We start from the raw sequence: 144,179 nt of genomic DNA on the forward strand, positions 1-144,179 counted from the left end.
TGCACATAATTCCTTACAGATGTGTAACTGGTACCTCGCTTATCCGCAGAATGACGAATAATGGCGTAGTAGGTGCCTTCCAAGTTCACAAAAAGTATGATTTATGGCGTAGTGGGTACCTTGCTAGTGTATTTGTACTAATAGCCCCAAGAGAGTTTACAATGGGCTCTAGAAATGCCGCTCTTCCAGCTTTCGCTGTGACTGTGCCGCGCTTTCCGCGCAGGCCTGGCGTTTTTTTTATAAAGACACAAGTAATTGTAACGGTATTTACCGTGACAGTTACTGCGAAAAAAGTAACAGTGTTACAGTTACAAGTTCCTCTAACTTAAAAGCAACCAGTCGCAGTTACAAGTTACTGAAAAAAGTAGCTAGTTAGCGGTAATGCGTTACTAGTAACTAGTTGCCGCCCAAAACTGGGGCGATGCTTTTTCAGAGGGGGGCATTGCCACGCGTGTTATTTTGATGTAGTCGGGCTTCACCCGCAAAGACTGTTTGCAACGCCCCGCGCAGACCGCGCCGCGATGTTTCAGAAGCTTCACGAATATTTTAGCTCATTCCACTAAGATTGCGCGCAGGACGCGAATAGTCTAGTTTCTTCGAGAGATTACGCTGCCACCAGCGATAACTCTGGAATGTTCGATAGCAGGGCTGGGCAAAGATACATTGAAATTGTATCGCGATACGATACAAGATACTCGGGAAAGAAGTATTTGAGATACAGATACAAGATACTCCCCGAAAAAATGTATCCGATACGATACTTCCCAATTGTATCTTAAGATACTTCGATACATTTGCAAATTTTCTATTATAGGTCCATATAATGAAGCAGCAAAGGCCTATGTAGAACTGTGTTTACTTAAAAATTTCTTAACTACGACCAACTTTGTTTAATTTTAACGAAATGCCGGTTTGTATCACAAGATACAAAATTTCTTGCTCAAGGTATAGTAGTTTTAATTCCTAAACAACATATTCGGATTTGTTTGGCTGCTTAACATGACAGCTCTTTAACCGCTGCGCTGTTAGTGGTTTTTGCGTGACACTTCTGTAATTTATGGGTGTCGCGGTTCTACTTGGCGACCAGCTAGCGGGTTGCCATCGACTTGCAAGAACGTCATTAAGAAGCCTCCGCACAATTACACAAATACCGCTGTGCAGCTCTTATCTTGTCCGCAAGCGTATTTTTGTTTTCGTAATACCGCATCCACCGACAGGTGTAAAGCAGCAACAACGTTGGTAGCGATATTGTTTGTGAGGCATCGTGTGAAGACGATGAACTACAGAGTCGGCGCTCATAATTAATTGAGGACATAAAACTGCAGTGATTTTTCATATTTTACTTATCTGCTGGCGTAAAGCGTTCGATGGGAGCCTATTCACTAACGTGCACTCTATTACCATTTCTTCGAGAGAACCTGAGCCGCCAGGAAACGCCTCAGACGTGCTCTAGAGGCACAAAGCGCCTCAGGTTATCACTGCTATTCGCACTATTGCCCCTTCTGGCTCTGCTACCTACAGATTTGTGACAATAAGAATACTTTAAGGTGACCTTGACAAAGGAAAACCAATATATTTAAGTCAAATAGCACGGTGGTTCCGTACTAAACAGTCAAAGTGAATAAGTATACAGGGTGTTTCACGTAAGCAGAACCAAATATTTAAAAAATTGGTTAATTGCCGCTGAATGAAATCAAAGGTGTTTGGTTTACCGTCATGTGGCGCTCGTTATGGCATGTTTTGTACTAAGCTTGACAGGTAAATAAATAAGGGCAATCATGCGACATCTTTATTATGCACTTTAGGGCCAACTGCGCTTCGACATATCGTAGAGCGCATTTAAAACGACCGATCCATTTTTTTTTTTCGCAGCGGTCATGGTGGGTGGTGAATATTTTCGGGCTTTTAAAGAAAGTATCCGAAATATGAAATAAAACCACGTTCGCAGACCGTTAAAAATTAAGAATAAAGCAGAGAACGTATTTTAGCAGCAGGTTACAAATGACATATTACAATAAGCAGACGGGCGAAAAAGATGGCTGAAAGCTTGCACTAAGCCGCGCAAAGCTCGACATATAGCGAAACTGATCGGTCTCATGCTTATTTATTGCTTTATCTAGGCATAACTTGGCAGTAGAGAGGTTGAACTTGGCTGTAGCGAGGCTTGAACTTGACTTGAACTTGACTGTAACGTTACTGAACTTTTGCTTTGGCTGTGGTGGGGATGAACTTCGCTATTAGGGCGCATGAGACCGATCAGCTTATGGCTAGGTCCAGTCTTAGTCTTTCGAGTAGAAGAGCTGGACGGCATCAGGCGCCTTGCATCGTCGTTGGCGTACGCCTTCCATCGTTTCGGGGTCTTGAAGCCGCCGTTGTCTTTCCAGTTACCTGGTATTCTCTCGTTGTACGTACTTAGGGTCTTCGGCTCGCCGTCATCGATTCGCAGCAATTTGTTGGGCTAACTGTTGCCTTCTTCGTTTTTAGTGGACCACTGTTAAGTAGGGGAATTTACCCCATCTCTGTGGCACATACCCGTTTATGATGATGATAGCTTTTTGGTTCGACGGACAAGGAACGATTTTCAGAACACCTTCAATATTAAAGCTATGCAGAGGACTAGGCAATGCACGGGATTCAAACGGAGGACAGCAATGAGAGCATTTGTACTAACAATCAAATTATCATTCAAAGAACTTTTCTAACAATATAGCACGAAGAACAAACACACAGTACGTCAGAATATTCCCTGTTACGTAAATGCTTGTTCTATTGCATCTAACGTCGGCACCGATAGTGGGACGGTATTTAGAATCTCCTTTGCATATAAGGCGATCTCATAGTACTTACGTAAGTCAAGCTTACATCCACGAGGTCATTAAAATCGCTGATGTGTGAAAGCCGCGAGACGCAAAGCAGCCCCATTCTTGCATTCGTGAGACTTTGCAACGAAGCACCACGCAAGAAAACTTGGATTGCGACAGTATAGCGGCATCAGAATTTGTGCGAAAGACGCCACACGCATAGGAGTGCGCAGCAGAGTGCAGTGGCTATGAACAAGTGTCATGATATCAACATAACTATAGAGAAAGAAAATATCTAGGAAAAAAAGGTAGGCTGCGCGTAGACGTTCGCACGCTTGTTTGCGTCTAGATGGCTCGAGCGGCATCACGTGACTCTGCTCCAGTAATAGGGACGCCTAAACCTCATCACCTGTGCTCGCTGGAGCGCTCTGGCGGAAATATACAAGAATGTCACTATCGTTAGTTTTATTCAGGTGGCTTAGTGGCAGCAATATCAGTTTGAGAACCAGAATTCCGGTCGACGTTTATTGTTTCGCACGGTGGTGCTTTTATGGCAGTATCTTGTAACTTAAGATACACGATACATTGCTGAATGTATCGGAAATACAGATACACATACTCGTTTTGCGAGGCGTATCGCGATACAGATACAAGATACCCAAAGAGTATCTAAGATAGTATCTAAGATACATGTATCTTCGATACTGCCCAGCACTGTTCGATAGCATACGTATGGTGGCTAGAGGGGGAAGTGTGACGGGCGAGAGCGGAGGGCTGTACAAATTCCCACTGAAAGATGGCGGTCACACCAGGTGGCGCTACCTGCGCCGTAGGTGCTTGCGGCGGCATTGGCCTGCTTTGCGTATGGCCGCTAGACGTTAGTTTCACTTGTTTCTAATAATCGCTTATACCCCGCGCCCGTGCTGTTAAAGACACTACGTGTTTGTTTCGCTAAGAAGCATGTGTTCATGTTTATAGCGGTGTTAAGCAAGAGGAAAAAAAAAAGAAAACCAAGAAAGCTTTTAAATCAGACCGAACTGGCGTGCCTCCAGGTTTTCATATTTAAATGTTTCTTAATATCGGTTTGCTTTTACATGTTTCATCTGCAACAGTGCGAAAAAACTGGGCTAGTTGGTTGATGTTCATGGTAAAAGCAGCGCAAAAAGACGGCAACACGAGAAGAAGAACGACAAGGAAAGGCGCTGAACTGTTCAGCGCTGGTCCTGTGTCGTTCCTGTTATCGTGTTCCTTCTGCACTGCTTTTACCATATTTATAGGCTGCTTCAGTTCAACTAAACCACTTGCTCGGCTGCATAGCTCAGCTGACTTTAAAGTGTCTTTTTCCTTGGTGAAATGTAAACTGTTTACAATCGTTCATAGCGAGTATATTGACTGCAGTGCAGTGCGTTTTTTTTCTCTCTTAGTCCGCACCCACCTCCCCCCTTCATTTCCTCTGCATTGTAGGGGGTTCTCTTGAGCGCGAAATGTTCAAAGCATTTACATTTCCCGGCTCCTTTTCCTTGAGAAAATTGAAGTGGGGATCGGAATGCTGCAGCTGGAGGCTCTTTGATACTGAACATTTTATTTTATTATTTTAGAGATAGTTATAGATAGAGATAGATACAATGACCAATGATTTCTGTTAACTTACGGCTTTAGATGCATACTAAATACACGCAAGGGAAATGGTAAAACATGTTTATTTATTGCACATTTGTCATCCCATACTTACGTCAGACATTTGTTATCACATACTTCCCCATCACGTCAAGAGGTCAAATTACTTCACCCTCCTCAACTTCAAGTGGTTTTGGCGCTCTCTTTGGACACTCCTGTCTGCTTTCCTTTTTTTTTTTTTGGTAAAGTACTTCGGTGCCTCCGGGAACACTGTAGGCACAGAGTCTTCTGAAAAACGCGGGTTACCTCAACAATATCGCCGTTTATAATATGTTGGTATATCCTTTCGATGAAACTCACGTTGAAGTGCCGCTCGCAAACAACGCTGTCCCTAGTCAACTCTTTGTCAGTCCGCTTAATATTTCGAGCTCATTGCTCTCGCCTCGAGAGATCCCTCGGGGCTTTAAAGACCGAAAGCTTCTCCGAGCACGATCTACACCCGCCTCTACAGCCAGGGACGAAGCATGTACTTGCGCGACTTGACTGCATGGTTCGCAGAACACGTGGGTAAACAAACGACGACAGCGAAGGCGAGGCATCCGAACAAGTTGACGGCACAGCACAGAGAGAACGAACCAGCCTAAGCAAGCGCGGCGAGCACCTACTACTACACCAGCGCCCCTTGCGGCGGCCAGAACTTTCATTGCGTTCCGCGCATCCTTTTCCCACGGCGGGGATGTAGCGCCCGTCACACTTCCCCCTCTATCCACCATAGCATACGTATGAAAGCCGACACGCGCTACCGTATGTCATATTATCGACGGCCGAGGCTCTGTTCGCCGCTATCAGTGCACAGTGTGTATTACTTGTAGTTTGACCTTCCCTTTCCCGGCAACAAGTTCGGCCAAATAAAAAGTTTCATCTTGGACACGCCGAGTGCTTACTTCATCAGCGTCAAGACCGCATGACAATATGAAACCTCTGGTGATGAAAGCGGAGCCAACACTGGAACCACAGTAGACGTTAACTCAGCATGACGCCCGTATCATAGGGGTGCATATGTAATGTTTACTACATTTTTTATAAAATTAGATAGCCAGCAGTGCAACCACAGTTGACACTGCACTGACATTACGCCTGCATAGGTTCTTTTTCCAAAGCAGTGTCAAGACGTGGCTTGGCTCTGTGGTAAATATCCGACTGGCACGCAAAATGTTTGGGTTCGATTCTTGCTGGGATCCTGATTTGTATTCCTTGCATTCGTCAGGTCAACGCTGCCGATGTCGGTTTTTTTAACACCAAAGTGTTTTATGCCGGGGTCCACCAAGACTTTCATGACGTATTTCCGTCACGGAAGTACGTCAGCGAAATGAACGCCATCAGATGGCAAAGAAAAAACTATAAAAAAAAGTTCCGTTGACGGGAATCGAACCCATGACCTCCCGGTCCGCGACGATGGCTGGCGGGCGTTTAGCCCACTGAGCTACCGCCGAACACATTAGGGGGGGGGGACATAACGCGCCTTTTATCTTTCACACTTGCCTCTCACTGTGCTCTTGGATGGATTGATGCTATGATCGTCCCCTTTATAACGGGGCGGTGACATCTGTACCACCAGGCTCGAAAAAAAAAACAGAAAAAAGCGCGCCGTTGCGACGACCGTTCCATTCGGGGTGTTTCCAATACACTTTAACACACCGTGAGGTGGCGGCTTTAGCGCAAGCCTCGGTCATAGCATCCATCCATATAGACAAATAGCTCTCCGACGCTCGCCTGGCTGTCGCACCGCATTCCCTGCTCGCCCTGTGAGAAGTAACGGCCAGGTTAGAGGGAAGACACGACGCACGTAGCGTTTCTCTTCGCGTTTCACTACGCTTTGAAGGAGTGCATATCGAGGATTAGTGTTTATTATGTGCTTGTTCATGCCATCTTTGCGCGGGATTCACCATATGCGGTGTCCACGTATATGTTAAGAACTTCAGCTACCGCAAGGGTTAAATCACGATCATGGGCGTTTGTCGTCGGTACGGAGATGTGCCACTAAGCGTCAACGTGAGTGCAATGCTATATCTGCCAAACAACAGTAGACATTGTACAAGCTCTCATTTACCAATGCGCTATAAACAATTAACTACTTCTGTGACGACACGTTTCACTTTCGTGTTATACCTATTCCTATGAAGGAGGGATCAGCCATCTTTTTTACGCTCTCTCATTTAAATTACTAAAGCCTGTTCTCGCTGTTGCTGGAAAGGTATAAACTGTCAATCAGCTGCGGCACACATCCGCTTACCGTGGTCAGTGGTATAAACCTTATGCAAAATTGCTGCCATCTGTCGGAGGTTTCACGAAGCTACCGATTTGGCGCCATGTTGGAGGCTTGTGTCCGAATCGTACTGCTGTCGCTGTTATAACTTCTTGCTTGTATCTACTTTGATAGTGCGCAACCAGTGCATAAAAACGTCAGACGAGTGTGTAACGGCATGTTCACGTTACCAGCATTTCCTAGTTATTACGTTGACAGCTATTACATGTAAAGAACTGCCTCACAACGAGGAGAACGCTAATGCCATGGAGAACTTTCTGTGTTCGCCTGTACGCAGGTGCGCAATGTCTTTCTGGTCGCAAACGTTATTTACGTTTGTCAGGTACTAAACTGCCCGTGACCTAAAGATCAGGCTGTGCATAGGGTATTCATCACTTTCGTGTGGGGATATCAATTGGAACCAACGCGCAGGGATTTGTTTCCCCCTTCAGTATCTGCTGGGTCAATGCATTTGTTTGTACACTAACTTATGCCTCGGTTTGTAGTAGGCGCGTTGCTTATAAATGTATACCGTGCTTGTAATCAACAAAGCCACTTTAAAAATACTGCTTTATTATCAAATTCGAGGCTCTGATCTACTAATGTTAGAAAGTTTGAAAAACAGCGCGTAGACGAAAACGTGTTCTATTTTCAGAAAAAGACGTAATTCCATTCCCATTCCATTCCGTGCAAAAGGCGCTTAATTCCATTCCCATTCCATTCCTCCAAGCGTTGTACCCATTCCACTTTCATTCCATTCTGACGTCGCGAAAATGTGGAATGATTCCGGAGTCATTCCAATTCCGGAGTAGCAACTCCGCAGCACTGATTGCTTAGACTGTTTGTTCAGCGCCTCAAAGTTTTTAGGCATGTAAACGTGTTTCGATACGTAGATTTTTTTATTTTAATGGGAGGGTGCGGTCATGTTTTTGCAGACACCGTTAACCGGCTTCTCAGTATTTTTAGTGAATGTTGTAATCTTTTGAAATTGACGCATGAAGTTCCAGAAGGTGGTGTTTTACAGTTTCTAGATTTGAAACATATGCTCACTGAGAAACATGTGTGCTGGGAATATTATCCACGTGCATGTAAACCACTGTTACCGTATAATTAGTCCCATTCGAAACTTGTCAAAAGAGCAATCGCTGGACAGTGCTTAGACAACGCCATAAAGAAATCTTGTGTTCATTCTCTGGCAACCAGTTTCGGAAAGCAAGTTGAACGACTGAGGTCAGCAGGATACCCAGACGGTGTTCTTGTATCTGTAGCTGAGGGGAAGCTAAACAAACAATCAATAAACGGAAACCAGTCTCAAGAAGGAAATAGAATTTGCTCCGTTGTAATTCTGTACATGCATAGCACATCTCACCGCCTAAAGAAGATTGGCAACCGGAACAAAATCAGAGTGCTTTCTGCTCCCGAGGAGCTAGAACGGCTTTGACAAATGACGAACCAATTTAGGAAAACGAAAGGGCCATGCAGTGTCAAGCATCGGGGCCCATTTGTACCGTGTGTATCACAAGTAGTATACGCGGTCCCATTATCATGCGGCTTCAGCTACATCGGCCAGACTGGTAGGTGTCTGAACCAAAGACTCATGGAACACAAGAGGAAGGTGGGGAACTATCGTGATGGCAATCTTTCGGTGCATTGTCATGAGTGTGGGTTGAAGTATGGAAGGCCTTGTAAACCATTGTATGATTTGTGTAGGGTGGTAGCTGGAAATAGAAGCCAAGATGTGAGGGAGATAATAGAGGCGGATGTGATTTCAAAAGCGGTCAGTCATGTGTAAGCGCACCTTCCATTATCTTGTCGTCGAAAGAAACACAGTTTCTCAGCACGTTCACGTAATATCAGCATTACGATTTTGTGTCGTCATGAAAAAAAGAGTTCATATTATACATTTTCGTAAATAAATGTCAGTTGGAAGTAGCGCTTGTGTTGTCGTCACCTCCCTTTGCAGTTTGTGCGCGCTCAAGCGATCAGTGGTACCGTATTTCATATTTAGATTGCAGCCTTCAAATAACGTACTGAAGAGAGAATACTGCTTACTCGTAGATCACATTTACTACTGTCTTCGGCCCACGTGACAGCGGATGCAACACGCTGGACAATTGCCTGTCTTAAACAGGCGAAGCAGCGGCAATGCAGCTGCTCCTTCGCGGATCGAGCATGTTTACGAGCGGATTTGCTTACCTTTTCACCAGTTACACGCCACTCACGCACAAAACACGATTAGACCACGCACGTCATCAAAGCGCCGAGCGTAAAACCTGATAAAATCGATGAAGCGAAGAGCAGCACAAGCGCCACTTCAACAACCGCGCTAGAGTGTACTTGAATTAGGGAGTGCTCAGAGCGGCCGCAGCACCAATGCGCAGAAAGTGAAGCCCAAACAGGGTCAAGCCGTTTGTGGTGGAGTGCAGTAGGTCGTGGTGTCGTCGTTTAAGAGGGGTGGCGGCTTGGGCGAGTTGGTAGGTCATGACAATTGTTATGGCGCTTGACTTCAGTTCGTGCTATAACAATTGTCGTTTAAGAGTTGCGCGCGGCTCCGCCAAAGTAGTGGAGGGTAGAATGCCAGCTTCTCACTCAAAAGGCCCTTTTTCAAATCGGAGCTGTAGATGGTGGGTTTTTTATTTTCAGTGTCACTTTTTGTAGCTGTATTGGTTTTCCTTTGTTTCTTAAAACTAGCTTCAGTTACTACGTATTGCAACAAAAAGTAATGTGAAGTAATGTGAAGTCTCGTTTCAAGTCTGGTATTCGCAAAAATATCGGAGGCCATAATTTACGTTATTGTTGAATGCCATGCGGTGGCGCTGAAAATAATACGCTCACTGTTAAATTTTTTATACCTCACTTCACATTTCACGTTACTTTTTGTAGCAATACGCCGCAACTTAAGTCAGTTTTAAGAAAGAAAGAAAACCAATACAGTTATAACAAGTGACACTAAAAATAAAAACCCACCATCTGCAGCTGTGATTCGAACACGGGCCTCTTGAGTGGGAAGTGGGCATTATACCACTGCACCACTTTGGTGGAGCCAAGCGCAACACTTAAACAGCGACACATTGCAGGCTACCGATCGTAGCGCCACAAGCGGCTTGACCCTGCTTGGGCTTTATATTTCGAAGCTCGTTCCCAGCATTCCTCTGTTCTACCCAGTTAAAAAAACAATTGGAACCAATTGGAAAATTTCCACCTGGTTCCAATTGGTTCCATTTGTGAATTAGTACACAATTGGGCCATTTGAACCAATTGGGCCAATTGGCTGTATTCCAATTGGGCCGATTTGTTGTACTCCAATTGGGTCAAATGGTGCAGTCAGCACATAACCATTTGGGCCAATTGGTTGTATTCTAATTGGTTCAAGTGGCGCATGCACAGGTGAAATTCTAGGATTAATTATAAAGTAGAATTCAAATTGGCCAGAACATGCACGGATCTCAGCTGGCTGCTATCGCATGTAACTTAGTTGGTTCCTACTTTGATTGGCTCAGGACCTGCTGGTCCAGCCAACTGCACACAGCCAAGGCAGCATGGTGGGGAAACTCAGAATTTATTTGAACACTTGCAGCAGGTTTTCTTATAATTGGAAGATATCCTTAGATGAGCAGTGTGCTTGCACGTATCCCTGTACACCACCTGAAAGAAATTAAGGCAATAATGACTCATCAAACGTACAGCAAACGTATGGTTTTACCAAATAACAAGCGTGGCATGAGCCCATTCGCGTTTAGCAGCACAACGTTAAAATGGCCCTTAATTAGCCCAGTCTGACAAGCACTCGCACAGTTTGTGCTGTAGGAAAACTATGTAGCGATTATTAAACGTTCGCCGTCGCGGCGGTCCATCATTCACAGTGTTCGGCAAGTTGACCCGAAGGAAACGAGTTCGATCCTGCCCGCAGCGGTCTCATTTCAATGGAGGCGAAATGCGACCCTTACGGCAACCGATTATTTTTCATTCAATACTACTCTGACTAACGCCATAAGGCATAGGCATTACACAAAGCATGCTATAAACCGGCATGTAGTGTACTTCGCGCACTTCATCGCATACTGCAGCAAGGTACAATGACACCACACAAATACTCCGGACAAACGTTCGCTTACACTCCAAATATGTAAGTGCAATACTTACATGGAAGGACCAGAGCTGATTAAATCGGTGATCCTCGATCGACGCTGACGAAGCGATATGGTACAACCAATACAACACCGAAAACCGCTCGAACATGCTGATGTTGACTTGTAACACTTTCCACAGATAGAAGCGACCAAAAATAAATGTCTCATCTTAATGTCGCCAAGGTTCCTCTAGCAAACACGCTGCACTAGGGAACATGCCTCACGCACACATGGAAAGAGAGCACCACGACTACCCCAGTGACTGGCCGCTATGTACGAAACTACCAAAACTACGGGTCATAGTAATATTTGACCGCCGCCTGTAATGCTCTTACCTGTAATTAAAAAAATGCAGCTTACTTTTTAATGTAATATTCATGTTATAAAGTACGGTATTATGTAGCAGTTTTATCGGAAAACATCACGAAAAGATACGAGACTACTGCTACTGAGATGCGACTCTTGCTGCTGTCAACAAAAATGCCGGTAATGCGGCGTTTGTCGAGGCGGCGCAAAGTTCACTGCGCTCCTATCGTGGCAGATAATGACGAATGCTGATGAAAAAATCCCTCTTCTCGTAGGGAAGTAACCGTTATGCTTTAAACATTAGCTAGTTGTGCAACGGCTCAGTATGACCAAACGGCTAGTAGATTTCGTCTCGGTCGTGTGCAGATCTACGGGAAACATTGAATAAAAGTTCGTTTTGTTCCAATTTGCAATACATTCATACGGGGTATATATCACGTCTGTAAAATGTGCATTTTTTCTTCACGCCGTTTGAATTAATGTAAACAATTGGTGCATGGCATAACAATTGTAGGCCTATATATAACTAAGCGCTTACTTCAACATTTCGCAAGTAAACGAAGTCGAAGCATTTGATAACTCAAATTCCTTGATCGAATTGTGCACGTAAATTTCCAATGGAACCGCCTGGCCCAACTGAAAACGAGTGTTTCCATTTGGCAATGCCAGTTGATCCAAATGGCCCTATTGGAGATTCCATTTGGCCCAATCCAGGGGCGTAGCCAGAAATTTTTTTCGGGGGGGGGGGTTCAACCTTACTTTATGTATGTTCGTGCGTGCGTTTGTATGTGTGCGTGTATATATACGCAAGCAAAACTGAAAAATTTCGGGGGGGGGGGGTTGAACCCCCCAACCCCCCCCCCCCTGGCTACGCCCCTGGCCCAATCGGAAGTGAGCTTCCAATTGTAAGCTTCCGAATGGTTCAAGTGAGCTATCACTCGAATCATTTGGTCATTTCAGTTGTTCCAAATGGTCCAGTTAGAGATCCCATTTGGCCCAATTGGAAGTGAGTGTATCCTCGTGAACCATTTGGAAATTCCAAATGGTCCTGTTGGAATACCATTCTGCCCAAGTGGAAATCACTATTACCATTTGGACCCATTGATATTTCCAAATGGTTCCAATTGTTTTTTTCAACTGGGTAGTACACTCTAACCTCACCAACCGCCTCGCATTCGAATGCTCTTTCCGGCATACACCTCAAGCTGTGCAACGCCTAGGAGAGATGACGCCGTCCCTGGTTCGATAAAGTTGAAGTGGTGCCTGGAGGACGCCACATTTGCGAGCTCACACATCGCTCTATACGCCATCTCTGGAGCGCCTGTGACATGCTATTTTGTGAACTTAGCGGCTTATTTTTCTCCCGTGTTGGAGAATTGATAATGGTTAAGCTTGTTTAGTGCTATGTTGTCCCCTGACGTTAGCTGTACTTTACGGCCTGTTAATTTTAACGCGAAAAAAAAAAAACTAGTCAAAAAGACAAAGAATTGTATTGCGAGTCTTAGAAAATACTTTCCTTGCACCACGGAATGGTTCTTTGATCGCATCGTTAGATTAATTTTGTCGGTTGTCGTGTTCTGACAGTACTTTATCATGTCGCCATTTACCATCTGATGAATCGCTTCTTCTTACCTCTTCTTACCTCTTCTCCGCTATCAGCCAAGCTTCACGGGGGCGAATCAATTGGTCCGGCGGTTAAAAAGCAAAATAGACATAAGAGCAACTTAAGAAGTTGTTTAGCACAAACATTTATCCAACATAAAAAGATATTTCGTTCTTGTGCTTCTTCCCATGTCTGTGTGGATGGCATGTAACTTCTTAAATAATGTTTGGGGAGCGGGTTCACTTTATTGAACTGCAGTTTTAATTCATACCCCACCATCGTTTTCCACAGTATCCCGCAACGTAAAATTGCTGCTTCTATGATATGCTTTTCTGCTGCCAAGACCCGTTCTGTGTATACATTATCCGCTGTTCAATTGCTAACGCCAGCCTTGAACAAGACAGATCGCGATGTGACAAGGAGGAGGAGGAGGAGGAAGGAAATGAAGGAAAGGCAGGGAGGTTAACCAGACGCGCGTCCGGTTTGCTACCCTACGCTGGGGGGAAGGAATGAAGGGATTAAAAGAAAGAAAGAAGAGGGAAGAAGGCACTGTCAGGGGACATATGCACCTGTCCATTGAATGCCTACAAGCGGTCGTTTAAGCCGGTCGATTTTAAAAACAGCAGTAATGCTCGCGTCGCTTTGCTGGCCTGCGATGCGTAGGGCCACGATCCGAGGATCTTCTCTTCGGAAAACGGTCTGTCGTCTAACTTGTTCAGCGCATCGCGCAGAACGTTTCGTTCGTTCACAAAACGTCCACAGAAACACAGTAGATGTTCTATCGTTTCGTTGCTATTGCACGAGTCACATTTTGAGGTGTCTGCCATTCCTATGCGAAAAGAGTACGCCTTCGTGAAAGCTACTCCTAACCACAGGCGGCACAGTAAAGTTGCATCACGGCGGGGGAGGTGCGATGGAACTTGGAGCTTCCTCGATGGGTCTAGTTCATGCAGGCGACGGTTCCAGACACTGGGGTCACTCAACCAAGTTTGCGTCATGGTGTCAGCGAACGAGCGCAGACCCTTTGCAGCGTCTGTCCTCGACAAGGGTATTGGGGTTGTCTGGGCATCCTCGTGAGCGGACCGAGCAGCATCATCAGCGAGGTTGTTACCCACAACACCACAATGTCCCGGCAGCCATTGGAACACAACGTCATGTCCCTTCGATAAAGCTTGGTGAAGAGCTTCTCTCATTTCGTTCACTAACTGCTCGTGCACCCTTCGTCGTAATGCTGATTGCAGACTCTGAAGGGATGCCTTAGAGTCGCAAAAGACAGCCCACTTTTGAGGCTGGGCTTCCGCGATATAAAGGATAGCAGCACGTAAGGCGGCAAGCTCCGCTGCTGTTGATGTCGTCCCGTGCGACACCCTTAACTTGAAAGTCACTTGGCAGGCCGGAATAACAACAGCACCTGTGGAGCTGTCGGCTAAGACTGATCCATCGGTATAAATGTGTGTCCTTTGGCCATACTCCTCGATGAGTAGTGACAATGTCGCCTGTAGTAGAGCCACTGTCGAATGACGGCTCTTCTTGTGAGGCGTACCTGTGGTTGTTGTAGGCATCACGGAGGCGACAGTGGTCTTGCTGCTGGAGTAAAGCCCGACGGAAGGCATTCTCTATGAGTCGAAACAATCTTTGAAAACATGTTTGCGGTCTCTGAAGTGGCAACGCAGCATATGGTGACCGGGAACTCGGCAGAGATGTCTAATGTGGGCTCTTAAATTGTCAGTAGTGACGTATGTTGGAATCGGATGCTCTCTTGCGATCGTAATTGTCCCGTGCGTGGAGGTGCAGCGTGGTAATCCTAAGCACGTGCGTAGTGCCTGGCCTTGCAAACTTTGGAGGGTGCGGATGTTCGTCTTGCATGTATTGGCCAGCATCGGCAAGCTGTAACGTAAAAATCCCAGAAACAGTGCTCTGTAAAGCTGCATCATGGAACGTATCGATGTGCCCCAAGTTTTCCCGCAGAGGAACCGCATTATGTGAACGATGGAAATTAGTCTTCTCTTCAAGTAAACGCAGTGGGCGCTCCACGAAAGATCCCTGTCAATAATCACACCTAGGAAGCGATGGTTCTTCTGGTACGAGACATTTTGGCCGCTGATAATAACAGGATATGGTGTCATGGCCTTGCGTGTAAACGCGACCAACGCACATTTCTCGGTAGAGACAGAAAGACCCTGTTTGCGGAGATATGAGCAGGTTAAGGTGGCAGCCTGCTGGACTCTTGCGCGCATTTGAAGACGGGTCACAGCCGAAGACCAAAGGCAAATGTCGTCAGCATATATTGATATGTGAGCAGTACTTGGTAAAAGCTCACGAATGCCGACAATCACAAGATTAAACAAAGTGGGGCTCAATACCCCGCCCTGTGGGACGCCACGGGAAGTATAGTGGTTGGCAGTGGGACCATCTTCTGTCTGCACAAAGAAGGACCTCCTCGTCAAATAATCGCGGATCCACTGAAACATCCGACCGCCAATTCCTACAGCCTCCAAGGACTCGAGGATCGCGTCATGTGTTACGTTGTCGTACGCCCCTTTCACATCGAGAAATAGCGCCAGTGATATGCGCTTGAGGCGCTTTTGCTGCTGGACAAAGGTTGTGAGGTCAATTACGTTGTCAACGGATGACCTGCCTCGCCGAAAGCCCGTCATGCAGTCTGGGTACACATTGTAGCGCTCGAGATACCATTCTAGGCGTAGAAGTACCATCCTTTCCATGGCTTTCCCGACGCAACTTGCCAGGGCAATAGGGCGAAATGACGTCAAATCGAATGGTGACTTTCCTGGTTTGAGTAGTGGGTAGTGAGTAGTGAGTGTGACAAAATGATCAATAAACTTCCACTACTACTGGGTGGGCCACGACACTGCTGCTATGCATCCACACTCACGCATACCGTTTGTACAGGTGCTGCTGATGCTTATCATGGGGCCACTACCCACTAGACCAACTAGACCGTGGCACTTGGATGGGCCTACGACGTACGCCTGGGAGAAGGACGCTGGGGCCTACATCACGAAACCGTTCATGCCCTTCCGCCTGCCTTCAGATTGGCCGCATCGCTCTTCACCACCAATGCCGCTAACGCTGGATGCATCTACGCTGTTCGTCAGACAACAAGGGACCACGTCACTTATCTGCCCGATTGAAAAGGGTGTGATTCCGGCGAACACCGTGGGCCACGGCACTGCTGCTATGCATCCACACTCACGCATACCGTTTGTACATACAGGTGCTGCTGATGCTTATCATGGGGCCACTACCCACTAGACCAACTAGACCGTGGCATTTGGATGGGCCTACGACGTACGCCTGGGAGAAGGACGCTGGGGCCTACATCACGAAACCGTTCATGCCCTTTCGCCTGCCTTCAGATTGGCCGCATCGCTCTTCGCCGTCAAGGCCGCTAACGCTGGATGCATCGACGCTGTTCGTCAGACAACATGGGACCACGTCACGTATCTGCCCGATTGAAGAGGGTGTGATTCCGGCGAACACCGTGGGCCACGACACTACTGCTATGCATCCACACTCACGCATACCGTTTGTACAGGTTAGTTACTTAGAGACCAAGTGTTATCGCGACGGTAATATTTGTTTGTTTGTGGTGTCGTGGCCCCCCGGTGTAATTGATGATATGAAGCATACGTGCGATGCAGTGTTATATATTTGGCGTCTCTTGGTTCTTGGCGGCGATGAGGAAGTTAACCCGGGCCCTATGACGAAAACGCAAGAAGATAAGCTCGACACCGTGGCGGCGGCTGTTCAGCGTCTTGAAGCGAATAACGTAAACCTTACTGAATCTATCAATGTCTTGCAGATCCACATCGCCCTCAAGAACGACTTGGATCAGTTGACTAACAGAGTGCATGAAATTGAAACAAAAATCAAATCCCTGCCTTCTAATCAGCCTGTTTTGAATGAGACAGCCGACATGTCTAAAATTCAGGATAAGCTAGACGATCTGGAAAATCGCTCAAGGCGGTCTAACATACTGTTTTATGGCATTCATGGTGGTGATGCAAGTGAGTCATGGGAGGACTCAGAGCGCCATTTTAAAGACTTTTGTACAGAAAAGCTTGGCGTTATACTGTCGCCTCGATTTCCAGAGCTCACCGCCTGGGGCGTTTTTCAAATGGCAAGACGCCACCTATTATAGCCAAATTTCGTAATGAAAAAGAAGCGGAATCTGTCCTTAATCTTGGCTACAAACTTAAGGGTACCAGTTTTAGTCTATCGCGTGACTACTTTGAGGCAGTTCGTCAAAAACGCCGTAGGCTATGGCAATTTTCAAGGACGATAAAAAAAGAGGGTGACCGCATCCGTCTGTCGTTCAGCAAACTGCACGTGAACAACGACGTTTATATCTGGAAGACGCCTGACAATCAGGCGGTGCGTGTATCTAAACCTTCTGCAGTTTGACACAATTCTAGGCATCACGTCGTTTCCGATCGCGCACCGCCACTATTGTCGAGCCCGAAGCGATTAAATGACATCCGCTTCCTATATACCAACATAAGAAGTGTTATGCCCAAAAGTGTCGCCCTCTCCTCTCTTATCGATTCATCCGGTGCCTCGTTAATTGCATTAACAGAAACGTGGCTAAACTATTGTATTTTGGAGGTGCACATTCTTTCCAGCGAATCATGTTACAATTTTTTTTAGATGCGGCAGGATAGACAGAAAGGGTGGTGGTGTCCTTTTGGCGATTGAAAAAGGACTGATTGCCGCTCCAGTCGTTCTTCCACCTTTTCTCGAATATGTATTTATTTCTCTAAAGTGTAATAATAAGGACATTATTGCCGGTGTATTGTACCGTCCACCGGATTTGTGTGATGGCTTTGCTGGCGAATTTTGTCGACTGCATACCGATGTGTGTACGCGTTTCCCGAATTCTGTCATTATTTTTGGTGATTTTAACTTCCCAAGTATCAACTGGGATACTCTATCTGTATCAACAAGTGATAAGGTTGCGCATGCTTTTCTGCAGGCTTGCCTTGATTTTCAGCTAACTCAACTTATCACAGAGCCTACGAGATCCACAGGTTCTACCGCCAACATTGTTGACTTGATTTTAACAAATAATCGTGAGGCTTTTTCTAAAATATTTCACCATAGCGGTCTTTCTGACCATGATATAATTACTGGTTGTGTTAAGAACTGTGCTCCTGAAAGAAAAACTACGTCCAAGCTGATAAGGTGTTACAAGAGGGCTAACTTTGATCAGATGAATCGTGAACTAACTTCCTTTTCAGAAGAGTTCTTAGCTGAATGTTCTTTTCGTTCCACTGAACAGAACTGGACGCTGTTCAAATCCACCCTACTTAAGCTTATTGCGAGACACATACCGACCATTTCAATTAGGTGCAGTAAAAGTGCACCTTGGTTCGATGTGCGATTGCGAAGGGCCAATAATAAGAAAAAGCGTTTGTATACGTTGGCCGTTGTTAATAACATATCAAGTACACGGGAAACGTACAGAGAGAGTGATAAGAATTATCAAAGAACGCTGAAAACCATACGGCGTCAGTTTTACAGCAATGTCTTACCCTCCATGCTTACTAATAACCCTCGTAAATTTTGGAGCGTAATCAACCCATATTGACGTCCTGAATTATCCTTAACAAATTCTAGTGGTGATCAACTCGATGATGCCCATGCTGCTGAAGTTTTTAACAATGCTTTCTCGTCTGTTTTTACACGTAAGTCCTTCCCACTTCTGTAGTTCTCAGTCCAGCTAATAATTATTATATGCCTCCATTTGTCATTTGTGAAGATGGTATTCTTTCGTTATTAACTAACCTAAAGGACTATACATCTATGGATTCCCTTGGCTTTAATAACAAAATTCTAAAGAATTTATCTTATAGTATTTGTCCAATCATTTGTGCTCTTTTTTTCGCAGTCATTAGCATGTGGTTCCATCCCTCACGACTGGCGCATAGCCAAAGTTATACCAATCTTCAAATCGGGCATTCGCTCCGATCCTCTTAACTACAGACCCATTTCATTGACTTGCACCTTCTCAAAGCTCCCCGAACATGTTATTCACTCACAGATCATTAATTATCTCGAAGATCACATCATCATTTTTAAACAGCAGCACGGCTTTCCCAAAAGATTTTCTTGTGACACTCAGCTTGCAGGATTTACTAACGACCTATTTGCTTTCATGGACGTCGGGTTTCAGGTTGACGCCTTGTTTCTCGACTTCTCGAAGGCATTTGATCGTGTCCCTCACCACAGATTACTACTTAAGTTAAGGCATCTCAAAATTGACACCCAGGTTGTAGCATGGAATAAAGACCTCCTCTCCTCTCGCATTCAATTCACTTCCGTTAATGGCTCTAACTCTTCAATGGCGCAGGTCTCATCCGGCGTACCTCAAGGGAGCGTGCTAGGCCCTCTGCTCTTTCTAATATTCATCAATGATTTACCTAATGGCATTTCTTCTCAAATTAGATTGTTCGCTGATGACTGCGTTGTGTATCGTGCCATCAAAAGTGACCAGGACCACCGATCCTTGCAATTTGACCTCGAATCCATCAATTCATGGTGTTCATCATGGCTAATGAAGCTAAATCACTCCAAGACCAAACTCGTATCCTTTACACGAAATCTTAACCACCTCCCGACCACATATACACTTAACCGCACACCCGTCGAGTCAGCTACGTCATACAAATATCTAGGACTTCACCTCCAATCCGACCTATCCTGGAACTGTCACATCGATCACATTCTTGCAGCTGCTAACCGCTCTCTTGTTATGTTAAAACGTAATCTGCGTCATGCTCCTGCGAATGTGCGAAAACTTGCGTATATCAGTCTAATCCACCCTAAAATTGAGTACGCTTCAGCCATATGGGACCCAGAACAAGCGTATGTCATCGATAACATCGAAGCCCTGCAGAACCGTGCTGCTCGTTTCATTTTCTCTGATTACTCTCGCTTCACTAGCGTCACTGCCTTAAAAGCTCGCGCAGGTCTTCATAACCTTTCCCATCGTCGTAAACTGGCCCGTTTATCTCTTTTTCATAGAATTTATCATGATCCGTTGCTTCATGACGACTTTTTTCAGTCACCCTAAGTCATCTTTCCACGCCGCGATCACCCTCTCAAGATCAATCGCATCACATGCCGTACTTCATCCTTTGCTAATTCGTTCATTCCAAAAACCATCATTGAATGGAACCAGTTGCCTCGAATTATTGCAACAGAAAGCAACATTTCGAAATTTAATGAACTTTTAAAAAATGATAACCAAGTTTAGTGTTCTGCTCTGTTCTGAACAATGCTTTTTTGGTGTGTGTATTCTATTATGTTATTCTGTAATTTTGCGTTGCATTTTTAAACACCTCTTTCAATATTTTTCAATATGTGTTGTGTTATTGCGTTGCCTTTTTCGTTATACTTAAGCAAGTCTTGTTTTATTTGCAATTTTTTATGCTGACTATGTCTCTATTGCGTTGTATCTTTTTTTCCTACCCCCATATTTATTACCCTTCCAGTGAGGGCCTTTAAGGGTTTCTTAAAATAAATAAATAAAATAAATAAAAAACACAGTGTAGGTCCCCTAACGAATGAATCACTGCGCTTTTATAAGTTACAATCTAAAGGTTACGATGCATATCGCGGTGCTTTATCCTTTAAACTGGCATGATACTATCAATGTTACCTCTATGTGAGAGGGAAATGAAGTAAACACAAAGATAAAATTATTGTAGCAACCATGTAACTGATAAATATTAAGTTACTTGCCGTTTTTCGTAAACGTTACCGTGATTAGAATGTGTCAGTGCATGAAGACATCTATAAGCGAGCAATGAGATCTTTATTTTTATGAGATCTTTATTTTTAAGCACTACAAGGTTCTCTATTATACAGATCAAAGGATACATCATATAGGTTAAAAATTCGACTTTTTAAATCTGTTTCTTAGTATACGCCGTGCTCACGCCTCATTTTCAATCAATGAAGGTGAGTAACTTGGAAGCCGCTCAATTGTCCTCGTGCAAGTATCCTATTCTCTGCATGCTGGTATTGTGGTTGGCTGAGACTTTGAGGCGTTGCAGGCAGGTTGTGCGGTGCTTCTTGTAGGCTTCCAGAAGCAGAGAATCCTTGGGGCCCCACATGAAGTTTGGCCTGACCGCTTGCCTGATATCCTGGAACGAAATGAGTGAGTGTGAATGAGTCGTGCGAAATATTTGCTTACGTAAAATGCATGTATAATGTGTGTTCTCTGTTAATTATGTGCATATGTAATGTATCTAACGTTGTTACCAGATGTAATAGGTATAATTTCTTTTTTTTTGTTTTTCGGCTGTATATTGAGCGAAACCCGAGTTCTGATACAAAGTGCACTTTTTGTATATGTATTGTCAACGCTGTATGAACTGAACGGGGGCAGGGGCCTCGTCAGGCTGTCTCAGCCTTTAGTCCCTGTCTCCGCAGGAAATGAGCTGAAAAATAAATTACTTTGAAATGTTGATTCAGGTGTACTGAAAAAAATTCTGGCGGATCCCACGCATTGTGAGAATTGGTGTCATGCGAAACAGTCAGCTAATAAAATGTGCCTTTGTCACATTGTTTGGGTTTGAGCCAAGCGGTACGAAGTGGATCGACATCGTTATGCAAATCTAGTTGTTTACACAACGTGCTCTTGCCAGGCACGTCGACCGCATTGGGACGTCTGAAGGGCAGCTTGTAGTCCGACGTAACGTCGGCACTCACGTTTTATAAGAGACGTCAGTTCCATCGAATAGTATCTCACGATACCGCGTGCTGATACGCGTATTATAAACAGCGTTCGCTAACAAAAGCGTTGCTCGGCAGCGCTAACTGCGCTGCTGAGAAATGCTGAGCCATAGTAGTATGTATGTAATGTAAGAGTGAATAGGTAGCACTGCCAGCACCATCGACGTTTGAGAAGCACTACTGTGACTGATGTTTTAAAGCTGAACACTTTGACAGATTTGCCTGTCTGGCAAAAACAAGAAATGATATACTGAAATGATTGATTGATTGACTGAATGATTGATTGAAAAAAAAACAAGAAATGATTGACCAGCATCTTGTAACCAACTTATCGACAAGGGTTCTCACAACCGAAGAAACTTCAGTACTCTCTGAAGGCCAAAAAATTACACCATCTCCCGCTAAAGGGGACCATGAGGCGATGCGAAGCCGGAGCACTTGCACGATCGCGTTCCGTTGGCGTTCGTTGGGCATGCTACCAACCTCGCGTCATGGAACGCGAAGAGGGACGCTACGCGCGTCGTATGTTCCATCTAGCCTGGCCGTTAATTCTCACAGGGCGAGCGGGGAACGCGGTCGACAGGCGGGCGAGTGGGGGGCAGCGTAGGAGAGGAGGGAGAAGGGGAGGGGACGCGCATGCGCTCGAGCTCATCGCGGCGTTGCGCAGGAGAGAATTTCGGCATGTCTAGCCCGCGTTTCAGAGGAAGAGTGGAAAGGGGGAGGGGAGAGAAGGAAGAGAGAGGGAAAGTGGAGAGGGGAATGGAAGAGGGGAGGGAGGGGAGAGGGAAAGTGGAGAGGGGAAGGGGAGAGGGTGAGTGGAGAGGAGGTGTGTGGAGAGGGTATGCGCATGCGCAGTAAGGGTGGTCACGCCGCACACCACCACCACCACCGGATTGAGCTCCGCCTTAAGATACTTCGCATCTAAAATTCAGTGTTACCACGGACAAACCCCCCATTCCGAAGATGGTCGCCGCACTGGAGAACGACATCCGAAACCTAGAACCCAGTGTAAGAGGTCAAGTGCGACTCAAAGCAATTGGAATTATCAGCTCGACGAAGAACCGCACGAAAGAAAGAAACCTGTCTCCAGGTGAAATGAGCGCACTAAGAAACCTACAAAAAAACACAACCATAGTAATCCTACCTGCAGACAAGGGCAACTCCACCGGTCTCCTGAACACGCGACTACGAGGAGAAAGTATCAACATTGTTAAGCTCTGTAGACTACGAGAAGCTAAAAAAGGATCCCACCACAGGAACACAACAAGTATTCAACAAGATGCTAGCAGGAATATTCCGGGACAAACCAAATTTTCGTTACCTTTACCTCCAACTAATATGCAGAAACGGGTCAGCACCAGCGTTCTACGGCCTCCCGAAAATTCACAAATCTGGAGTCCCCCTGCGCCCAATAGTAGACTTCTCACGCTCACCAATGCGATCACTATCCACGTACCTGCACCGGATAAATTCTCCCCTAACCGGAAAGACCGCGTCTCATGTGCGCAACGCGGATGACTTCGTCGGACTGACGTCAAAGCTACGACTAGAGAACGACGAGTGCCTGGTATCGTTTGATGTGGTGTCTCTGTTCACCAGCATACCGATACAACTGGCAGTCGCCGTGACCCGGGATGCCCTAGAACGCGACAGTGCTCTGAACGAGAGAACTCCTTTGAGTGTGGACGAAATCTGTCGACTCCTGGAACTCTGCTTATCAAATACGTATTTTTCCTTTAAAGGCGAATACCACAGGCAGACAAGAGGAACACCAATGGGAGCCTCAATCTCCGTGACCGTAGCCAACATCACCATGGAAAACAAGGAAGAGAGAGCCCTGAGCACCTTTGCACAGAAACCCAAAGTGTTCTTCAGGTACGTGGACGATTGTTTCTGCATTATAAAGACACCGCAAGTCACCGACCTACTCAGCCATCTAAACTCCATAGAACCGGACATTCAGTTCACTTGTGAGCGCGAAAAAGACGAATCCCTTCCATTCCTTCATTTACTAATCAAGCGAGTAGTAGATTCCCTAAGTTTCTCAGTCTACCGCAAACCTACGCATACAGGCCGCTACCTGCACTTTAATTCAAATCACCCTGCAAGCCGCAGAACATTAGTAGTCAACACTTTGATAAGAAGAACGGAAACGCATTGCGCATTAGAATCAGACAGAAGGAACGAAAGAAACACCGTGGTCAACGAACTCGAAAAAAAAAAAAACGGCTACCCGCCCCATCATTCGGAAAGCAATCCGGCAACAAAAAAGAAAACTACTTCCAACGGATCCCCCAGCGTCACCGCCATCCCAGAAGCGAATCTCTCTCCCCTACGTGAAGGGCAGCCATAAGCAGACTCTTAAAGAACGAGGGCATAACGGTCGCACACAAGTCAACCAACACAATAAACCTCCTTCTACCGAAACCCAGGGACTTTCCAACAAGAGAAAGAGCGCAAGGCGTCGTCTACAAAATCAAATGTTCCGACTGCCAGGCCGCATACATTGGCGAAACGAAAAACTTGACCGAAAGAATTAAACAGCACAAAAACAACGTCAGGACGTTCTCAAGACAACGGAACCCCCTTGCAGGACACTCGGAAGATGCCGACCATAAGATTGACTTTGAAAAACCGAAATCATAACAACAGAAACTAACCAACAAAAATGGCTGTTACTGGAGCCGTGGTTTATCCAAAACACCGAAGGCAACTTAAACCGATGCAAGGGAAACCTGCTGTCAGTATACATTCACGGACTAGCCACAGCAAGGAAAACCAATTCCAACAAAGTCGCGAGTGAGCAAAACCGTCCCCGGCCGCCCCCGGCCCATCAATCCCACGCAACCGCACCAACCGCGGCAGCCGCAACGCAACCCCTTCAACGCTCTCACCACCGAAGAAGACGCGCCTGCCCTCCTTCTCCCCAGCTGGTTCGAAAGAGAAGTTAAAGGCTCTGAGAGTTGCACCTCGACACCTCCGCTGTCACCCCCCCCCCCCTGAAGAAGGAATCGAGTTGGTTCCGAAACGTCGGGAAATAAACCCATTTTTGGTTGGAGCCCTTTGAATGTGACTGATGTTGCACAACCTGTCACATTTTAGAGATGGAGCCGAAAATCAGACAAAAAAAAACAAGATGAAGGAGCATCATGACGTGGCTCCGAAGATGACAAGCATGACGTGGCGTTGAGTGGCGACACCAGAAGAGGAAAACGACGTAGCGCATATAAAAGGAAGGTGACGTTGGTATTGGGGGTCCGGGGTGTTCTATCCCGAGCGCGTAAACTGGGTAGAAGCGTCACCGGCTTCTGTTCAGGGTGCTCATGCTCCTTTGTTCTACGGCACCGCACCGTTGTCGCCAGCGGTTCGAGGACACGTTCAAGGAATTCAAGGAGCGGGGAATCCCCGCCTGTGCCACCGACGCTGCGCCGGCGTCTCCCTTGGTTGTCGTGGTCGCCTGTGTCCTGCGTTGCCGTAATCACATTAGGGCTTGCAAACACTCATTTTCCGTGAGTGGAACATCTTCATCTTGGCTTTTGGTGTCAATTTCAGTCCATTCTATGATGACCGGGTCATACCCGGTGATCTTAGTCGCTGCCATATCCGGGAAGCCCCGACAGCAGCTGGGTCGAACATAGCCCTTGACAGGGCCAGCTCAAAATGGCCAATGTTGTATCTTGTTATGCATTGAGCGTGTCAGCTCGGAATGGCCACACCTGGTGAGGGGCCCTTTAAGATACCAACACGTGTTGAGCACACCCGCAGTTCCCGGGCTATGGTATGCGGGCATGCGTCGCACGTGAACGGAAAACTGCTTGATGACGTGCTTAACAGACATGTCATGCCATTGAGGCGAAAGCCTTGGACGCCAGACGTGAGGCCAAGAAAGCTTCCAATGCTTCCAATCTCGGAGGCACTGCAAAACTACGTTGGGTGCAGAATGCATTCGGGATGGGGTGTGTGGGATCAATAAAATCGACTGACAACAAAAAAAGGAGTGCTGTTTTTGGGAGAGTTCGAAATTCATACTTGGAAGGCTAGTGCTAGTGGACACGGACTAGAGGAAGACACACGGACACACATCCGTGTCCGCGTCTCTTCCTCTAGTCCGTGTCCACTAGCGCTACTCTTCCAAGTAAAAGAAAGAAGGCTTTCGCGTTCGAGTCGTCTCAGGGAAACGAATAAGGAACCGTGTGACATTATGTTATGACCTGTCATTGATGTTCATCATACACTCATGCCCCTTCTTTGCCAGTTTTGGTATATGCCACGTTAAGAAAACAACCCTGAGAGCGTCCAGATGTTGGCGGCTAGATAGATAGACAAATGAATAGATATTGTTGCGACGTGACGGCGTCCGACGTAGACGTGCCGTCGTCACTTGTTTAATGATAAGACGAAGGCGTGCGGCCGAGGAAGGAAGCGAGAGGCCGAAGCCGAGCAGCGGACGTCTACGTCGGACGCCGTCACGTCGCAACATTTGGTGACCTCAGAGGCAAGGATAAGCGACCCGCACTGCACCGCTGCCACTCAGCTCCGCAGCCATGTTCCAGCCAGCTCAAGCCTGGCAGCCGCAATTGGACCCACCGCTGCCACCATTCCGCACCTCCTGCCTACAATCATGGTTCGAAGAGTTCGAGGCGGCCTTGGAGCTCAACAACATCTGGCTCCAAGAATTCATGTTCCAGGTACTAGAATACCATCTTCCGCGTGACCTCAAACGCCACCTCACGTACTTCTTGTGGAGCCCTCGCCCTTACGATGATGTGCGACACGCCGTGCTCCAGTTTTACGGCATCAGACATCGTCCATTTCCAAAGAGCGACCCTGTGCCACCTGACACGCCTTCATCTACTTGGACGCCTCCCGCACCACGGCCAGTCCAGACCGTTCCCCTTCCGAGTACCGGCTACACAGGTGACGGAGACCACCCTCCCGCGCCAATCGACCCATCGACTGAGAGACCCACAATCCTGGAGTCCACGGCTCCTGCCTCTGACGTGCCGGTTCTGCCACCAGAGCCACTGCCACCTCTCTCCATCACGGATTCGACGCCGGCTACTGCACCGTGCACCGTCGCATTTGCTGCAGAATCCTCTGCTGCTCCACTGGCTGCCCGGGGCCATTCGACGATCGCAGACGAGTCAGGTGATGTGCCTGCAGAGCCCTCGCCTGTCCCAATACCAGTAGAAGCCCGCGACACCGCTGACACCACGGATGCAGAGCCCGCTTTCGCGTTGCACGCCAGCGGATTTGCCAACACATCGGCGCCTGCCGCTCAAGCGCTCGTAGACTGTCAACCCGATCATGACCTCTCCTCCAACGCCTTAAATGGCAGCCAGAGTTTTCCAGATGTGCCTGAGACGATTTCCTCTGATCTCTCTGAGGTGCCACGCCCCACGCCCTCTTGCCTATCCACAACTCAGGCACGATCCGGTGTCGTGGACGGCCATTTCTCATTACCTCCGTCGTCTTGTCATCATTTCAGGAGAGGCTGCACCAGATCTATGCACAGCGCCCGACTCGTGATCCGTCCAGAACATACATCGCGCTGTCGACAGGCCCACTGTTGTCGGCGCTCAAGAAGCCGCACCGCGTGATGGTTTGCTTTGGGTCGATCAGGGCGTTTGCACCTCTTCCAGCACTAGCACCTTCAACGCACCTCGCTGCTGCTAGCGACGCGCAATCATCGCGGTCCTCGCCCACTACGTGGTTCCCAGTGCCGCCCGCCGGAACAACCGGACTCCTTACGCCTTCTACCCTGATGACTCCGATTTCCCAGTGGACATTCTAGGAACTGCGGCGCATGTACATATTGTTTATTTGTTCCTCCTACCTTTTTTGTACATATATTTTCTATCGCACAACGCGCTTGGGGAGGAGCCCATCTAGCGCCGCGCCAGTGGCAGCCAGCCGGCCGGAGAAAAAGACGACGAGCGCCAGTGGCTCGTGGCAGTTAGGATGTTCGGGTGCTTTTGGCTGGTTGGACGCCACGGCCGCTGCTCGGCTTCATGCCTCTCGCTTCCTTCCTCGGCCGTACGCCTTCGTCATCTCATTAAACAAGTGACGACGGCACGTCTACGTCGGACGCCGTCACGTTGCAACAATAAATTGTGAGCGCTGACTGTGTAGTTCATATACTTCATCTGTGCATACAAATACATACGACGGAGGGCGCTTCCTCGTTCTCTTTGTTGGGTATTTCTGTGAGATTTAATTCCTGGTAGTGTTAGCCAGCGACCCACGTAGCGAAGGCGGCGAGGGCGGAACATTCTTGTTGCCAGAAGGCGCCTCGTGACACGTGATCTTTGCACGATCCATAAACCCTCGCCCGCTCATCCCCATCAACTCCTACAGCCCAGTGATTTCAATCAAGCAGGCGACAATTAGAGTGCGCTGCACTTTCGTTCACCTAACATGGAATTTATATGACCCATTGTGTTGCGATTCGACAGAGACCGATTCGTGCGATAGCCACATTGAAGGACTCACGGGTTGCAATGCGGATCTAACGTAATTCTTAGCTAGCGACCCTTCTGACAATGTTAAAGTTCAATTACTCGAGGGAACATCCGATCCCCGAATTCGATACTGTACCGCGGCTATGAATTCTCCGGTGTCTTCACTGAACGATAAACGGAGGTTTTTCGACGTTTGCCGTGTTAACACCACCAGTCTAAATGTTCAATATTGTTTGTTTGAGGAGCCAGTGGGTGGCAATATTATTCAGCGCAAGAAAAGACACAGCACAAAAACGTAATTAAATCGATGACCGCTATGAGTGGTCCTTCCTCGGCTATCGATTGTAGGGGGCTAAGTTTAGAGATATTTTTTAACGCGAAGCATAAAAGTGAAACAAAGGCTATTCGAATCCATCCGTCCGTCCATTCCGTTCGGTTCAGTTCCGGTCCGGTCCGGTCCGGTTCATCCATCCATCCATCCATCCATCCATCCATCCATCCATCCGTCCGTCCGTCCGTCCGTCCGTCCGTCCGTCCGTCCGTCCGTCCGTCCGTCCGTCCGTCCATCCATCCATCCATCCATCCATCCTTCATCCACTTGCGCTTGGGTACTCTCGTGGTCACCCCTCACCTTGGCATATACCAAAATTGGCATGAGAGTAGTATGAGCGTAAGACGTGCTTTTATACTAAGTAGAAAAAGACAAAACAAAAGAGGAAATCACTGTCACGAACGGAATGAAATCACGAACGGAATGAAGGCGGTAAAATAATTGTTAATGCGCTTTCTCTCTTTTCCTATACGAGTGTCGCTAGAAAGTTTCCGAGTTAACTCGATTCCACACAATGTAATGCTCACGTAGCTTCGCGTGAGAACAAATAAATATCGCCGACATTTCAGTGAACGCTTCCATACGATCATTGCTGGTGCCAATGGGAATCTACCAGCTTTGACAAGCATTGCAGATAGTATTTGCAAGCACACTTAATCAAGGGCATGGTAATTCAATTGTTAAATTAGGACACAAGAATAAGGGACCTGCCAATGCACCTGATATATTTGTTCATAGATATTCGGAACAACGTGTTTATGTTTCAACGAATTGTTAGCGTCTTGATCTGTTGCATTTGAATTCCAGATGGCTAAAACAGCTCCTGCTAACAAACCTGCCAACGGGTCCGACGTCCCTATTTACAGACTACCCTCTAAAGAAAAATGTTGCAGTCGCTTGCTCGGCTATTCCAGTTTATACGTAGCGTTAGCAAAGGTTGAGCTGATTATTCTTAGCTTACCTGATATTCTAGGATTAGCCTGATTATCATGCTTACTGCTCCTCCAATGACACACACACGGTATACGTATCATGTGGCGCATGTATATTTATTTTGCCAGGCAACTACTTCGGGATCAGATGAGTTAAACTTCTCTGCTCTTCTGCGCCGTTAAACAGCGTTTGCGCTCTCCTCCTCCATGGCTATACCACACTGGCAAACGCCAGTCAGAGGAACTATCAAGTGGCTACAGCAAGTGTCAGACGGCGACTGCACAGCGAAGGCGCATAGCTGCGCGCGCGCCGGCGCCAGTGCGTCTGCCGTGGCTACGACGTCACTCCTCTGGAAAGCGCAGACCGGCGGCGGCGGAGTGTGCGGGAGGTGCCGGCTCTGGTGCGCCAGATATGTGACGTCACTGATCCTCGCGCATGCGCAGCACGGCTCTTGAGGAGGCGCGCGAAACTAGCTCGGCAAGGTCAGTGTGGCTAACGCTACAAAAGGGAGCGAGAATGGAGAACCGGGCTGCGTTGCTCCTTCAGAGCAGCGACTTTCTCCTTTGCGGAAGCTTTACCCGTCCTCGCGTCTTCTTGCGGCAAGCGGCAGCGGAGAAACGTTTCTCCTCAACCACGGGGTCTTGTCCGCGCGCGCATGCGCGATTCCGTGCTGATTCCGATTACGTCGCGATTCCCTGCTGCGGAGAGCTGTCGCCAGAGTTGCAGTTCCGCTTATTGTAAGCGGATTTGGGCTTCTGTTTTCGCCTAGTTGCTTATAGAATTTTCCAGTCGCTTGTCGCGTTTTCTGGGCTTATTTGCATTTTCCAGCAAATACAGTTATTTTAGTGATCATCACGTTCCCGAATAGCGTGTTTGTCGTTCACTAATAGCTCGTCTGTCGATGACCCTGTGTAGCTGAGTGTTGAAGTCAAACATACGTTGGGGGAAGGAACAAGTGAAGTTAATCATGCGCTGGTAAACGTGCATTCAAACGAATGGAGACTAGCCTGGAGACATTGCTAAATGTAAATATGGGCTTTCATTCTAGAGCCGCATATTTTCGCTGCACAAAATAATTAGAGCGATTTTTTCAACTCCCCTTCGTAGTTGACTGATATTTTTTTATTTTACCTAAAGACATTTTCAAGAATGGGGAAATTCAATAAATTTCCGCTTCTTTTGGGCTTTCCCGCGAAAGTGGCGCCGCTTTTTTTGGGCTTCTTTTGTGATGAATGCTTACTTGTTGGCTCGGTAGCATCTGGCAACTCTGGCAACTCTGGCTGCCGCCTTCTGCGCTACCGGTATTATATTTTGCATCCTGTCGCACTCCACTATCTAGCACTACCAGACCTCGGCCAGTCGCGTGCTTAGGATTCTACCCCAGGATTGATACAAGCAATGCACGAGTGGCGTTTATTGTTTTGTTTTATTTGTACAGAAACGTCTGTGCCGTTTCTTTATCGCTCGGCGTGCGCACGATACGCCGCATACTTTCGTGTGTCTCGTGTTCCTTGTATACGTTAGCGCACTATCTGTTTGTCATAGATACAGTGTCCTGCTTCACAAAACAGTATTGTCTTATTGAATACCTCAAACTGTACAGCCGCGGTCACGTCTGTGTAGGGCGCGCGAGCAGCCGGTTTTTGCTCTGCGGGGTTACGCCTTGAGGCAGTTTCGGGCTCTGATGTGGTGTGACAGGAGCATGCGCAGCCTTGCAGTCAGGCTGACCACGTCAGAGCCCGAAACTGCCTCAAGGTATCACCCCGCAGAGCAAAAAATTACACCATATCCCGCTAAAGGGGACCATGAGGCGATGCGAAGCCGGAGCACTTGCACGATCGCGTTCTGTTGGCGTTCGTTGGGCATGCTACCGACCTCGCGTCGTGGAACGCGAAGAGGGACGCTACGCGCGTCGTATCTTCCATCTAGCCTGGCCGTTAATTCTCACAGGGCGAGCGGGGAACGGGGTCGACAGGCGGGCGAGAGGGGGCAGCGTAGGAGAGGAGAGAGAAGAGGAGGGGACGCGCATGCTCTCGAGCTCATCGCGGCGTTGTGCAGGAGGGAATTTCGGCATGTCTAGCCCGCGTTTCAGAGGAACAGTGAAAAGGGGGAGGGGAGAGGGGAAGTGGAGAGAGGAAGGGGAGAGGGTGAGTGGAGAGGGGAAAGGGGAGAGGGGTAGAGGACAGGGGGAATGGTGAGGGGGAGTGGAGAGGAGGTGTGTGGAGAGGGTATGCGCATGCGCAGTAAGGGTGGTCACGCCGCACACCACCACCGGATTGAGCTCGACCTTAAGATACTTCGCATCTAAAACCGGCTGCTCGCGCGCTCTACACAGGCGTGATTGCGGCTGTACACCTTGTCAAGCATACTTGGCAAGCAAGCGCGTTTTCAGTTTTGCAGGGCACTCAGAGCACTTATCAATACAAGAAGATATAAAAAGAGGCACCGAAGTTAATTTCTTCAACGTTTTAGCAAACGTGATACCACGGCACAGCGCATGCGTGAAAGTACGATACTATAAAATTGATGGAGTTTTGCGTGTCAAAACCATCATATTGCTACGCCCGCTTCTCGTTTCAATTTGATGTATTCGGGTTTGACCCGCAAGGACGGTTAGCAACGCTCGAAGCAGACCGCGCCGCAGTGTTTGAGAAGCTTCGCGATTGTAGTAGGTCATTTTGTTAAGATTGCGCGCAGGACGCGAATAGTCAGCATTATTACAGAGCTTGCGCGACCATTAGTGATAAGGCTGGAAAGTTCGATGCGTGATGTGTAAAAGACGGCGCGTCCCAGCCATGATCAGTTTTATCGACGGCCGACGCCCTGTTCGGCGCTCTCACTGTGCAGTGTGGCTCCGTTTCCCGGACACAAGTTCGGCCAAATATACATGCGGCATCGAACATTCGTGCCTTATCGCTGGTGGCCGCGCTAGTTCCAGAATGAACTCAACTGTTCGCGTTTGCGCGCTCAAGCCTATAAGAAGATTCTGAAACAATCTGGAAGGTTCCCAGCCATTCGGGTGCGGTTTGCTCAAGACAGCGATTACACGTGTAACGGACCAGTTACATAAATACAGTAAAACCTCGGTGATACGATCACGGCTGTTATGAATTTCGGAGCGATACGAATTTTTCTGTTGTCCCGGCCAAGGCCAATTAGCCTGCCATGTATTGGAGTACGGTTGCTACGAACCGATTTGCACCCCGCGACGTTTGATACGAACGTACGCTAGCGCACAGGTATGAACAGGTGCTGCCCGCGCTGTCGCGGAAGACGCGGCAGTCACGCGCGGGCGTGGGCATGCGCGCTGCGCGACCATTGCCAGGGCGGCGTTGCCTTCGAGATAGTGCGCGCGAAGCTTGGAGGCCTTTAAGGCCCGAACACACGTACGCGTTGCAGCGCGTCAACGCGTGATATTTTGACGCGGCCCGCGCCCTCTCCCTATGGAGAGGGAGGGCGCGCAGCTTCGCGTAGCCGCGCGCCCTCTCTCCCCGTAGGGAGAGGGCGCGGCGCCGCGTCAAAAAGTGACGCGTTGATGCGCTGCAACGCGTACGTGTGTTCGGGCCTTTATGCGCCTTCGCGTTTAGATTACGTCGCGCTTTTTTTCCCGACGCGTTGACGCGTGCTCCTGCGCTCGAGGCAGCAGCGTCTTTGTACTGAGTTAACACGTGCCTGCCACGCCGATGCAAGCAATGTCCCCGCAATCAGACGTTCTATGAAACAAGATTGAAACTTGGGCTGCGGGTCCGTCATGAAGTCCCATGAAAGGTGGACGAAGACCCCAAGAGACGAGTCGGACGGTCTTGGTGAAGGAACTGGGCCTCCATCTATCGTGTGCAAAGCGCTTTTGTAGCCACTTTCACCGCAGAACTCTGGTGTCATGCAGAAAAGCGTAGTAAGATTAGGAAGGCGCTACTAGCGGTCACGGGACATATCTGGTTCATTAAATAGACACGCGCGCATGCACCGTATATTTGCATGCACCGTCTAAAAACTTTACTGGCAATCATTCAAAGCTGTTCGTGATGTCGCTGCGGCCCTGAGAAACACTAAATGAAAACGTATGCCAACTTTTTTTTGTCGCATACTAAGTTTCCATGTTTTCTCGTGATACGAATTTCGGACGATACGAATATTTTATTGCGAGATATATATATATATATATATATATATATATATATATATATATATATATATATATATATATATATACGGTGCATGACCGGGACGGACAAAAACCAGCCGCGACTGTCCGTATAGTTGCTCTCGCAATAAAATATTCGTATCGTCCGAAATTCGTATATATATATATATATATATATATATATATATATATATATATATATATATATATATATATATATATATATATATATATATATAGATATTTGTGACGCAACGGTTAGCGCGACCTTTATTAGGCCCCGAAGGCACGGTGAAGCGACCACACCCGAGGCACAGATCACAATGAAGGCGAGTTCCCACTACAGATGAAGACGACAAACACCCATGATGATGACCATGTACGAGGAGGGTAGATGTGTCTAATGAATGCCCACACTAACTTTCCCCCCCACGCGAGAGCGGTCATCCTGACCGCGGGTTAAAACGAAGAACGCCTTGCGAAAGGCTTCATGCGTGATACGTGGACTATCTCTGCAGCCCGGCAGCGGCGGTCCGCTGGGAGAACAACGGGTGCCACGCGATAGTTGACGGGAGACGTTTGCTCCAAGACCGTGTAGGGGCCAATAAAGCGTAGTTGAAATTTGTCGCACAAGCCAGGAGTGTGAATGGGTGTAAGAAGCAGCACTTCATCGCCAGGGCTGAAGGACACGGCGCGATGAGAGGCATCATAGTCAAGCTTGCGGTCCTGTTGCCTTGCTTCAGGGTTGACGCGAGCCAGCTGGCGGCAATGAAGCAGCCGGGACACGTATTCTTCACTGGTGGATGGAGATGGTTTAACAGGCGCAGAGAAGAAGGAAACGTCGAGGAAAGAAGAGGGCAAACGACCATGGACGAGGTAGAATGGCGAGTAACCTGTTGTGCGCTGTACGGAGGTATTGTACGCGAAAGTCACGAATGGCAAAATTGCGTCCCAGTTTATGTGATGCGGTTGGATATACATGGCTATCATGTCTGACAGCGTACGATGAAAGCGTTCAGTCAGCCCGTTCGTTTGAGGATGGTGACTGGAGCTTGTTTTGTGGGTGGTGCCGGATGCCCTGAGCACTTCGTCAACGAGTTGTGAAAGAAATGCCTTTCCACGGTCGCTCAGGATGACACGAGGAGCACCGTGACGAAGGATTAGGGATGGGAGTATAAAATCAGCAACTTCGGGAGCTGATGCGGAAGCCGCGGAAGCTGTTTCGGCGTAGCGTGTCAGATGGTCGACAGCTGTAACGATCCATCGATTACCGGCGACAGTCATAGGGAGTGGACCGTACAGATCGATGCCAACTACCTCAAATGGCTCCAGCGGACACGGGAGTGGTTGTAGTTGCCCGCTTTGAGCTGATGTGGGAAGCTTTCGACGCTGACAAAGGACGCACGAAGCAACGTACTTCGCTACACTAGTGGACAAGCCCGGCCAGTAGTAGCGACATCTGATGCGATCGTACGTTTTCTGAAATCCCAAGTGTCCAGCGGTCATGTCGTCGTGGTATGCCTTGAGGACGTCAGCTCGGACAGAGCGAGGTAGAACGGGCACCCAGCGTTGACCATCAGGATGGTAGATATGGCGGTACAGGACGCAGTTGTCGAGCTTGAATTGCGTCAGCTGTCGACGAAGACGTGCGTTAGGGGGCCGCGAAGTCCCGTCAAGGCGGTCCATGAGGCTGCGACAGTAAGGATCAAGGGTGTTCGTCGTCTTCAATATATATATATATATATATATATATATAAAAGCCCCCCAAAAATAATTCAGAAAAACGCTTCCGAAGCGCGGTATTGAACCAGGGACCTCTTGCTCCGCGGTGCGTGGAGCTAACCACTACGTTACACAACGAGATCCTCCAGGTAGCTAACGGCGAGCGTTATATACACACCCTTTACCGCTGCCGGACTCGGAGACGGCAGACGCTTATAAAGCGTTTCTTCATTACCAGCGAGATGGCGCGAGGAGCGCGACGGGCGCATTTAAAAGTCGTCGGCCAGCTCGCTCGCTTTTTCTAATATTTGCGCAAGGAGAACCTTGACCTTCCGTTGTCTGCTCTTTATATACACCATTTACTTCAGCGTGCTTTCTTACTCACCAGCGAGATGGCGCGATGTGCGCGCTGGGCACTGGGCTTTAAAGGTCGTCGCCCCGCTCCTGCGAACGCCGATGCTCTTTGCCCTACAGGGCGTCGTCGCCTTCGTGCGCTTATCTCAAGGAAAGAGGGGGGGGGCGGGGGAGCGGGGGATTGTATGTCTTGTGCTTTCCCCGCGATGTCCGCGCTGAAGTCACAGAGCGTACGAAGGTCACTTCGCTCGCTGCACTGGCCGCGTTTGCGAAAGGAGCGCGCTGTTCAAACAGAAATAAGTAACAACTGCGAGATTTAGTTCGCGCTCGTATCGAGCTGTGACACATGCTAGTTCGCGCTCATCCTGTGTGCGTTCTTTTCGTGCGTCCTTTTGGCTCGAGCGACGCGCTGGCAATTTCGAGCTCCTTTCCGTTCTTCGCGTTACATTCCAATTTGTTGCTATCGCATTCATTGCTTCGCCGTTGCGGCGAAACTGTGACTTTTTTGCTAACGCCGCGAGATTTGTATCACCGAGGTTTTACTGTATAGCAAAAGAAGCGCGCGTAGCAATATGATTATGAGATACGCCGTAGTGTGGGACTACGGGGTAATTTAGACCAACTGGAGTTCTTATATGTGCACCCAAACATAAGCACACGGGTGTTCTTTGCATTTCGTCCCCATCGAAATGTGGCCGGCGTGGCCGGGAGTTGAACCCGCGGCCTCGAGCTCAGTATCGCGACACCCAACGGTTAAGTTACCACGGCAGTTGAAAGCACAAACGGTATGGGCAGCAAAGTTTTACCGAGCGTTTATTTCCTAGATTGGATCACAATAATCAGAAACGTTACACTACATCATAATTACACATTGATAAAAAATAAGCGAAACACTTCTGTCAATTAAGCCAGAACTCTCAATCACATGTGTTTTGCATTACGCATGCCGTTACTGAGAATCAGGACGGCATTATTTGCGCGCAGTACGTATCTCTCGTCCACAGGATTCTGCTTTGGCGTGCGAAACTCAACACAAGATGCACTTCTAGTGACAGCTGCGTACAGTCGGTGACAACTAACACTGTCACTTACCTTTGTGAAAAGAGTACTCCAAATCCAAATCAATAGTAACCACCGCAACAACAATAAAGACACAGTTGTCGCATAATGACCGGAATTTGACACTCAGACGAATACCGTGACGTAACAGTAGCAGTGTAGAATGTAGGTACAACGTATTAGAATAATACAGAACGCATAGTATGGTCGTATGGGTAGCGTTGTGGCCCATAATTCGCGCGGCGGAGCGCTAGTTCCTCTACTCATGTAATCGAGCTGCCACGACGCCAAGAGCCACTGACATCGCTCGCGAAAGAACACCGTCCGGTGCGAGGCCATCTTGTCTTGTTTCTTCGCGCAACCCGCGTTGTAACGTACACAACTGAGACGGCCGTTACCGCATCAGAAGCATTGTCATTGAAGAGCTAGCAGTTGAACAAATCCATGGCTCGCCGTCATACTTGTGGTCAACGGTTAAATAGAATGTTAACAGATGTTAAAGCCAAATCACTCAACGAAGTCGACGCGACTAGAGTGTACTAGAACAGGGGAGTGTCCGGAACGAGCTTCGAAAAGTGAAGCCCAAACCGGGTCAATCCGCTTCTGGCGCTGCGATCGGTAGTCTGCCATGTGTCGTCGTTTAAGAGTTGCGCGCGTCTCCGCCGAAGTGGTGCAGGGTTAGAATGCCCGTTTCCCACTCAAAAGGTCCGGGTGCGAATCGCAGCTGTAGATGGTGGGTTTTTATTCTTAGTGTCAACTTTTATATCTGTATTCTTGTGCCACTGTTTCTTAAAACTAGCTTCAGTTGCTACGTGTTGCTTCAAAAAGTAACGCTAATGGTGAAGTAAAATAGAAGGAATTTGACAGTGAGCGTAGTTATTTGCAGCGCCATCACCCTGGATTTAAAAAGAAACGAAAGGTATGGCCTGCTAGATTTTTGCGAATATGAGACGCGAAAGAAGGTTTCACACTTTATTTTTTTAGCAATACCTAGTAACAGAAGCTAGTTTTAAGAAACAAGGGAGCATGGCCCTTAGTAGCAGCGGAGCCAAAGAATGCTAACGCGCTAGTAGAGAATCCTAAGTAAATGAGTGAGTCAGTAAGTGAGTGAGTAAACTTTATTACAAGATTCGACATGTTTGTGGTTCGGGCCGGATCACACAAGTAGACGCCAGGAGACCTTGCCTCCCTATAGCCTCGCTAGCCTGTTGGATAGGCCATTTTTAGTCTTGGACCTCTGAGCTGAGCAGCACTAGCAGCCCCCGCTTCCGGAGGGCCCCAGGAGATCTTGTTGATATGTTGGGACATTCCCACATTATATGTTTATACAAAGCCCTTTATATTGTGCATAGTCTGCATTTGTTATCCGGGTATAGGTGTGGGTAGCTCCTGTGGAGGTGCAGAGGGTTTGGGTAGGCATTTGTAGCTGTCGGTATTCAGCCGCTTGTTTCCTGTGTAGACTCGGGTGGGGTGCGGGGAAGACGCGCCTTGCTTCTATGTAGTATACTGTGTGTATTCTGAGCAGCATGTAAATCTGTCTTTGTGTGGTACGTCGGCGGCGCCAGGCATGTTCACCGAGGGGTCCGTTCGGGTTGCGCGGCGGGTTAATTCTCGCGATAACTCGTGGGCCATCTCGTTCAGATTGGAGGTATCAGCCTCTCTGTGCGCCGGTAACCATCTTAGGTATTTGGGTTCATCTACTTTGTTTATTTCTTAGCTATTAACGAGCATTCTGAGGGGGCTTGTTGTAAAATCCGTCATTGCATGAAATTTCTGATAGCTACTCGCGAGTCACTCAGTATGAATTTGTGTTTGTTGGAGGTTATAGGCATGGCTATGGCTACCTCCCCAGCCTCCTCTTTATTGTTGGTTGTTACAGTGCACGCGTTAATACACATGCCGGACGTGTCAATCGCGACAGCCGTGTGGGCCTTGTGTTTAATGTATGGGCTAGCATCTCCGAAAAGATATTTACTTTTTGTGCCATGTGCATTGAGTAGTGCTTTGGGTCTGTCTTCTGTGGTCCGCGTTGGTGATGAGGGTCATCTTTTTCGGTATCGGGTTAGCGACGATCCCAGCGCTGATTGTATTGCGGATGTCATATTTGGTCTCATGTTGTGCATGGTACGTGATTCCTAATTTGGTCAATATATTTCTTCCCCTTTTCGTTGTAGTGAGCCGTTCAAGCTGGGATATGCGCTGAGCGTCCGCTATCTCTTCAAGTGTATTATGTATTCCTAGCTGAAGAAGCAGGTCTGTACTCGCAAACTCTGGTATGCTTTCTTGCAGGCCTTCCGGATGAGCGCATTTATTTTGTTGGTTTCTGCTTTTTGCAATTTGTGGTATGCTGCTACATACGTTATGTGGCTTATTACGAAGGCCTGTATTAGACGGATGACGTGGGCTTCTTTCATGCCTTGGTGTTTATCTGTGACCCTGCCAGTGAGTCTCATCGCATTCGTGACTTGCGTGTGGCCTGCGCACGGTGTCGCCGTCGGTGCCGTTAGCATCGATGACTAATCCGAGAACGCGTGTTTTCGGGACTATCGGCATGGTTGGGCCTTCCTGTGTATGAATCCTAATTTCCTCGTATTGCTGCTTGTTTGGCTGCGACATGGGTGGTATCCCTCTGATTGCTAGCCTGTAGAGAAGTAGTTCAGATTTCTCCGGCGAGCATCTGAGTCCAGTACCTTCCAGGTATCACGCAACTGTTCCTATTGCCTCCTGGAGTCGCCGTTCTATGCAGCCGTCGCTGCCATCACATACTCACATTATGTTCTAATCATCGATCCTAAGAATATCTAACATTTCTTTCTCTTCCTTCGCTAGTACTCTATGCCCAGCGTTTATGCGCGGACGGCGTGTCAGTTTTAAAGCCGGTTTACTTCTTTAGATAACCATTGCGGAAAGCTTTTCATTCATCGAGTGTTGTGGGTATACAACTCCCACAAAAAGAAAAAAAAAAAATGAAGGACGCTTGAGCTTCGCCTTCAAGAACAGAACGCGTTAGCTTAATTGGGCCTCGTTCGTAACGACTTATCATTCGCTAGCCAGGCTTCGCCCATTGGTGGGCACCTCAATAGTGCCGCAAGTGAAGGAGCGTCTGTACGCGCAACGTTGGCCGTTTTAAACTATCCTAGAATTCCTACTGCAAGTACAGTTGCGAAGTGCCCACTACATCATAATTCATCATTCTGCGAACTAGCGAAGTACCCGCTGCGCACCTGTAAGGCAATACGCGCAGCTGCACGTTTTGTTGATGTTGTGGCTGATGATCATGACTAATTATGCCTGAGCGCTTTGCAATGACTGCGCCCGTAAACCATCCAATCCTTGCGCAATCAACATAGTTTGACGCCTGGTGCGATTCGGCGCTTATGTCACGCAATATCACATGTGTTAACGCGACGACTCGCACTATATAACACCTGTATAACGTCTGCGAAACGAGCTCTTTAACGCTACCGCGTTAAAACGGGCCCAGCCAGTTTCTTGTTCTGTTTTGCGGGAACAACCGCTATTTGCCGCCATAGCGCGACGGTGAATCATTTCGAAGGATGTGTCTCGCACCCGATTGTGTTTCCGGTACACGATGACGCTGACGGCCCCTATGATGACCAGGCAAGAGACTACAGCCAGGCAGCCCAGGGCGTTCGCCCAGAGCGGGTACTGGTAGCTGCCCATCTTGGGAGTGTCGCTCACCACAGGACTGATGACTGCGATCTGGCGGAGGTGCGAATATAATATTCAGGGTACACTATATATGATCGTCAAAGTGACTTCAATATATGAGCCCAAGCAGGCAACTCACTTCCAAATCATTCGCATATTCTGGCTACGCCTATATTTTTCAGCTTCGTTCGTTCGGCTTTCCTACTGACGCGCGTCCCAATGTTTGTATTAGCACTTAGCTTAACATGCAGTCTCTAACATAGAGTTATTTACGTCTAAAACAAACTATTATGCTTGCGTTACCCTTACAGTTCTACAATACTTTTCTACTTCTTGGTCTGTACAGCGCACACGAAACGACGACGAAGTATTAGAAAACACAGGACAGGCGCTGTATTCTTTCTTATACTTCGTCACCTCTCCGGGATTTTCATTAAAGATTATTATATCTCTCTCATGTTTCCTCGTCGTTTCGTGTGCACTATACAAACCAAGATGAACGCATACCAACTCGCTCAAGCTACCATTGTTATGCAGTTGTCCTACTTCTATGCATTCTGTATGCCCCATTTTCCTTCTTATTAGTTTGCATTCTTAACCAGTTTTGCTCCTGCCACCTATTATTGTTTTGGATTAGGAGCATGCTTTCTTCAAAGCCCTACTCTTGTAAGAACACCGTGCCGTCGTCCGTCGTCAGTAATCTGGTCAGCGGTAAGGCGCGTAGGTGACATGTGGCATCGAAGATTCCAGCGCTATCGTTGGTGGTCGCGTTAGTTTCAGAACGAGCTTTACTGTTCGCTTCACCCTTCAGTGCGAGGGATCGTCTTTTGACCTCCCACGATATAACGAATCACTAGCACCTTCAGCGCACCGTATACGCCCCCTTACACCGGGGAGCTACTCGCCACCACGAAATACTTTGGCGCCAGTTACAGACCCGTACGTTCCCTACCCCCTCTTTCCGCCATCGTATACACCCTGCGATATATCCCTACCGTTTATGAATTTTCTGCTAACAAGGAGCCAATCTCGGTCATATGTGGAGTTGTACTCGGAGCCCACCACATAACTCACTAAATATAATTAGTAAGGAGCAGTGGGAGGCTGCCATGTGCAGCTCGGCGCCGAGGTCCAGGACCCGAGTTCCAGATCCTGCACTGGGCCAAGAGGGTAGCGGAGATCTACGCCGGGTAGGCTCCTCTGCTCTCTCCCCTGCCGCACCCTTCCCTCTTGCAATAAATAAAGCCTTTCTCCTCCTCCTCCTGGAATCGAGCCCGCCCCCTCGAGCTTAGCAGCGCGACACCGTACGTGCTAAGCAACTACGGCGGGTCTTCACGCGTATCAGTGCGCACAGGACATCCACTACACGTTGGTCCCCGCGTAGCACGTACTTTTGCCTTCTTGTCACCATTTTTTTCATCGCACAGCTGAAGATTAAAACGGTCTTTCCCATCACATCGCTGCTATGTCACCGCCTCATCTGTATTCGTGGAAGAACTAACAAGATTTCTGCAAAACAATATCTCGGAGAACTTTCTGTATTACCTTAACATACCCACCCCTTATGCCATACGCCGCCAGGGGTTTTCAAGGTAATACTGTTAAATGAAATGACGTAAATAAATAAGAAATAACGGCCCTTACCAGGAGAATGAAGGGACAGACGAATCTCCACAGGAACAGGGACACGCTGCTGACAGGCTTGCCGCGGAGGAACTCAATGTCCCTGGACACGTTGTGGGGACCTGCACGTGATGCCAAATATTAAAAAGAGGTCCAACTTCTACTACAGCGGCAAGATGTTCAGCTTGACAAAGCTGACGATCTCGTCTTCACGTTGACAACATGGTGCATGTGGCGTCTGCCGGGGCGCGTGTTGAACGATGCTATCTAATGAGTGCTGACACAATTTTTAGGTATCGTAAGATCGACATTTTAACAGCCAACCTCTTTAGCAAATCGTTCCTTGTGAGTCCATCGCAGAAAACTATCATCATCTTAACGGGTATGTGCCACTGTGCGGCTACGTGAGAACGAGCACATGGAGAGACAGAGAAAGAAAGAAACAAAAAAAAAATAACAGAGAGACGAAAAGAAAGATATATCGAAATATAAAGAGAAAAATTCTTGCCGGAAAAGAATTCACGAGGTGGGATTCGAGCCCGCGTACCCTTGGTCCGAAGGCGAGCGTCCTAATCACTCGGCTATCCAGACACGCTAGCAGAGCATAGCATAGCCTTGCATAGTATAGTTTAGCGAGGAGGTGGGAAATGGACGTGAGCGTGAGGAGGAGAGATGCAATGGTGAGGAAGAAGGAAAAAGAGGAGGGGAGAGGGTAAAACGTAACGCAGAAAAAATGAGAAAAATAGAGAGAAAGAAATGCAGAAAGAAAAAGAAAGGGAGACAGAGAGAACATCAACAAAAGAGAGAAAGAAGTAGAGAGAAAAAGTCACAGTTTTGCCTCAGGGGCGAAGCAATGAATGCGATAGCAACAAATTAGGATGTCACAGGAGCAACGGCAAGAAGCTAGAAACATGCTGCGTGCTGCTCAAGCACAAAGGACGCAGGGAAAGAAAACACGCAAGGCGAGTGCGAACTAACAACTGTCACCGCTCGACGCTTGCAGCGCGCTGCTCAAATACAAAGAAGGACGCACAAAAAGTACGCACAGGTAGACATAGGACGAGCGCGAAATGTCACAGTTGTTATTTCAACTAATCCCTACTTTAGCTTTCCTAGCTAGCAGATCACTCCTTTCGCAAACGCGGCCGCTCCAGCGAGCTAAGTGACTATTGTGTGGTCTGCAGCTTCAACACAAATTTTGCGGTGAAAGCGCAAGATGTACCAAACTTCCCCTCAAAAGATAATCGGGCGAGCGCAGTCGACCACACCCTATATGTCAAAGTACAAGTCGACGGCACACATCACAACTACGGCGAAACACTAGACAGTTTTAGATTTGGGGACCCAAGAAATTTGCGAGCCGCCAGCAAGCCACTCTCGGACTCTTGCGCGTGCGTTGTCCCAATTAGGTCCCAACTGTATATCCCAATTTATGTCCCAAGACCCTACAGCGCCTTCCTTTCGGCGGCAAACAAAACCGCAGAGCGCGCGTCCACAAGAGAAGAAAATAAAGACTGCGCTTGGCAGTGGCACGTGAAGGCACGGCTCGCGTTCCCTGAGGGCGTCGATTCTGGTCACTAAGATAAAGCTTCACTTGGCTGTAGTTGGTACATACTCCTGAGGCTAAAATTACAACGCAAACCCACTTCGTTCTCCTTGTTACTTCTTCTTTACTTCTATGTCCCTGCACTCATCTGAATATGATTTCATGTCTTCGCGTATCTGATACACTATCATACTCGTTACACGTTTTGGTTTAGCGCTGTTGTTGCGTGCGCATGTGCGGTAAGGTTGTCTTGGGGTTATATATGCATTGGCGTATGAACGAAGAAAGCAGTTGTTATTCAGCGCTTGTGTTGTACGTTTCTTTTCTTGGTGGGTGTCTTGTGCGTTTGCGCTGTAACTTTAGCCTCAGGATTCTGGTCACGGTACAACATATATGCTGACATTCTGGTTCAGCCGTCTTCTTCCTTCCCTCGTGTGCCATAAGCGTAGAAGAGTGAAAGCGTTCCCACTAGCTCGCGCTACGACGAGCCACGGGACGCTCTTTTAGATGCGAAGTATCTTAAGGCGGAGCTCAATCCGGTGGTGGTGGTGGTGGGGGTGTGCGGCGTGACCACCCTTACTGCGCATGCGCATACCCTCTCCACACACATTACCTCTCCACTCACCCTTTCCACTTCCCCTCTCCACTTTCCATCTCCCCTCCCCCTCTCCCCTCCTCCTTTCCACTCTTCCTCTGAAACGCGGGCTAGACATGCCGAAATCCTCTCCTGCGCAACGCCGCGATGTGCTCGAGCGCATGCGCGTCCCCTCCCCTCCCCTTCTCTCTCCTCTCCTACGCTGTCCCCCTCTCGCCCGCCTGTCGACCACGTTCCCCGCTCGCGCTGTGAGAATTAACGGCCAGGCTAGAGGGAAGACAAGACGCGCGTAGCGTTCCCCTTCGCGTTCCACGACGCGAGGTCGGTAGCATGCCCAACGAACGCCAACGGAACGCGATCGTGCAAGTGCTCCGGCTTCACATCGCCTCATGGTCCCCTTTAGCGGGAGATGGTGTAATTTTTTTCTTGGGCGACTGGCCACGAGTAGCGCGGTGCTACAACAACAAAATGGAAAACTAGCGTGGGTCGCCAGCGATACGACGCAAATGCCGCGCGGGCAACGATGCAGCATGGTCCGCGTCTCGCATAATTTTAATTTCACCACGTGTGGCACCCCATGCCTTTCACCCAACGCTGCTTGCGTTTGTATTGTGCCGTTAGTATCCTGGAGAACGAATGAGGCATGGCACAATTGTCGGAGGCAGCGCGCTGTGGAGCGTGGGGTCGTAGGTTCGAAGCCCCTGTAGAGCGCTTCAGAATTTTTTCTTATGAATTATTTTTAGTTGCGGCTTTTATTTGTATATACATACATATACATATCCGGAACGTGACGCCGACGGCGACGGTAAAATCCGCCGAGAGTGTCCATATCATTGCTATGGCAATAAAAAGAGAGAAAGAAAGAGGAAGCAAGCAAGAGGACGCCACCTAATCCGGCGCCAGTCAACACGTTTGTTTGTAAGTGGGTCATATTTTATATGTAGGTTTTGACGCACTTAGATGTTCCACGGGCCCTGAGTAATTTGGTTATCACCGTGGTGACTCTCATGCGCACGCGCAGTTGCTCGGTCGGTAGCCGGTTTGCCTCTGTATTAGAGCTGTGCGAATAGCAAAACTTTGGGTGCGAAGCGAATTCGAATATTGAAGTGTGAGTGCGAATCGAATCGAATATTTTTCGAATATTTCTCGAATATTTCTAAAGTATTTTTCGAATACTTCGAAGCGAAATTGCAGAAAAAAATGTTAGAGAGGATTCCTAAGCATATTCTTATGAGATAGCAACATGAAAGTGTTTCTTTTCGCTAGGTTGATGAAGCACTGATGGGGTGGTGTTTCATAGTTGCCTTATCAAGAATGAGGCAATGTAGAGGCCGAATTGTATTTATGTACATCATTTGGTGCAATCAAAGTGTTGATGACAACACTTTATACGTGATAGGCAAAGATGCCATTTCTTCAGCCTCTCCTCCTCTTTCAACTTCTGTGGAAGCCCAACTGATCTGGCGGAGAAGGGCGTGCTCCCTTCAAGTCCGGAGTTCCAAATCTGCCTCGTACAAGTCGATATGTAAGAACATCAGAAATTTTGGATGCTAAAAAGCTTCGGCTTCCGATTTTTCGGACTTCCTGCCCAAATTTCAGGTGCAAAACAGCATTGATTGAGCCCCCACCTCTGCCACATCTTTCATCTCCATGTTGGAACCAGCGTTTTCTTGAGTTAATACATTTGCGACCGTAGCAGAGCTTGAAAGGCAGCTTTGCCGCAATACCGGGTTGTGATGAGGTGAAGCATATAAAAAAAATCTAGGGACCACTTGCAATCGGACGTTGATTGTCTCTTGGCAAAGTTCGACCGTAACGGAGCTTGAAAGGCAGCTTTGCCGCAATACTGCAGTGTTATGAGGTGAAGCATATAGAAAATCTAAGGACCACTTCCAATCGGACGTTGACTGTGTCTTAACAAAATTCGACCGTAACGGAGCTTGAAAGGCAGCTTTGCCGCAATACGAGACTGTAATGGGGTGAAGCATATTAAAAATCTGAAGGGGCCACTTTAAATCGGACGTTAACTCTATTTGTTTTTGGGAAGTTAGAATAGTTCGAATAGTAAAATTCCAGTGCGAATCGAATCGAATAGCAAACACTATTCGAAAAATATTCGAAATTTCGAATATTCGCACACCCCTACTCTGTATGTATTTATTCGTGCCCTTCCTTCGAATAAACTTTAGTTGAGAGTGAGCGCTCGTGTCGTCACATCCTTGGTCTGCGTCCTCGTTTTTTTTATTGCGCTGTAAGCTGATCGAAAATGAACTATAACCAACATTTCCAGATTTAGGGAATTACGGTGGCGACTCGTCACCCCATACTCCCTCTAATCGCGAGGCGGCCTCAGCCGTGAGAGAGCAAGGAGACGCGCTCGACGTATCGGACCGCGCTCTCGACCCGTACTCGTACGCCCGGACGTGCCCCTCCTTTGTCCTGCAGGGCGAACGAGAACGGAACCCCCGTGCTCCAATTCACGAGGGGAGATCCGATCGCGGCCCACCGCCCCCCCCCCCCCGCCTGCGGCTGGAGAACCGAGACCTCCTAGCTCTCAAGGGTTGCCAAAACCCTCACTGATGGGGAAAAGGCGTCGTCGGCTCTTCGCCGCGAGATCGGGGGATAGGTGGTAGCATTGTTGCTGCGTTAGTGTGGATGGGCGGTCGGCGGCAAATGTATACAGCGCTGCTACGCTCTGATCGGTTTGAGCCGATTGTGGGCGAATAAATTTCGTTGACTTCAACCTAATGGTGATATATACGCCCTCCATTGCTACATATGCACGAAGCCGGCGTAACGTTCCCATTACTTGTGAGAGAAGCGCAATCAGCGAATCAATGGGGTGCTGGCCTTTGGTGACAGTCGTGTTTTGCACTGTGCTCATTGAGTTTTCTTGATATATTTGTACGTGTTTAGCTTGTGTTCTGCCGATACCACAATATAAGCAGGGTTGCGCGACTGAGTCAAACAAGTATTTCTTTCTTGCTCTAGCGGCCACAAAAAAAAGAAAAGCCTATATTTCTGCGTAATTAGTTAAAGTAAAACTTTGTGCACCCTCCTTTTCTGTTTGCCTAAGCACGTGTACGCTAGAGAAGTGGCTGCCTTGAGGTTCTTATTAACGCCAACCGGTCTTTGCAGACGCTAGTTTATGCTTAGCGGTATGACAAGGATTTAGATATCGCCAACACTTCGCGAGATGCTGTCGTAAAATTCTGCATTCACACCTCTACCTTCAGTACTTCTTTCATTTAGGAAGACGCCAAAGGCACTATGTGAAGTTCTTGAACAACAAAGTGGACATGACTTTCCAGCCACGGCTGCGCCGTTCATCGCCCTTACGATCACTGGTCGAGAGTTTGCGGCGCTGCTGGAAAGCGGGGCTTCGATATCGCGGTTGGGCGAAGAGGTTGTGGCTCATTTGCGCGACTACTCTGTCCGCATTTGAGCTTGCGACACTGCCTTCCATTTCACCAGCGGTACCACCACTTCGCGCGGCGCTGTGCGGTTGGTTGTGCGCTGGGAAAATCGCGCGCGCCGACAGCGCTTGGGGCATCTCCCTGGTTTTTCCGTGCCCGTGATTCTTGGTCGCGACTTTCTCGCGCGCACGGGTATCGTGATAGACGTCGCAAGCGGTGGCTACAGGGACGGCCCTTCCGGCGCCCTACGGCCATTCGCTACATTTCCCGTGGTCTCGGCTGCCCTTAAATCGCCGGACGCCATGAGGGAGCAGGGGTGAGGAGACAAAACGTAGCCCCCCACGTCCCGTGTCCCTCACTCCGAGGCCGTCTGGCCCTTTGGCCGGCGCGGCGGAAAACGGTCCATGCCTATTGCTTTCTCTCGAGCACAGCGCTACAGCGGTGAAGGAGGTCTCGGCTGCGCCTGTGACCACCCCGCTAAGCAGCAGCTGAGATCGCTCGCTGCCGCCGTTTCCGGACAGCTAGTCGAAACGTGAGAAAGAACACCAGTCATCACTGCTGACTCGTTTCAGCGGTATGTTCACTGAACGCCCGGGTTGCACCTCCCTTGTGAGGCACCGGATTTACACAGGCGACGCACAACCTTGAAAATGCAATCCTCGTCCCGTCAGTGTGGCCAAAAGGAAAGCAATTGACCAGGCATTGGAAGAGTTGATTGAGACCGGAGTTGTCCAAATCTCAAACAGTCCCTGGGGTCCAACGGTGGCGCTGGTCCCCAAAAGAAACGGCTCCTATCGGCTCCGTGTGGACTATCGCCAGCTGAACGAGGTCACGAGGAAGGATGTTTATCCTATGCCTAACGTTGACTCGATCGTGGCTGTTATAGGCGGTGCCTGCTGCTTCAGCACCTTGGATGCTAGCCGCGGTTACCTGCAGGTTCAGACGGAGCCGGCTGACACGGGGAAAAGTGCGTTCACCTCTCACAGAGGTCTGTACGAGTTTACCCGCATGCCGTTTGGCTGTTCTGGAGCTTGAGCTACGTTTCAGAGATTGATTGACCGCATTGTCGTGGACGATAAATGGCAATTCGCCATGGCGTACCTCGATTACATCGTCTTCTCGAACGTTCGAGCAGCACCTCCACCACTTGGAGGATGTCCTCGAGAGGTTGCGTGCCACCGGGTTGACCTTGAACCCGAAGAAAGCACAAATAGCTGAGACTCGCATTTCACTATTGGGCTTTACCATCGAGAGTGGTCGCGTTATGCCGTGCGAGGAGAAGGTACGAGCCATTGTGGAGTACCCGACGTCGGCGAATATTCAGGGCCTGAGGCGCTTTTTGGGCACGCGAACTACTATTCATGACGACGAACCCCCTGATTTGTCTGCTGCTAGCAATTTTTGGTTCTTTGACCTCAACCATTCAAAGGTTCGTTTTGGGTTTAGCTGCATTCGGTTGTTCGCCCGTTTCCCAAGCGCCACCTTCGCGCATTCAACTGCATCTCCAATGCATTGTTCTTTAATTTCTTCAGGAACCTTGTTGCTCAGCTCGTGAGCAACAGTGACCATTTCCACCGGCTCAGGCCTTGGTTCCAAAGCATACTTCGGCCCCTTTTTTAGGAAGGCTTCGACATGGACTGGTGAATTGTTCCCCGTCTTGTTTACCATGCTTTGAGCCTGCTTTTCTTGACAGGTCTTCTTTGGGAAGAACTTTAAATTCATACACCACAACGTCTCGCCTTTCGCATGTGCCAAGTCGAGAAAGAACTTGTAGGTCACTGAAGACTGGTTCGGAGCCAAGCAAGTTTCACAAGGGGCCTTAATGTTGAGCTTGAACAACCTTATCTGTCGCCATGCCTCAACTCTGAGCATATTGCAAAATCTTCTACTCACAGCTTAGGTCGGCGAAAGTCGTCCAAAGACTCCTCCTACCGTCTCGGGCGGCACACTTTTGTCGAGGGCGTACGTCATAGTTCTGGCTCTGCAGCTTGCTTCAGCAATATAGTCAATGAATACACACATACGAGGAAGAGGTGGTAGATGATTCGCATGCACGCCCGATGAACTAGAAATGTACATAAGAAAAACGTGGCAATGGGCTAGTTAGTTAGACATGATCAACGTTTCTTGCGCAAACTTTACAAAAGAGAGCTGAAGACAGTGATAAAGGACGTACAAAACACATCAGCGCAAATGTTTTGCGCTGATGTGTTTTGTACTTCCTTCATCGCTGTCTTCAGTTATTATATGTAAAGTTTGCGCAAGAAACGTTGATCATGTCTAACCAACTAGCCCTTTGTCAAGTTTTTCTTATGGGGTCATGCAGCCGATCGACAGCCAACACCCCTGACAAGTCGCGGCCTATGACATTATGAGACTCTTCCCAAAAAGCCGGAGAGGCCTTGTTTTAGGGGTAAAGCTCCCTTGAGTGTGGGTCTGTCCCTCCTCTGTAGTATGTAGTAGTAGTAGTAGTAGTAGTAGTAGTAGTAGTAGTAGTAGTAGTAGTAGTTGTAGTAGTAGTAGTAGTAGTAGTAGTAGTTGTAGTAGGTAGCCACCTCTAGTTCTTGGAGTGTTCCCTAGATGGCGCTGTCGTAGCCGCCTCTAGTTCTCAGAAAGATCTCTAGATGGCGCGGAGGCGCTCGCTGCGTTGAAGATGCGTGCTCTAGTCCCCCCCCCTCTCTCTCGCCTCGCGACGCCGACGCTCCGCGCTCGCTGCGTTGCAGATGCGTGCTCTAGTTCCCCCCCCCCCCCCCCCATCCCCGTGTTCATAGTGATGTGCGCAATAGTTTTCAAAGCCGCTTAGACCACGTCATAGTTGAAAGCAGAACAATGATAAATCTCGCAAAAATAAAATGATGTGTCTTTCAAAACTGTGATTTGGCATTGGTGGTTGGCATCTTATTTTCTGATATGTATACTCATTATGTTCTTTGCTGTCCATATTTATGTTCAAACACAATAAAATATGGTTGTTAGCGCCGTGTTGTGTTCTCTCGTGTTCGTCCTATTCTAGCGCTGTTTCTTCGGCCAAAATATGATAAATATGATGTTTAGAAGGAATATCGGCTCCTTTCGAAGAGATGTGGCATATTTCCGCATGAGCAACGAAGCTTTTAAGGCTTCGTAGTGAAAGCATTTTCAAACACCAGCACGATACTTGATATTTTGCGGAAAATGCTCCTAAGCGGTTGCCAAATGCATACATTGGGCATGCACCTCCCGCTCTGGAAAAAAAATTCACAGCATATCCACGGGTGAATGATGAAGAGCTTGGGCGAAGCTCCTGAAACAGTGGGATGTAGTGGGAAGCAGTGTAGTGGGAAGCAGTGGGAAGTAGTAGGATGTTTGCAAAGACGAAGTAGTGGGCAGTTTGCAAAGGTGGCTTCCGTTCCCCCTTCATTATAACGGCTTTATGGTCGGTGAAGTAATGGATCGGTGATGGATCGTAGTGGGGGATGTTTGCAAAGACGAAGTAGTGGGCAGTTTGCAAAGGATCGGTGAGGGGTCGTAGTATGCTGCCGGTTACGCCTTACGCCGGACGCGTGACAAGGTTAGATTAAGAGGAGCTTCGCCCCTAAAAAGAAAAGATAAACACGCAGGAAACGAAGCAAGAGATAACAAAACTGTGCCTATCCTTCTCAGGTTCTTGTCCCGCTTTTCTCGATTATACCGCGAAGCTGTATCCTCCACCCATAACCTCCGAGATGGCGGGCTCGTAGCGCGCGCCCGCCATCTCGGAGGCCATGCTCCACCCCCCAACGGTTTCTTCTCCGTAGGCAAGAAGGCGCGTGCACAAGAAAACGGCTTCGTGCTGGGACGCTCCGTTTCGAGGGTGGAGATTATAAAATTAATAGATGTTCTCGACGCCGCTTCTCGTATGCGCACAGCGTAAATGACGAATGTGCAATGCTGTCAACCGTTTCAAGGGTGCAGGTTCTAAATTTAATAGCGTTCTTCTACACAGTCCGGTCTACAACAACATTTGCTTCAACCGACAGACTTTCGAACGTCTCCCGGACCAACGAAGGGGCGATAGACGAAGATACGGTGTCGACAGGCTGATGGACATCGACGACTTAGATGAGCCAAAGCATTGCGTCATTGCTGTGAACGCGTCGAGTCGGATGGTTGTGTACGATGAAACATGCATTAACGGTCTGCAATATCAGACGCACTTCTCGGCCATCGCTCCCGCTGAAGGTCAGACGCCAATCTCACTTGTAGGATTCTAAGTAGAATCGTGAGTTGGGCTAGTTGGTGGATGTTCATCGTAATATAATTGACAGCGCAACGGGTTAAACACGGACAGAAAGCAAAGAAGGGCACAGCGCTGTGTCCTTCTTTCTGTCCGTGGTTAACCCGTTGCGCTGTCAATTATATTACGATGTACGATTCTAATGTGGAAGACAATTCAAGCGACGTCGCAATGGGTAACCGTTCTAGGTGCAGTTTACAGCTTCGATGTCCAACCACCTTCACAGCATGCATTGGAGCGGTAATTTTTAGGGGCGAAGCTCCTTAGGGTGTGGGTCTGTCCCTCCTCTGTAGTATGTAGTAGTAGTAGTAGTAGTAGTAGGTAGCCACCTCTAGTTCTTGGAGTGTTCACTAGATGGCTCTGTCGTGGCCACCTCTAGTTCTCGGAAAGATTCCTAGATGGCGCGGAGGCGCTTGCTGCGTTGCAGATGCGTGCTCTAGTGAACCCCCCCCCCCTCTCTCTCTCGCCTCGTGAGGCCGACGCAGGCAGCGTCTGCTAGCGAGTTTCTTGATTGAAAAAACCGCCTGCTCGCGCTGCACAACCATTCACTGACCACCCCGTATATATAGGGACTGGATTTCGACCTCCAAGGTAGTGCCTGTGTGACATTTCTCCTATGCGTGATTAAACAATAAAAATTCACAGCGTAGATGTAAAATTAAAGTGAGCTGCAAGTCGCCGTGACTCTCATCGACCCTTTAGTGTAAACGCGCCCATCTCACGTCGTTGATGATGTACTGGGCAGAATTCACGGAAGATTCACATATGGCGCGTGTCATTGGTGGAAGGCAATCGTTCGATTTAGTGCGGCGACGTACGCTAGGGGGACCGTTGTAATGAAGGGATCACGTAAACCAACAATACAATAAAAGTTTGAGGTTTATTATATACACGGTGTTTCTCACGTGTTTAATTGATCATATACTGGGCGAAATACTCGAAGTATTCACGGTTTACCGATGGTTCCCTCCTGAGCTTCGCCAAACTCATCATCATTCACCCCGTGGATATGTTGTGGATTTTTTTTTGTTTACCAGCTTTGCCTGTCTTCCCAAAGACAAATGCATTTTTAATACACCGTGTTCCCTGAATTCCTTAAATAAAGAAACCCCTTTTTGAAAAATTGCCACCCAGAGCGCAGTTCAGCCCACTGAAGCGTGTAGCTGGCACTTGAACTGGCATTGTACAGGTAGCTGTTTCAAAAGAATATCCTGTTAGCCTTTTTGACATTTATGCATTTCTATGCATGGACGTTTTAAATCATTTAAGTACTAACGTCGCATGTAGGACTCATGAAATAGAGCAGCATATCTGTTTTAAAATGTTGCTCGAAATCCGTTGGCGTTCTCCTAAAATTACCTTAAAGGAGCACTGACACAAAATTTCGAAGGCGAGATAATCAGTGAAATAGATGTATGTGGAGCCGTACACAACGTCTACGAAATATCAAGGAACAATATAACCTACAACACATTTAAAATCAATTTTAAAGTGCATGCCGCGCGACAGAGCGAGATGCGAGCGCTTCGCGACGCCGACATCAACGCGGCGGATGTGTAAACAAACCTACGTCACGAGTTTGTGTTGGCTGGTGGCTGGTGGCTGGTTGTGCCCTTGCGCTTGTGCCGTGCTACCTGCCATTTCTTCCTCCATGCCTGCGGCATTGCGTGTGCTAGCTGTGTTCTCTTCCGCTGTTCGCTCATAGTGCCCGTTGGCAGATGTTATGGCACGCTCACGCTAGCGGCAAGCCTGCCGCAATGGCGTGGTGCCGCAGAACATCGGCCCTCGCCGCACGCACGAGAGCTGTCCCACGTGCACGGCAAGCTTCGCCGGCGAGGCATTCGCGCCTCCGAAAAACATGGCAGCACTGCCAAAAGCGGTTGTCGTCCACTTCGAATCTATCAAGTGGCCGCCGTGCGCTCTGTAACGTGCAAGTTCCGAACTGATGCTTCCATTTGCTTTAGATTCATGTCCTTAAGCTTCGACAGCAATGTATTCGTCCCGATTCGGCGCCGTTTTTGAGAGCCATAGACAAATAATCGATGCTGTAAGCTTAGCGAGTCGAGATGGGCGCTTCCGAATGCTCGGAGGACATAGATTACGCGTTTGTTAGTTGTTTCTAATCCTCCATAGCTGGCGCCACTTGACCTGGTTTGGCGCCCACCGCACCCACGCTCGCGCGCCGCCTACGTCACAATTGTGCGTGTTCACGTGGCCAGCTGTGTTTTCCCTTCCACCGGAGGACGCTGCCTAGCTCGGTGCTCTTTGAAACCGAAACTGCGACTGGGCGCCCTAAAAACGTCTCTAAATAAATAACCGTCGCGCACTCGCGCAAACGAGGTTTGCAGCCGTGATAAGTGGATCATAAGCTATCTATTGCAACAAAAAAAAAACAAGGTGCAAAATTTTTGTGTCAGTGCTCCTTTAAAAGCGTATGCAGAAAGTTCGGTCAGCAAGATGTGTGAGTACGCGCGTCTCGCGCTTGGCTTTCGTCGTCGTAAACGCTCGTTCGAGCTGAGCACGATCCCGCACTTGATGCGTCGCGACGTGGTGCAAGTGAAACACCGAAAAGCGATAACGAAGAGACGCCAAGTGGTTCAGAACAACTTATTAACGCGGTAGCGTTAGAGAGCTCGTGTCGCAGAAATTCCGCTGTCGGCGTCGGCACCGTTGGTTGTGAGCGGAAAATCATCCGTGAGCGAAAAATCGAGAAAGTAGCAAATAAAATAAACGATAAAATCTTCGGCCCCAATGAGGATCGAACCCGGGCCGTTCGCGTGGCAAGCAGGTGTCTTACCACAAAGCCACGATGTTGCTTGCAGCTGCTTCGGACAAAAACACTACATAAATGTCATGTAGTGAAAGGAGTCTCGACGCATTTTGTTCGGCAGGTGTCACGACGAAAACGAGCCCATACGGTAGGCGCATTCGCGAGGCAATCAAACTACGTCGAAAAACGCCGGGATAGTGCAGCCATCGCCGCTAAATACACACACGAACTTTCAAACAGCTCTAAAAATGGACAACTATGTCCATCTAGAGGAAAACATATCAAGCCAACGCAGCAAACGCTAGATAATGTGCTGCCATCTGTGAGGCATTGTGAGAAATATGTCTCGACTTTTCATTGCATCCGAGAGGGCCGGCGCGCGGCGTATATCTTGGAGGCCATGCGACTCTTGCTTTAGATCGAAAGCAAGGAGGTTAAAAAAATTGCTGGAGTGGCGATTATTGCGCAATAGTGAAGCCGTGCCCACCAAAAGATGGCGGCTGCACCCGCCATCTTTCTAGGGGCACGATAAACCATCAGCGTTTGGCGAAGGAAAGCGAACGTTTTCCACGCACGCCAGAGAAGTTTAATTATGGTAACTTTTATGGGTCAGATACTGCTGTAAGTGTGTCTTTGTGTTACTAGTTTTCGTAAGTAAGCTTCAAAGTCATGGCAAATTTTATTGGACATCAATCGTCAATACTGCACTCGACGGGTTACTTTTGTCGGCAACAAGGATCTTTTATTTTATAATTGACGTAGCATTTACAATAACAGATCAAAGCCATTTGATCTCTAAGTAGGCACCACCAGAAAAGAGCATGTTTGCGAACTCTTTGGTGGGCAAAAGCTGGCTTCACTTTCAATGGCAAGGCGTTTCGAGAGCTTCCACTCCAGAATTTTGTTTTAAACCTCCTTGATCGAAAGCCTGTAAAATTCGCGCGCGCGCGTGCGTGTGTGTGTGTAACAATACACATTAATAAGTATGCACTTAGTGGTTGAAGTGCGCACTAGGGGCCGGATTTCGCTATCGCGTTCAACTCTTAAAGGCGAAGCTTAAGGGTCCCCCAATTTTTGACAGCCGTGTAATGAGGTTTGTTTGTGTCTGCGATACAAAGCATCTTCACTCACTACTCAGCTTACAGATGAAAAGAAGTGATGTTACGTGTGGTAAAATTATTGGAGTATTTCTTGGTGCGAACACATGTACTGCGAGAAGCCTCGCTAGCCCCCACAGCGTTGCACCAGATGTATGAAACATAATAATAATAATAATAATAATAATAATAATAATAATAATAATAATAATAATAATAATAATAATAATAATAATAATAATAATAATAATATGTTATTTTAACATCCTGAGAGAGCATCAATAAAATACAAGACTGGCCTACCAAAGCCTCATTAAGCTTGAAGGGCAGATGGGGCAGAGCTGACGGACAGCAGACACAAGAATAATTTGAGCTAACACAAAAAAAAAATGCAGGAAATTTTTTTTGTTAGCAGGTACATGTAAAATATAGACGCGCGCGTACAGCCGTGCTTGAAGAAATAGGGGGTTCCTGACACCTATGACGTCACCTAGCCTTACATGAGTTTCGCATTCATACATGCAGCAGCGACATAAAAAGTAAACAATAATAGAATACCATCAATCGTTCGGGGAGGTAAAAAAGCGGGAATAGCCAGCAAAAAAGGAACACATAATAAATGCAATGTAACATCACTTTAAAGGAGCACTGACACAAAATTTTGAAGGCGAGATAATCAGTGAAATAGATGTATGTGGAGCCATACACAACGTCTACGAAATATCAAGGGCCAATATAGCCTAGAACATATTTAAAATCAATTTTAAAGTGCATGCCGCGCGACTGAGCGAGATGCGAGCACCTCGCGACGCCGACATCAACGCGGCGGATATGTAAACGAACCTACGTCACGAGTTTGTGTTGGCTGGTTGCTGATTGTGCCCTTGCGCTTGTGCTACCTGCCATTTCTTCCTCCGTACCTGCGGCTTTGCGTGTGCTGGTTGCGCTCCCTTCCGCTGTTCGCTCGTCGTGCCATTTGGCAGATGTTATGGCCCGCTCACGCTAGCGGCAAGCCTGCCGCAACGGCGTGGTGCCGCAGAACATCGGCCCTCGCCGCACGCGCGAGAGCTGTCCCACGTGCACGGCAAGCTTCTCCGGCGAGGCATTCGCGCCTCCGAAAAACATAGCCGCACTGCCAAAAGCGGTTGTCGTCCTCTTCGAATCTATCAAGCGGCCGCCGTGCGCTCTGTAGCGTGTAAGCTTCCATTTGCTTTAGATTCATGCCCTTAAGCTTCGACTGCAATGTATTCGTCCCGATTCGGCGCCGTTTTTGAGAGCGATAGTCAAATAATCGATGCTGTAGGGTTAAAGAGTCGAAATGGGCGCTTCCGAATGCTCGGAGGACATAGATTACGCGTTTGATAGTTGTTTCTAATCCTCCATAGCTGGCGCCACTTGACCTAGTGCCACCTTGGGGACACTTTATTTGTAGGGGTGTGCGAATATTCGAAAGTTTCGAATATTCGTCGAATATTACATCCGAAATATTCGTATTCGATTCGAAACTCATGTATTCGAAAAGTTTCGAATATGCGATTCGATTATCATGCATAAAATAACTCGTCTTCCACATTTCTGCTGCGTTCGTATAGCTAAAACCATTGCCGAGAGGACAATAAAGTTGTTTCCATCCAAACAATAAAGTTGTTTCCATCCAAACAATAAAGTTGTTTCCATTGCCGAGAGGAGCGACAAACATCGTAAGTACACGGAGGCACGATATCTGCCTGCGACGAGCGCCCCAATACGTATGATTTATTGCTGGTGCATCTCCGACGTGCAGCGCTCTTGGCGATCATGTAACCGTACATTTTCAATATTATGCGGCCGTAACGTGCCGCACTACCACTCGTTCATTATGCGGAACCACTTCTGAAGAAAGACAGTGACCCATGTGACTGGTGGCGGACTGTAGGCACATTCAGATAACCCAGTCTGGCAAAGCTTTGCCCCATGTACCTCCCTATACCAGCCACTTCTGTTCCAAGCGAGCGTGCCTTTTCAGTGGCAGGGGGGGGGGGGGGGGGGCTGATCATGTGGAGCAACTCATATTTCTTCATGATAACATCTAGTCATTACTTTCATTGTGCCGTGATATTTGCTTCTGTTGTGATGTGCATTGTGCTAGCCTGGACATTGTGTTCTGGAGATAGCAGTGTATGTTGTGTTGCCAGTCAGGCTACTGTTTTTTTTTTTCAAATAGCTACATGTTAAATAAAATATTGTTACTGTGGAGGCATTTTTCCTTTGATATTCGATATTCGATTCGATATTCGAAGGGGGATATTCGTATTCGATTCGTATTCGAAAAATTTGATATTCGCACACCCCTATTTATTTGGTTTTACGCGACGCCTTTTTTAATGGCGGACAGTCTGAAACTCTCTATTGACTGCTCGAACCATGCCTGGCAACGACACGGACGACGTCCGCACTTCTAGCGTGAAAAACGCGGATCAAAAAGCAAGCACCTCGAAGCATCCCGCGTCAGACGAACTGGCGTAGCAGACGAACCGAAAGTGCGGCGCCCGCCGCACCCACTCTCGCGCGTCGCCTACGTCACAATTTTGCGTGGTCACGAAGCCAGCTGTGGTTACCCGTCGTACGGAAGCAGTGCTGCCTAGCTCGGTGCTCTTTGAAACCGAAACTGCGACTGGGCGCTCTAAAAACGTCTCTAAATAAATAACCATCGCGCACTCGCGCAAACGAGGTTGGCAGCCGTGATAAGTGGATCATAAGCTATCTATTGGAACAAAAAAAAAACAAGGTGCAAAATTTTTGTGTCAGTGCTCCTTTAACGTGTAGAAAAAAAAAAGAAAGTATGAATTTTATTTTTCCATAGTACACCAACTGCCCAGTTAAACGGAGTATCGATGCTTCGTCAAACGCGAAAATTGACCGTCGTCGTTCCGGGGCGGCGTCGGCGTGAACACGAGTGATGCATAAAATCATCACGTGATGACGTCACCGTATGACATCATTATGACATCACAGATCGCCAGAATTTGTGAAGGCATCGTGGCATCACTAAGACTCAATTATGGCGTCACCATGGCGTCACATACCGTGAACTCAAATGGTGAAGTCATCACATGACATTGTTGCTTGGTCAAAAGGTGGGCCGATCTTGGAGGCAGTGCAAAACCACGTTAGTTGCAGAGAGCTTTCGAAAAGGGCGCGGTAAGATCGACTAAGAACAAGAAGATCGCTTTCGCCTTCGAGTCGTCCTAGGCGAATGCATAAGGAACCCTGTGGGCTTTTATTCCACTCAAGAACACCGAAAATTCGTGATCTTGTACGCGCGTTTGTGAACAAAATTGGAAGCGACACTGATTTACTGAAATACAAATCGAGGAAGAATTTCAGACAGAACAGAAAAGGGCGTCACTCGCAACTAGCTTTATTCTCAGAAGATCAGGGACATACATACCGTGCAACCATGCGCGCGCCCATCGCCTCACATGCTCGTCAAAATACACGCGATAAGAATGACAAAATGACAAAAACAACTTAATCGAAAGAAGATTCCAAGAAACTAAATTCACCACCACGCAGAACAACAGATGTGTCACTTACACACGTATCTGTCTTTTTTTAAATGTAGTATGCTTCCATGATTTCACGCGCTAGGGTATCATTACTCTTCCCAAGAACAGATGCACTGGAAACAGAGGCTCACACTTGCAGGAACCGCAGTGCACGGGCGAATGTGCTGAAAGTTTATTTTTTAACGGAATGTTCACGCTCCCTAATTCTGTCGTTTACGCACCGGCCTGTTTGGCCGATATAAAGCCTACCGCAACTGAGCTGGATCTCGTACTTCACGCCAACCAAGCAGGCGACATACGGCCTTGCGTGCCTCTGTTTCTGTTAGGCTAGTTGGTGCATCCCCACAGGGGGAGGGCCTCTCCCCGTGTGGGGATGCACCAACTAGCCCAACAGAAACTTTCACTAATCCTTGACTTTCTTTTCTGGCAGTGGCACTCGCACGTCGATGTTCGTATACCCTGGTTTGTACCTTGGGTCAAGAGCGCACGATAACTGACTGCCGGAGCGGATCTCAGAGGCCACATAGAAAGAAGCGCATGGTTGAGATCTTCTCCGCTAGGTGCCACAACCACCCAGCTGCTCAGAAGAAAGCCGTCTGCCCTTTCAATGAACTCATTCAATTGATTTCCGTTACTTACTGTCTCAGCCCTTTTCTTAAATAAACTTTTACTCCGATAGCATATGTATCCAGTATAACTCTTAGCTTGAACGAGAACTTAGATTTCGTAGGAGTTTTATTTTTCACAAGACTTCTTTTGAATATACGAAAATCTGGAAGTAAGCGCCACACCGGAATCGTTTGGATAAGAAACAAGAGCGTCACTCGGTGCTCGTGCCACGGAAAGATTATTCGGGACAAATAAATATTCTGTGCACGTTATATTTCACCAGTGTTCTCTGAGAAGCCAATTGTAAGTAGTGTAATGTTAACCGAAAATTGCCTTACAACAAAAAATATCCATTTCAAAATGACGTACAGCTTAGTTTTGACACAACGAACGTCAATAGAATGAAATTCTCGATTTAATGAAGTATATCACTTTTCAGAACGTAATACCCATAGAATACTATATATTTTGAACCTTATAGTATTAGAAGCGTGTTATCTGTAACTTCAGTGCAACAGAGTTTCACTGCTGCTCCAGAAGAAGACCAAGGCCATAAGTTGAATGTCCTTCTGGGACCAGTGGTCATATGGTTGAGTTGCACGAAGGTTTTGCAAACGCTTATCCGATATAACCAAAATGCGTTGGACCTGCATTTCTTTCAGGTTCACACGCGACGTTCGGTCATTATGAAGGGGACTTTCGCCGGCACAGGATCAAGCAGGGGTCACCGGATCTCAGGTTAAAAAAAAAGATTTTTTTCGGGTTATTGAAATGAGTTTTTCGTACTGTCGTGCAGTTCACACATCCTTCCGGCACTTTCTGGGCGAAAAAAGAAGCTTCTGGCGACTACGCTTTGCTTAAAAGGCCGAATTTTAATGTAACGATGTTTCGATATAACGTTTAGCAGAGCGTTGAATTGGGCTATTTGGTAGTCGTTCATGGTTTCTTTGTTGCGCTGCAGGTGACGACACGTGCACTGTGTCCCTGTATCGTCCTATCGTCCTCGTCTCGTCTCCTGCAGCGCAAAAAAGAAACCATGTTCGATATAACGAAGTGCTTGCTTGCAATATAACGAATTGCTTTTCCCACTGCTTACTTTCATGGATCCATACCAACTGGCCCAGCTATCTACACTTCTTTAACGAAGTGAATTGCCGGTTCATCCGACTTCGTTTCATTGAGGTTCAATTCGATTAGAAAAAAGAACCTACAAATTTCAGAGCCGGGAAAGGAACAACATCAAACTATCTAGTTGCGATCACCATGGTGCTTATGAAACAGCATACTGGCGGCTCACGTGAGAGTGAAGATTTTGCTCAGCATTCTAAAGAATAAGGCCTGACATTAAGGCCTTTAATTCAGAACGCACCGTATATCCAGACGACGGCCACGATTCCATACAGCGCAACAATGGGCACAGCCAGGCCGCCGACATAAGCGTCGAGCAGGTAAACCATGTAGAAGCCATTCTGCAGTAGTTTGAAAAGTTCTTACCAAAACATAGAGGACTAAGCTCATATTTTACTCGCAATTTACAAGCACAATTAGACTCCCTAATGCACCATGCTTCATGTGTTCGCCAATCACACTCAAGTCAACAAATTGACTTGGTTTTTTCTGTTCTTATCTTATTACTTCCATATCTCATATTGAATATTCCAAAAAGAACATGTTAATAATTGACTCTTGGCACTACTGATTTGGAAGGTATATATACACTGACTGGCCGTATGTGTTGCAATAACCACACTGCTCTCTTCTAGGTTTCACACTTTTAATGTTCTGAGCGCAGACTATATTTTGGGGAATGGGTGATTTCTGTAGCACACGGCAAACGGAGATTTTCCTCTGCCGTACATCATACTTAGATTACTTTGGATACTTTTAAATACGAAGGATTTCTTAGCGAACCTTTTTTTACTTTGAGCGTTTCTATCTATCTATCTATCTATCTATCTATCTATCTATCTATCTATCTATCTATCTATCTATCTATCTATCTATCTATCTATCTATCTATCTATCTATCTATCTATCTATCTATCTATCTATCTATCTATCTATCTAGCCGCCTACGTCTGGGTCCTCTCATGATCCTCTCCTTGACTTGGTGTAGACCGAAATTGGCATGTGAGGGTAAGATGATTTGACGAATATGATATGACTGTCGGGTCATGGCATGCATAACGTGAAAATCCTGTCACGTACATCGTCAAACTCTTTCCTCCAGACACGTGTGGCAAATACCTGTTTACCACGGACCGCGGTGTACGGGTATGCGCCACAGGTGGTTGACAGTTTATATCTACCCAGGAGCGGCGAGAACAGACATTGGTAATTTAAATGCGAGAGCGTTAAGAAAAACTGACATCGGCAGCGTTCACCGGACGAATGGAAAGAATAAAAATATTAGGATCCCAGCAGGAATCGAACCCAAGCATTCTGCGTGGCAATCAGGTTTTCTACCGCAGAGCCACGCCAGGTCTATATACTGGTTTGAAAAAAGAGCTTATGATGGCGTAATGTCGGTGTAACGTCAATTGTGCTAGTGGTGCTGGCTATCTAATTTTAGAAGCAAGCACTAAACACTACATATGTACTCTTACGATACAGGCGTCATATCAGATTAACGCCTGTAGTTCCAGTGTTGGCTCCGCTTTTCTAGCAGTCTAATAAACATTATATTTGTATTCCTATGATTCAGCAAGCTATATTGAAGCATTGCTCGACCCCGGAGGAATGCATTTACGAAAGTTACGTATAATATTCCCATGAATGCACCATAAAGTGCACATAGTTTCGATAATACTGACGTATGTACTCTAACGTGAGGGCTGGCGTTACGTCACACAATAAGTTACCCTTTAAACACCAGTGTTGTCGACGTGCCTGGTAAGCCCAGGATGTGCACACAGCTACTACACTTACAAAAACACGTCGATCCACCTCGTAGCGCTTGGACCAAAGCCATAATATACAGCATAGAAGTACTCGCTGATTGCTTCGCATGAAACCGATTCCCACAATGGGTGGAATCTGCCGAATTTTTGTTAGATTCGCAGTACCCCATAATTCACTGCTTCACTTCACATTGCCGACGCGAAATTAATTTTCTCGTGAAAACACATCCGTATAGGAACCATAAGTGTAAGATAAGGAGGGGGAAAATGAGACGTGGGGCAAAACACGACATTCTGACCTACACTCTAAAAAAAAAGGGAGCGAGAATGGAGCAACGGCCTCTGTTCCTCCTTCGGAGCAGCTACTTTCTCCTTTGCGGACGATTTACTCGTCGCGCCCTCTTGCGGCAAGCGCCAAGGGAGAAACGTTTCTCCTCAACCACGTGACTTGCGCGCGCTCGCATGCGCACGCCGAGTTATGGCGCGTTCACACTGAGACATTCGGCGGCTAGAGCGCGCGGAATCCGCTTCGGCGGCAGCGAGATCCGCCGGAAAAGCGCTTCCCGCGCCAATCGGTCGAGGACCGATTTTTGCGGCAGCTGCCGCCGGATTCCCTCACCGCGAACCAATCGGAACGCGAGTCGAACATTAAAAAAAATGGCGGCGCGCTTGTGATATCGCAGTCGTCGAAGCCCGCAGCAACAGCGAAGTCTTTCGTAATCATCCTGTAGCTCTCGACAACTGCCAAGTGTTGTCGCGATTAGCATCTTTGCAATACATCATCGCGGTCTCGCAAAACGGGTAGCATTATCTCGGCTCGACCAAGCTTCTCGCGTCTTGCGAATCAGGACGAACCAACCACAACTGCTTGCGTCGTTTCTTTTGTTCTGCGAATGCATGTTTCTCCTCCTCAGACATCGCCAGAAAGTTTCTTTGCAGCAGGCCCAGCATTTCGACGACCCTGCTCCTGTTTATGCGCTTCGCCATAACGAAAGGCGTACACAACGCAGAGCGCGTCGATGCCAGCGTTCCTTCGCGCAAAGGGACGACGACAACTAGGCGCCCTAGTTTCGGCGGTGCGGTTCCTATGCGGTGTGAACAATGTTGAATTTCGGCGGCGCGCGAATTCCGGTCGCTGTGGTCGGCGGATTCCCCAGTGTGAATGAGCCATTACATCGTGATTCCGTGCTGCGGAAAGCGGACGCTTTTTCGCGCTCGCTCGGCAGTCTCAGACCAGATTATCCAGTGTTACCGATCTCGGCCAGTCGCGTGCAATTACTTGTACCTAGGATTGATGCTAGCAACACACGAGTGACGTTCATTGTTTTTGTTCTATGTGTTGAGTAACGTGTGTGGCGTTTTTTTTTTCCTTTTTTTATAGGTTCGGCGTGTGCGCGATGTGCCGCATACTTTCGTGTGTGTCGTGTTGTTTGTATACGTTTGCGCACGATCTGCTTGTCATAAATACAGTAAGTCCCGCTTCACAAAACAGTCTTGTTTTAATGAACACCTTAGACTGCACACCAATAATTCAATTTTTTCCGGCGTTAACATACTTGGCAAGAGCACGCGTTTTTAGTTTTACACAGCACTTATCAATACAACAAACAATATAAAGAAGCATGAAAGTTTATTTTTACAACATTTTAGCAAACGTGATACCACTGGACAGCGTCTGGGTATTGTACTCTTGCACTCCGCTAGTTGCACGTTAAGTTTTTTTTTTTATTTGAACAGTTTCTTGTGAAAATAAAGATGTTATGGCGGACCAGCCAATTCATTGCTGCGCAACGAACCAGGCGCCGAAATTTGTACAGCTTCTTTCAGATCGCTTTTCTTTTACGCTTCTCTTTGGGCTTTATGGAACTTTCGGCCAGGCTGTGAGCTAGGCACGGCGATACAAAAACATGTCTTCTCTGCAATAAACCCGGAGGCCCGTAGTTATGCCACTAAAATCGGCGTCGGTGGAGCATGTATACGTGACAGCCCGTTGAGGTTGCGGCGGCCTCCTTGTTTTCGCTTCCCTTATGTCCGAAGCGTACTGTTTTCAACGGATATCCCAAAGGCCAGGATTTCATTAGGACGAAGCAGCGAACACCAACTGAAGGTGCGTGAGAAGATGTCTCTGGTGTGGATCACGCGCACTGGTACCTACGGAGAACTTAAAGGCGAGGATCGCGTTAGGACGAAAGCTGGGAAAGCCAGCCGAAGGAATGCGTGGGAAAAGGTCTCCCGGATGGATCACGCGCGGACACAGCCGCCAAGGACGGCGGGGAAAGCCAGCCGAATGCGAGGGAAGATGTCTCCGGGATAAGTGGCTAGTTATTTGAGAACAGGAGAGAGAAGGCGCTTGTTTCTGTCTCCCTTATCGGGAACATAGCTAAGCGCCTTGCTTGGTGGTGAAGTGGTGGTTCACGCGCGGACACAGCCGCCAAGGATGGCAGAGAAAGCCAGCCGACGGAAGGCGAGGGAAAAAGGTCTCCGTGTCGTCACCGTCAGTAAAGTGAAGGAAACTAGAGGGATGCACATGTACACTTTTCGCTTCGGCTATTTACTTTTCGAATATACATAAAAAATAGAATACACACAGAAGGTACTGTCATCAATATTACATAGCTAATGGCTTATTCGATATTCAACATCGCTAAGTAAGAGTCCAAATCACAAACTAATTTCGCTTCTGCACGTAAAAGACAATAAAGTCCGAATTTGCTTCTTTTGTGCTCGAGTCGCGTACGTCTTCCTTTCGCCCAAGCCAAGGATCGACTGCCCCGAGCTCTAGGTCGTCTTCGTCGAAATCCCTCTCCCGAGATTCCTTGGGGTCAATTGTGGGAGAGGAGCCTTTCCTCCTGCCGCGCCGGTGCGCACGGTGTTTACATTGAACTTTGCGCGGCGCCGGGACCATGGGGCCCGCGCAGGGGGCAACTTCACGTTCTGCTGTAAGATACGGGGGGCCCGCTCACGGGGGCGGCTTCGAATTCGCACTGTCTGGCGACGTCTTCTTTTGGCGCAAATTCACTTGGCATTTGGTTATTCAACGAAGTCCATTTGAATATGCACACTCATGACACTCCGGGATAATTGCCTGTTTATTAGAGAAAAGAGAAGGCGCTTGTTTCTGTTTCCCTTATCGGGGACCCGGCTAAGCGCCTTGCGTGGTGGGGAAGGGGTGGTTCACGCGCGGACACAGCCTTCAAGGATGCCCGCCCGGTTCAAACAGCGCCCGTAAACAAACACAGCATTCCTCCTTTCTTAACGAAAGCAGGATATGATTGTGTACACCTGAGGATTTCGAATAGTACGAGCGGCACGTCTTACTGCGTTGGCACTATCCCTCGAAGCTCCACTGCGAGCACGTCGCTGTGTGCGCGGTCACAGCCGCAATGCCCAGCTGTTGTGTGCCAGGATGCAAGTCGCGCGGCTCACAAGGAGTACCAGCCACCTCCTACCATTTGTAAGTAAATTTACTTATTCGGTGGACGCGTTAGAGTAGAGGCCAAGCGAATTCGCATAGTGGCAATCGTTCTGTAGATTTATAATATAACATGTTATGCTGCGTGTATACATTACTGTGCAATACATATGTTGTGTAACCATCCATTATCAGGTTTCCCAAAGATGCCGTTCGTCGGACAAAGTGGATAGAAGCAATTTGGCCCCCGCATATTCGCCGGGAACCTGCCAAGGAAGCTCATGTTTGTTCGAAGCATTTCTTAGAGGAGCATTTTGATCGCACGTCCGCGTTCAAAGTCCGCCTACGAGAGCATGCAGTTCCTACTCTCTTGGTGTGAATGAATGAACTTTGGAACCGATTTCCGTTCTCTTATACATAGTTCACGATTTATATTTTTCTCTCTCTGGTAAACGATCTTGATACCTGTATGTCGCTAGCATTATAGTGGTAAATGATGGTAAAAAGGATTGACATACAATAAATGTTATAATTCAAAATAAATAAATAAGCAATTAAATAAATAAACAAATTATCATGCACCAGTTCATATCTATTCAGGCTTCCTTCTTTTGACATCACTGACGAAATTATATTTTTCTCTTAAAATTTAACAGCACATACTCATACCTGTTAGTACTCTGTGCACGAATTGGTGGGGTGAAAAAAAAAAAAACTTAAGGTAGCAATTTCATAACCAGCATCTAGAAATTTAGATATAAACGTGGTAATCAAAAGCAAGAGTTTTGTAAGTGCCTCTTGCATCACGTATACATGGTTAATTTATATTGATATGAAGTAATGCAACCCCTGTGCCATTGTTATTTCTTTTCTTGTTTTATTTTTTACATCCGATGTACAATTGTAATACTAAGTTTTTAATCCCCCAGCTACCTCATCCAGTACAACAAGGTGATAGAGCACCTGATGCAGCAAGCACCGATTCATCCTTTGATTCCCCTCAGCTCATGCAAGGTTGCGCTGAAGGCTTGCTGCTGCTTGCACAGGTAAACACTTCACTTGATCATTATAATATGCTTACAGGCCAAGTTATGCTTGAAGCAGCCACTCAACAATAAAATATTGTGGTTGTACTTGGTGCATTAGAATTCAATGTGTATTTGTACAATGCAATGCAAATAAAGCAATATGCAGAAACTGTGGGAATGACAGTTATATTGCACTCATTCCTCCAGTTTCAATGCCTCGCTTCATCTGTAATGCTTTGTACAGCTTTTCATGAAGGCATTTTTAACTAGCAGTGATATATAACTATCAGGTTGCTGCAACTTCTCATGAAGGCCTCCAAGCTTGCCTCTCCACACCTGCATCGCCTGACTTAGCTGCAGGCTTCCACGGGCAGTCCACACTCCAACAGGTGCACATCACTTTTCCCCTCTCGTTTTTTTATTATTAAGCTTATTAGCTCACTACTTTGAACACTTTGCTGAAGAGCAAACCACTGAATAGCATAGGTATTCTTGCTTTTAGGAAGCCATGGATATACAGCATGAAAGTGCAGATCCAATCAGTTTACCTGACCCAGATCCCTCCAACCTAAGTGCCAGTCATTTCATCGAGCCAGCACTTGTACAGGTGAAAATTCACCTCTGTTCTACTCATTAGGCATGCTTGTCCTCTGTTATAAGTAAACTGATGTTACAGTTGATGTAGAAGTAAAAATTTCTAACACGTGCTCTTTCTAAAAGACTCCCATGGATATTGGTGAGGAGAGTGAAGCAAAGGCCAGCATCGCCACACCAGGTCCATCCGGCCAAGTTGCTGGTATTCAATGGGAGCCGGCCCATGAGCAGGTAAACACACACTTCCACGTGACATAAATGTTGAATGATATACCAAGTGATACCTTCTCTAGCTGAGGCTTTACTAACATAATATGCACTTTCTCTTTAGTTATGTGGTTGCAGTGTCCTGATAAGAAGCAATGCATGTACTAGCCCACCTCAATTTTTCGAGAAGCAGTATGGGAAACGTGCGGCACCTACAGATGGCGCGACAATGCAGTGCGCCAGCGCGCCGTCAGCGCCGCGAGTGGCCACTCAGTTGTCAAGTGTCGTGCTACGAAATCTCGTCTCTCCTGCTGCGCCCGCGTTTTGTGGACGTGCGTGTGCGCGATGGCGACTGGTGTTATAAAGTCGCCGGCTTCAAGAACGTAAACAGCGCAGGGTTTTTTAGAGCCTCCAACGAAGAGAAAGAACACAAATTATGCCGCAGCAGGCACGTTTTCGACGTGACGGAAGAGAGCACGGTCGGACAGAGTATTCTAAAAGGGAGATGCGTGCAACAGGCCAACGTGAAGCAGGAAGCATATGCCGTCATCATCGAGCTTTGTGCACGCTTTTTGATCATTTTACCTGCTTATTACTGAGTAAACGATGGCATTAACGTCAAACCTGTGCTGTAGCGAGATGATGTCTTGAGGGCAACCGAGTGCGATCGGCGCAAGTAGTACGTACGATCGCCTCCCGTGTTGCATTTAGTGATGCCGTAACATTGTGCGAAGCTTTCTATACTGCAGTTCCGTTTGTGGACGTTGCTCGGGCTGCATGAGTGCTTGGGTAAATCTGTTACGTGTCATCTTTGTAAGCGATATCTTAGCCGTCACGTAGCATAAAAACAGCGTGGCGCGGCACCGCTTGCATGCGCAGCGCTATCAAGGGGCAAATGTAATACAGGTGTAATAAAACTTAAAATTCGCGCGGTCCCCGATGCATTGTGCCTCGCATCCGGCTCTTGTTTCTTACTGTTCCCGTTTATGAACTGCGCTGTCTGCTTATACGTAGGGCGTACTAATAACATTTTTTACCTGCAAATGAGCCTGACTGACTGATGCTCGCCTTTATGTGCCTATGAAATTGTGTGAACTGCGGTCCACGTAACAATAACGCACGTACAGCTAAGCGACGGCGTCCAGTAATTTGGAAATATGGTCATCGCCACGAACTGTTGTTCTGGTGCACGTAACTTTAAGTGCACGCGCTCTGTGATATGCATATGTACTTTTCAGCATTAATTACTTTAGACTATCAACACCAAAAACACGCTTTTTCAATTGCACCGCCCAGAGGCCAGGTGTACCTTGAGTAATCTCTTTTCCAGCTTGATGCTTACTATAGGCTGGTCACCAGAGCTCACTGCAACTGTAGGGGTGGTATTGAAGGCCACTGCAAGCATGCAGCAGCAGTTGTAGCTTTTGTCAACAGTGAAGAGTCAGCGAAACTTCAGCTATCGCCGAAGTTTTGCGGTACGTCGGCGGAAAAACAGCAGGAGCGTACGGAGAAGCTGGATCCGTCGATGACATTCTGCCAACAAAATGTACACTGCAGACCCGAAACCATTTTGCCGGCTGCCACTCGGTTCTGTTTGCACACTGTAAAAATACCGGTTCACTTGTGTGGAGCGTAAATTCACAGCGAACTAGCTACAACGTGCACTTCATGACCATGCACAGGATCACTTACTTCACACGCCGTACGCTGCGAATCCACCGTTCCCGCTGGTCTATAGGAGGCTTTCTCGCCCCGGAAAACGGAAGAAATTTGTTCCAGGAGGGCATTTCTTATATCTATTAGCGCAGTTGACGACGCAGCAACTCATGCGCGACATTGAAAAACTCCTCTAACGGCGTGACACGGCTCGGCGCGTGGAGCGGCTGCTGCACGTAGCACGCCAATTCGTTTCGTTCACTCCCGCATAGCGGCGCCACCAGCTCAGTGCACGTTCCCCATAGTTCAATTATTTTAGTAGTTCAATTATAGTTCAAAATGCTATTAAATGTGCGGCAGTACCTCTTAAAACTGGCTATGCAAGCCCCTGTGAATATCAGCATTGTCAGAATTACAAATAACCGTTTTTTTATTAAGATGGTATCACCTACTTCCACAGGAATTACAAAGGCCAGAAGACATGCCGGCACCATTTGAAACACCAAGAAAAAGAAAGCAGGCAAAGGTAAAGAAGATGAACAAATGCAAGCTATCAGACCAAAGCAATGCACGTGTATACATCAAGAGTAGCACAACCAGTCCCAATATTTAGTTCAGTAAACTAATAAAATAACAAGTAACAAGACAAGAAAGGGTGTTAAAGTCATAATTTGATCAAAGCAACGCATGTAAACTGTACATGCCATGTTTATCTGCATGACATACAAATCAATTGATGACTGCAATATTAAATGACGAATGACCTGTGCTCCAAGTTATAGAAAATGGTTGGCTAATATCGATGAGGTCTTTTTAGAGGCGACCAAGATATGATAGTACAAGGTTGTCCTACATTTGAATGTTTTAAATACCATAAGTGCAAGTGTCAACAGAAGGAGCAGGAATAAGGAAAAATTATGGCTCAATGTCCAAATTCCCTGGCTCAGTCATATTGTTATTAGAAGTGTTTCAGCCTTTCACAAGTGACGCACGTTACCACCTGACAAGTTAGTGTTTTGTTCCATCTGGTTTTGCATTGTAGGTCGACACCCCTGAAAAGGCTTTTTTGCGTGCTCGCACAGCAAGACTTGCCTCAGAGCAGCAAAGATCAAGGAAAGCAATCAAAAGACTTCAGCAGTCCAAGAGGCGCCTTAAAAAACAAAATGCCGAATTGAAATCAGTTTTGAAAACACTAACCAAAGAAAACATTTTGCTCAGAGAGCAGGTTTCAGTGCTTGACACTCTAGGTGCAGCAAATCAGCATCTTTTGAAACGACAGATCGCAAAACAGACAGGACAACACCCCCGAAAGTATTCACCTGAGCTAAGGGCTTTTGCTCTTACCTTGAACTTCTACTCTCCTCGGGCATATCAATATGTAAGGGAAGTCTTTGACACATGCCTGCCACACCCTCGAACATTAAGAAAATGGTATGAGAGTGTTGAAGGAAAAGCGGGATTCTCTAAAGAGGCTGTGACTGCATTAAAATTGAAATGCTTAGAAACTAGCAGTCGAGGACATCAAGCTGTATACAGCCTCATAGTTGACAAGATGTCAATTAGACAGCAGGTACAGTGGCAAAGTGGTCACTTTGAAGGCTATGTAGACATGGGCGCAGGAACCGAAGGTGACTGCTTGCCACAGGCAAAAGCCGCCTTCGTGATAATGGCTGTCTCCATTAATGGCCATTGGAAAGTTCCTCTTGGCTACTTCCTAGTTGATGGGCTTGTAGGTGAGCAGCGAGCGAACTTAGTTAAGCAGAGCTTGCTGACAGCTCATGAAGCAGGGGCCATGATTGTTTCTCTGACATGCGATGGTGCGCCAGCTAACATTGCAATGCTTCAAGAATTAGGTTGCAATTTTGCAGATATTCAGAACCTTCAAACAACCTTCAAGCACCCAGCTACTAACGAACCAGTTGCAGCTTTTCTTGATCCCTGCCACATGCTAAAGCTGGTGAGAAATGCCTTTGCACACCACAAATATTTTATTAACCAGGATGGAAAAGTTGTATCGTGGGCGCACATAGAAGCACTTCATGACTTGCAAGATAAGGAGGGAGTGCATCTGGCAAATAAGTTGCGAAGGGCTCACATCGAGTGGCAAAGGCAACCAATGAAGGTCCGCCTGGCAGCCCAGATGATGAGCCTATCCGTGGCAACAGCAATTGCTGAATGTAGGGCAATGTGCTTGAGAGGATTCGCAAATTCGGAGGCAACTGAGGAATTTTTAGTGATTATTAATAACCTCTTTGACATACTCAATTCCCGCAGCATGCATCAGGGAGGGTGGAAAAAACCAGTCAATGAACAGAATGTAATTAACATCAAAGAATTGTTTGACAGCACAATACGATACCTTTCCCTCTTGAAAGAGCCTGCAAACAGAAGAAATTTAATAGAAACGGGGCGGAAAACTGGCTTTTTGGGCTTCATAATATGCATGAACAGTCTGTTAGCCATGTATGATTTTCTCATTTGTAAAAAGAAGATACTAAAGTACATTCCTGGGCATAAAATTTGCCAGGATCATTTGGAATTATTTTTTGGCTTAATTAGAGCACATGGAGGGCACAACGACAACCCGACATCCCAACAATTTCAAGCAGCATTTAAAAAAGTGATCGTCCAAAATGAACTGTCTGATGTTGTTTCTGGCAATTGTCAAGTGCTGGACCGCATAACTATACTGTCATGCAGCTCAACCAACAGGCATTCAGCAACAGAACTGCTGAATGCCACCATTCAGAGGAGGCAGCTCTTGTCTGAAGAGACCGTTGAGCATAGTTATGTAGTCAGCGAACATGATTACTGTGCATCATTCGAACACATAAGTGATTTTGGAAGTCGGGCTGTTGCCTACATTGCTGGCTATGTGGCAAACAAGCTGGGCTCAAAGCTGATGTGTGCCCATTGTAGTGAAGCATTGTTTAGCACTTCAGGTGCAGCAGACACTGCATTCATTCAAAGGAAAAGCAGGGGGGCGCTTCACTACCCATCTAAAAGTGTCCTTGAAATTTGCAAGAAATCAGACTCTCTTCTTCGATGGGCTGTGCACATGAAGATGTTAGCATCAAGATCACTCTTGCAGGACCTTGTACTCCAAGTGCTTGAATCACTGCAGCATAAACAACTCTTTGCAGAACTGCACACACACATGTTTGATAATTCACCACTGGAGAATCACTATGTCCATCTTTTAAGAAGTGTCACAGAGTCTTACTTGAATGTGCGCCTATATCATGTCGGTAAGCAGACAACGCAAAGTTTTCACAGCAGTCAGGTGCGCCAAATGTTCACAAAACTGACCCAGTTTAAAGGGCAATAGCATTCCATTCGAACATTTAATTGGCTAAGTAAAAATATCGTTTTTTCTATCTTCCCTATGTCTCTGCTATCTGCTTTTGTAGTCCAAATCAATGTTTCTTATGTGTGATGATGCTTTTATGTGTGATGCCCTAACGTCTAAATGCAGCTGAGTATACTGAGATGTTCTGTGCTTGCCTCTCGTTTCAATGCACAATTAATCAATGGATATGTTTATAATTGGATGAAATGACTATGACATCCCACACCTGAATGGGTGTAATGCACCAAAACTGTGTTTTGGGTACACTTTATGTTCATTACACTGAAATGATCATGTGCCCTTCTCTCAGAATTAAGCCCACAGAAGTCTAACACTTGTGTGTACTCCCTATTGTATTGGTATTCATATTGCACACCACTTCTTACTACAGGTTGGCGAACTCACTCATGAGTCCACTCACTCAGAGTCGAGCCGCGAGTCTGAGTAAGTCTGCGTGAGTAATATTTTGGTGAGTCCGAGTGAGTCCGTTTGAAGAAAATTTTCATGAGTGTGAGTCCGAGTAAGTTAGGCTCAGGAAAAAAGTTTGGCGAGTCTGAGCGAGCCCAAAGCACAAAATATATTTCTTTAGTGAGTCTTGAGTGAGTTCCACTGTTTTTGCCGAGCTATCTACTAGTCTTCAGCATTACTATCAGCATTACCTGAATTCACGTTTATACTCACGTCTACTCAAACCTATTCCAAAGCAGTGACGTTCATGCCCCATTTAAATGTTTATTGATCAGAGGCGCGAATTGCGGATGGAGATGCCTTCACCTACCCACCTCGCCAACTCTTCTAGGGAAGTTCTTGATAAACACATCTTATGTTTTTATCCTTTCAAGAAAAATGACTGTACTGGTTTGCGAGCACTCACTATTCGAAGGTACTGTATCAAAAGGTGCCCGGAAGAGCACCGATAACGTGAGGTATTGGCGTTAAAGAGCAGTGACAGCATGGTTGAAAAAGCTAATTCTAGGCTGACTCATGAATAAACTCACTCGGAGCTTAGTCAGACTCGGATCAGGCTGTGAGGGGTGAATTTGAGTTCGAGTGAGTCCGGTTGAAGAAAATTTTCGTGAGTGTGAGTCCGAATGAGCCCTAAGCGCAAAAAATATTTGATAAGTGAGTTTGAGTGGGCTCCACAAGTTTTGCTGACCTATGCTTCTTACATCCGTATTCAGTCTCTAATTTGCATTTGAATGGTACACCTACACCCTCCCCGAAGAAGGCTTGAAATACATGCTGCCAATGCTCAACAAAAGTGATTCTTTTTTTGTTTTTAAAGACTAACAACGTGACAGATTTTTCGGATTGCTATAGTCACAAATATTTGTGGTAAAATATTTTTGCACGTCACTGAATAGTAGATGTACTGCTCGATGTGTACTTCACAATTTTCCTCCGTACTTGTACTTGTCATAAGTGTCATTAAAATGTGTTTTGCTCCTTCTGTCTTGAGTTCTAAAATAATTTGGTCACCATCGTTCGAACGGCTTTGTCCGACGCGCATTCAACGAGGTGCACCTGGTGACCTTGTGCAGGTGTGAGTAGACATTTTAACGAGTGTTGCTCTAATACAGACAATACTGCGAAAAGCGAGCATCTTAAGCGAAGCAGAACAGGTAATTTAATGCGCACAAGCATGCCGTAACTGTAAAGGAACATGAAAAACAAGGTTCAATTACAGTCTTGAATAAGGACCTGCGGGCCGCAAATGCATCGTCCGCTGTCATAATTACCAACACCGCATAACTGTCACTGACCTGCAAGGCATTCATTGAACAGATTCTGGAGCACAGTTGCTATCTTCTATGATGGCTCTTCAGCATGATTTTGCTGGACACTGCAAATCCAAAGTAAGTACGTATACGCGCGCTCGTTCCACGCTTTCTAGTTCAGAATTCTGGTTACAGCCACCACCGGGAGAACACCGCGTAGCTAACAATGCGGCACAAAGAATGGATGCTGTCGTACAACTGCAGCACGCCACGGTTAGGTGCGAGGCCCACGAAAACGCGCACACCGCCGCTGAACCGCCGGACCGATGCCGCACCGCACCACATCAATAACAAAACGCCGCCATTGTGCCCAGTGAATATGGCCGCCATGACGTCATTTCCTCCACACTTTTCCCGCAGCGCGCCGGCTGGGCATGCCCTCTCCTCTCTTTCCTTCCTCCGTGATTGAAAATAAAGAAATCAAATTTCATCTGTGGCCGCTGTCGGAAGATGGCGCTACTTCAAAATGTCATCGGAATGGTATGAACGGCTCTCAATGTGGTCGTTTTCGCACTAACTTATTCAACTCTGTAATTATATCGTTCATTATTATGCAGCATTGGATTAACTGGTGCGCTTCGCTAAGCCATAGCTACTATTTAATAATGTCGGCGTATATTGTGACGCAGCCATGAAATCGTAAAGAGTTGAAGAAAAATGACGCATCTTTGTGCCACCATGGTCCACTGTAATTCAGTGACTATATAAGGGCCAGCGCTTCGTAGAGGGGTATGTGTAAACGTCTGTACGTATGCGTCTGTAGTGAATTGTTCGTGTTGTAGGTTTTATACATGCGAATGAATTGTGTATGTATTGAATTCAATGTGCGTACTATGTGTCTGCCTAGTGAATGTGTGCGTATTAATAAAAACTGTATCAACTTTCCGGTGTCCTTGAGTAATCCGTGAATGGGCCTACCTCCCCGAAATGCCGTGTGCAGTATCAACGTACGCCGCCTCAGCCAGAAACAACTTTTTTTTTAGTATTGTTTAATCCCTCTAGATGGCGCCAGCTACCACCTACTTCGCGGCCGCGGCGCTCTCACAGCTCTACCTACTTATATGAAGTTGAACATCTATCTATCGACACTATGCTCTGCTGCGCCGGGATTGTTTTGATGCGACCGAATGTAAATGTTGGAGGCACAAACGCGTGGATAACGTCGCTACACCGTGTGACGCTTCGACAAATAAAGACAGCAAGCCTAACGTACAGTCTCCGGGTGAGAGCCCCTTTGTAGTATCCGTCTCTTTTAAAGTGAACGCCGTCTCGCTGGCCGAGCGAAACGTACGAGTTCCGTCGTTCCGTTTCGCGAGGTTTTCATCACTACAGGTTTGTCTGCTTGATTTTATTGTCATAGCGTTCGATAATAAGCTCAGCGGGACCGTTTTTTGTGATTGCCAGTGCAGCACACTCTTTATCAGTCGAGAATCGATGCACTCGCTAGGCCTAAATCTATTGCTCGCTTCTCTGGCTTGGCGTCAGCCATCTTGATTTTGACGGTTTCTCCATTGAAAAGGGAGGAACGGTTTCTCCATTTGAAGACGAACATTGGGGACATCGCCGTTTCTCCCTTAAAGGAGAGAGGATCACTCCATTTTTTTTAAGAGTGTAGATGTCATGTATGCCGGAAACAAAGAAGTACCTTGGCATTGTTCTTTATTTCATCGACAAGCGCCAGTATTTGGGAAACTTCGCGATTGTTCGAAGAGTTCATGCGGGAAACAATGCGCGGTTGTTGCCAATGAGCTATTAATAGAGGAACAAAGGTTGAAATTCTGCTCGCGGAGAATTTCGGAGCCCTGCGTGCAGGTACTCCTGCGCAGCGCAACAGCTTAAGTATTTAAGTTATTGCTTTGTACCGCAAGCTACATTGCTGGCGGAAGTTTGGTTCTGTAAGGGTCATGGGCTAAAAAAACATTTAATTAAACTCCTGCATTTGAAAGGGGTAAAACGCGAAAAAAGGCGTTGAATAGGCATAGAAGATTATTATTAGAGGAGTAATTGAACTACTCTTATTATATATTATATTTTTTGTTTAGGATGGTGCAGACGTACAAGAGAAAATGATTTCGACCTTTTCGGGATGAAAGCAACATGAAGCCGTTCATGGCAAGATTCTAACATCGATGTTGATTACGAAAATCTCCAGGTGTCGTTATGAGTTCTACTATAAATGGAGATTCTTAGAATAATTTTTGTCCGCCCGATTTTCGGCCAATCCACCTGTTCCGATGAGTGCCCATAATGTTTGGGGTGTTATCATATTCATCATCAATTTTGTAATTTTTTTATTTTCCAGGTGAATGGGCCAGTCAGGCTGTGCTTTTTGTCCTTCATACCAAACCACGTACCTACATCACTCTTATGTTCCTCCCACGTGGTTGAATAAACTCGAAATCAATTCCATTGGCGCTGCTGCGAAGGATGTTCGGTGTACCCAAGGATATTCTCCAGAGACACGTCACGGAATAGAAAGAATTTCGTAAACAGTCGCTTCACAAATGGGTGTGTGAATCGGAATGACGACTTTTATATCAAGAAAAAGAAAAGCATTTCATCAAACTCAAAGAAAACCTGGCAGCGCTTGATTTCCAAGCATTTATGAAGCACTACCGCGCCATTCAGTGGTTGGATTAATAATAATACATGTCCCAAAACCGTGATACGATGATGAGGGACGCCGTAGGGGAGGGCTCCAAAAATTTCGACCATTTGTGATGTTCTTTAACGTGCACTGACATCGCAGAGACACGGGCCCCGAGCATTTCGCCTCCATCAAAATGCGACCGCCGCGGCCGGAATCTATGGTTGTATTCAGTGCGAGGAGTGTAAGGAACGGGTTGGCTGACAGGGCCAGCGGCTGCCTGAGACGCAGTTAAGGCGCTCGAATATACAAGAACTAACTTTATCATCAAGTCCGGGCGCCTCAAGGAGCATCAAAACTAATGGAAATGTCGCGCATCCCCACCCTCGCTCGACCTCGCTTTCGCTTCGGCGCTGCTTTCTGGCGTAACTGGCAGGTGTCGCTAGCACTCGGTGAGATAGCAGTCCGTGAAACGACGGAGCATGTTATGAATCAATGTGAAGATATCCACCCAGGTGTGTGTTTGGGCTCGAACCTACATGAAGCTTTGGGTTTTAGGGACAACCATGGAAAGATGAACACGTCCATGATAGAAATAAGTAACAGGCTCTTAAAGTATTGGTGGCAGTAAACTAGAGAGAAAGGACAAAAATAAACACTGGGAAAAATGTGGCCGTAAGCGCCAGTATGCTGGGCTGTAAATTTATGTTTGTTTTTACTCTATGCTGGAATTGAATTAATCGAAGTAGACAAGGCATTAGGCCAACTTAAAAAAAAAAAGAATGTTTCTTTTTCTTTTTCTCGAGCCTGGTGGCGCACGTCACCGTCCCCTTACAACGGGGACGCTCATAGCATCCATCCATCCATACCTCATCCATTCCTCTTCCGACTGCGCGGGCGCTCACGGAGTGAGTTTCAAGTGCTACGCCTTGAAGAACTGAACCACCTATATTTCCCACTATGTCGTTTTGCCTCATGGCGTGCTTCATTGCCGCTCTGGTTGGGGTGAACTGAGACATTTGCGACATTTTTTTTCTTTGTTTCTTGAACATTTCAACAGCGGGGGCATGTTCATATTTGTACCACATGACTTGTGCCCGAAAGTTCCAGTTCAGTTGTTTTATTTTACTGAATGAAAATTTAAGAAAAAATTGGAGGACGCTTCAGCTTTGCCTGCAAGAGTAGAACGCGGCAGCGTAATCGGGCCCCGTGCGCATCGCCTTCAACCACGCCGCAAGGAAAGGTACGTTTCTGTGCGTAACGTTGGCCGTGTCAAACTATCCTAGAATTCCCACTACAAGTGAAGTTGCGAAGTGCTCACTACGCCATAATTCTTCCTTTTTCCAATTGGCCAACTAACCACTACGCGTCCGTAAAGTGCCACGCGAACCTGCGCACTTTGTAATGGGTGGGCAGCTTTAAACCACACAGTCGTTGCGCAGTACGCACGTTTTTACGCATGATGTAAATCTACGAGTGGGCCACGCAATATTACATGCGTTAAGGAGACTCTTTCCAGTAAATGACATTGTTATAGCCTTTGTTTTTATGAAACAGCTTCAAGCATGGGCATGGCTCCGTGGTAGAACATCTGCGTGCACGCAGAAGCGCGGAGTTCAATTCTCACTAGGACCGAATACTTTTTATTTCCTATTTATTTGCATCTATCTCGCATTTTCGCTCACGGAAAACGCCGATCTCTAGCTCACTTCTGACGACGCCACCGCAGACATCAGAATTTCTGCGAAACAAAGTCTTTAACGCAATCGCAATAATATTCACCATTTGAAAATTTCTCACACGTTTTGCCCCGAGTAATTAAGGTATGAACTTTTCCGAGTGGAGTCACCCGATTTGCCTGTAAGATAACTCATGAACTTATGCCGTTACAAAGTTTGTCGATAGTTAATTGTTGAGTTTCGAGAGGAATTTCTGGATGAAAAAAGCATGGTTGTAAACAATGGTTTGTATGGACAACCTGCAGGCTTTATTTAACACAAAGGCAAGTCTATGGTAACAGGGCAATACAGTCTACAAGAAGGCATTACGCAGACAGCCTAAATCCATTTTTATCAGCGTTCACAGTGTTTAGAAGACATGATTCGAACTGCATAAAAGTGGCGTACCTGGGAAGACAGTAGGCAGGAAAGCAGGAAGCAAATCAGGCAGTAAGAGAGCACGAAGAACGTTTTCTTGGACGGCAGCCGAGCTTCCAAATCAGCGAGCATCTCTTGAAGTGCGCTGTTAACCAACACCATCTGAGGGAAATGTGGAGAAAAAGCTTGTGCTATCGTCAAAGGGAATGCAGGAACACGAACTCCTGCGAATCCCTAGCACAATTCTAAGGCATCTGCATCACGTTCGCGGCGTTTATCACTCGCGTTACACGCATTTGGTTTGGCGTTATGTCGATATGGGAATCAGTCATAGAGCTTCGTGTTTATTAGTAAGAAACGAATCAGCTGCGAAGTAAGATCAGCGAGCATCTCTTGAAGCGCGCTGTTAACCAATGCCGGATGAGGGAAACGTTGTAATTAAAGCGTAGTCTAATGGATATGGTAGTGCGATCAGCATCAAGCCACGAGATATAGCTTAGAAGAGTGTGAGTGTAGGCCGATTAATGATTACCAAAGGTAACCGCGAAACCACACGGGACACACAAGGAGACAACACAAAGCGGTACTGACAACTCTTCATTGAATGAAAGAACTACGTAGATGAGAGAAACGTGTGCACCGTGCAACAACAAAAAAAGACAATAAAAACACAGGGCAAATTTCAACAAGAGTGGGCAACAGATGCTAGATGGGCTTTTTGGGCGCAGCAGCAACAGTAGACGGAACGCAGCATCGTCTCACGCGCATTGGTTTTGCCACCTTGCAGAAAATACAGCGCAGAACTTCGATCCTGCTGCTACGTCACGGCGACGAAAGTTGGACCAACGCCCCCCTAAGTGGCCACCACTTTGAACTCCAGAGGGCGACGGACGTTAAAAGTACCTGCGGATCCTGGATTCCTCGCTTCCTGGGCGCCGCAGCGGCAGTAGACGGCAAGTAGCATCGTCTCACACGCATTGGTTTTGCCACCTTGCAGGTTGGTGTTGATTTACCTAGCACTTTTTAACCTTAAATTAACAGTGTCCCCTGCTGCTGCTGCGCCTCTGGTTGACCATTGCCCGCTGTTGTCATGAATGAGTGTTTGGCATGCAAGGGCGACACTCAGCCCGAAGAAATGTCACTCTAATGTACAGTGTATAAATATGCGTATCGTGTTGGTAAATGTTCGAGAATTACTGTGGCTACCTTTCGTAGTAAAGGTGAGTGTTTGAAGGGCACATGGAAAAGTGGAACGTTTCAGACAAGTTAAAACAAGGGGGCGCTTCATCTAATCTATCTGACAGCCAAAGACTCGAAGCTTAACCAGCTACATGAAAAGATTTTAGCACTTTTTCCGTTAGTACCCAAAGTGGACGCTTTGTCGGAAGCTGTGAAAACCATTATTGGCATCGAGGCATCCATCCAACTACTCTCTGATAAGTGCGGCAAAATACTTGCGAATATCGACAGTCAGGGCACTGATTTTGCGGCCTTGAGGAAACGTGTTGAACACCTACAATATAAAACTGCTGATATTGCTCCGAGCTCTCAAGAAGTAATGCCAATATGGAAACCCTTTTAAGAATGCAGAAAAAGTGTGTTCGTGTTGTCTTTGGCCTGTGGCGTCGCTGCGTGCGTCACTGACCTCGCTAGCGCCACTAGCGCCATTCCCCTTCCTCGGCCATATACTGACTGAATATACGTTATTTTGTTGTCAGCCATCAACGCGTCCTGTTTTTCTGCACGCTGGCTCGCTCAGCGTCTCACATTATCCATAATCTCTCGATGTGCGGACTTACTTCTGAGCACTTTCAGCAGAATCGTATTTTGCATATCAAGAATATGTGTAAAGAAAAATTATCTGAAAAAGCATTTTTAGAATTCAAAAGTAACCGCGAGAACTTCTTTTCGAAGTACATCAATGCGACAACCAATTACACGTTAAGATCTAGGAACCTTCTTAAAGGGAAAACACGAACCAACTACGAAAACGAATTATTGCAGTCGCTAATTGCTAATTTCCTCAGAGAAAAACATGTGCGACTTGATATCATGGGACATTCTCTAAGACTGTCAGATTTAGAAAAAAAATCAGAACGGTAATTTTTCGGAAAATAATTTGTTTTGTTCGACTGTGACACAATGTTATTTTCTTTCATCTATTTGTTGCTCTTCTATAAAAAAATATCTGGCTTCAATTATAGAAAAATTTGGGAGGGGCGAAGCATGTAGGGAAGGGCGTTTTAGCACCAGTAACGTGGAATCTGTGGAGGGGCGAAGCATGCAGTGTGCACCGGTGTTTCCCTGAGCAAAATCACTGTTAATGGGCAATGAGAGACAGAAGAAAGACTAGACACAGAGACCGCCAGTCCACTTTTAGTCAACGTCCACGCTGCAAATCTGGTGAACGGTTGTGCAGCGCGAGCAGCCGGTTCTTTCACTCAAGAAACTCGCTAGCAGACGCTGCCCGAGTCGACGTTGTCTCCCTCACGGGCGAGGGCACGTTCTCGTTCCTTGCGAGCTGGTAGTTCAGCGTTCATCGCAGAAAGAGCGTTTCCATTGTCAACGCGCGCCGTTCGCTCTCTTAGAAGCACAGAAGCTTGGGCGAGAGAGAGAGAGAGAGAGAAGGATAATCCTCGTTGGGTGGAGCCCTTAGTTCAGGGACCCATTGGCTCGCGCCACACCACGTCCCCGCTGGATCAGCCGACGCTGCTCCTGCGACTCTGAGCTGGTCAGCGCAGTCTCCCAGGAGTATTGCGAGTTTGTAAGACATCATGGATCAACTTTAAAACACCAAAAACAAGGACAGACGAAAAAGAGTGGACAGAACGAGCGCTAACTTGAAACTGAATGTATTATAAAAAAGAGTGGAAAAGGAAAACCACATTAGATGGCGCACATGCGTGCACACTTGCGCACAGTGCTCACAAAAGCCCAAGAAAAACACCACAATGTCACTCTGGTATGACGTCAGATTTCTGCAATAGATTACATTCACTTTCTAGCAGACGCAGTGAAGGCTGGCTGACACACGCGTCGCCTTTCTCTTTTATCAGAAAGGCTTCGGCAGTCTCCCTTGTTAATTTATTCTCGTGTCTGAAAATGGACAGAATTGTCAGAAAAACTAGGTTCACATCCGCAATCACGGCAATGCAGCGCAAGGTACGAATATGCCGTGCCTTTAAGGGAGCTGCGGTGCTCTCTAAACCTTACATTCAGGCACCGGCCCGACTGTCCAATATAGCACAGAACAGCACAATATAGCACACTACGACAGAAAACTTCAGGATGAATTTGCCTCCAAAGGCCCAATAAAGATATTTCGCTACCTGGACGATTTCCTTGTGCTATTCCCTGCCAAACTAGAAGATGCCCCTGCATAAATGGAATGGATTTTTAGTACCTCCCAGACAACGTTTCACGGTCTAACCTTCACCAAAGAACTTCCGTGTGATGGACACATCCGCTTTTTTGATCTCGAACCCCACGTTGGACGCAAACACCTTTGCTAGGCGTGTGCTCCCCGGTGCAAGAAGCAACTTCTTTCCTTTCCATCGGCACATTCAAGGACAGTTAAGCGCACTGTTGCACTCGGAGCAATGAAGAACGCCTGCTCCCGCAGCTGCTTACACAGAATGAACCGCATCGTCGATGAAAAACCTAAGCGCCTCAGAGATAGTGGATTCCCGGTACCCCTCCTATCTACCTTTATTGAAGTCTTGGTCCGAGACATCAGATGCCCCAAAGAAAAAGAACAGCCTCAGCTTGACAGGTCAAAATTAGTTGTCATACCCTATGTTTATGCAGTTTCGCATCGAATAAAAAAAGCTGCTGGAAGAGCCGGTGTGTGTGTGTGGTGTTTTCTGCCCCGAATAAACTTTCATCTGTGCGCAAACTCGTCAACGGAAATGCCACTGACTTCGAATCCTGCAAGAAGAATCAGGCTACGCCTTATGTGCAGAGTAAAAAAGAGATCGTATATGAAACTCCCACGGCGTGTGGCACATCATCAATCGGCCAGTCGGGAGGATGTCTCAATGATAGTCTACGACAGCACGCAAACAACGTCGGAGGGGAAACAGCGCAAGAGAAGACGAGGACAAGAAAGGCGACGCACACAGAGCGCTGAGCGCAGCGCTCTGTGTGCGTCGCCTTTCTTGTCCTCGTCTTCTCTTGCGCTGTTTCCCCTCCGATGTCTAACCAACACGCCCAAGCTTCGATGCAAACAACGTGAAGAGCAAGCACGGTAGTAATTTAGCTATCCGTTCAGTAGGCTGCGGCTGCTCTCCGCTGCTGAAAAAAGGCAAAGTGTTGCGCGATACAAGGACAATCTGACGCGTTAAGTATTTTAAACGTACACGATGATATCAAAAAGCGCGGATTGTGTCAGTGGCCTTTCGCTCACCCTAACCCCAGAAGGAATTCCGAAATCTCAGGCAATAATCAGAAGCACCTTGGTCTAATGCCATCGTCACACCGATGCGCATATGTCCTCTTCCTTCTCTGTCGCCCCTCGCTTCTTTTTCTCGGCCTCTTTATATATGTTAACGCACAATAAAGCAACTGCTGGCAGTCAGCGCCCGTCCTTGTTCTCGCCCCATGTGTTTGTGCTTATTAAGCGCCGTGTATTCTAATAGATTCGAACCTACGAGCTCGCCACTACCCTCTTTGGTCACCAGCTTAAATTCACTTAAGAGCTACTTCACGATAGGTTAAATCAATTTTTACATCTAAAGTTAGTTTTCACTTCCGCTGACGATGCTTCCTGGGCGTTATAACGCGTAACACAGTATATATTGGGCGCGAGGACATACTGTGGCGCCGCCATGCGGAGGCATCCGTGTGACGTGCAAGGTTGGATTTCCCCACCAGCTCTCTCCCGCTCAGGCCGCAGCCGCTTTCGCGTCTCCTTTTTTTATTATTCTCGTTGCACTTCACTTCAACGAAATCAGTAAAATACTGCTGTGGCTTCGTCACTGACTGTACGAAATGCTAACTAACTGCTCAGAAAAAAAATATTACGTCTTCATAATACTTTAGACAGCGTCCTGACTGCCGGCGTCATCTGCTATGGCCACCGATATGGAAACGGCCGCGAACGCTGCTTTTGTAAAAGGTAACGAATCGTGTTGCGTCGATTTAGCTCGTGCTTGCGGCAAAGAAACATATTTTTGCTGCAAGAAATGCAGGAACCGTGCAACTTCATTCATTTTAGGTTTCCATATAAAAACTGACCGTGCTTGACATGACAAGCATAGGCAAATTCGCATTCCTGTTTAGTACACATAGCCTTATGAAGCACGACGATAGCGGCTTCTCCGCTTTGTGGGTAGCAATCCAGTGTGCTTAGAGATTCATGCAGCCGCAACATTTCTCATATGATTGGAGATAAACACACGAGAGCCGTATGTACGCGCGCGCCTCATTCAGTGTTGTAGCTAGATAACATTCCAGATGAGTTTGCCTACGGCACGATTTCAATATCTGTCTGTTGTTTCTCGTTGCGTGAATTTTCTAAGGTTGTCACACGGTGCATTTTCGATCGCCACCGAGCCACATCGGGAGGAAAATGTTGGATGATTGACTCCGTTATCCAGCTTGCACAAAGGGGCCAATCGCAATCGAAAAATGCGGTCCCGATCGGACTCGATCTAGACAACGGCGCGCACGCTTAACCGTCATGACGGCAACTTTCCATATATGTCCGCAAGTTGCCTAGCTACATCATATTTTAAAACATACATAACCGGACTGTTTGGCCATTCATTTTTCAGTGTGAACAAGGCTCTCGTGCGGGAGCCGGGACGTCTAGCTTTTTGTGTGAAAATTTGTGGTCGGTGTCCATTTTAGCCCAATAGGCTTGAAATAACAAGACAGAAAAGTGAGAGCGGCATCATGCTCGTGAAAAGCAGGGTAACGGTAAAAGTGAAAGCTCACGCCTGGCCCCTTCGCTTACGTAGTGCACTGTGGCACGGAGCAGAAAAGTACCATGCAGCTGACAATCTTTACTGCACTTTTCCGGATTTTGTAGCCTTTAGGGGGCCACGCACAAGAAGTGACAGCAAAACAACGCTGTTCAAGAGCGTAAACGCCGCGAAATCGCGGTTAAAAGCAACGCATTCAACCGCCCGCTTCCCTTCGCCAGAGCGAGGCGAGGTCACGTGATCCAACCCTGCACGTCACAGCGCTTGCAGCGCCCGCGTCTCCAGTGGTGGGCCTCGCGCCCAATAGAGCGTAAACATGGTGTAAAATGTATTTTGTGATTTGTCGGCTTAATGGAAGCCTACTTTTTCTTCATTGCAAAACAAGTTGCCGACTCTCCCTGAAAACGTTTTAGGCGTGTACACTAAAGCAAAACGCGCTGTGTTGGCGCATGGCGATCAAGGAAGCGCATTACGCGACAAACGAAAGTGTCCGAGGCCAGGCCCGTAGCCAGGAATTTTTTTTTCGGGGGGAGGGGGGGGGGAGCCACTAGCTGAAAGCCTTCACTATTTAACAAAAACGTCTATTTTCATTATTTATTTTCTGTAAAACACCATGTGTCACCAATGTTTCAAGGGGGGGGGGACGGGCCCCAGCCCCCCCCCCCCCCCTGGCAACAGGCTTGTCCGAGGCACGAAGGTTATTGGCGCTCTCACACAATCAGCTTTGAGGAATGAAAGGCGTACGAACCTGCGCTGCCAGAGACTGTAGGAGGAATGCAGCGAAGAAACAGCCGCTGGCCACTCGGGGAAATGTGAAGGAGCCCAGCGCCATAGGCAGTGCAACGAAAGGCACAACTTGACCTGCGTCGAGGAAGAGAAGGTGCGGTCTACCAACTCCAAGAGTTTACGGACCACGCTGGCACTCTGGCAGAAAGATAAAAGAATGACACTGCCTTCCGTTTTACTCAGGTGGCTTAGTCGCAGCGGTATGTGCTTGAAAAGTGGAGTTCAACCAACGTTCATAGTTTGGAACGACGGTGTTGTGATCGCAGCACCTTGTATCTTAAGATACGCGATACATTACTTGATGTATCGGAAAATGCATATACTGATACACGATTTGCGATACGTATGACGATACACATGCAAGATACCTAAAGATTACCTAAGATATTATCTGAGATACATGTATTTTCTATACTTTCCATCACTGCTCATGCGAAGGTCTGGGCTCACCCGGTCGTTCGACGTCCGGCACTGATGGTGCGCCCCTTACAGCCGCCAAGTGTCCCAGAGCTGAGAAGGTCATCAAGCTGCCGGCCAGGTTAAGGAGAGCCGCGTTGACAGCAAGGAAAATGTGCGATCTGTGCAGACCGCACGGCATAAGCAGCTGTTAACACTATTGTTTGCCGGATGGTCTTCTTATCCTCTGCTGTGGTTTGGCACTCGCAAGCCGCATAGTTTTCTGCATGTCCAAGTGCCGCGTGAACGTGACCAAAAGGATTCAACACCTACCAAGGCATAAATGTCATTAGAAGCTTGCCCATATCATCATCAATACCACCAGGGCATCACTATGTCTTAGGAAGCGCTAGTTGTCTCTTCACGGAGGAAACACCAATGCAATGGGCATAAACACGACGTCGTTTCATCTTCGAATGAGTTCACAGCGAGTTCATGAGACATTGTGATAACAACAGTATAGGTATAACACATGTAGAACACATGTACACATGAACACATGTAGAAAGCCGCGGGATTTGACACACATTGCGCGTATAGTTTTTATTCCTCACTTTTGACTTAGGTGCAAGCAGCTGTCTACCATTTCTCATCGCACGCTCAATATAAGAGCACAGCACACACAATAACGGAAATACAGGTGCGTATATTGCAGCGTTCACTGTGAAATGGCCTGCTCAAATACGCTATGCGTTACACGAACAACTTTTATAGAAATTCAGCGGATGTGGGTAAGACTTGCTAGTACTGCAACATAACAACGAAACCTTCATTTCGTACCAGATCGACAAAAAAGTTTTATCCTTAGCAATGTGCATGATTGTGCTAGTTGCTATGTGATTTCTTCTTAGCTTAAAAAGCTTTCTTTTCGATGCAGGCGAAAATGTAAGAGGCCCGTGTACTTAGATTTAGGTGCCCGTTAAGAACTCCAGGTGGTCGAAATTTCCGCAGCCCTCCACTGCGGCGTATCTCATAGTCATATCGTGGTTTTGGGACGTTAGACACCAACAAATATAAAAACTATATTTAACTTTTTTTTTTTAACAACAGACGAATTGAATGCGACACACTCGGGCAAATTAATAAAACATAGCGCTTCCGTGTGTCGCGTTTATTTCGTCCTTTTCAAGAGAAATTTTTTGCTAAAAGAAAATCACGCTATATTCGAGAAACAGACCGGGGATAGAGTGGTGGCGATATTGAGAAAGGATTGAACATTCAAAGTGCATTGAGTTACTTACGAGCGCGTATCTAAGTAGAAGTCATTGCGACTGGACAGGTAGTGAAGGGGTCCGAACCATGCGCCCAGGTTAAACACACTATGTTGGACTGCGTGATGCCAGATCTGCGAAAAGTTTGCACGAAGCCTCGTCTAGCGCCACTATACGACTCGCGAATAATTCGTTTTTCACAGAACGCAACGCAAGATGCCAAGTGATGATGTATAATGGTTATTATAGTTGTTTTTAACACGAAAGTATTATGCCGGGTCCAACAAGCACTTCCGTTACCGGATATGACGTTCGTAAAATGGACGCCAACGGGTGAGAAAGAAAAAAAACCAAGAAAACGATCCGCCGCTGGGAATCGAACACACGATGCTGCGGCCGAGACGGTAAGCGCCCGACGCTAAACACACTAAGCTAGCTTGGCAGATACTGGACACTTCACGAACGCGCCCTATATCTTTCACACATTCTCTCTCGCACGGTGCTCTCTGTTGGCGGTGTAGATAGGCGGGGCCGAGCGAGGGTGGTGCCGCCGTCTGTGAGAGGTGAAGAGAAGTAATGCGTCAAGCTCGACACTTACTAGCGCTTACTCCGAGATTGCGTGCGATATCGGAGGTCATGGTTAAAGCGTCTCGATACCAGCGAGGGACACTGGCCGCGCTGGCGTAGCCTAGGCACCCTAGACGCGTTATGTTCTTTGCCTTTCGCTTCGTGTTAGCGTCAATTAGCGTGCGCCGGCTCATCGGAGTAGTGCAGCTTCCACATGCACCAACGGGATTTCTCCGCCACCGACTACTTCCACTTCGAGAGATGTGTGGCGCCACCTGTCGGAGAAGTATTGAGTAGTGCATAGACCGACTCTCTCGCACAGTTTGCTATGGGACCAGGTGCAACTAGCGAGTGCGAAACAAGGATTGAGCTTAATATCGCGTGTGTTTGCGCATTTAGCACTCAGAACGAGAGCTGTGAATTGCTCTCCGCTAGTCGGACGCGCCACCGAGCCGTCGTCAAGTGCTTGCTGGATCACTCGCCTGAACGACGGCGAAAACAGCAGCAGACGAGAGCCCTCCGCACGCTACGAAGAAACTCCGCAAAAGAGGCACTGTTGCGTTGTGAATTGCCACGGACCTTGACTATGAAGCTCAGCAGAGGTTCTCACCGCGGTGCTTGTCGTGTAACACGAAGTGAGCAGCTAGAGGCAGACTGGAGACGCGTGATACGCACACTGCGACGAGTTGGTCGTCACAACACAGCATCGCTGACGTATGTACGTTTTGAAGGCTCAGAGTTCTGGTTCTAACTAGCTGACACCACGTGCGTCATACAAGTAAATCGCAGAATGTTGGTCCTGACCCCCTGCAGGTTTGTTTCGCCCGTGTCCTCCGCGGTTGCCGTAGCTATCTCGGAGGCCACGGTTTTGCCTTTGGTTGTACGCCGCGAAAGTGGACACGCACGTATCCCCATTTGCAGTACATACAAACGGAAGACGACCATCAAGAGACCATTTGAGGATGCGTAATAAAACACTCCAATGCACAGGAAGCGAGAGATGAATTAAGGGAGAATGCAACTGAAAAGGCGAAAATCGCCGGAGCCATTCGCCCCTGTTGAAACGAGTTTTGTACCACTGATCGTAAGATGCATAGCTAAGTAAATTGATCGTGTATGTAGGTATTTTATCGCTGTGGTATAGGTATATACCCGATTTTAACGAATTTAGGCTCTAGAGAACGGATGTCGGAGGGCTTGCCTCGAACTCGGTGTCGTGTGATGCTCGCTTGTACTTGCGAGTTGCAGCGCGCGGAAATAACTAAAACTTATTTTGTATTGTACTCGCAGTTCACTTTGATCAGCTTCCTTTGTGTCTTAAGCGTGGATTGGCGGAAGAAGCTTTCCAGGTCCTTGATTTTCAGGAAACCGCGCCTCGACACCAACGAAAGAGGAGGGTTATATTGCGGCCTATGCACATTCGCTTGCGGGCGGCTCTCTTTGCACTACCCAGTTAGTGCCAGGGCTACGATGAGGGCGCTGGTGGCGGTGTTTTTCGCAGCGCCGCCTGGGCAGAGTCTGACGTCTATACGGGTTGCAGAAAGGACACGATTTCCCCGGGAAATATCGTGCTTTGGTGAAACGAGACAGAGGCCAGCGGGACGCACGCTTTTGCGGCTCAAGCTAAGAACCTCTACAAACTAGGCGTCAACATGCGTGCATCCACGCCAATCGGAGCTATAGCTACCAAACACGAATAGACATTGTGCAAGCTCTCATATATCATTACAGAATTAGCACTACTTCTGTGTAGATACGTTTCACTTTCGTGTTATACCGAGTCCTATGACGGAGGGATCAGCCATTTTTTTATTTGTACATACTGCTGGCTCAAACGGCCCTTTAAGGAGTGGTATATATATATATATATATATATATATATATATATATATATATATATATATATGTGTGTGTGTGTGTGTGTATGATCTGACGCATTTATTTGAAATGATAGGTAAACGCTGAATACAATTGATGGTTGGAAGCTGTCGATCAGCAATCCCTCGCGCCAGTTCTTCCTTCTTCTTTCGCGTTCATTGAGTGCCGCGTTACATCTTTCTCGTGGCAGCACGAAGCTCACCGAGCGAGTCGGAGCGATCGATTATTGTGGGGCTTCAATCGTGGAATGTGCACAACTTGCGTCTTGCGCGAACGGCGGTTCGGAGCTGTCACTTTTGCAGCGACGTAAGTGACGTAACCCAAGCACTGGGTAACGACGAAAGGGCCTGGGTACTTCAATAGAAGCGTCTGACACGGTTCCTTCTTTCGAATAGGTGCCCACAGCCACACTCAATCACCTGTCGTGAAGGTGACTGGCAGGTTTTTTGGGTCGTAACGGTCCTTAGCACTAGCATGGGAGCAGAGAGTTCTAAGCCGAACAATTCGGCATGCTCCTTCGGCGCGACGCAAAGTCTGCGCGGCACAGCCGTTTTGGGTTTGCCGAGAAAGGAAGTATGGTGCCGAGAAGACTTTGAGGATGACGAGCATAGAGGAGAAAGAAGGGCGTATACGCGGTGACCTCGAGTGTTGCGGTATTAAAGGCCTATGTAACGAAAGGTAACGCGGAATCCCAGTTCATATATATATATATATATATATATATATATATATATATATATATATATATATATATATATATATATATTCCAGCAAAACACACCATCTCCCTCAGATCTTCCCAAATGACCATGACTGGGACTGGAATCTGGAGCTCCAAAACCACTGTTTCCTAAACATTACTGAAACGCCCAGGAATTGCGGCTAAAGACATCAGTTTTTCTTATTTGCATGTCCATCAGCCGAGAAAATTATTGCGGGACAGTGAAGAGCCCTAGCAAATGGGATACAGGTCGAAAGCCGAAGCTGATGCGTCACCATTTTCATCCTTCTATCTTTGTGCAATTTAAGAGTGCTCGCTTTTCAATGCGAATCATTTCTTAGCGAACCCAAAACACTTGGAACGTTTCTATCTATCTATCTATCTATCTATCTATCTATCTATCTATCTATCTATCTATCTATCTATCTATCTATCTATCTATCTATCTATCTATCTATCTATCTATCTATCTATCTATCTATCTATCTATCTATCTATCTATCTATCTATCTATCTATCTATCTATCCGCCTACGTCCGGGTGCTCTCGCGATCGCCTCCTTAGCTTGGTGTAGACGGAAATCGGCATGGGAGGGTAAGAGGGTTTGACAAATATGACTGTTTGTTCACGACATGAATATCTTGAAAGTCCTGTCTCGTACGTCGTCAAACCCTTGCCTCGAGACACGTGTGGCAAATACCCGTATACCACGGACCACGGTAAAAGGGTATATGCCGCAGGTGAATGACAGTATATATCTTCCCAGGAACGGCGAGAACAGACATTGGTAATTTAAATGCGAGAGCGTAAAGAAAAACCGACATCGGCAGCGTTGACCCGAAGAATGCAAAGAATAAAAATCAGGATCGAAGCAGGAATCGAACCCAAGCACTCTGTGTGGCAGTCAGATATTCTAACCCAGAGCCACCTCACGTCTTCAAACAGCTTTGTAAAAATACCATATGAAGCCGAAATGTCGGTGCAACGAAAATTGTGGTTGCAGTGCTGGCTATCCAATTTTCCAACAAAGCAATAAACATTGCACATGTTCTCCTTTGATACAGGTGTCATGCCGGGTTAACGTCAATCGTAGTTGCAGTGTTGGCTCCGCTTTTATAGAAGTGTAATAAAAAATGCATTTGTATTCCTATGATTCAGCAAGCTATATTCAAGGGTTGCTCGACCCCGGAGGAATACGCTAACGAGAGTTAATTATGATATTCACCTCATTACACCGTGGCGTGCACTTCGTTTCGATAACACGCTACCAACGTGAGTGCTGATGCTACGTCAGTCCATAAGTTGCCCTATAAACGCCAGCGTAGTCCACGTTCCTGGTAAAGCCCCGATGTGCACACAACCACTACGCTTACAAAAACACGTCGATCCACCTTGTAACGCTTGCATCAAAGCCGAAAAATGCAGCATAGACAACTACTCGCTCATTGCTTCGCATGAAAGCTATTCCTACAAGGCGTGGGATCTGCCGAATTTTTCATGCAAGAAGTTCATGTCTTTTGCTTTCCAGACATACCGTATCAAATTTGGTGGATGGAAAATAGTGCACCAGTAGCGTATCCATGAGGCTGCAGTGATATGACAGCGCTCGCTGGAGTTCGCACTGACCTGGAAATTGGCGAAGCTTTTCCACTCGAAGGAGAACAGGTAGCGGAGGCCCTCGACAGCGTTGTCGAGCAGCAACAGCCTTGTCATGACCAGCAGGGCGCAACCAAAGCAGAAGGGAACAAGGGCGAGCGAGACCTGGGCGCAAAGAAGGAGCTGCTTTGCTACACTCAACCACCCACTTATAGGTTTATGCAACTCATAACGGCCAGCGGAAACAAGGCACGAAACACAAGAAAGTGCACGACGCAAGCGCTGTCTATCAACAGAATGTTTAATGAAAAAACGTGGCATATTTGAACAGAACGGGCGGCACTGACCAGAGAAGGCGTTGGTCAGTGCCTCCCTTTCTCTTCCCAAAGGTACATTTTTTGTCACTGCTGAGCAGATGTTCGAGCACTTTTTTATTGGACACTTTATTGGAGCAATTATATGGACACTATCGGCTGGTTTTTGCCGTTGGCGTCGCCGTCCGGGGCCGTATATATATATATATATATATATATATATATATATATGTGACGTATAAAGGCAGTAATGTCTGGTAGAAGCCGACGAGGAAGAAGTGCGCGTGAATAGAATAAAAGGATGGCGTATGAGCCACGGCCCGTCTCTCATTCATAGCGTCACACAAGTCGACAGGATGAAGACCTGGCAGCCACTTCATCAGCCGCACGTCATCGACGAAGTCCTCAGCAAGACGCCCTAACCACGCATGGACCACAGAGCAGATTCTAGCAGCGCACAACGACCATCACCATGGCAGCATCATTGACAGAACCATCGGTTGACCTTGACATCCCCAAGTACGCCGGTTCAGCGGACGATAGACCCGTGGAGGATTGGTTCAACCTCTTCGAACGCCACGCTTCCGCTGCATCATGGTCGGAACGGGACATGGTCGCCAAGTTTAACGACTACGTCACCGGTGAGGCTTTCAAATTTTACCTCACACACATCTTTCAGAACGAAGAATCTTGGAAGAAAATCAAAGAAGAAATGATCGTTCGTTTTAAAGGATACCATGAAGACTCGCCTATTACCCACCAACTCGGGACATTTCAACTCTGTCGTCGCAGTAACAAGCATCCCCTTCGTAGCTACCATCATAGTGAAACGACGACGAGCACGACCTTTGAATTTCCAAGCAACAAGTTAAAGCATTCGTTCACTAAAAGACATCCAGGTCCTTTACCTCAAAGACCCAGCTTTCCACCAGGTTTCCCATGTGCAGAGAAATCGGCCTTTTCTCAGCCGTCACAGCATTACAGCACTCGAGGTGTTACTGACCTACCCGATGCACGTGGTTCCTCACCTCGCATCCGTGGCCCGCCACCTGGTTTTCCGTCACTTGGCTTTTCGATTGCTCATAATGTTCACTGCCCGCCTCACAAGCACGCTGAGGTTAGGATGGAGCAGCTGACGCACCGGGAAAATACCCAGTCACGCCAGGACGAGTCCAAGAGGTGTCTTTCGCCACAAGGTTTTAATTCAACACTTACGCAGTGTTACCAGCATTCGCAACCGGAACCTAACCGAGGCATCTATGCTGCGGTATCATCGTCTAAAGCTCACCCACTTGAAAGGAGAAGCAACGTGAAGTCACCGTCACGATTGATCAGTGCACACATAAGCGAAAGTCGAAGCAACCCCGAAGGATCAGATGCATCGAACCTCGCATGCTGCCAACTGCTAGAAGCATCTATAATGAACGGCATCTCAGAACCATCTGGGGAGCTTTCTGATCATTCTGCCACACTACTTTCATCACCAGATAAGCCTTGCAATAGAACGCCGAGTGCCTACTGTCTACCGATCACATCAACGTGCAAGGAAAACCAGACTCGTGCTCCTAGGAGAGGCCCACCTCGCCAACTTTCGCAACAAAAGCAGCAGTGTCGACAAAAGCAACTCCAAGAATCTCATAGACTACAACGGCTACTCGAACAAGAACATCGGCGAACTGATACATCGAAAGCACACTTGCGGCATAAAGAAGGTCGTCAGAAAAGACACCGACCAAACCGACGACAAGTTCAACATCTGAGACACCTCAGTCGCAGGATGGACCGTAAAGGAAGTTTTCTGCGCCACCGATCAAAATGACTGCGACAACACCACAGAAAACGACTGAAAAGGCGCAAAACAATACCCTTCTATTCTGGAAGCACACAGCCATCACCCCATCAGCCTCATTCAACGGGACCACAAAGTGAAAACACCGCGTCTCTATCAGTCACCACAAAGCGACGCCTACGGCATCTGAGCTGCCGTCTCTACAAGGTGCTCCAATACTATTCATTTGTTACATGTCTACCAAATGTGTCATCATTATTGTCCACGTTCAAGGCATGCTTATGTTGTCCCGAACGCAACAGCCAGCATCGCCCACCAGAGCTCTCCTTGATATCCCCGGACGACTGGCCTCCTCTGTGAATCTTTTTGTGCTAGTTTCACGGAAGTCCCTTGTGACATGGAACTACTCCGCGTTTTGGCATTTTAGCTTTAATACTCTGTTTGCTCATGTTTTGTTGTTAAACTCGCGCATTCATTCGGGGGGAGGGGAATCCTGTGACGTATAAAGGCAGCAATGTCTGGTAGAAGCCGACGAGGAAGAAGTGCGCGTGAATAGAAAAAAGGATGGCGTATGAGCCACGGCCCGTCTCTCATTCATAGCGTCACACACACACACACACACACACACACACACACACACACACACACACACACATATATATATATATATATATATATATGCAAAAGTCAAAGAATAATAATTTAGAAGTACGTTCCGACGCGCGGAATCGAACGGGCGACCTCTCGCTCCGCAGCGCACGGCGTTACACGGCTAGGCCACGAAGAGTACCGTCTTTCAGCATGCGAACGGCGTGCTATTTATATATACCATTTAGTTCAGCGTGCTTTCTTGCTCACCAGCGAGATGGCGCGAAGTGCGCGAGGGGTGCGCTTTAAAGGTCGTCGCTCCGCTCGTAGTGATGCGCTCACGCCTCCGTGCACTTCGCCCTACAGGGCATGGTCGCCTGAGCGCGCGCTTTTCTCGTGGAGTGGGGGTAGGGGGAGGGTCTGTTTGTATGTCTCGTGATTTCACCGCAATGTCCGCGCTTAAATTACAGAGCGTACGAAGGTCCCTTCGCTCGCTGCAGCGGCCGCGTTTGTGAAACGAGCGCGTTGTTCAAACAGAAATAAGTAACAACTGTGGCAGTTGTTAGTTCGCGCTCGTCCAGTGTATTCGCAATGCCCACGAACTATAGGTGGCGCGCCGTGCTTTTCAAGATGGCGCCAGGAGGAGGGTCAACCCGTTTGTTAGCATAGGAACAGATAGTACGTGCGGACGTACGGCCCGTGACACTTACACCGGATGAAGTAATGAGCTGCGCTGAATTGGATATGAGACTAAAATACTTTCCCAAACCATGGAAAGTGCTAAGTACTTGTCACCTAATTATTTGCTGCGTTGTGAAAGGTTATATTTCAGCTGTTACCGTGCATAACGATGCTTTGCGAAATCCTGTGCGTGTTACATAAAACTGCATGAACTAAAATTGACGTATGAGCTGAACGGCACTCCGAGGTAGTACGTACCGAGCCTGCCTGACGGATTTGCCGCAGTAGTAGGCCGCCAGCGAGTAGCGCCATCGCTGCTGCACGGGACCGCACGTTTAACGTGGTGATGGTTTGCAAACATAATACGCCGTCGTCATTACTTGCGCAGTCAGGAACGCGGACTTACGTCTTCAACGGAACACAAGCATTTAACATCCCATTCAGTAGCGCTTGTGTCACAGCCATGCTCAAACTCTAGCCGTGTGCAATTCACTTCACTAGCATGTTCCAGGTTCGATCAGCACGATCGAAATATGAATATCGAAAAGAACGCACACGTATCCTTTTCGCAAAGTCGAAGAAGTTAGCCGAGAGGCATGGACTGTCGGCATGACTGCATGTTCTATCTCTCTAACCATTTCGCTTCGCTGGTCGAGCTCGAGCGTGTTGGCGGCATGCGGCGCTCCATAATATCCACAATAATTGTGATACATGCAATGCACAAGAGGAACTGTGCTTTTATTTTGATCTCGCTCAAGAATATTATACATTAAATACAATCAAAGTGACTTACGAGCGTGAAAGAACATTAACGCACGAGGGGACGTGAAATGCAACGCGCTCCTCGTGAGTTAGCAGCTCATCGTTCATCGTTGCTGTTACTCTCGATGTCTTCACAGTCTTCTACGTCCAGTGAAAAATCCTCGTCGTCAAGATGCTTTCTTTCAACATCACTGCTGAAAGCAATCTGAAGAATTTCCTCCGCCGAACAACTTCGGCCACTCCGCGTCACCACGTTTACAATTACAGAGACGTCTGGGCGGTCTGGGCGCGGAGAACATTTCGCTCTCAGATCGGTCAACGAGCAAATCGCTTGCAGTGTGCTACCACCTATCAACAAACGTACAATAACAAGCGGCGCAGCGCTGGCTATGAAACCAAAACACTGGCGAAGGACGGCGTGGAAAGCATTGGCTCCACGAAAGGCGTGGAGCAGACGCGTCCTGGAATGATTGAAACGTCGCTCGCACGATTAGTAACAGCGCTTTGCTGACAAAGGATAGAGGCCCTATTTTAATGTATCGACAACTTGAGATCGCTCAGTTTTATAAGAGCACATCGCGAGCCGGCGAGACCTCCCGGGCAGGGTGTCATGGGATTCACGCACTACAGGAAACACTGACCAATGCTATACACAAGTAAAACAGGGTGAGCTGCAACTGAATATGTCAGACGATAACATTTAACTAACCTACGTGGCTACAGAAAGCCTCGCTAAGCTAATAGTATGCGTACGCTGTGGGCTAGCATTCAAAGCGCGAGTTACGACGTATTTTCACGAAAACTTCGCGTCTCGCAAGAACGAATCAGATTTCTCGCGTCACGGAGGGCCCGGTCAATCATTGTCACGGAGGGCCCATTGGCCTGCAATGTAATGGAGTACGGTTGTTTCGAACAGATTTTCACCCCGCGACGTTTGATACGAACGTACGCTACCGCGCAGGTACGAAGAAGTGCTGTCCGTGATCTCGCGGAAGACGCGCCAAGCATGTGCGGGCAAAGAAGCGCAAGCGCGGGCATGCGCGCCGTGCCGCAAATTGGTCAGGATCACGGTGTAAGAAAAATACTTTCCTTACACACTAATCAGAGTAAACCTACAGTGATGTGTCGTAGACTCCGAGATTGTGTGCGCGAATCTTGGAGGCCCTAATGCTCCTCCGTGTGCCTTCGCGTTTAGATTGCAAGCCATGTCTTCCATGCAAGCGACGTCCTCGTGCATCAGACAACCTATGAAAGGCGGACGAGGACCCAAAGAAGACAAGGACGGTCTTCGCGAAGGAGCTAGGCCTCACAACGTCAACATGCACGACTGTTGGGGACGAACTTGTGCGTGCATGGTCGTAAGTCTCTCGAAAAAGATCCCAAACACCACCGCGGTCAGAAAATAATAAGGTGACCGCCGTTGTGAAATTTTTTGGCCTTCATCTATCGCTTCAAAGCGCTTCTTAAGTCATTTTCGCCGCACTACTTCGGCGTAATGCGAAAAAGCATACTAAGATTCGGAAGGGGCTACTAGCTGTCGAGGGTCACAACAGACCTGGTTCGTAATTAAACACGCGCGCACGGGCCGCGTATGTAAGAGTGGGACTATGATGGTTGACGTCTAAAAACTTCACTGGCAATCATTCAGAGCTGTTCGTGACTTTGCTGCGGCCCCGAAGAAGAATAAATGAACATGTACGCCATCTTTTTTTTGTCGCATGCTAATTTTTTATACCTTCTGGTGATGCGATTTTCTGATGATACGAATATTTTTAGGGATCCCGCGAGATTCGTATCACCGAGGTTTTACTGTATACACCATTTGCCGGTGGCTGTACTCAGAGATCTATGTTACAACGTGTTTTCGTTATCACTAGCGAGATGGCGCGAAGGGCTCGAAGAGCGCGCTTGAAAGGTCGTCGCCGTTGCGACGAGCGCCCGCGTCTACATGGCGTGGTTGCTTGTGCGTGCGCTTATCTCGTGATCGCGGTGGTATGTACGTCTCGCGTTGAGAGCACGAAAGTCACTTGGCTCACTGCAGCGGTCGCTTTTGCGAATGGAGCGCGGTGCTCACGCAGAAATAAGTTACAAATGTGACAGTTAGTTCGCTCTCATCCTGTGTATGTTCATTCCGTGCGTCCTTTCTGCTTGAGCAGCGCGTTGCATGTTTCGAGCTGCTTGCCGTTCTTCGCGTGACATTAGAATTTGTTGCTGTAGCATTCATTACTTCGACCTTGGGGCGAAAGAATGCGCAACAAACGCTCAACTACGTCTGTGAAGACACGTTTCACTTTCGTGTTATACCGATTCCTATGACAGAGGGATCAGCCATGTTTTTTTAAAGCGTAAACCATCGGATTCCTTCAGAGCTACGTTTTCAGATAACAAGCGCGCAACAACCATATCATGTACCCAGTTTACGCGGGAATACCAAGATGAATCTACAAGTCCCGCACGCGCTGCTCAGAGATAGTGTAAATATGGCGGCTCGTCTCCGCCGCTCTGCGCGGCGCTGCCGCGGCCGGCAGGGAGATTGGTTGCACGTCCCGAAAAGTGGGCGGCGCTGGGGCGGAGCCTGGAGAGCGGCGAGATGAAAGAATCGCCAAACTCTCTCGAAGGATATATATGCCTGTGATAACATTTAGCCACATGAAGGGTTAATCGACCCACCAGGGGTGAATTTGGCTCCGGTGTCACGCACGGAAACTTAGCCCTTTGAGACGCTGTGTACACAATTGTGTGCACCACTTGCTTTTGTTATTTGTATCGACTAGGGGCTAATAAAGAGGGGGACACATTGAGCTTCTTCATTTAACTTCATTTGCAGTGTACTGTTGCATATTATGACTTTGCTGAAGGCACTATCATATTCGAGGAGACGTTCGACGTGCAGGTTCCCACAACCCAAGTCAAACGTGTATTTTTTTTTTGCTTAATACGGATATAAGCGAAAACGAATTTGCACTATATTACTAGCCCGAGATTTTATTCTATATATGCAAAAACAGAGCACGGGTGGCTTCGCAATATTGCCACGTGCGTTTCTTCTTATCACTTTTGCTGTATGCGGTTTTTGCCCACAAAGACTGTCCGCAACGCTCAGCGCAAACCGCGCCTGATCGTTCGAGAAGCTTCGCGATTATTGTAGATCATTTGGTTAAGATAGATATTTCATTACAAAGTAATTCGGAAAGATTACTACAACACACATAAATTAACGCGTTACGACATTATTTTTGTTGCAATATAAGATCGAGTGCCTTGAAATAACATTGTATCGATTTGACGCATTTACAGACAGTTCTTCGTAGGTAGCCTCTGAAAGGGTTAAGGTTGCCTCGTCTACTGCGGAAATGTTGTTCTTCTGCTGAGGTATTGATTCCCACGACTAAAAACTAACCCTCCTGAGTCCTAGAATGCTGGAGGCTCTCACCTTGACGAAAAACTTTCCGCACAACGTGAAAGAAGGTGATGAGCCAGACAGCGCCCAGGTAGGAGACGAGGTCCAGCCGGAAGTGCCCGAATTCTTCGATGCTCGGACTCAACGACAGCACACGCTTGCTGCATGCACGGAAACCCTTTAGATATTGCTGAGGGCGGGGTCACTACTCCGCAACTCAGCAACAAGTCTAATGCGAAAGAAGTGAAAGTAATATGGTACAGAGGAATACTGTATGCGAATAATATGTACTCAGAGGCTTCGCATTGTTATCATGTACTACTACCACAACTACTACTACTACTACTACTACTACTACTACTACTACTACTACTACTACTACTACTACTACTACTAGTACTACTACTACTACTACTACTGCTACACATGAAACTGGATTTAACGAAACGACACGCTGGAATTATTTCGTCAAATAGGGAATTTCGTAAAACCAAGAAAAGCATTTTTTTTCCTTAGACAACTTTATATTGTTACGTAGCGACACCAGAAGGCTACCATGGCATTCCTTTTGGCGGCAACCCAACCGCGCGTCTGAAATGTCTGCAAGGACAGCCCGAGGGTGGCCTTGACATAGGGGACACCATGTCTGGGCGATGCAGGCCAGGTAGACGGTCACGTGAAGCTACGGCAGGCTATCGATGTGCGATCACGCGGAGAACAAATGGAGTCACTGCGCGTGCTGGCCGAACGGGAAAGATGCGAGGAGGTAATCAGTGCTGCCTGTCGCATAAGCCATGAAATATAAAAAAAACAACCACCGCCGCCCCTAGCACCATCCGGTACTTAAGAGCACTACCGACTGCCGCGTCCGTTGTTTCGTGCATGGGTACGGCTTGCGGCCTCGCCAAAGTAAAGCTGGGGCTGTAACTATAGGGCGCGTGAATTGTTTAACACGACAGCGTTAGAGAGCACGCTAGCGCACGTCGCGGTAAAATTAGAAGAAAATCGCCGCCTTTTCACTGAGCTACTTCAGCAAAACCTTCGTTAAAGCGAGTTTCGTGGTCAAATTAATTCGTTAAATCGGGTGCCAACATTGAACCGTAAATGGATATTTTCTGGGGAGTGGTAATTTCTTCGTTAGATTGGGAAATTCGAAAAAAATGTGTTTCGTTAGATCGACTTTTACCTGTGTTGCTACTACTACTACTTATATTAGTAATATCAACAACAACAACAACAACAACAGCAATAACAATAATAATAATAATAATAATAATAATAATAATAATAATAATAATAATAATAATAATAATAATAATAATAATAATAATAATAATAATAATAATAATAATAATAATAAGTTGCTCTTTCACAAGAAAGGCGAGGAACTGAGAGCGACAACGTGTTAGACTGCACAAAGTAAGGTTCGTAGTTCAGCCGCATATACTGCGGTGGACATTCGCATACCAATAATTCACGCGTGCACAGGAAATATAGGTTATACCTCACTTGATGACCGCGATCATCCGCTATCACGACGCTCAAGTGATTAGCAGCAACGACAGAGGTGAGGAAACTGTTCGCTTTGCCTCTTGAGTCAAAGAATCTCCAAAAGTTTCATATAACGCGACAACAGGCTCAAGGCATGACAGCGCATACGAAGTCACCAGCCATCCTCACCCACCAGTTGCTCCGGCTGAAGGTTACCTGAAAGATAGCGCTCAGCCACACGGAAACACGCCATAGTCACCACGACTTGCCGCACTAGCGAAGACGACGTCCTCTCCCGCGCAACCGTCCTCCACCACCCTTGTCGCGCGCCGTTAGATTGCGAGTATCACACTTACTTCTACCGCGAACTTGGCGCAGTGCGTGATAGAATCTTATCGCGCATCAGCATTGTACGGAACGTCACGGCGACGGCGATGCGAGAGGGTAAATTTCCGTTTGGAGAATCGCTGTAGTTACTCTCGCAATACTATGCACAAGTACCAATTAGAGGCATTCACGTCGTTGATGACGCGTATAGATTCTATGCTGGTGTAGGGTGGCTACAGAACGCTTGTGATCGGTCGGAGGATGGCACTCACTAGAAGAATTGCTCGGACGACGGCAGCGTGGCGTTTTTGCAGCGTAGTGTGTCATTCACCGGCATGGCCGGGAACTTCAGCACAGGCACGGCATCGGGGCCTTGGCTGCTGCGGCCCAGCAATCCCGACATCAGATACACCGGGGGCCTCGCTGTACGGCCACATAAGAGCTGGACGGTAAAAGGCTCCACTGTACACATACCCAGATGACACACACGCACACACATCCATATGTATGTATGTATGTATGTATGTATGTATGTATGTATGTATGTATGTATGTATGTATGTATGTATGTATGTATGTATGTATGTATGTATGTGTGTGTGTATGTATGTATGTATGTATGTATGTATGTATGTATGTATGTATGTATGTATGTATGTATGTATGTATGTATGTATGTATGTATGTGTGTATGTATGTGCGTATGCATGTATGTATGTATGTATGTATGTATGTATGTATGTATGTATGTATGTATGTATGTGTGTGTGTGTATGTATGTATGTATGTATGTATGTATGTATGTATGTATGTATGTATGTATGTATGTATGTATGTATGTATGTATGTATGTATGTATGTATGTATGTATGTATGTATGTGTGTATGTATGTATGTGTGTGTGTATGTATGCATGCATGTATGTATGTATGTATACAAACAAACACACGTGTCCTCGCAGAAATTTCGAAGCCAGCTGGTCCGCGTTAAAGATCCATTGGAACGTGAATGCTACCCTGGAGTGGTATACAAGATACCATGTCAAGACTGCCGCGCATCATACATAGGAGAATCAGGCAACTTCAAGCGGCATATCAAGCAGTACCAAAATGATGTAGCTAAGGGACATGCTGCTGCCAACGCACTAGCTGAACATCTCAACACGGGTCACAACATTGATTGGAATTCAGCGACTGTCATCGGCAACGAAAAATCACTGCCATCTCGCCTTCTTTTGGGATCATTATTAATCCAGTCGACGCCTCATACACTAAATAGGACACGTGGAAATCTACCCGATACTTACACCAGATCATTGCGCCGTCTACTACGCATATAAAGACATGGCCCAACTTCTTACGCTTGTATGTGTGAACAAGAGACCCGTAGTGGTCTCAAAACGTCATAAATTACTTTTTCGCTGCAACTTTGATGAGTGTTTGTTGATTCGCAAGAAATATCTGGGGATTAACGACCCAAAACCACGATATAATTATGAGGGATGCCGTTGTGGAGTGCTCCGCAAATTTCGACCACCTGGGATTCTTTAACTGCACCTAAATCTAAGCACACGGACCTCAAACGTATTGGCCTCCATCGGAAGTGCAGCCGCCGCGGCCGGTATTTGATCTCGCGATCTTCGGGTAAGCAGTCGAGCGCCGTAACCATAGATCACAGTGGCGGGGAATGCAGGTGCCTCCAAAGCCGAAGAAGCGTATACACACATTGCAAGTAACGGTTAGTGCCGATGATGTGCACCGCCCTGTTTTCTAAGTCGCAGCGCACGCGTTTTCGCCTTTTTTTTTCTCGCAAGTGTCGTCCATGGCGTTCGTAGCTAGTGCACACACCTGGGCGTCCATCAGTCCGTAGCAAGAACCGTCGGCGCCCCAGGCGGGTCCACATTGGGTCCACGGCAACTCCGGGTATAGTAGGCTGTCGCAGAAGTACATCGTGGCGTATGCGAGCACCAATGCGTTGTACACGCTCACCAAGGCAGCACTGTAGCAGCCAGCGACACCAATGCCTGCCGAAGTCAACGAAATGTGTCAGACGGCATTTTCTTTAAAATTAAACATCGAGCCAGATCCACTCCGTAAAAGCCACCGAAAGAGCGAAGCTGGTGCTCCCTTTCGTCAGGCTATTGAATTGCTCTCTTTTGCAAGTCTTTTCTAAGTATTTCTGTGTTGTATCATTGTTCTTTATCTTTTTTTTAACTCCATGTTAAGATATGTGGTGGTAATAGTGCTTTATTGTACTATCGCATCTCCTATCACCCCTTTTATCAGGCATTATATATTGCTTCTAATTTTGGGCAGTTTACAGTAAGGATATCTTTGTTCTTCAGGTTAAGCCATCTGGATCCCTCGCGGCGGTATGCTCATTCACGGCCGCACTGGAACGCTACGGTATACCGTTCCAGCGCGGCCGTGGCCCATTCCATGCGGCCACTCACCCAAAACTCGTATTAGTGTCATATGGTTGTGCTGGAACGCAAGCAGATTTGCAAGTGCTCTGCTGTGCATGCCATGGCCGCCTTGTCGAGGAAGTTTGATGAGGCGGCATACTAACAGACACGGACAAAGGAAGAAAAATATCGATACAAGCGCACACTCGGAACTGGAAGTTTATAGAAAAAAAGAACACATCTAAAGTTTACACACTGAGCACGTAGTTATGCTTCTCTCTCCTAAAAAAGAAAATGGCTTTCCACACTAGCAAATTCCTGTGACGGCACCTGCGTCAAAACAAAAAAGGAAGCGGGGGGTGGGAACACCAAGAATGTTAGCGCAGTGTGTCACTCAAGTAGGAGTACTCATTTTCTGTTAAGCAAGTGGACGGGTGGCTGACCCATCGATCACCGCATCTCCTGATTTTTTAAAATACTCGATTAATTAATAAATTATTCGTCGATATCTAGATAAAGTGGTCGCATCAACGAAAAAGGGTGAGCAGCCGCACATCGTGCAGTGCTGCGCCAACTGTGCACGTTCCTTTGACGTTACTGCTCTATTACACGGCCATATGACACGCATACACGGTCATAGGCCTTAGGCGAGAGAAACCTTTCATCCATTCATGTTTATTTCAGGAAACCAGTATACGTAGTTGCCTGCAAAATCGGCGTGAAGGCACAGAAAGCCTGACAGAGCGACGATTACCCGCGTACACTTATGTAAAGGCGAGCCCTACGCGAAAACATGAATATAAACACAGGTCGCAAAAGCAAGCACATCGCGAATTTTCCCGAAGTCGAGCCAAAATATGTTCACAATTATGATTTACACGCAAAAAACTAAAGAAATCAAGAGGAATCCTCATACAAAACAATAGCTATAAAAACTGACACGTCAGCAGGTACGACGTATATGGGAGGAGTAATCAAAAGTGGTGTCAAGTTCGGTTTGAACATTTAGGACTTTACCACGTGCTCAATGTGTAAACTGTATATGCGTTGTTTCGCAGCGTTAGCTACACTGGCCGACCTCGACCACTTTCGCGTGCACGTCCGAGTACCGTGCTGCGCATGCGCGAGAAGTGACGTCACATGGCGCACAGCTGGCGCACCGGAGCAGCTGCCGCCGCGCGCGCCTCTCCGATCTGCGCATTCCAGCGGAGTGACGTCATATAGCCGTGGCAGGCATACTGGCGCCGGCGTTGGGCCGGGCGTTGCCCGGTCCCAATGCGCCGGGCGTTAGGACCGGGCACGAGACGACGCTGCCGTCTCTATGGCCCCAACTGCCGGAGCTGCACCGTGCGTTGGGGACATAGAGAAGGCAGCGTGTTACTACACTGACCGCCGAGCCGTCTTTGTGGCAACAGAGAAATGGTGTTGAGGAAAAAATAAATATGTATGTATCACATAATGCCTACACCATGTGTGTGTCATTGAAGCAGCAGTAAGCATGATAATCAAGCTGATCCTAGACAACCAGGAGAGCTAAGAATAATCAGCTGAACCTTATTTTCAATGAACTTTCAGTTATGTGCGTGTGCTTGTGTCGTCATTTTTCTTCCCTTGTGTCTGTTAGGGCGCCCGCCTTTTTGCATCAAGATGAGCGTCGCCGAATGTGCACCTTCTCCCTATCCGAGCGAGCGTATAACTTTTACTTTTAGGAGTTGAGTGCGCACAGTGACTCTCCTCACCTTCTCCCCCTCCGAGCGATCCTGTCTCTCGCCCCTCTCGGCGAGGCGCAGCCCTTTCCCTTTCCTACCGAGCCTCATTAGAGGGTGTTGCTCATTCTCGCCACGCCGCAAGGCCATGTGACCCAGCGGGAAACCGGTGGGGTAACGTGGCTCTGCGTGACGGCCAGAGACCTTCAACAGACATGGCTAATAACAATTTATGTCGGAGTGGAAGCTCAATGTGTACAACGTCTAAAACGGCAATGTTATCAAGAGCAGTGCCCTACTTAACGAGAATTTAAGCTAAATGTATCACACGATGAGCGCGACGAGCGGCACAGTTTGGAAGTGATCCCGATGACGTGAGAGAGAGTTCGACTACAATTAATCACTCGTAATCAAACTAGCTGCAATAAAAAAAAACAACCTTCCGTGCATCAAGAGACGTAATAAAATGCTACTTGTTCGTTTCTGTTTCATCCGTGGAAAAAAGAACCTTTTTGGCGTTGCCATGGGGAACGGCTCGCGTGGTTCAAAAGTTCCGTTTTCGCCGAACTGCGCTTCGCCCGGCGCCCTGCTTCGCTCACGCGGTCACGTCTCAGTGGTAGTTTCGGTATCGCGTACTGCCGCATGTGTTTCGCACGCTCGTGAAAGTCCCTCGGACAGAAAGTTCGACAAAATGCCGCATGCATGTGTGTTGCCGGATGCCCGAAAGACGCACGCCGCCAGTGCACGCCGCCGCGCAGTAAAGGCGGGCAACGTTGGGCACGGCAGTAGTGACGCGAGAAACACCGCTTTCAAGCGGGTGACTCGAAGTGCGCTAAAGCGATGCGGACCACTAAAACGTGATTTCATTTCAAAATAAGCACTTCCTTAGCACAAACGTACCACTGCGAGGTTTCTGGACCGTTATTTCAGCAAGCAACGTCGACTTAATATTTGCCTTTAGTGTCCCTTTAAAATTCAGAGCCGTTCCATTACTGTGAAGACGGAAACCAGCGAAGTTGCGAGTTGGTCCGTCCGGTATTGTGAACATTGGAATAGGGAATCCATATATCAACATTAATAAATATACTGAGCGAAAAAAGAGACACACACTCAAAGGTCCCGGTGTTTGTCTTACGCAAGAAGTGTATTATTTCATCAACAGCGGCCAACGGCGGTCTCAAAATTTAGTGAAAGACCCCTTTGTTTTGAAAGTACAAAAATGGCATACTTTGGTGTATTTCGCGAGGGGTGTTGTCCTTGTGGTAAAACTGCTCACGTGATTTTGCCATGTCAACGTGATCATACACCTTTACGTTTACATTTACGCCTTGTAAATTTTTTTCGAAGAAAGAACGCTGGATTATTCGAAATAATCGGTTAAGCGAAAATCGTTGTTCTGCACATCTCTTGTATGCCATCCGCCAGAACTTGGCCATATACAACTGAAGAAATCTGGTGCACGTGAAGCAAGTTTTCACTGCGGAAAAAACGTTTTCCGCTCGCCGATTTTTGTGGGTCATCTGGGACCTCGGTTGGGCGCTGTTTCTCCCTACGGTTTCGAGATGACGACCAAACCTGAAGCAGAACGCTGCGTTTATATTAATCTCTGCTGAAATAAAGCGTCGAAAGTCATACTCCTCTGAAGCAAACCCTCGCTTCCAGGATTGAGGTGTTCCTCTCAAGAAACCGCTAGTATTCGTCATGGCTCCTAAGCATATCAGAATTGTAAAAAAGGTACATCGATATCCGAAAGAAGGACAATCTTAATTAAGGGCTCGTTTTGCTTTGTTAGACACAACATTAATGAGAACTAAGAGAGTCTGTTAGTTCTCATTATTGTTGTGTCTACATAAATATGTGGTTCGAGTTGAGTGCAGCGCAGTTTGAGTTGCCCAAATGATAGCTCTCCCTCTACTGGTTGATCAAGAACTCCTAATCACAAAAGCGAGAAAGTCGGCAGCCGCGATGATTACGTTAAAGTGAGAAAAAATGTTTTTGCGAATGCCCCCTTTATGAAAGAAACTATGGTGCGTTACCGCAAGTGGTCACAACGATTGTCCGAAGCGTGAAAGTAAAGAATTGACACTGCTGCAAAAGAATGCAATTGTTTAAAATAAACGACGAAGTAACTTCTGAGTGTCCTACTCAGCGTTTGAACCACGTGTATGCACCGGTTCTTTCGCGCTTCCTAGGAAGCTTTTTGTATCACGCACTGAAATCACTGCTCAGCTGTTGCACTGGTGAAGGCATGTGCGACTGCGCAAACGCTCACCCCGTCCGAGAGGCATGCACTTCCACAGAGCCTTGATGCTGGAACCCGAGAACTGGGCGAGAGCTATCTCTATCTGACACAGAGGCATGGCCAAAAGGAAGGTCATGATGAGGTAGCAAATCAGGAAGGCGCCTGCAGAAGAAAAAGAAAAGTGATGAGTGCAAAAGTGAAAAAAAAGGCACACAAAAGGCAAATAAAAAAGGCAAATATTCAAATAAGGGGCGTTACGCTATGTATTCACTCTATAGTTGAATGCGAATTCTTTAGTGCTATGTGTTCGTCATTATGCCGCTACACGAGCAGAATGAACATCCTAGTTCTCTGTCTGTTTTGAATCGCTCCCAAGTGCCGTACCTATGTTGAATACATAACATGAAAGAAAAAAAAAAACCCCATAGCCAAGTAGCTACGAAGCTCGCATTCGGGTCGTGGGTACACCGGTTTGAATGTCGCCTCGCCGATATATTTTTTTCGCCAATAAATTGCTTTTGTTTCTCACGCTCTCTGTACTAGTTCTCTAGCCCATTAGAGTTATTGCATCTCACGCCGGACAAATTGGCGCGCGTGTTTTGGTAGTGAAGCAAAAGAGGAAGAACAGGACGAAGAGAGCGCGTGGCGGTTCATTATGTTGACAACTTTCTACGACACACGGCAAGCCTCGAGCATAACAGCTCTGCTGTAAAAAAAAAAAAAAACCCAGAAAATATTGGGTATCTGCGTTCTTCGCTGCAAATGTCGTCGAAAGACGATCGTCGTCTGCCGTCCGTACTACATGAATCCTCCTCCTCTATGCTGAATCGCCGCATCTGGCTCATACCTTCGCCTCTGGCTCATAGCGTCTGTTTGGCCTATAGATAGGCCAAACAGACCGCTGTGTTAATGATCGCCTTAGGGAGCATATACTGCCGATTCAGAATGGTGTGTAATCACATCTGCCGTTCCATTCTGCTTCGTGCGGCTGCGCACCGATGTTCGGAGAAACTCGTGTGATAGGAAGAAGCAGGAAAATGTTAGCACGTGAAGTACTTGAGGCATATCACAAACTTATGGGAGATGAACACGTCACTGTTCTTTCAATATCTTTGTACAAGTATGAATACGTATTTTTAGATAGCGCTGTTCGATAGGTTGTTTATTTTGCTTTGTGATAGTCACTTTTGCTGCGCCCTTTCTTTGTGCTCATATCTGGAAGCATATATATTTGAGGGATACGCGGAAAATAGACTAGTTGAAAGTGTTGCGTCCTATCCTGTCTTCTATTGTTTTCTTGCTTGTCTCAGTTGCGCCACAAATATTTTATTAATGTTAAGCATGCATCTCGAGTGCTCGGCAGCGCGCTGTAATGACGCCAACAGTGCGTCATGAGAAACAACTCACCGCGACCCTCTTCGTAGACAAGCGTCGGGAAGCGCCACAGGCTTCCCATACCCATCACCATGGCGACGCAGCGGTGCAGATACAGCCATTTCGAGAAGCGGTCGAGTTTCACGTCCTTCATGATCTTGTTCTTGTTCACCTTCAACTATGGCTCACACCCACTGTCGCGGATCAGCCAAGAATTGGGTGGTCTTATAAAATGTTATAGTACATTAGAATAAGGGAGGTCACAGAATAGAAACATTACAAATTTTATATGAAATTTTGGTGCGCGATCAAATGTATATAATAATTGACAAAAAAGTTTCTTTCTTTAGTAATAGATAATATAATAATCAGTACCCTCAGTTGAATTCGTAATTGCATCTGGTCCAGGAGCTGTCTTCGGTAAACATAGTACAGTCAGAGTCAATTCAGATAAACTCCCGGAAATTCAACTAAAGTGGCATAAACACATTCATGAAACAACACTATACATGTATAAAAAAATCACAATATTGTATAAACTGCGTTACATTTTTCCTTTGCACACCCTTCGCACTCTTTATATCAGCTTTATACATTCACACATTACATATGCTTTTACCATATATTCAATTCAGCTTTTCTTCAGGTATTTCCTGAGGAGACAGAGGCTAAAGGCTTTAGTAGCCTGACGGTGGCCTCTGCCCCCCCCGGGATTCGCAACAGGCGCAGCACAGATAGCAAAACAGTAAACCTATACGTTTCTAGAAAATAATTGTATACAAAATGAAATAGTAATGAAATGATACACCGGTAGTAATTACAATGATTCAAAGTGTTGATGACAGTATGACAAAGTGGTGATAACAGTCGGAAAAAAACAAAAGAAAATGAAGAAACAAAAAACACTTGCGCACACACAAAAGAGACATTTTGTCACATGAAAAATGTAGTTTCAAGACAATTGTCTATGTTCTGCTCATATTTCTTCGCCGCTGCTCATATTTATTAGCAAAAGAGATATATGATGTACTCAACATTGCAGGAGAAGTTTTTAGAGCGGCCCATTTTATGGCCACTTCATGAAACATACTGAGCTAACAAGAGTTATAGGTTTAAAGTGTTTTAAAACACAAAAAGTAATACCTACGAATTTCGAACTTGGAGACAGTATAGAGACCGTTAAGTACCGACTTCAGAAGTTAAGAGATGTGTCCTGAATATATGCTTCGTTTTTTTTCTGAATCAGTCCAGCTGACTATGCCTTCGTATTTATTTAGGAAATGCGCGATTTGATAATGTATTGTCTGTTTTCGACTACCTATTGACTTTTGGTAGTCGACGTTCAACTTTCCTGAATTTATATCTGTCTCTTTCGGTCGGAGTGTTTTCTTTAAGGGCATTTGTTTTGTGTATATGCTGTAATAGCTTAAATAAATAGATCTGATTGGGTTTCAATATGCTATGTTTATAGAACAATTCTCGTGTGCGTAAGTCGCGGATGTCTCCTAAATAATTTTCAAATAGACGCAGTACCCTTTTCTGTAAAACTAATAACCTATTGTAATTGCAGTCCGTAGTTGTTCCCCAGACTAAAATACAGTATGTAAGTTTTGAATACACCAATGAGTAATAAAGCCTTCTTTTTAGCCACAGTGGTATTTACGAATGAATTCTACGAATGCAACCTATGGTTTTGGCTATGTCTGCCGTCAGATGTAGAATGTGTGTATTCCATATCATGTTTTCATGGAACCATACTCCCAAAAATTTCTGCTCCTTCGTTCGTGTTTTTTGTGTGCATCCATAATTAATTACTAGATCACCTGCGTCCCGCTTGTTTGGCGGTGCGAATAATATGTACCGCGTTTTATTGGCATTTAACTGTAACTTATTCTGATATAGCCATATGGTTAATTCTTCTAGATAAGAGTTTGCCACTGCTTCTAGTGAGTTTATATCTTTTGCCGCGAAAAATACGCTGGTGTCATCTGCATACATTACGATGTCTTGTTTAACACCTATATCCGCTATATCATTGATGTAAAGCAGGAATAATGTTGGCCCGAGTATCGAGCCTTGTGGTACTCCGGTTGTGACTTTCAATCGGCTAGAGCAAAAGTTATTCATTGCTGTATATCGATACCGATGACGTGAATAATTTGTAATGAGTTTTAGTGGAATGCCCCTTATGCCATATTGTTGAAGCTTCAACAACATCACTTCATGATTGACGGAATCAAATGCTTTTCGTAAGTCTAAAAATAAACCCAGCATGTAATACTTTTGCTGAATTCCTTGAATAACTTTCTCCTTTACATGGAGCAATGCCTGCTCCGTGGACCTTTGTTCTAAAAAACCATACCGGGAGTTGGATATTATGTTGTATTTATATAAAAATTTCGTCAATCTTTCATTTATGGCCCATTCAAATATTTTTGAGAACAGTGGTAACACTGAAACAGGTCTATAATTGCCAAGTTGATTCTTGTTTCCTACCTTATAGATAGGAGTTACCTTATAGGAGTTACCTTATAGTGAGTTACCTTAGAGTTACCCTTGCTATCTTTAGGCTATCTGGGAATGTGCCTTTTTCAAACATTAAGTTCATTATGTAAGTAAGAATCGGTGCTATGATGCTGGCGACATGCTTCACTGGTTCCGCTTTTATTTCATCGTATCCTGCCGAAACGTCATTTGACAGTTTACTAAGCAGCAGCTCCCTCTCTTGCGTGGTGACTGCCTCAAAAAGTATTTGATAAGGAATTAAAGGCCTGCACTGACAATACCCTATCTACATTTCCGCTATCATGCTTTCCCGCATTCACGAAATATTCATTTACTATATCGACTAAAGCTGCGCCTGTTATGACGCAATTATTAACCACTAGTTCTTCAAGAACCGTAGGAGCTGTAGTTCTTCCGGCGATTTCATTGACAGATTGCCACACTTTTTTCGTGTTAGTTTGGCTATGCGAGAATAGGTTTTGGTAGTAGTTATCCTTTGCTGTTTTGAGATCTGAATTAAGTTTGTTTCGCACCTTCTTGTACTCTGCGAAAAGTTCAGGGGTCGTGCTAACAACAAAGGCATCATACATCTTATTTTTTTCTCGTATTCTGCGATGCAGAATGTGAGTAATCGATGGCTTTCTTATCGCTCCTTTTTGTGCCTTGGAATGTTTTAGAGGAAATGAATTGTCATAGCAACGTTTGAATTCAGAAAGAAACGTTTCGTATGCTGTGTTTGGATTGCATTGCAGATATATACTGGACCACTGTGTGGACTGAATCATTTCACGAAAGATATCAATAGATCTACTATTAATATTCCTGTAAACCTTAGTGATTTTAGTTTTCTTAGTGGAAGTTTTAGTCATAATGCAATACTGCGGTAGGTGATCGCTTATATCGCAGGTAATCACGCCTGAGTTGAGTTGCTCTCTTTTCACATTGGTAATGCAAACGTCTATGTAGCTTGTACTGTTTGCTCCTATAAGTGTTGGTACATTGATGACGTTTTGAGTCATAAGCATCCATTAGATTCTTGAAATCAACAGAATATGTTTCATTGCTAATTGTGTTAATGTTTATGTCACCTACAATAAATAAAGGAGTGCTTTGAGACGTCAAAAAATTTAAAAGGTTTTCCATGTAGCTGAAAAAATAACGTTTTAAACCAGCAGGCCGCCTATAGATAGCAGTTAGCTGAAACTGCTTTGTACAGAGCGTGAGGCATTCTATATTGGTGTCTGATACTGTGTAATCATCTATGACGTCGTAGCTGTAGCCCTGTTTTAGGTATATTGCCAAACCACCTCACACACCACACCACATTGTTGCCAATTATTGCTGCAAAAACACAGCGCTCCGAGCGATTCTCTTTCTAAAAAGAACGGATTCCATGACGTTCGCATACCCATTAGTTAACATTCTTCCTGTGAAACACTGCATTGATTATCACGTTCTCATTTTACTATATAAAATCATGCAAAAAATCATACGGTGTCCCTCAGTAAAAATTGCTTACCAAAATACCCCCTACCCGATACGATCACTGACCTCCAATAGTTTAACCATTCGAAAATCTCGCACTAATTATGGATCATTTACATTCACACATACCGCATCACATCTTTGGAACAATCTACCCTCAGACCTAACAGAACCACAGTCATTTACTTGTTACAAGACTAACCTACGTTCTTTTATACTCTCGTCCTTTCACTGATGGAAACGTCTCATATTCATAGCGTCATACACTTTTCCCACGCGCTCTGTGTTTGTATAACAGAATATGACATAAAGGCCCCCTTCCCAACTACAACGCGAGTTACGGGGCCCTGCCTTTATAACAGAACTGATGTGTCATCTTCATGTGAATAATAAAGCTTTTTATTTATTTTTTGATTGATTAGTAGTAAAGCGACGTTCTAAACCTTTGGCTATATCTTCCAGAGAGGCATTCATTTCTAGCGGCGTCAATATACATGATTCTAATGTAAAAGGCGTTGGTAGTGCTTTTCTTGCCCGAAGATATGCGAACAGAGAACGCCTATTTTTTTATTTGGAAAGGTAATCGTAGTGTCTACTGTCATATTCTTCTTTACCTCGGTTAACAGTGCGCTTAAATACGCCAGCAAGAAACTGACAGTCTTTCCAATTTGTTGGGCATTGATTATGGAGAAGCTTTTTCCAAGCGGCTTTCGTCTTCTGTAATCACGCGTACATTCATAATTGCACCAACTGAAGGAGGATTGTTTACTCGATGAAATAGCGAACTTAGAATTTTTCCGCAATCCCTCTAGTATTGAGCCAATTTTAGACGCGATTTCCTGAAAATATAGTTCGTGACGCTGGGGGAAATCTAAAGACGTGCATCCAGTCCAGTGGCTTGTAAGTCATTCATACTCTTTCGCTCCCCTGTCCCCCCTCCCCAGTGTAGAGTAGCAGGCCAGAGCAAACTATAGCTCAGGCCGACCTCTCTCCCTTTCTGTAAATAAATTCTCTCTCTCTCTCTCTCTCTCTCTCGATTTCCTGACCACTGGCATTCTGAAGTTTTGAAATGGTAGAACACAGACTAGTTTCAAATTTCGTATGTTTGACACATATGCGTGTTGGCTTATGTAAAGTTATTATTTGGAAAGTAATATAAAAAAACTACACGAAGGTGATGGCTGTTAGTTCAAGAGTCAACCACAGACCATGGCAAAACATTGATCGCAATGATGCAAAATGTTAAATCTAACACTGAGCGAGTCTGACCTTGAAAAAAATGTTATTTGTCCTTTATTCATACACCAGAGATTTTGGTCAATGGCCCACTCCCAAAGTCGCCTTCTACAGAAATCTGTCGTTAGCCCCCTAGACAAATGATGTGAGTTAGTCTCCTTTGAGCAGCTTCCTTTCTACAGGCTGCCAAAACGCTGTCAAGGTGGCTCGTACTCTGCACATCGGCGGGGAAATGTCAATTTATTATTGAAAGAGGGTGGTCAGCTTTACGTTAATAATCACTCTTTTCACACAGTAACTCGTAATTACTTCATGTTCGCAGCCAAGGTCTTCTTTATACTGGCTCATACCCGCTACAGAGTGATGCCGACGGTTCTTCATCACAGCTTGTATTGCTGTTTACGAAGAGAACTTGGTAATAACTGCGAGGAAATGGGTAAAAAAGGTCAAGGGAAATTCACGAATGAGACGAAAGCTCTAAAAACTTGGAGACAACATTTGGAGTTACTGTCTGACAAGAGGGATCATTAACGTAAAGCTGACTCCACTGCTTAAGTGGGGACACGCGTATATAAGAATGGTTAAATGGATTGGTTAGGCATGGGCGAATATTCGACCACTTCGAATATTTGAACGAATATTACAGCATTTGACTCCGCTTTGACGCGAATTTAAATTATTCGAAGGTTCGAAGTATTCGAAATGAAAGAATAGACGTGTATATTACCGCATGCAACCTCTGTAAAGGTGGTTTCACTGCAGTACATAAATGCTTAGTCGTGAAACGATTTTGTCAAGGGAAATCCGCACTGCCACGACGTCAAACGTGAAGGTTAAATGTATGAAGTAACGGGACGTAGCCGGCAAAAGGGGCAGAACGAAAGAACGTTTATTGCTCGGTGTTACTGGCTTTAGAACTAAACAGAAAAGGTCACATGACTCGTCATGATAAGCAAGAGTACGACAAGTGCAAGCAGTACTGCTCTTGTTATGCATCGGTACGCGTGTTGGATAACACTGCATCACTCCCCCCTAAGCTAGGGTAAGCGAGACGATCCGGCGGTTTCCGCTAGCAAGAGGAACGTCGTAGTGGTTGTTCGTCTTCGGCTTTAGGGTTGACTTCTTGTACGCCCGTATCTTGACGAGCGTCTGCCCGCTTAGCAGTACACTGAGCTTCGTCGTTGACTTGGCTCAGATTGCTAGCTGATGACCCTGAGTCCAGGCGTGGCCGGAGTTGACCTACGCGGCGCCGCTGCGGTACCTCGGGTGTTTTTAGTGTAACCATGCGTGCTTCCTGTCGTGGACACTACTGTCGCCGGCACTAGTTCTGACCAGACTGGTACTGGCGCGACCATACACGCCTTCCTGGTTGAAACCGCGTTTGGGCTTTTGCTTGTCGTTGCACAGGTTCGCAGGAACCATCATATTCGGCCACCTGTTTATCATTTTCGGCCACCTGCAAGGGCCGTTAGCCTGGTTCGGGGACGAAAGCCTAAGAGCAGTTCTGCTGGCGATTTTGATCCTTCCAAAGGGGCCGCTCTGTAACGTAGAACTTCATCAATCGTTCATGCAACGTACCTGCCGGATTCTTTCGAAGCTCTTCCTTTATTGACCGCACGGCCTATTCCGCCAACGCATTTGACAGCGGAGATATGGGCCTGTTCTCACGTGTTTCACGCGGCATTCCTGCAAGAAACATTACATGGCGGCACTTGAAAACTGTAGTCCGTTATCCGATACTAAGCAGTATGGGAGGCCAAAACGTGCGAAAATACCTTGAAGTACGTGAATGGTGGCCTCCGCTGTGGCGGTCTTCAAAGTTATGGCCTCAATCCACTTAGTCGGCGTCCACCAACACAAAAACTTGGTAGCCATTGATGGGGCCCGCAATATTGCCACGCCCGCTTGTTCTTTTATTTTGATGTATTCGGGTTTGACCAGCAAGGTCGGTTATCAACGCTCGACGCTGACCGCGCCGCAGTGTTCGAGAAGCTTCGCGACTGTAGTAGGCCATTTTGTTATGGTTGCACGCAGGACGCGAATAGTCTAGATTATTCCAGTGCTTGCGCGACAACCAGTGATGGGGCCCGCAATATTGCCAGGCCCGCTTCTTCTTTTATTTTGATGTATCTCGGGTTTGACCAGCAAGGGCGGTTATCAACGCTCGATGCGTGATGTATAAAAGACGGCGCATCCCAGCCATGTGCAGTTGATCGACGGTCGACGCTCTGTTCGCCGCTATCAGTGTATTGCTGTAGTTCGACTTTCAGTTTCACGGCCACAAGTTCGGCTAAATAAACAGTTTCATCTCGGACGTGCTGACTGCTGTCTTCGTCGACGTCACGACCACGTGACATCTGGTGGAGATGCTGGGTAGGGCCCTTGTCTCGGCGTAGCGGGTGAAGGTAGTCCGGCAACTACGACGATCCATTTGTTTCCGGTATTGGACGTCGGGAACGGCGCCAGTAAGTCCATACCAACTTGCTGGAACGGCCGTCGAGGTGGCTCGATAGGCTGCAGAAGTCCGGCTGGCCTAGTCGGCGGTGTCTTGTGTCGCTGACAGTCCCGGCAAGCCTTTACGTAGCGAGTGACGTCGGCGGCAAGGCGCGGCCAGTAGTACTTTTCCTGTATTCTTGCGAGCGTGCGAGAAACACCCAGGTGTCCAGACGTCGGGTCGTCTTGCAGAGCCTGGAGGACATCTGGTCGCAATGGCGAGGGCACCACGAGAAGGGAATCGGCTCAAAGCGGCGAGAAGTTCTTCTTAAGGAGAACACCGTTGCGCAAGAAAAACGACGTCAGTCCCCGCGTGAATACCTTCGTCCTGCCCTCGAGGTATTCCACAAGGCCACTGAGTTCTGGGCCCGCTCGCTGTCGTTCGGCGAAGTCGTCGGCACTTATGGTTACCAAGAAGCAGTCATCCTCCTGGTGGTCCTGCGGCGGTGGGTCGACGGGGGCGTGCGACAGGCAGTCAGCGTCGGAGTGTTTTCTTCCGGACTTGTAAACGACGCTTATGTCGAATTCTTGAAGTCATAAGCTCCACCGTGCGAGGCGAACTGAAGGGTCCTTCAAGTTAGCTAGCCAGCACAAGGCGTGGTGGTCGCTCACAACTTTGAATGGCCGGCCGTAGAGGTAGGGGCGAAACTTCGATGTAGACTATATGATTGCCAGGCACTCCTTTTCTGTTGTGGAATTGTTGATTTCTGCCTTTCATAGCGACCGGCTAGCATAACTGATGACCCTTTCCAATCCGTCGGACTTCTGCACAAGGACGGCGCCGAGCCCTACGCTGCTTGCGTCGATGTGGATTTCCGTATCGGCGTATTCGTCGAAATGCGCAAGTATTGGAGGCGTTTGCAGGCGTCGTTTCAATTCTTGAAATGCTTGAACTTGCGACGTTTCCCACCTGAATTCGACGTCGGCCTTCTTGAGTTGCGTCAGAGGCTCGGCGATCCGTGAAAATTCCTTGACGAAACGTCTGTAATAGGCGCACAAGCCGAGAAAACGGCGTACGGCCTTCATTGTCCGTGGGCGGCGGGAAGGCAGCGATGGCAGCTGTTTTCCGCGGGTCCGGGCGAACGCCATCCTTGCTGATCACGTGACCCAAGAACAAGAGCTCCTCGTACGCGAAGCGGCACTTTTCAGGCTTCAAGGTGAGTCCGGAGGTCTTGATTGCTTGTAGTACAGCTTCAATGCGCCGAAGGTGTTCGTCGAAGTTTGAGCAAAACACAACGACGTCGTCCAAGTACACGAGGCACGTCTGCCACTTCAAGCCGGCGAGTACTGTATCCGTAACCCGTTGAAAAGTCGCAGGTGCCGAGCAAAGACCAAAGGGCATGACCTTGAACTCGAACAGGCCGTCTGGTGTGCTAAAGGCAGTCTTTTCTCGGTCCCTCTCGTCGACTTCTCTTTGCCAGTAACCGGTCTTGAGGTCCATCGACGAAAAGTACTTTGCGTTGTGTAATCGATCCAGGGTGTCGTCTATTCGGGGAAGGGGATACACGTCCTTCTTCGTGACTTTGTTCAGGCGACGATAATCGAAGCGAAAACGTAGAGTCCCATCCTTTTCACTAGCACCACGGACTCTTCGACGGCTGGATGATGTCGTTGCGTAGCATTTCGTCGACCTGTTTCTTCACGGCCTCGCGTTCTCTCGTCGAAACTCTGTACGGGCTCTGAAGGAGTGGTGTGGCACTATCCTCTGTTATGATGCGATGTTTTGCCACGGGGGTCTGCCGAATTCTTGATGACGACGAAAAGCAGTGCTTGTATTGCACGAGCAGGGTTTTGAGCTGTTCTTGTTTGTGCTTTGGAAGGCTTTGATTGACGTCGAAAGCTGGTTGCGGAGCTTTATTCGTCGGAGTAGGCTCGGGAGAATCGGTGAGGCCGAAAGCATTGCTGGCTTCTACGATTTCTTCGATGTAGGCGACCGTCGTGCCTTTGCTCACGTGCTTGTATTCGTTGCTGAAATTCGTGAGCATAACTGCTGCTTTCCCTTGCCGCAGCTCGGCTACTCCTCTTGCGACGCAAATTTTGCGGTTAATCAAGTTGTGCTGGTCGCCTTCAACGATGCCTTCCAGGTCTGCTGATTTCTGAGTGCCGACGGAAAGGATGACGCTGGAGCGAGGCGCAATGGTGACCTGGTTTTCCAGCACATTCAAGGCGTGCGTTCTAGGCGGAGTGTGCCGGGGTAGTGCCTTTTCCGTGGACAGTGTTATCGACTTTGACCTTAGGTCGATGACTGCACCATGAAGGCCTAAGAAGTCCATACCAAGGATGACATCTCTCGAGCAACGCTGCAGCACCATGAAGCTCGCGGGATAAATCCGGTTGTTAATGGTGAGTCTCGCTGTGCAGATTCCCTCCGGCGTTACGAGGTGACCTCCAGCTGTCCGGATTTCGGGGCCTTCCCAGGCTGTCCTAACTTTGTTCAGCCTCGTGGCGAACGGTCCACTGATGACTGAATAGTCGGCTCCGGCGTCGACGAGGGCTGTGACGCTGTGGCCGTCAATAAGAACGTCGAGGTGGCTAGTTCGTCGTCTTGCGTTTCAGTTAGGTCGTGGCGTCGAGTCACGGCTACGTCGGTTTGTTCCGCTGCTTCCGCGTTGCGTCGTCAGGTCTACTTCGGTCCGCGATGTCTCGTCGTCAGGGCTCTGTCTGGTTCTCGTCGTGTCCTGAAGGTTTCGTCGTGGCGTCGTCGTCGGCGGCGGAGGATCTTCGGTATTTCGTCGTACAGCAACCGCACCTCGATCGGTTGCTGCCCTTAGTTTTCTGGATGCAGGCTAGCTGACCGGCCCCGAGTTGGGCCAGTGTATCGTCGGCGTTGGGGAGAGGCGTAGCGGCCTGGCGATGGCAATCGGGAAGGTCCTCGGTGGGTCCACTGCGCTCCTGCCAGATAGTCGGCGATGTCACGTGATCGTTCACCTTGCTGTGGACGCGGCGCGTCGATGGCGAACCCGCGCAGTCCCATCTGTCGATACTGGCAGCGGCGGTAGGTGTGACCGGCTTCTCCGCAGTGGTAGCTGAGTGGACGATAGTCGGGGGCACGCCAAACGTCGGTCTTCCACGGCGTGTATCGCTGGCCGGTTGGCGGGCGGTATGACGTCGGTGGTGGTGGCGGTGGTGCCTGGCGGCGGAACTGCTGGGGCGGCGCGTTGTCTTGACGCGGGAGAGGAGGGGGAGCGTTGCGTCGGGCTGCAGCAGCATAACTCATTGCTTGAAGCTGCGGCGGTGCCGGCTGAGGAACACCCAGTGACTGTTGGATTTCCTCGGCGAGCGGTTGTACTGTTTTGTACGCATGTCCAGTGTCTTTTCAATAGTCGTAGCCTCGGTGAGGAATTCAGGGACCGTCGCGGGAGGGTTGCGGACAAGCCCCGCGAAAAGTTCTTGTTTTACATCCCGAATGAGCCGGCGAACTGTTTTGTTTTCAGCCATCGCAGCGTCGGCCTGACGGTAAAGTCGAGTCATCTCTTCCGTGAAGGTGGTGACGTTTTCGTTTGGCAGCTGCACCCGGGTCTCCAGCAAAGAAGCGGCCCTTTCCCTGCGGACGACGCTTGTGAACGTGTGCAGGAATGCGCTGCGGAAAAGATCCCAGGTCTGCAGTCAGGACTCCCGATTCTCAAACCAGGTTCTTGCCGTGTCTTCGAGGTAGAAGTAGACGTGACACAGCTTGTCTTCATTGCTCCAGTTGTCCAAGGCGGCTACATGGTCGTATGTTTCAAGCCAGGTTTCCGGGTCTTCGAACGACGATCCGCGGAAGGTTGACGGCTCCTTGGGCTGCCGACGTTGTGGCCTATTTGCAACGCGCCGAAGAAGCTCGACAGCTCACCCGCCTGCACATCAAGAACCAGCAGAGGGCCGACAGCCGTCGCTGTAATCTTCGACGACGCCACATGGAGTACCAACCCGGTGACCGTGTGTGGGTCTGGACGCCTATACGCCGACGAGGGTTCAGTGAAAAACTTCTTCGGCGATACTTCAGGCCATACAAGGTGCTTCGACGTCTCGGAGCTCTTGACTACGAGGTCGTCCCGGACTGCATTACGAACTCCCATCGACGCCGCGCACGACCTGAAGTCGTCCATGTCGTGCGCTTTAAGCTGTTTTTTTGCGCGTTAGCAAACCCGGGTAATTTTTTTACTTTGTTATTGTATTTCATTTGTGTATGCACTTGTTCCTTTTTTTCTCTTTTTTTCCCCTGCTATGTTCTGTCGCAAGGCATCGCAAGCATCTTTTAGTTTGGTGTATCGGGCTTCACCAGCAAGGGCGGTTATCAACGCTCGACGCTGACCGCGCCGCAGTGTTCGAGAAGCTTCGCGAGTGTAGTAGATCGTTTTGTTAAGATTGCACGCAGGACGCGAATAGTCTAGATTATTCCAGTGCTTGCGCGACAACCACTGATAAGACTGGAAAGTTCGATGCGTGATGTTAAAAGACGGTGCATCCCAGCCATATGCAGTTGATCGACGGTCGACGCTCTGTTCGCCGCTATCAGTGTATTGCTGTAGTTTGACTTTCAGTTTCCCGGCCACAAGTTCGGCCAAATAAACAGTTTCATCTCGGACGTGTTGACTGCTGTCTTCGTCGACGTCACGACTACGTGACAATATCCATGTGCAACCTGTACGATGGTTTGTTGCTCGCCGGCCAAGTTGACGGAACTTCTGCGGCAGGCATGGGTCAGCATTGTATACACTGAGGGCAACTTTGAACCAACAGTTCAATGTGCCTGCATAATCTAGGATACCAAAAAAAAACGCACGTGCTGTGCGCTTGATTGCGCTGACGCCGGGGGGACTGTCGTGCAGTTCTTTAAGCATGCACCATCGCACCGCATCTGGCTACTCTACTGATTGGCCCCAGTAAATCAGATCATGACTGGCCGCGAGGTCGCCACGGCGAGAAAAGTACGGCATAAGGTGTTGCTGCGCTGCAGATAAGCGCCGTGGCCAGCCGCGCGTCATCCATAGCCTGACCTGATGAAGCGTGTTGTCTGTCCGGCTCAGGTCGGCTAATTGCTGGGCTGAAAGGACCATGGAATTCAGGGCCCGTGTGTAGAGCACGTATTCCATGGGTTCTTGTCCTCCTCGAACCCCCAAGCACGGCAATGGCAGACGACTGAGAGCGTCTGCGTTAGCATGTAGCTGTTTTTGAAGCTACTCGAGGTCATATCGGTAAGACGAGAGTATCAATGCCCGCCATTGAATTCTCGCTGCTGCCATATGCGGAATCGGCCTCTCCAGGTGAAACAGTCCCGTCAGTGGCTTGTGTTCTGTCACCACAGTAAAATGCTTCGCCAACTAGTAATCTCGAAACTTGATAACACCGAACACCAAGGGCAATGCTTCTTTTTCTAAATACGAATAATTTCGCTCAGCAGCTGTCAGGGCTCTCGAGCGGAAAGATATGGGATAATCTCGGCTCCCAATTCGGTGTGGCAGCACCGCGTCGATCCCAACCGGTGACGCATCGCATTCAAGCCGCAACGGCTCTTCGGGGTCGTAGTGTACGAGAAGTTCCGCTTCTACCATAGCGTGCTTGGCTGCCTTGAAAGCTTCCTCGAGTTCGGCTCTCCATTGCCATTGCGCTGCTTTAGCCAGCAGCCGATAGAGTGGATGCAACGTGGTGGCAGAGTTAGGCAAAAACTTGGCGTAAAATGTGATCGGTCCCAAAAATGATTTCAGCTGACTCACCGTCTCTGGTCTTGGAGCAGCGGCGATGGCTTCCATATGCTAACATCGAATGCTTATGGAACCGGCAGCACGGCCTGACAGACGACCTGCGGAATACGCACAGTGCGGATTGACAGAAACGCGAACATGCGGCATCTACATTCTTTGTTGTTTCGCATTTATATTCAAGTGGTTGTAGCCTGGAAGATTGATGAAAAGATGGAGTCATCCATAATACAATCAAAGATCATCTAGCATCTTTTTATTGCCACCACGGTCAGAGCGTGATGAAAACAGCGCGGCGCTATATTCGCGTTTTCTTCCATCCTCCGTTTACCGGAGAAAGCCTGTGAGAAGCACGAATGGAATTATTCTCGGATGCAAAGACGAACTCGTGAGTTTCGTAATACGCGCGGCCGGTCAGCGCCAGCTTCCAGTGGTCTTCGACTTTCTGTATATGCTACCTTTAGGTAGCATATTGTGATGTGGTGCGTGTAGGTGCGTGAAAGAAAAAAAAATTGATGAACGACAGCAACGAAATAAGAAGAAAGCTGCTGTGACACCGGAGTATAAACCACGAGAAGAAAACGAAGAAGAGGAGCGACGCGAGAAACTCTCGTGGCGCGAGGATCGAAAAAAAAGAAGAAAAAAGCAGGGGCGCGTGGAGAGAGGAGTGGAACGGAGACAGAACGGCGGAAGAAGCAGCCATGGGGAGAAGAAATCCTGGCTCCTGCCGATGGTTTAAGCCTTCAAGCTTATTGCTATGAACGGTGGACGCAACGTCGTGTACGGCCGAACGGTGCACCTAAACGTCAGCGATCCTGCGAAGTACCGACGGAACGCGTTCGCAACACAGCGACTGGCTACCTGATGCCGCGTGGAACCTCTAGCACCGAGACGAAGACTTCGGAGCGTCGCTTCTGGGACGCTCTGGTTTCCACAGCGAGGTGCTAACGGTGATGTGCGCACATCGACATTTCTCTCTTCTTTTCTATTAACTTTGAAGTGTTAGATAGTACCCTTGTACTGATTGTGTATGACGCGAGTGTTGTGTTGTATATCGTATATAAAGCGGGTGTTATGAGAATTTATATTCTATGTATGTGTGTGTGGGTGTCAGAGAAAGTGTGCTTCGTCCTAATTACCTATAATTAGGAACCTGCTACGGTGGATACTGCACACCGTGACGGTACACCGTGACACATATACAGTAACTCTACGTGGATGGATGGATGGGTGCTATGAGCGTCCCCTTTATAACGGGGCGGTGACATGTCTGCCAACAGGCTCGAAGGAAAAAAAAAGAAAGATAAAAAAGAAACTTCCTTGTTTCATGTTGGCCTAATACCTTAACTACATTGATTAAATCTATGTTATTATACCAAAAAAAATATAAATTCACGGTCCATCTCTGCCTCATAAGGCAGAATGACCTTATTTTTCCCATTATTTATTTTTGTACTTTATCCCTACTGTTCTGCCACCAATACTCTAACCGTCTCTTACTTATTTCTATCGCGGACGTGTTCAGCTTTCCATTGTTGTCCCTAAAACCCAAGGCTTCATGTAGACTCGTGCCCACACGTATACCTGGGTGAATATCGCCACATTCAATCAGTACATGTTCCATCGTTTCCTTAGTTCCCCCGCAGCATGTACATTGTTCTTCTTCGTTACTGAATCTCGCTTTATAACTACGCGTTCTAAGGCAGCCCGACCTTGCTTCAAACAGTAAAGCGCTTCCCCTTGAATTATCATAAAACCTTTCCCTCTACTGGATGGATAGATGCTATGAGCGTCCCTTTTACAACGGGGCGGTGACATGTCTGCCACCAGGCTCGAAGAAAAAAGAAAGAAAGAAAAACCTTCCTTGTTTTATGTTGGCCTAATACCTTATCTACATTGATTAAATCTATGTTATTATACCAAAAAATATAAATTCACGGTCCATCGCTCTGCCTCTTAAGGCAGAATGACCTTATTTTTCCCCATTATTTATTTTTGTACTTCATCTCTACTTTTCTGCCACCAATACTCTAACCGTCTCTTACTTATTTCTATCGCGGACGTGTTCAGCTTTCCATTGTTGTGTCATGCCGGTAGTTTCATGCCGGATTACCCTCGTCTACTCGCACAGCGCCACCAGGCGGTAGTGGCGTGCGAAGGCGCAGCGCGCTCGGCGGCCCTAGGAGAGCGTTCGCCCAGGCACTGAAAAAATAGAGGAGGCGCTGGTCGGTGCTATCGCATTCGAAGCAATCGGCGGTGAAACACTATTGATGCATTTGGAAGCTGGACTACTCCGACAGCGAACCACGTTAACACGATGCGAACGGCAAAGAACGTAACTGCGTCTAGTACTCGGTGCAAGAAACACCGTTGTTTCCTATAGCACAGCGAGTGTTTTTCACTGGTATCGAGACGCTTTAAGCATGGCTTCCGAGACTGTGTACCTGCGAGCGGTGCAGTGAGGTTATGCGGCATGACACTACTAGCGCTGATAGAGAATGATTCGGCGACGACGCAGTTAAAGCATGGCCATTAAAGCACCGGTGCGCAATCTCGGAGGCCATGCTTTAACTGCGTCGTCGCCGAGTCATTCTCGATCAGCGCTAGTAGTGTCATGCCGGATTACCTGACTGCACTGCTCGCAGACGGAAGCCCCGCCACGCCCCGTCTAGCCCCGCCAACAGAGAACACTTTGTGAAAGAAAATGTTTGAGAGATATAAAGCGCGATTGTGGAGTGTCGTGCATCTGCCTCGTTAGCTTAGTCGGAGAGTGCCGGGCGCGTAGCGTCGCAGACCAAGGGGCCGTGCGTTCGATTAAAAAACGGGGAACTTTTAAATGCGAAGCATTTCTTAGCGAACCCAAGGCACTTTGAGCGTTTCTATCTACGCATCTATACATCTAGCCGCCTACGTCGGGGTGCTCTCGTGATAGCCGGATAGCTTAGTGTAGACGAAAATTGGTATGGAAGAGTAAGAGCGTTTGAAGAATATGACTGTTTGGTCATGCCATGAAAATGTCACAGTTTCGCCACAACGGCGCAGCAATGATTGCGATAGCAAAAAATTGGAATGTAACGCGAAGAACGGAAAGCAGCTCGAAATTGCCAGCGCGTCGCTCGAGCCCAAAGGACGCACGAAAGAACGCACACAGGACGAGCAAGGACTATCATGCGTCACAGCTCGACACTTGAAGCGCACTGCTCAAACATAAAACAGGACGCACGAAACGAACGAACAGGTACACACAGGACGAGCGCGAACTAACTGTCACAGTTGTTACTTATTTCTGCTTGAACAGCGCGCTGCTTTCGCAAACGCGGCCGCTGCAGCGAGCGAAGTGACCGGCGTACGCTCTGTGACTTCAGCGCGGACATCGCGGGGAAAGCTCAAGAAATACAACCCCCCGCTCCACCGCCCCCCCCTCTTTCCTTGAGATAAGTGCAAGAAGGTGACCACGCCCTGTATGGCGAAGAGCAATGGCGTTCGCAGGAACGGGGCGAGGATCTTTAAAGGGGCCCTGCAACACCTTTCTTTGTTATATTGGAATAGTCCCATTATTGACGTATGATTCTTCACGAGCCATATGCCGCAAAAATTTTTCGAATCCGTCAAGTCTAAGTGGTGTTACCAAATTATAGAGATCACGTTCCGCAGCTTTCTCTCTCAACTCAACGCAGCGAGCGCGCGGAAAGCTGCGCGCGGCGTGAGGGGAGGGAGGGAGGGCGGAGGTGCGAGGAGGCGACGTCAGCGCCGGCGGCATTTTTTTCATTTTTTTTCTCTCTGGCGTCTCGGCGCAACCACGTGGTCTGTGCCGCCACTTCCGGTCGGCTTGCGTCGTTCTCGTCGAGCGGAGTCGATCGCGCTGTGTATCGCGCGTGCTTGAAAACTGCGCGTCGGTTTGGTAATGTTGGGTGTGCACCTCGAACGCCGTAGTGTTTTCATCGCTCTGCCAAACAGGAAGCAAACGTGCGCGCTCGTTTGGAACGAATGACAGCTGAGATCGGTTTCGGCCCATACTTCGATACACCGCCTCGTAAGACGGCACTGGCAGACGACCCCGAAGCGCCGCCATTACCGGACGCCAGCATTGTTATCGGAGACACGCTGCGCCCGTGCCTCGGTCGGTCGTGAGAACGTGCCGACGATGCAGTTCTCAGCTGACGAGGCAACACTCGAACGGCTGCCACTCTCAACGGCAACCGGCGATGGTCAAAAGCACAGAAATATTCACGTTTTCGGCACTGCGCATGGCGAAGAAAATTGGGGGACCCTTAAGCTTCGCCTTTAAGAGTTGAACGCGATAGCGAAATCCGGCCCCTAGTGCGCACTTCAACCACTAAGTGCATACTTATTAATGTGTATTGTTACACACACACACGCACACACGCGCGCGAATTTTACAGGCTTTCGATCTAAAGCAAGAGTCGCATGGCCTCCAAGATATACGCCGCGCGCCGGCCCTCTCGGATGCCATGAAAAGTCGAGACATATTTCTCACAATGCCTCACAGATGGCAGCACATTATCTAGCGTTTGCTGCGTTGGTTTGATATGTTTTCCTCTAGATGGACATAGTTGTCCATTTTTAGATCTGTTTGAAAGTTCGTGTGTGTATTTAGCGGCGATGGCTGCACTATCCCGGCGTTTTCCGACGTAGTTTGATGGCCTCGCGAATGCGCCTACCGTTACCGTATGGGCTCGTTTTCGTCGCGACACCTGCCGAACAAAATGCGTCGAGACTCCTTTCACTACATGACATTTATGTAGTGTTTTTGTCCGAAGCAGCTGCAAGCAACATCGTGGCTTTGTGGTAAGACACCTGCTTGCCACGCGAACGGCCCGGGTTCGATCCTCATGGGGACCGAATATTTTATCGTTTATTTTATTTGCTACTTTCTCGATTTGTCGCTCACGGATGATTCTTCGCTCACAACCAACGGTGCCGACGCCGACAGCGGAATTTCTGCGACACGAGCTCTCTAACGCTACCGCGTTAAAACGGAACCACGCAACTATGAGCAGACGAGCTGTCGGTGAGACCGGAAGTGCTAATATTAATGTTTGTTCGGTGTTTTTAACGCGATAACAGAATATAAACATACATATTATCTACTTATTGAACTCAAAATTAACAACGAAAGTAATAATGAGGGTGTTATCGTGATTATAACATCAGCCAATGGTGGAACTGCCGACAATCGCGTCATATTTTGCGGACTAATACATCATTTGTCGAGAGAAGAGGGAGCGATTTTCAGCTGACTTTGAGAATTTATTGTAAATTCCAGGCCGTGCGCATCGCTATAATATTTGGCTCGCGTGTTCTCGGGAGCCTCGACTACCGATCGGCAGCGCTTTTTGAGCATGCTCGAAAAGTGTTGCAGGGCCCCTTAAAGCGCGCAACGCGCGCACATCGCACCATCTATGTAGTGACTAAGAAAGCATGCTGAAGTAAATGGTGTATAAAAATAGCTCGCCGTCTGCAGGATGAAAGACGGTGTTGTTGGTGGCGTAACCCTCAACGCCGCGCGCTGGCAAGCGAGAGGTCGCCCGTTCGATTCCGCGCGTCGGAAAGTTTTTCTGAATTATTTTTCTTTGTGGCTTTTCTATGTATATATATATATATATATATATATATATATATATATATATATATATATATATATATATATGTAAGTCAGCCGAGACTGTCCATATTATTGCTATCGCAATAATAACTTTAAAATCCTGTCGCGTACATCGTCAAACCATATCCGACAGAATATGCCAATTCTGTGCATGCTTTTACTGACGGGCCTGTGTTACCCACTCCGTCAACAGCGGCATTCGTTATACCAAGTTTGAAGACCAGTGAACGCTTCGGTCTGGACCACCGAACAACATCGACGGCGGCAGAGATTGTAGCCATCCGCGAGGTAATTCGTTACATATCGACGCAACCTCCTCACCAATGGACTATATTTTGTGACTGTAAACCAGCACTCCAAGTGATAGATTCAGCACTTAAACGAGGGCCTTATTACATACTTGTTCACGAAGTGGCCGAATTACACGATGTCGCCCGGAAAACTGGCCATCGTATCATGTGTGAGTGGGTTCGAGGGCACTGCGGTCTGCAGGGCAATGAGCAAGCCGATGCGGAGGCAAAGATGGCCCATGATAACGCCAGAGTACTAGCTATCCCCTTTTCCCGACAGGATACTAACACCGTAGTGTACAAACTCCTGAGTGAGACTACAGCAGCATATTGGTCTTTACCAAGCCATCGTCACCGCCGGATTCACGAACTTGACCCAAATATGAGTGTTAGAATCCCACCAACCATGAAAAGGTGTATTACAAGCTTATTTCACCGACTACGACTAGGTGTGGCATTCACTCGCCGTTACCTACACCTTATCGGCCGTGCCGAGAGTCCCAATTGCGAGATGTGTGGCACTCCTGAGACTATCGAACACCTCCTGTGCGTCTGCCCACGATACCTCACGCAAAGAAATTCAATGGCGGCCGTCTTGTTGTCATCGAAGCAACAAGTTACAGAAAAAGTTCTGTTGGGACCACCACCATGTCATCAGCGCGATATTCTGAAAGCACTGAACATGTTTTTGCGCGATACAGAGCTCGACGAGAGACTGTAAATAGTTTTTGGACATTCAAAGACTTACTTCGTCGCCAATTTTTCCATCATCATCATCCGCATCTTCTCTCCACTCTCTATACTACCACTCTCCCCTATCCTACTGCTGAGTAGCAGGCCAGAACATTGATTCAGGCCGACCTCTCAGCTTTTCTGCCATAATAAACCTTTTCTCTCTCTCGAGACATGTGCGGCACATAACTGTATACCACGGGCCACAGTAAGCGGGTATGCGCCACAGGCGATTGACACTACAGTGAAACCTCGGTGATACGAATCTCACGGGACTACCAAATATACTCGTATCATCCGAAATTCGTATCACCAGAAAGCATGGAAAATTAGCATGCGAGAAAAGAAACTGGTGTACATTTTCATTTATTGTTTTTCAGGGCCGCAACAACGTCTGGAAGTACCCTGAATGATTGTCAGTTAAGTTTTTAGATGTCGACAATCATACCAACCTTGGTAAATTTACGGCCCGTACGCGCGTATTTAAAAACCAAGTGTGTTGTGACCCGTGACAACAGTAGCCCCTTCCAAATTTCAATATGCTTGTTTGCACGACACTACAGTACTGCAGTTAAAGTAACAAAAGAAGCGCTATGACGCGATGGATCAAGGCCACAAAATTACAGGACCATGGTCGTCTGTTATGATTTTGTTATCGCGGAGGTGTTGGTGATGTTTTTTGGGAGATTTGCGGCTGTGCCCGCACAAGTGTAACCTCAACGGTCGCGCATGTTGACGTTGTGAGGCCTGACTCCTTCGCCAAAACCGTCCTTGCCTTCTTTCAGTCCTTGTCCACCTTTCATAGGATATCTGATGCACGAAGCAGGCACGTGTAAACACAGTGCAACGGCAGTAGCCTGCGTCGACGCGTTAAAAAAAAGCATGGCGCTAATGTCCTCTGTAATCTAAACACGAAGGCACGCTGAGGCACATAAGAGCCTCAAAGATTCGCACACACAATGTCGGAGGCCGTGACGCGTCTCTAAAGGTTTGTTCTGACCGTAAGAAAAGTGTGTTTCTTACACCGTGATTGTGACGATTTGGCGGTGCAGCGTGCATGCCCACGCTTGCGTTCCCGCGCTCGCGCGTGCTTGGTGCGTCTTCCGCGACAGCGCGGACAGCACCTCTTCGTACCTGGGTGATAGCGTACGTTCGTATCAAACGTCGCTGGGTGAAAATCGGTTCGCAACAGCCGTACTCCATCACATTGCAGGACAATGGGCCTTCGCCGGAACGAACGAAAAATTCGTATCACCCCGAAATTCGTATGAGCTCTGATCGTATCACCGAGGTTTCACTGTATACAGGGTGTTTCAAGAAATGTGTCCAACCTTCTCAAAAAATCAAGAAAATGCGATATTTGATTGCTGCCTTCAGAATTGGTTTTACTGTAGTGGCAAGGATTTTAAGATGGTTAAAGAAATTATTTGGGACTGTAATTAAAAAATTAAATTAATTAACTTTTTAATTAGTGAAGTTAGCTTGTTGTGTCAAATGGGAGAATTGAAGTTCGTCATACCAGAAACCCAACCCAACTTTGAGATTTGGAAAAAGTGGCATCTAGTAATAATTACGAAGTAATGAAATTCAACCAAATTCAATAACGAAACCTAAACAGAAACATGAAAGAACGCAACTGCTATATTCTTCTGAGACGTCCAAAATGAGTGAATGACCTTTTCTGTAGCGTTAGGCACCTTAAGATGGTTAGAGACATGACTTGAGAAAGTAATTAAGAAAGTTAAATTAATTAACTTTTTAATTAGTGGAGTTAGGTGACTGTGTTAAATTGGGGAATTGAAGTTCTTGGTGCCAGAAACCCATCCCAACATGGAGATTTCGAAAAAGCGGCCTCTAGTAATAATTACGAAGTAACGAAATTCAACCGAATTCGATGGCTTTCGCTGTTGAAAGCCGTTGCATTTGGTTGAATTTCACTACGCCACAACAATTACTAGAGGACGCTTTTTCGAAATCTCAACGCTCGGATGGGTTCCTCGCATGAAGAACTTTAATTCTCCCATTTGACACAATCACCTAACTCCACTAATTAAAAAGTTAATTAATGTAACTTTCTTAATTACTGTCATAAATGATGGCCTTAACTACCTTAAGATTCCTGCCGCTACAGAAAAAGCCAATCTGAAATTCCTGAGCAAATATCGCATTTTCCTGACTTATTTAGAAGGTTGGACACATTTCTTTGAAACACCCTGTATATCTTCCTAGGGACGGCGAGAACACACATTGGTAATTTAAGTGCGAGAGCGCAAAGAAAAGCCCAATCGGCAGCGTTGACCCGACGAATACATAGAATAAAAAACAGGAGCCCAGCAGAAATCGAACCCAAGCATGCTGCGTGGCACTCAGGTATTCTACCACAGAGCCACTCTAGATTTTGAAACTGCTTTGGAAAAATAGCCTATGTAAGCATAATGTCGGTGCAGCGTTAATTGTGATTGCAGTACTGGCTACCTAATTTGACATCAAAGGAATACACATTACATATGTACTCGTCTAATGCACTCCTCACGTCCAGTGAGCGTCATTTGTGGTTCCAGTGTTGGCTCTGCTTTTCATACAAGTCTAATCAACATTATACTTGTATTCATATCATCATCATCATCATCATCATCATCATCATCATCATAAGTGTTTATTTTTCACCAAAACAGATAAAATAGCGAAAAATGAGGGGACGGCGAAAAAGCTGCAGTTATTGCAGCTTCACTAAGGACCGTCCACCCTGCGTCAGCAATGACAGGGTAAAAACAAAATACAAGAATAGAATAAAAAAATAAAGTAAAGCCAGTAATAATACAAGCAAAAGGCGAAGTAAATGACAGGCCAAGGTATACAAACAAAAAGGAATATTTCATAAACACATGAACACAATAATTCGTAGAGTGTGTACATCATCGCTTTTGTATGTAAGAAAGGTACACAATGAGGTACACAAAAAAGGTACACACAAAATAAAACTGATGCAAAGCAACACAGAGTGACCTATGTAAACAATGCAAACCTACCAAAATAGCGTTTGTACATCGATAGTGATTAATTTGTCGACTTTTATGTTTTGCTGCTCATATGAATTGAGTATAGTTGGTAACATGTGGCTAAGCCTTTTGGTGCCGTAAATTGTGCGAGATAACGGAATTTTCCACGGGGGTTTATATCGATGAAAGTAAATGCTTTCAGTATGTTACAGATTTGCAAGTGTCAGAAATGCGTCGAGCTTCCCTCTGTTTGCGCTAATGTAGGATTGTAACAACCTGAATTTGTATATATCGTTAGCCATAACAATTTTATGTTTAACAAAGTGTTGTCCTGTGTGTTCAGGTATGGCATGTTTCCTATTGCCATAATCGCTCTTTTCTGAAGTATTTTTAGATTATATAAATTTGTCGACGTAGTGTTTGCCCAAACTAAAGCGCAGTAGTTCAAGTGGGCATGGAAAAGAGCCTGATATATAAGTCGCTTTATAGTAACGGGCAAAAGACGTCGACAACGATTTAAAGTGCCAACCACGCATCTCAACTTTAAGCTAATGCGGTCTGTATGCTCATTCCAGGATATATGTTCATTAAAAACTACTCCAAGCGTCTTAATTGATTTGGTCACTGCAATTCTGTATGGGCCTTGGGTAGCATAATTTGGTACCTGCAGGGATATGCCGAGAGCTCGGAAAAGGACACATTTTGTTTTTGATTCATTTAACAATAAATTGTTCTTGGTAGACCAATCACGAAGCTTATAACAGGTGTTGGCCGCTAAACCCTCGAGAGTACTAAAATCTTTTCGAGGAAAAAATAATGTGCAGTCATCAGCATACATTATGAAGTTGCAATTTTCACCAATTCTGACTATATCATTTACGTAGTATAAAAACAATATAGGCCCTAGAATACTACCTTGTGGTACCCCGGCTTTAATTGGTTGCGTGATCGATTTGAAGCCATTTATCTCAACATACTGAGACCGCGCACTCAGATATGACTGCATAAGTTTGAGTGGTATTCCCCTAAATCCATAGCATTCTAATTTATTTAATAACAGTTCATGAGATACGCGATCAAAGGCTTTACTAAAGTCCAAGTACAATGCAAGTGTCAAAAGTTTCTTTTCGATATTGCAAAGTATGAAATCTTTCTGTGCTAATCAGGCACTTGCTGTTGAAAGTTGCTTTCTGAAACCATATTGGCATTCGGTTATTAGATTGTGTTTTCTCGAGAAACTGTCAATTCTACCGTTTATTATGTTTTCAAGGCATTTCGAGAAAACTGGTAGTATAGATATTGGGTGATAATTGCTTAAGTTGTTTTTATCTCCGGACTTATATATTGCAGTAACTTTCGCTCAGCAAGCTCAGCAAGCTATATGACTCAGCAAGCTATATTCAAGCGTTGCTCGACCCCGGAGGCGTAAGCTAACGAAAGTTAGGTATGATATTCACATCATCGCATCTTAAAGTGCGCTTCGTATCTATAATACTCTCGTCTGTGCTGTAAAGTGAGTGTTGACGTTACGTCAAACCATAAGTTACCCTTTAAACGCTAATGTAGTGGAAATGCCTGGTTAGTGAACGATGTGCACACAACTACTACGATCACAAAAACACGTGGATCCAGCTCGTAAAACTATAGGCCCGCTATGGGCCCGATAGCAGAAATACTCGGAAAATTGGAGAATAATTTTAAATAAGCAAAAAAGTGCAACACTGAAACCCAACTGAGCATACAATTTTCGCGTGACGTATAAGTGGGGACAAAACCGGAAATCATGCAAGGCATGCCGGTCCCGCCAGCGCGTAGTATGAAAGCTGCGAAAGCGGCGAAGAGCAGACGCTCAGGGGAAAGGTGACTCCGTCGGAAATCTTGTGTGTGACTGACCGTGTCACGTGCACAAGCTGAGCTGTCGGAAAATGACAGCGGCGATTCCGACGCATTTGGAGGCCAACTATAATGGCCATTCCGCTTCGATGAAATAGAACAACCTATTTAGCTCTTTGCTTGCCTGGTTGCGCATTCCACCGCCAGATGGGACCACCTGTCCAGGCAGCTCAAGTTTGTGGGGCCGTGATCGGGTAAAATGCTATCGCTGAGAAGTTCGCGGACTAACTAAAGCTTCATAATATTGCTATGAGAAGAGTGCATCAGTTTGGCAATAGCGGTGCTGAACATCGCGTTGGTAGGGCCGAAGGAATTTATTATAAGCCAAGTATGAGCCCCCTTTCACACCAACGCACCAACGTTACCAGATTAGGTTACGTTGTTTCGCACGATGCGCAGCTCACCGTATACCGATAGGCCTGGTCACGGTGCACCCTGTATATGTTACGGAAAGTGTTTCGGTGATGTTGACGCATGTGCATTCTTTAGCCGGCACAATATTACCATACTTTCCGATGCGGTAAGCCGGCATTGCTGGCTAAAACACTCTAATATAGAGACGCAGGGTAATCGTTAGGTGCGAGTTTTTCGTGACTGCCAACGGGGAACCGTGTGCAGCCCACAAGGCGACACCAGTTGCCAGCCATCGCACGCATTACCACAAGGAACTGAAAGTCACGCGCCGAGCCAACGAAGCGCTCGCCAAACACACGCGATTGTTGCCTTGCGGATAGCAGACGCTCTAGGGGCCCCTCGGTTCCGTCACTTCCGCTTTAACAAAAATGACGTCACGCACACAATGTTGCCAATAATTATGGGAAGCGAGGTGGGGAGAGTCAGGACAATCAATAAAATTCATTTGCAATGAATCTGCGTATGTCGCAAGCTTGTAATTGGCATATATAACGGGAACGTGAAAAGAAACGTACCCAGCGAATTTTATTGAGATCCATGGTACTCGAAAAATCGCCGGAGTTGGCCTGCGTAGGTTTTGCAAAACCAAGCCGAATGTTCCTCTCGCTCGTGATAATTAGGTTTAGAAGGGTTAAACATCGGCCAATGTTTTCCCTGTCTCTCATGCTATGACTATGGTTCAGCACTCTGTGCTCGGCTCTTTTTTCGATCTCTGATGGTACATTCGGCTTTGTGACTTGCGGGCTAGCGTTCTGGCGACGTGCGCTATATTTGACTTCTCGAAATCGAGTGCTCTGAATGCATTCGGCAGGTTCTTGCAGAGCACCACTCTCCGCTAGGACCTCGAAGCGCGACTGAGATCTGATCACGTCGATTCTGCACTTTTCGTATTGACATGGCTGCATGCGTGGTCTTTCCTCGGTGTCGGTACGCTTTGCTTGCTTGCAAGAGAAGGTGTGGTGAAGTGCTTCCTCTTCAAGCCCCCTATTGCTATTTTGAGTAGCGTCACATTCGGCTCAGATGTCACTATTAAGGTGAAAGTCATGTATCAGTCGAAATCCGGAACTTCGAAATTCTCGCGACAAAGAAATATTTCTCTGTCCCCGGCTAACACCAATGGGGTTCAATGCATCTCGCATTTCTTGTTAACGAAATGTGGCTAAGCTGCAATCCGGCAACAACGAAAATTTGGCTCTTACAGAACTCTTGCAGACCACCAATGCTCGGTGATGTGTTTTCCAATAACGTACACTCTAAGAAAAAAATGACTAAAAGGGTCTCAAAATAACAGAGAGCCGAACTAGTTGATAAGTATTCATTCTAAAAAGACAGTGCGTGCCAACACGGACACAAGAAAGAAGACAGGACACCACAACGGCGTTTGTGGTGTCCTGACGTCTTTCTTATGTCCGTGTTTGCACGCCCTGTCTTTTTAAAATGACTGAAAGGGGTACGGAGGTTAGTCTTTTTGGGGATCAACTGATTTGCCACAACGAAAAGTCCTTTTGGGGATGAACTGCAAGGGGATGAACAGTTAGTCTTTGAAGGATTAACTACAAAATAACTAACGGTTGATCCTCTAAAAATACTGTAAGTTGATCCTATAAATACTAAAGGTTGGTCCTGTAAGGAATAACAGTTGATTTTCGGAAATGGTCCTTGACAAAGCAGATGTTACTCCTGTAAGAGCTAATGGTTGATCAGCAGAAATGATCCTTGGGAGAGCAAATGTTACTCTCTCAGGATTAACGGTAGTGGATGACCTGGCCATCTTCACCAGACTGACATGGTAGCTGAGGTTAGCTGTGCTTTACTGAGCACTGCGTGCACGAAGGTGTGTAGGAAACAGAGAACAGACAGTTCAATTCAGGGCTGGAAACATGAATTTTCCCAATACAGCGCGCCATGCGCACAAGTGGTGTTGGCCGTACACTCTAAGAAAACAATAGTCAAAAGAGGGTCACGGCGCAGTTCGGTGACTCTATTCGGGTATCCATTTGAACCCTTTTGGAAGGGAGAGGCAGAAAAAGAGAGCATTTCTGAAGGAGTCACTGCACTCCCGTGAAGCGCGTTTCGATTGGCTTCCGTGATGAAGTCGCCGTTGTATACGCCGTACATATCGCGCGTTTGCCGTTCGGCACCGACGTGGCGCTATGGCTCGCTGACAGAGCCGGGCTGGCGCGGCGCCTCCGCCTCCTCTCTCAGTCTTCCTGGTCCTTTGGAATGCGTTGCGTTGGTTGCGTCAGTTGCCTGTCTTGTTTTCTGTGTTCGAGCGAACATGCGCATCTTCGGTGGCGGTTACGCCAGCCTCCATGCTGGAAGTGATGCTTGGAGGGCGGAATATTCATGGAGCTGCAGACACGGACAACGTGCGCCTGTTAAAGGGGTACTGACACGAGCATTTACCACCTGCTGCTGACTTAGCGGCATATATAGGGCAATCCAGTGTCTGTCTCGCCACCTTCAATAGTAAGCCTTCCACCGTGGGATCACCGGCAACTAACGGATAAGAAGCCTATTGGCCGCCTCTGAAATCCAGTCCCTCGTCCAACGACTACCTTCCGGCGCCACATTGAAGAAGCAGATGCCGCACTGCCGACAGGATCACTGGTGGCCTATACTGATGCGAGCTGCACGGACACGCAGGTGGTTACGTCAATCGTGGTGCCGGGGCACCAAAACCTGTGTGTCAATCGATTGTACCTCCTGAGAGCTCCGGTTCCATCGGTCAGTGCTGAACTTCTGGCAATACGAGACGCAACAAAGTTGGTGAGCGCGGCTTCCGCATCGTCGTCATCCTTTACTATAATACGCACATACTCTACATCAGCCATAAAGGAGCTCCGCAAGGTATATAAAGCGCACACTTTCGCAGGTGATATACAGCGTATAACTGCACAGATGCCTGGCCAGATAAGGATACAGGGATACCACGGGACACCATTTCTGCTCACATACAAGCTGACACCGCCACCCACAGTGAGCTGCCACGTACTCTAGAAGCGCCTTTCCCGAGTGATCCCCGGGGTGAGCTCCTCCACCGCAAGGAGATTCTCCGCCGCACCACACAAGATTTAATTCCACCGTGTGGTTCAAACCTCCCAGGCGGGCTTACCCGCCAGGAGGAGGTGGTGTTGCGGAGACTTCGTGTGGGGGCGGCACTTACTCCGTCGGTCACATATGCCTGGCCACAACATCTGCATGGACCATTTGGGGATACTTGCCCATTCTGTACCACCGAAGCGTCCGCGGTTACAATCAAGCACCTGTTGTGGACATGCCCTGGCCTGAATCAGATACGGCGGCGCTACCTGAGAACAGTGGGCCTTCATCCGACAAGACTACCAGATTATGATTTGTGGCTCTATGGGCCTCACCATAGAGCATTGTTGATGTATATAGCGGAAGCCGGCCTCTACCTGTATATTTAACTATGTATGCCGTTGGGCAAACTCTCGAAATTAAAAAAAAAACCAAGCCCTCAAGAGCCTAGAAAAGGTAGTGCTAAGCGCGAGCGCACACTGAAAAAGTAATTACAGTATGTATTTAAAAGCTTGTTTTGGTTCCTACTGTACCCTGACGTCACAACATGGTATGAGTTTCTCGTCACGTACTCGCAGAACATATAGTGACGTTACCACGGCCGCTCCGCACCGTGGCTCCGTTGGTGACGCACAAGCGCCCATTTTAAATGTTTTGGTGGCGCAATTTGCCATCTTGGAAGCTTTGGTACTTGACGTCATCACAACTAACCAGACTGCTGCGTGAAGTAACCAGGATTAGTACTGTAGCCTGACTTCAAGCAAGTGTGGATGCCGATAAGCACGCCATAGAAAAATTGACATTAAAATCAAAATAAAATATCTTATCAGCATTATCTGAGCTTTACACTTGATGAAAGCCGCCTCTGCAACAGGAGATTTGTGTGCCAGAGTAAGCTTGCCTTCGAAAAAAGGTGTCGGTACCCCTTTAACGTTGAGTGTGCTGCTTTCGTAGGTACTAATTATAGATATTTAGCTGGGCGTCTGCAGCAGCTCTGCGGAAGTAGGCTGCCAGCCATTTCCGAAAGCATCCTGCGTCCACGGGGCTGTTGCGGAGGCCCAACTAAAACTGTCAGATAACTAGTTGACACCGTTATACGCGTAGCTCTACAAGCCCCCATACATTGAGCAATGCAAGCAATTATAAAGGCTTTCATGCAATTATCACGATGCAAACAATTATCGACGTTTTGGCGCTGTTTTTCATATGAATGTGCACCAACAAGCTCAAGTTCGCACGTCATTCACTTAAGTTTGACACGCCTCACCGGTAACGTGAAAAGCTCGAAACTTTAGACGGCGCGCGTTGTTGCGGCCGCCGCCGTGCACTCTTTTCCAGGGTTGGGCAGAGATTTCAGGGATGCTGGTGCTCCGCAAAGACATTTATAAGTGCAGCATAGTGTTGTAAATGGAGTTGCGGCACATTGAAACTTTCAGTTCAATTATTTATTTATTAGTACCCTCACCGCCATTTAAGCATTACAGCGGGGGGGGGGGTTTACAAAGTAAACAATTAGTAATAACGAAATCATTAACGTATCAATTGCAATAAAAAAGTACAATATTTCACAGCAACAGTAACAAGCACTGGACACCGATATCGACATACTTGATCACAACAAAATGAGCTATGCTAGAAATAGCATAGCTTAAGCAAATCACTCGAATCACTAATCAACACCAGTGAATTGAGAAAAAGTATACATTTATTTTGCACGTAAAGTCTGCTTTGTTGAGAAGGCAGCTGTGTGAGATTCTCAAATAGCCTGTCTTCTAGACGGCATTGGTTCGGCCTCAGCACAAGACTCGCGAAAGAAAAAAAGAAACACGGTTGATCCCTCCATTATAGGAATCAGAATAACACGAAAGTAAAGTGTGCCCTTAGAGAAGTAACTGATTGTTTACTGTACATTCATATAAGAGAGTTTGCACAATGTATATTGATGTCTGGCAGCTATAACACCGTTTAACGTGGGTGTGCCCACTTTCATGATTGGTGGTCCATCTCCATCCCTACGACTAAATGATTAAACAAACCCTTGTGGTTGCCGTAGTAGTTAACGGTGAAAGCGTAATCGGAGAACGAGGTGTGACAGCCAGAAGAACGTCGCGTATTGGACGCAGAACTTGGTCGCCATCCTGGGCCATGTTAAAATGCGATTGAACATCACGGCCGCACTAGAGGGAAACGCAAAGCGCGTCGCGCCGCCCCGGTAGCCCGGCCGCGATTTTTCTAGGGGCGAGCGCGTGAGCGGGGAACGCGGCGTTACAGCCAGGTGAGGCAGACGCGCATCGCAGAGCTATGAGTGAGGTCGACGCTTTCACGACGCTTGGCTAAGGTCGCCACCTCGCGGTATGTTAAGGCATTGACAAAATTGAGCTTCTATTAAAAACGCGCCGAATGGGAGGGACGTGTAACGCGTTGCAAGTGCTAATCGCGGAGGCCACAGTAATGAATTATTTTACTTTACCGCTCCCAGAGCGCTACACCACCCCGGCGACCGGGAAAGTGGTAGATATAAAAGGCGCGTTTGTAAAGACGCAAGAGTCTGTGACCGTGGCGCAGTGGATAGCGTGCCCGGCATGTGTTATTGCGGACCGAGCGGTTGTGGGTTCGATGCCCGTTGACGGAACATTTTTTCTTTGACATCTGATCGTGTATATGTTTTCGACGTCATTTCCGTGACGGAAATACGTCACTGAAATCTTGGTGGACCCCGGCATAAAACACTTTCGTGTTAAAAAGGTATCTCTACCACTGCAGGCGAGCACACATTCGTGTTATAGTGAATAAATACCGCCTGATAGACGGATAGCCCAGCAGCGTGGCGATATTTCTTCTCGGGTCATCTAGATACCGAAACATTTTCGCCCTCACGTGGGTTGCTGTGATCGTTTAGAAGCCTAAGACGGTCCCCATCTTCAGAATCCTCAGCCGTCTCGCCCGGTCGGCGCCGGGTCAGGCTGCTGAGGATTGCGCTGCCTCTGTAGGCTGGCCATACTTACCTGCTCGCAATGGAGCCCAATATGTCAGAACTGCCCAATTGAGATATTGACTTCCTAAAATCACGTTCTTTGGGGGTGAGAGGGTTTAAGCTTTCCCAAGTTGCTACTGCCAGCTCCCTAAACAGACTTGGAAACAGGGACAGCTGCTCCGAGAGCCCCATCAGACACTGCAGCAAGCACTCGTCCCCTGGGCCGAAAGGGTCACTCTTCCATAAAGCGGTAACCACCACCGACGTTACCAGTACCCATTTCAGCAAGCCGCAACAGGCGAAGTCGGCTCCGACGGTTGGGAAGGCTGGTACCACAAAATACCGTTTAACACATGTAATCAATTAAGAACGCACCCTGAAGTGCTGGAGAGGTGGCTGAAAGTGCGACAAAGATAGCCATCTTCTAGTCATTTCCGCCGCACCTAAGGGAACTGCTTTTGCAAGTGCCGCCGCTTTGAGAACTGAACGTACGCGAAGCATTGCAAAGCCTCTGTTCCAAGGCGGTATCCGCGCGGTGGGTCATGAAGTAATGGCTTGCAGCCCGGAAAAACTTAGGCGTGCTGCACTGGTCTTGAGAGACAGCGACTTTCGTAGCCAGAGGCCGACAACACCGTTGGACAACACTGGCTCCGCGATTCTGCTATACTGTAATTCTGCCGTGTGCGTCGTCGCGCGCTTTACCACATGGGCCATTCTGTGCCTGAGGGGAAAACATCGCCGCCCTTTCTGTCGGCGACCGGCGGCGCGCCTTTGCTTGCCTTGGCACAAAAACAAACAAACGAAAACCGTCATTCCCCCCTTGGAAACACGCCTTAACTCATTACCGACAAAAATAAATGTAACAAGATACCCATGTCCTGCATAATATCGCGATACAAACGATACATCGTAAAGGTATTTCAGCTACTGAGATACAAATACATTTCTCAACTGTATCTCGATCCAGAAATACAGATACTCAAAAGTATCTCTGAACTACTATCGCGATACTCTTGTATCGTAACACTGACCAGCCCTGCTCTTTTCCCTCGTTTCTGCTTGCCGTTTTCGTGGTTTACCTACATCTGCGATGACGTTTGACGTTATAATAGAATCCAGTGAGTGTACGTGACTGTGGGAGCTATTTGCAGTAATTCCAGCATATGACATGTCTGATCTCGACGCAGACGGCGTCCGCGCGCGCTGGGTGTCGTTCGGGCGCTCGTACTCGCATGTGTTTATCAGAGTATTTAAGGACGGGTTACGTATGTAAAACAGGTGGTCAGTGACCACTCACGACGTGCCCCTGACTGCCGGAAGATGCGCTTGGGTGTTGGAATATGCCGACGCAAAGCCGGACTTATTCTGAAAGCAAATTTTGAAGCGGTTTCTCCGAAAATAGGTGCTTTTATTCGCGCATAGCCGGTGCCTATTGCGAAACGAAGTTACCGCCTTCTTTTACATGAAAATTTGTTTTCGTTGCGCAATTGTTTAAAACGAAGCACACGTGTCAGATGTGTGTACAGTAACGGTGTGTTGAACAAATGCTGGTTTTAAATACAAATAATCACTGTGTGTGTGTGTGTGTGTGTGTGTGTCTGTGTGTGTTGGTTATTCCCGGAATCATCCCGCATCGCTTCTCCCGCCTCCTCACTCCAGTTGGCAGCCTTCGGGGAAACACCTTCGGGGAAACGAAGGTGTTGCTATGGTCTGGCGCCTCACCATCCGTGATGGGAAAATCAACAGCGGCATTCCCCCTGTCAACGAGGCAGTAGCTCCTACATTTCCTTTGGTTGGAGAACACGACGTTCGAAAAGAGGTGAGTGGAACCCACGCAAAGGAGCCTCAGCCAATGTCGTTTGTTGTTTAAAAGAGGCTCACATCATCTTGTCCTGCAAGTTTGTCGCCAAGTGACGTATTACAAAAGCTACTACTTGCAAGTTGTGTTTTACACGATAAACGACAAAAAAGTTCGTTCCTTACAATGCCTGTTTTCATTTGTTGTTTTGTTGTGAGCCTTCATTATGTCTGTGTAAATCACTTATTGTGTAGGTCTTGCAAACCCTTACTGCAAATCCGTTTTCTGATCAAAGTTTCACGTTCTGCTTTTCAGATACAATTTTTCATGGCTGCTCACGCTGAACAGGAACGATAACATAGCAAGTCACAAGTCTGATGCCTCCAGCCGTCACCACTGTTTGATTTATTATAACTTCAAGGAATAAATATGGAAACATGATGCCGATTTCTGCAACTTATTTCGCACCATATGACACTATGCACATCACAGTCACACATTTTAGTTGGCTATACTAATACAAGCATATAAATAAGGAATACCTCAACGGCCTAATTTGCAATCACAGACAATCTTTTCGCGCTTTCTAGATTACTCTGCTAGAAAAGTTGTGTTGTTTTGACGAGTTTCAACAAAATAATGCTAAAATTGAACTATTATGTTTTTTTTGCAGTCGCTGGGCACAACGGCAACTATTATTGGACTTGCTTAAAATGAATACTTCACTATTTCCAACAGTAGTCGCGCAAAAGTAGAGAATGAGTCAACTGAGTAACTTAAAATAGTTGTGGAGTCGCTTGACGCTTCAGTGTGTGTCATATGTGACCCCCGCATGAGTGTTACCGGCAAGAGTCGTCTGACTGCCTCATAAGTGGAAATGTGATCCTTCGGATAAGAGTCCTTCCACTCTTCCTAGAGGGCCAGGATACTCTCCTGGAGCGCGCCGACTCTGACCCACCAAGATAGTCACCGTGACTCTTTAAAGAAAGTCGTATACGTGGCAAGTAAGAACTCTCTGAAAACAGTCACCTATACTCTGTTTTTGCTTATAGTGTAGGCCGCTGTCCACCTTAATGAGGCGGCACAGCAGATCAAAAGACCGGCGAGCCTTTCTCGTAAATACAGTATTGAAGACCCAGTAGAGAGCCTCATGATTTCAAGTGTACCACAATCTATTAGGAACACTGACATCAACGTCATTGATACGAAGAAATATGTCAAGAAAAAATTACGGGCCAATTTTATTCTCAATTGTTTACGAGGTATTTGCCAGGTGTATGCAGTCGCTGAAGTGCACCGACGTGTATACAGCGAGCAGCCGCCGACTGTTTTTCTGCCTTTATCAGCCCTGTCAGGGCATCTTTTGAAACAGCTGTATCGCGGCGGATTGTTGCTTATCTCTGCGATCTCAAAATGAGATCGGGATCACGTACACGTTTGGAACCAACCACAAAAAGAAGCTATAGAGTAAAATCCCTTCGAATTTGCGAGTCGAAGCCGCACTAGTGAGAGCGAAAATCGAGCCGTAAT

General features: G+C 47.2%; 3 protein-coding genes across 5 annotated transcripts; 1 reads left to right on the forward strand and 2 right to left on the reverse strand.

Annotated features, from left to right (window-relative positions):
* Positions 1–20,679: 20,679 nt before the first annotated feature.
* LOC119372594 (sodium- and chloride-dependent glycine transporter 1-like) lies at positions 20,680–79,423 on the reverse strand. The gene is made up of 5 exons (XM_037643075.2): positions 79,295–79,423; positions 61,027–61,126; positions 41,843–41,943; positions 40,097–40,249; positions 20,680–20,930 (listed from the first exon to the last, which is right to left on the reverse strand). The coding sequence occupies exons 1-5, from the start codon at positions 79,394–79,396 to the stop codon at positions 20,766–20,768; spliced, it is 621 nt and encodes a 206-aa protein (XP_037499003.2). The 5' UTR covers positions 79,397–79,423; the 3' UTR covers positions 20,680–20,765.
* Positions 65,892–67,744, forward strand: LOC119372595 (THAP domain-containing protein 6-like). 3 transcript variants are annotated; one of them, XM_037643076.2, is made up of 5 exons: positions 65,892–66,011; positions 66,165–66,342; positions 66,899–67,015; positions 67,288–67,386; positions 67,500–67,744. In XM_037643076.2, the coding sequence occupies exons 1-5, from the start codon at positions 65,941–65,943 to the stop codon at positions 67,632–67,634; spliced, it is 600 nt and encodes a 199-aa protein (XP_037499004.1). In that variant the 5' UTR covers positions 65,892–65,940; the 3' UTR covers positions 67,635–67,744. The 3 variants fall into 3 exon arrangements, with proteins under 3 accessions (XP_037499004.1, XP_049275904.1, XP_049275905.1); XM_049419947.1 differs by lacking the exon at positions 66,165–66,342 and having other exon boundaries at positions 65,898–66,011; positions 67,500–67,743; XM_049419948.1 differs by lacking the exons at positions 66,165–66,342; positions 67,500–67,744 and having other exon boundaries at positions 65,898–66,011; positions 67,288–67,398.
* A 19,555-nt stretch (positions 79,424–98,978) lies between the features above and the next one.
* LOC119406827 (sodium- and chloride-dependent glycine transporter 1-like) lies at positions 98,979–109,635 on the reverse strand. The gene is made up of 6 exons (XM_037673561.2): positions 109,515–109,635; positions 108,138–108,269; positions 103,603–103,778; positions 102,028–102,197; positions 99,971–100,098; positions 98,979–99,112 (listed from the first exon to the last, which is right to left on the reverse strand). The coding sequence occupies exons 1-6, from the start codon at positions 109,633–109,635 to the stop codon at positions 98,979–98,981; spliced, it is 861 nt and encodes a 286-aa protein (XP_037529489.2).
* Positions 109,636–144,179: the final 34,544 nt, after the last annotated feature.

Source organism: Rhipicephalus sanguineus, chromosome 10, assembly GCF_013339695.2.
Source record: "Rhipicephalus sanguineus isolate Rsan-2018 chromosome 10, BIME_Rsan_1.4, whole genome shotgun sequence".
NCBI lineage: Eukaryota > Metazoa > Arthropoda > Arachnida > Ixodida > Ixodidae > Rhipicephalus > Rhipicephalus sanguineus.

What these genes read in the sequence shown, in the direction of transcription:
- LOC119406827 (XM_037673561.2), bottom strand. Translation starts at nt 109,635, where the DNA reads ATGAAGGACGTGAAACTCGACCGCTTCTCGAAATGGCTGTATCTGCAC. An exon ending in GTGCATGCCTCTCGGACGGG is followed by an intron (nt 103,779 to 108,137) that starts GTGAGCGTTTGC and finishes TGACTTCGGCAG; the next exon opens with GCATTGGTGTCGCTGGCTGC. An exon ending in TCGTCCGAGCAATTCTTCTA is followed by an intron (nt 100,099 to 102,027) that starts GTGAGTGCCATC and finishes CCGTGCATGCAG; the next exon opens with CAAGCGTGTGCTGTCGTTGA.
- LOC119372594 (XM_037643075.2), bottom strand. Translation starts at nt 79,396, where the DNA reads ATGCTCGCTGATTTGGAAGCTCGGCTGCCGTCCAAGAAAACGTTCTTC. An exon ending in CCTGCCTACTGTCTTCCCAG is followed by an intron (nt 61,127 to 79,294) that starts GTACGCCACTTT and finishes AAACTACTGCAG; the next exon opens with AATGGCTTCTACATGGTTTA. An exon ending in TGTACCGGAAACACAATCGG is followed by an intron (nt 20,931 to 40,096) that starts GTGCGAGACACA and finishes ATTTCGTTCCAG; the next exon opens with GATATCAGGCAAGCGGTCAG.
- LOC119372595 (XM_037643076.2), top strand. Translation starts at nt 65,941, where the DNA reads ATGCCCAGCTGTTGTGTGCCAGGATGCAAGTCGCGCGGCTCACAAGGA. An exon ending in GCTTGCTGCTGCTTGCACAG is followed by an intron (nt 67,016 to 67,287) that starts GTAAACACTTCA and finishes TATAACTATCAG; the next exon opens with GTTGCTGCAACTTCTCATGA. An exon ending in GGCAGTCCACACTCCAACAG is followed by an intron (nt 67,387 to 67,499) that starts GTGCACATCACT and finishes TCTTGCTTTTAG; the next exon opens with GAAGCCATGGATATACAGCA.